The sequence below is a fragment of the Schistocerca serialis genome, chromosome 4, assembly GCF_023864345.2.
Source record: "Schistocerca serialis cubense isolate TAMUIC-IGC-003099 chromosome 4, iqSchSeri2.2, whole genome shotgun sequence".
Classification (NCBI taxonomy): domain Eukaryota; kingdom Metazoa; phylum Arthropoda; class Insecta; order Orthoptera; family Acrididae; genus Schistocerca; species Schistocerca serialis.
This window is the reverse complement of record NC_064641.1, coordinates 236,223,396-236,367,574: the sequence shown is the minus strand read 5'-3', so window position 1 is coordinate 236,367,574 and position 144,179 is coordinate 236,223,396. Positions and strand designations below refer to the sequence as shown.

At 40.0% G+C, this 144,179-nt stretch overlaps 1 protein-coding gene across 2 annotated transcripts; it reads right to left on the bottom strand.

Annotated features, from left to right (window-relative positions):
• Positions 1-44,052: 44,052 nt before the first annotated feature.
• Positions 44,053-141,433, bottom strand: LOC126474910 (protein spartin). 2 transcript variants are annotated; one of them, XM_050102406.1, is made up of 8 exons: positions 141,152-141,433; positions 131,503-131,633; positions 99,463-99,779; positions 97,802-97,936; positions 96,746-96,934; positions 91,383-91,580; positions 61,243-61,495; positions 44,053-47,432 (listed from the first exon to the last, which is right to left on the bottom strand). In XM_050102406.1, the coding sequence occupies exons 1-8, from the start codon at positions 141,281-141,283 to the stop codon at positions 47,246-47,248; spliced, it is 1,542 nt and encodes a 513-aa protein (XP_049958363.1). In that variant the 5' UTR covers positions 141,284-141,433; the 3' UTR covers positions 44,053-47,245. The 2 variants fall into 2 exon arrangements, with proteins under 2 accessions (XP_049958363.1, XP_049958364.1); XM_050102407.1 differs by lacking the exon at positions 141,152-141,433 and adding an exon at positions 141,018-141,113 and having other exon boundaries at positions 131,503-131,629.
• Positions 141,434-144,179: the final 2,746 nt, after the last annotated feature.

Below are 144,179 nucleotides of genomic sequence, written 5' to 3'. Positions count from 1 at the left end.
GATCTCTGGGGTTTTTAAATATTTTAGTGTTCTTGGAGTCACCAAGAGCATATCAGCGTGGCCATTCTTGGACAGTACTGCAGCTGCAGTATCCAGGAGTGGCAAGAAAGGCTTCATGGGGTATTGAACCATTATGTCAGAATGCTGCTATCCTAGCTAGACAACATACTCTACAGATGGAAAGAAGACAACTAAGGACAGAAACCACAGAATGAAGTGGTTTCTTAAAGATTAACATTGTGGTGGAGCAAGTATTTGCAGATGTTTGAATTCTAAGATGTAACAGTGGGTAGTGGAATAGCTTGTTATTGCAGAATATTGTTGATGTGCTGTGTGACACCCAAGGAATACGGCAGATAATGGCTGCTGACAGGGTGTATGAGGGCGAATCCAGTAGTGGAAACAATCATCTACAGATAAATGCACCAAAATAAATGGAAACAGAAAAAACATATTCTGTAGTGCTAACAGTAGTATTAGTAGTGGAGTAACTGATTACAGATTTTATAGTAGTTTTGTAGCAGTAGAAGTTGTTGTAGAAATAACAAAAATATCATAAATAAACATTAATATATAAATTATCATCGAAAAAAATGGAATTTGTATAGCCTATTTTAGCTTCTCAGATAATAGGTTATAATTGTGAGCAAGAAATAAAAAACCATCAGATTATACTGTGTTGCAGTTTTCTCAGCTGCTGGACTGAGTTTCAGAGGCAACAAATTTTTCTTACAAAGCTGCTCTCATTAAAGGCAAGGACTTAAAAAATAACGACCACAAGTAGCGGTTTGCAACCAAAAGCATCTCAACTTACTCTTTGGGATTTAGGTTTGAAAATTATGCTCGGCATTACATTTACTGAAACACCTGTTGTTGGTGATATTTGTCAACTGTGTGGTCAAACATTGCTTTTCCTTAGGATTTATTCAACAAATTTTCTGTCTTTTTTAAAACTAGCTTTTTATGGTTGTTCCACTTCAGATTCTGATGCATGCTGATGGATATTTATCAATTGTACCTGTTTCATGATTGATGAATCATTTAAATAACCAAGAATTGATTAGTCTTTGTACCTATTTGTTGAGTGAGCACTAATTGTGTAATCAAATAGTAACTGGTCTTACAATCTGTTTGTACACAATATGTTACATTTTCTTTTCACAATGTCAACAAGCAGTCCCCCACTAAGTGTTAATTCTCAGTATGTCTTCCTGCATGTTGCTACAATTTTCTGGGATCACAATGAAAGATGGACTGCACCTCAATAGCTTAGGCTCTGTGAACATCAGTAAAATGTTCACAGAAGTATCTAACATCCTAAAAATCAAGGAAACTGATACATTCTGATGTGGGTGACAAAATAAAGGCAGAAACTGAAAATAATAGGTATAGGTACCAGAGAGAGGATGCACATGAAATTACAGTCAAAACAAAAATTTCTACTGATGCACTGGAATATCAATGGCTTAACAGCAGGACTACCAAATCTTAAATACTCTGAAGTTGATGGACTTAAAATTCTGCATTCTGAATGTGTAAATATCAAAATAATCTACCTAAAAGAAAACTGATTAACAGAAGGCTGTATACAAGTTTTAAACAGTTTTAATAATTTTAAGCTGGCTAGCATCTTTTGTGGGAGAAACAAATCTTGTGGAGGCTCCTGCAATCTTGTTGACTCTTCAGTAAGTCATAACTTAAGTATTTCAGAGTTTTATTACATGCCCTAGTACAACAATCCCGTGTTGTTTGGGCTCCTATCAGAGTTCATTCAACACTAATAGCCTTGAATGAACTGTGACAGGGACCCGAACAACAGGGAATTGATGTACTAGGGCATGTGTTAAAACTCTGAAATGCTACATTGATAGTGGCTAATTACTAGCCAAAATGTAGATTTGCTTTAATAAAGCCTGAAAGGAAAGGACAACTGATTGCTGTTCTCCATCACTTTGAAAAATATATTTCTTTAGTCATTTACCTGTTGTTCATGGAGGACTTGAATGCGGATCAAATAGTGGCAGCTGTAGCTTATGGTCATCCACAAGTGAAAGTTGTTCCCCCATAAAAAATACATCATTTTTTTTACAGCATACATGATACCCAGGGACTCTCTTTTCAATTTGTGAATAGTTTAACTGTGCAGAAGCCTAACATGCCAGTGCTGTGAGCCATCAGCATTTTTGTGCCTTCGTGCGACTCCAACACTACACTGCAATGTACATGTTACTGACACCATTTGTTTTCCTGGAGTGATAGTTGCCAGATATAGCAATTACAATTGACAACACCAAAAATAATAAGTTGAGGCACTGGATTCTCATACAGTGATTGTGCTTGATGAGCAAGCTGTTGCTACCTCGAATTGTGATCTGCTGCTTCAGATTAAAATAGTTAGGCTCTAGACGTTATTTCATCTACTGTAGGGTCCTTAATTTGTATGGTATGCTAATGGATTTCCCTGGGAAGACTCGAATAGACAATGGTTCATACTAAAACATCCTTGAGGAAATATAAAGAACCATGATTTGTATGTTTAAAACTGCACTTAAGACTTAACTCACACAGATTGGCAAACCAAGCTAGTATGTCAGTCCAAGAATCTTCAAGTAGTTTGTGGAATCTTAAGATGGCAACAACAGTGCATCTCTTCATGAGATAATATGAGTAGAGTTTAATAGAAATTTGATTCAAAGAAAAGCGTGATGTGTTCTTTAGTGTACCCTCTTTAACAACTCATTTGAGTGTAATCACAAACATGAGAAGAAGTAAGCTTTCTTTGCTTTAGGATCATATACAGGGTGGCACACGATAAGCCATCTGATTTGCTTCATGAATAATACATTTGTTGTTGATAAGACCTGCAATTTATTGGTGAAGAAGTAAAGAATACAGCTTTGAAATACAACCTAATGAATCACATGTTCAATATGACTGCCGTTTTGGTTTACAACTTCTTCAAGTTGCACACGTGCATTTGTGACGACTCTCCGACACAAATCTTCTGGATGGTGCTGCATTAGTCCACAATGACGACCCTAAGTTTCACTACATTTTCAGTTTTTCTGTGGTACACCTTCTCTTATAGGAACCCACAAAGGAAGAAGTCACTTGGGTTAATGTCCAGGCTGTGGGGCTGCCACATTTCTCCTCGTGCATAACATTCTCAAAATCTGTTTGACAATACCCTAAGGCCAAGTCTTTCATGTAGGAAATCAAGCACAGCGTTGGCAGTATGAGGGTGTGATCCATCCTGCATGAACCATTGTCTCTGCAATAGAAGACATGAGGCTATGAGGAAAGAACTGGTTTCACAGCATTTGTAAATAGCATTCCCATTTACTGTGGCATCAAAGAAGAATGGACCAATGACTCCATGGCTCGACACCACATGCACACTTCTCCCCATAGGTGTCTTTCATATGGATTATTCGCAGATGTTCATGTGCCCAGAATCGAACATTCTGTTTGTTCACAACAATGTTTATGTAAAAATAAGTTTAATCAGAAAACCATGTGTTGTGTAGCACTGCCTCTTGGTCTTGCTCGACTGCCCAACTCGCAAACTGCAGTCTCCACTCCTTACCTCTTGCAGTAAGCTTATGCACACCACAGTCATCTTGTATGGGTAGAAGCGAACGTCAGATTGAATAATTCTTTGTAATGTTGGCATGAAATTTACAACTCGGCCCTAGCTCTTCTTGTTGTTTTACTCAGACTATGAGTCAAAGCCACTCGAACTGCTTCAAGGTTTTGCAGTGAACATATGGTATATGCATGTGGCTGCTGACACTCCAAAATAGATCCGGTACCCTCAAATTTTTTATGTAATCTGCATATTGTCTGTGGGCTGGGAGCCCAGAGTGTGCCAAAATAAGCACAAAACCTTCTCTGTGTCATAGTAATGCTGTTTGTCGCCACAAACAGTAACACAGTCTTCGTCTTTTATGCAACAGTCAACCATCCTTTGTCCGCCATTGCAGCAAACTGAAATGGCAGACTCACAATGCAAGCGACATCCGACATAATTTCCATGAACTGCACGAAGTTGAATGCAGAATTTGAAAGTTATTGCCTCAATAGTATACTTGCCTCAATAGTATACCTTGCCGTTGGTGGGGAGGCTTGCGTGCCTCAGCGATACAGATAGCCGTACCGTAGGTGCAACCACAACGGAGGGGTATCTGTTGAGAGGCCAGACAAACGTGTGGTTCCTGAAGAGGGGCAGCAGCCTTTTCAGTAGTTGCAAGGGCAACAGTCTGAATGATTGACTGATCTGGCCTTGTAACAATAACCAAAACGGCCTTGCTGTGCTGGTACTGCGAACGGCTGAAAGCAAGGGGAAACTACAGCCGTAATTTTTCCCGAGGGCATGCAGCTTTACTGTATGATTACATGATGATGGCGTCCTCTTGGGTAAAATATTCCGGAGGTAAAATAGTCCCCCATTCGGATCTCCGAACGGGGACTACTCAAGAGGATGTCGTTATCAGGAGAAAGAAAACTGGCGTTCTACGGATCGGAGCGTGGAATGTCAGATCCCTTAATCGGGCAGGTAGGTTAGAAAATTTAAAAAGGGAAATGGATAGGTTAAAGTTAGATATAGTGGGAATTAGTGAAGTTCGGTGGCAGGAGGAACAAGACTTCTGGTCAGGTGACTACAGGGTTATAAACACAAAATCAAATAGGGGTAATGCAGGAGTAGGTTTAATAATGAATAGGAAAATAGGAATGCGGGTAAGCTACTACAAACAGCATAGTGAACGCGTTATTGTGGCCAAGATAGATACGAAGCCCACGCCTACTACAGTAGTACAAGTTTATATGCCAACTAGCTCTGCAGATGACGAAGAAATTGAAGAAATGTATGATGAAATAAAAGAAATTATTCAGATTGTGAAGGGAGACGAAAATTTAATAGTCATGGGTGACTGGAATTCGAGTGTAGGAAAAGGGAGAGAAGGAAACATAGTAGGTGAATATGGATTGGGGGACAGAAATGAAAGAGGAAGCCGCCTGGCCGAATTTTGCACAGAGCACAACATAATCATAACTAACACTTGGTTTAAGAATCATGAAAGAAGGTTGTATACATGGAAGAACCCTGGAGATACTAAAAGGTATCAGATAGGTTATATAATGGTAAGACAGAGATTTAGGAACCAGGTTTTAAATTGTAAGACATTTCCAGGGGCAGATGTGGACTCTGACCACAATCTATTGGTTATGACCTGTAGATTAAAACTGAAGAAACTGCAAAAAGGTGGGAATTTAAGGAGATGGGACCTGGATAAACTAAAAGAACCAGAGGTTGTACAGAGATTCAGGGAGAGCATAAGGGAGCAATTGACAGGAATGGGGGAAATAAATACAGTAGAAGAAGAATGGGTAGCTTTGAGGGATGAAGTAGTGAAGGCAGCAGAGGATCAAGTAGGTAAAAAGACGAGGGCTAGTAGAAATCCTTGGGTAACAGAAGAAATATTGAATTTAATTGATGAAAGGAGAAAATATAAAAATGCAGTAAGTGAAACAGGCAAAAAGGAATACAAACGTCTCAAAAATGAGATTGACAGGAAGTGCAAAATGGCTAAGCAGGGATGGCTAGAGGACAAATGTAAGGATGTAGAGGCCTATCTCACTAGGGGTAAGATAGATACCGCCTACAGGAAAATTAAAGAGACCTTTGGAGATAAGAGAACGACTTGTATGAATATCAAGAGCTCAGATGGAAACCCAGTTCTAAGCAAAGAAGGGAAAGCAGAAAGGTGGAAGGAGTATATAGAGGGTCTATACAAGGGCGATGTACTTGAGGACAATATTATGGAAATGGAAGAGGATGTAGATGAAGATGAAATGGGAGATATGATACTGCGTGAAGAGTTTGACAGAGCACTGAAAGACCTGAGTCGAAACAAGGCCCCCGGAGTAGACAATATTCCATTGGAACTACTGACGGCCGTGGGAGAGCCAGTCCTGACAAAACTCTACGATCTGGTGAGCAACATGTATGAAACAGGCGAAATACCCTCAGACTTCAAGAAGAATATAATAATTCCAATCCCAAAGAAAGCAGGTGTTGACAGATGTGAAAATTACCGAACTATCAGCTTAATAAGTCACAGCTGCAAAATACTAACACGAATTCTTTACAGATGAATGGAAAAACTAGTAGAAGCCAACCTCGGGGAAGATCAGTTTGGATTCCGTAGAAACACTGGAACACGTAAGGCAATACTGACCTTACGACTTATCTTAGAAGAAAGATTAAGGAAAGGCAAATCTACGTTTCTAGCATTTGTAGACTTAGAGAAAGCTTTTGACAATGTTGACTGGAATACTCTCTTTCAAATTCTAAAGGTGGCAGGGGTAAAATACAGGGAGCGAAAGGCTATTTACAATTTGTACAGAAACCAAATGGCAGTTATAAGAGTCGAGGGACATGAAAGGGAAGCAGTGGTTGGGAAGGGAGTAAGACAGGGTTGTAGCCTCTCCCCGATGTTGTTCAATCTGTATATTGAGCAAGCAGTAAAGGAAACAAAAGAAAAATTCGGAGTAGGTATTAAAATTCATGGAGAAGAAATAAAAACTTTGAGGTTCGCCGATGACATTGTAATTCTGTCAGAGACAGCAAAGGACTTGGAAGAGCAGTTGAATGGAATGGACAGTGTCTTGAAAGGAGGATATAAGATGAACATCAACAAAAGCAAAACAAGGATAATGGAATGTAGTCTAATTAAGTCGGGTGATGCTGAGGGAATTAGATTAGGAAATGAGGCACTTAAAGTAGTAAAGGAGTTTTGCTATTTGGGGAGCAAAATAACTGATGATGGTCGAAGTAGAGAGGATATAAAATGTAGGCTGGCAATGGCAAGGAAAGCGTTTCTGAAGAAGAGAAATTTGTTAACATCCAGTATTGATTTAAGTGTCAGGAAGTCATTTCTGAAAGTATTCGTATGGAGTGTAGCCATGTATGGAAGTGAAACATGGACGATAAATAGTTTGGACAAGAAGAGAATAGAAGCTTTTGAAATGTGGTGCTACAGAAGAATGCTGAAGATTAGATGGGTAGATCACATAACTAATGAGGAAGTATTGAATAGGATTGGGGAGAAGAGAAGTTTGTGGCACAACTTGACCAGAAGAAGGGATCGGTTGGTAGGACATGTTCTGAGGCATCAAGGGATCACCAATTTAGTATTGGAGGGCAGCGTGGAGGGTCAAAATCGTAGAGGGAGACCAAGAGATGAATACACTAAGCAGATTCAGAAGGATGTAGGTTGCAGTAGGTACTGGGAGATGAAAAAGCTTGCACAGGATAGAGTAGCATGGAGAGCCGCATCAAACCAGTCTCAGGACTGAAGACCACAACAACAACAACAGTATACTTTTAGGATCAAAATTCAGTTGGGTGACTTATCGGGTGCCATCCTGTATATGATAAGTATTATTGTAGGTAGGAGTCCCACTTTTCACAAACCTCTCAACAAAGGCCTTGTTGGGCGAAAGGTCTTTTTGTGACAGCCTTTTTGTTGTGTCTATCTGCGACTCAGCACCTCCTTTTCATAATATTTTACATTCTATCCTGGGTTTTCTGTTGTATGAAATGAAAATTAAATAGACCAAAGTCAGCTTACAATGAGCTGTTGTGGATGAAATGGTGCACTAACTGCATTGCTATTTAACTCAACACTTCTGTTTGTTGTTGCTGAGCCTCGCATTTGCAACTGTTGCTGTTGCTAAATAAGTTGCATAACCTGTTAATCTGAAAGCTCTGTTTTAAGATTGAGTTTATTTCACAAGATATATTACAAGAAAAGAAAACAAGTAAATGAACATGCTGCCTGGCAGTCACAGCACAAGTGCTGATATGTCTCGAGTTCAAAGAAATAAGTAGACATGCTAGCATGAAACTGAGTCACAGCTAATGTAACAAAATTAAATTTCTACATGAACAGTTGTTGCTACAGAGTGTCCTTGAATTATCACTGTTTCAAACAAACAAATACTGGATTGTGATACTTGAGAGTGCCTTCAAATGATTCTAAGCTTTCATTTTTTCCATCTAAGGGCCACAAACCCCATTGGGAAAATACAGAGTTTACATAATTATGTACCCTACTAGTAGCATACAGTTAACATATGGTTTGTTAACTCAGGTAACTATTACGGACGTAATTGCCATACGTATACACATGTTTATACCACTATGTGACAAGATAGTCGATGCTCTTATGGAAAAATGTTTGCAGTTGCCTACAGAAAAACGATTGTATCTAGGTGTGCACATCTACACCCTAAGCAAATTGATGGCCTCCTCACATGAGGAGAAATCGGGACTGCATGGAGGATGTGTAAGGGCCTCCCAACAAAATTTCTAAAGCGGAGCGAAACAACCTTAACACACATGTTGCCATGGTTGTTTCAACTACACTGCAAAAGTTTCACTGAGAAGTCCTTACACATCCTGCATAAAACCCCGATATCTCCCCATTATTTCCATATTTTTGGAGTCCTGAAGAAAGACATTTGTGACCTCTGATTTGCTTCTGATGATGATGATGATGATGATGTTACGTAGCATCTTTGGTTGATAAGTGGTGTATATTCAGAGCTCTCATAGAGATAAGTCTTTAATTGCATAATAACAATTAATTAAGGCAACATTACATCATAAATAGGTAAATTAATATATATTGTAAGCTATCAATTATAGGTTTCACATTTTTTGTGTATTTTCTGGAAAAAGAAAACATTTCATAGGGGCGAATTTTGGACCAGGATTTATTTAGGTTATTGTATATTGTAAGTTACGTGATTATTTCAATAAAGTAAAGTTTGTGTTGTTAGTGTATTCTTACACGCTATCCATTTGATTCTCTAGTAAGCAGTCAAAATAACAAGTTCCAAAATAAGTGAAAAGTTTACATAGTGTTGGCTCAGTTCTTTGTTTACTTTGTGTTTCATCATGTAAACAATACAGGTTAAATTGTTTTTGTTTCTCTGGAAGTTTTGAATTAGTATCCAAACTTTAGGCCTAAACTTTCCAAGAAATGTAATACATTAATTAAGTAGTTTATGAAGTTATTCTTGTTTAACTTAGACTAAAGCTAAAATTTGTTTGCCATTAGTGAGAAGTGTATGACTTGCCATAGGATTGTTAGTTCTGGGGTGTGGTGTGAGGATTATTGCAGTTTCTTTCATGTGGGTGACTGTAGTGGTGTGGGAATTTGGGAAATAAACAAGGCCCATTGGTTATGTAGTATTTGCTGTAGAGACAGATAGGAAGATAATGGAACAGGAGGAGAAGATTGCTGCCCTTCAGGCAGAAATAGGTAAAGCAAAACAAGATCTGGAAAGGTTGAGGAAGGAGAAGGGAAAAGAGATGTGGAAAGTGACAACAGATTATAGAACATATAGGAATAGGACTTCCTCGGACGGTGTTGTTGTGAATGTGGGAAACAGGTTTGATCTGTTGTCACAGTTGGAAACTGATGAGCCACAAGTAAATGCAGGAGCAGACAGGACACAACAAACTTTCAAAAAGTGTTTGAAAAGTAAGAGGTCAGAAAAAGTTGTGAAGAAGAAGTAAGTTTTGTTGTTAGGTAGTTCACATGGTAGACATGTTGGCCAACTGTTGCAGGATGAACTAGGGTCAGGTTACCAGGTCACAATTTTTTTTAAACCCAGTGCAAGTCTGCAAAGACTTCACAAAGGAAGACACCATGGTAATAGTGGGTGGATCAGGCAACAGCACAGACAGGAACTCTAATTGTTCAATTGAGAATGACCTGGTAAAGATAGCTTCAGCAACGAGACATACTGGTGTTGGGCTTGTGTCTGTTCTGGGGCATCATGACCAGCCTCATTTAAACTCTTCTGTTACGAGAGTTAATTTAGAGGTGGAACGACTGCTTGGATCAGGTATGGGGTCTCACATCAGTGTAATTCCTGTTGACTCTATCAGTGGGTGGGACTATACTAGGCATGGCCTCTGCAGGAAAGGGAAGGGAAAATTGTCTGGGCTATTAGCAAATAACTTAGGGGGGGAGCGGGGGGGAGGCACTATCACAAGTGGTAAGGTACCAGTGGTTACAAGTGACAGATCAGTGATTTTTTTATGGAGGGCAGAAACAAAAGTCTTTCAGAGACAGGTTGAAAATGACTTTCACATTGATAAAACATGCATCAAGAAAGCCAATTTTGAGGTACACAGTTCATGCAGATAACCTCTGATTGAGATACTCAAAAGCTGACAGGAAAATTAGGTTCATCTAGTCATAATTCAGCCAGTGCAAAAAATCTGTTCATTTTGCCTCAGAATATCCGAGGATTAAGCAGTAAGCTTAATGAATTGCTTATTTGTGTTGAAGAATTAGGGTTGAGTAAATCGGTTGATATAATCTGCCTCTCTGAACATCATGTGACCACTGGTATAGATATGTTAAATGTTACAGGATTCAAGTTAGCTTCTTACTTCTGTAGAGAAAATATGGAGAAAGGAGGAGTTGCCACATTTGGCGGAAACTGTTTTGATTTCAAGAATATTGATAATAATAAATTTTGCTCAGAGCAGCACTTAGAAGCTTGTGCAACAGAAGTAAAATTTCATAATAAGTCCTTTATAATAGTAAGTATACACAGGTTCACCTTCATGAAATTTTAACCTCTTCATAAAAAATCTGGAATCTCTGTTGTCCCATCTCACAGTAAAACACAAGGAAATAGTGGTTGCTGCTGATTTTAATGTGGATTTATTGAAAAGCTCTGACAGTGAACAATTACTGCAATCAGTAACACTATCATTCGATTTAGTTCCTACTGTGAACTTCGCAACTAGGATATGCAAATGCTCTGAGACTGCTATCAATAATATCTTTGTAGACAAATCTAGGGAAAAAAGTCATATCACAAAACCAATCGTAAATGGGCTATCTGATCAGGACATGCAGCATCTTGTGTTAAATGCTGAAACTTGTCAGGATAAAAAGTCTATTAAATCTGAGTACAGGAAGGTAATAAATCAGTCAAAAATTGAGAAATACAGGAAATTGCTCAAAGACATGAACTAGATATATGTTTACAATATTTCTGACTCAAATGGAAAATACAAAGTACCTATTAATTAAGTTACTTCCACTTTTGAAAATTATTTTCTCCTAAAGGTAAGGGGACTGATGACCATAGATGTTAAGTCCCATAGTGCTCAGAGCCATTTTCCTAAAGGTAACTCAAATCACACAGAAAAAAAACCATAGATTACACAAGAAATAAAGGCATAATGTAGGACAAAAAGGAGACTCACTCTACTACTGAGGAACAGCTCCGATGTTAGCATTGTAATGCATCACGAAGTATATTGCAAAATATTGAATCAAGTAAACCAGAAATGAAAGAAGCTTTATTATGAGGAAAAAATCATTACATCAGGCAACAAAATAAAAACTACATGGGATATAGTGAAGACAGACACAGTTGGGAGCAAAAAAGAAGAGGGGCAGTCAGCTCTAAAAATATATGAGACTTTGGTAACAAATGAATTTAGTGTTGCAAACCTCTTAAACAAGTGCGTCATTTCTATTACTAACAGCTTGGGGTTATCAGGTTGGGTGAACATAGCAATGGAGTATCTGATACCAGTCTTTAAAAATAATTTCAGTAAAATGAGAGTGACACCCATGTCTCCCGAAGAAGTAGCATCACCATAAAATCCTTAAAATCTAAGTATTCCAGTGAGTATGATAACATATCAACATCGTTAATCAAAGAGTGCTCATGTGAGTTGAGTTCTATCTTAAGTTATTTGTGTAATCAATCTCTTATCAGCAGAACATTTCTAGACTGGCTAAAACATGCTGAAGTTACGCCTCTTTACAAGAAGGGGGATAGAGAGATACCATCAAACCATTGACCAATTTCACTTTTGCCAGCTTTCTCAAATATATTTGAAAAGGTTGTGTTCAAACACCTTCTTAAGCATCTGGCTGTAAATAATATATTTATTAGTCACAGTTTGGGTTTCTTAAGGGTTTTGATATAGAGAAAGCTATTTACACTTACAGTGAGAATATACTTAATTCATTAGATAATAAATTAGAGGCTCCTGGCATTTTCTGTGACCTGTCCAAAACCTTTGATTGCGTGAACCACAGCATTCTCTAAAGTAAATTAGAATATTATGGTGTCACTGGCATTGCTGTGAAATGGTACGAGTCTTATTTAACAAACAGGAAACAAAGGGTGGTTTTGTGTAATACCTGTCCAATAAGCAGTCAGTCTTCATCTGACTGGGAATTAATTACATGTAGTGTTCCTCAAGGATCCATCTTGGGTCCCTTGTTTTTCCTTGAGTGCATTGAGTTACATCTCATCTGTTACATTGCCGGATGCTAAGTTTGTTTTGTTTGCAGATGATACAAATATTGCAATAAGTAGTATGTCAAGTACAGACTTAGAACTAGCTGCTAATCAAATTTTCACTGGCATTAATAAATGGTGTAAAGCTAATTCACTGACATTAAACTTTGAAAAGACCCACTACATGCAGTTCAGAACCTCTAAGAGATTTCCTTCCAGCATGTGTATATCATGTGAAGACATGAAGATCGAAGAGGTTGACAGTGTTAAATTTCTAGGATTACAACTCGATAATAAGTTCAGTTGGGAAGGGCATACCACAGAATTGCTTAAGTGCCTAAACAAGTCTGTATTTGCAGAGAGAATGGTGTCATCATATGTAGGGGACATTATATATACACACACACACACACACACATATATTAAAAAACCTTGCATACTTCACTTACTTTCATTCTATTACATCATATGTATCATATTCTGAGATAACTCATCAAACCGAGAAAAAGTTTTTAGTGAGCAAAAGTGTGTTATAAGAATCATTTGTTGTGTAATTTCAAGAACATCATATAGAAACCTTTTCAAGGAACTTTGTATTCTAACCACTGCTTCTCAGTATACAGGGTGATTCAAAAAGAACACCACAACTTTAGGAATTTAAAACTCTGTAACGACAAAAGGCAGAGCTAAGCACTATCTGTCAGCGAATTAAGGGAGCTATAAAGTTTCATTTAGTTGTACATTTGTTTGCTTGAGGCGCTGTTGACTAGGCATCAGCGTCAGTTGATGCTAAGATGGCGACTGCTCAACAGAAAGCTTTTTGTGTTATTGAGTACGGCAGAAGTGAATCGACGACAGTTGTTCAGCGTGCATTTCGAACGAAGTATGGTGTTAAACCTCCTGATAGGTGGTGTATTAAACGTTGGTATAAACAGTTTACAGAGAATGGGTGTTTGTGCAAAGGGAAAAGTTCTGGACAGCCGAGAACGAGTGATGAAAATGTAGCACGCATCCAGCAAGCATTTGTTCGCAGCCCAGGAAAATCAACTCACAGAGCTAGCAGAGAGCTGCAAATTCCACAATCAACTGTATGGAGAGTCCTACGAAAAAGGTTAGTTATGAAACCTTATCGTCTGAATTGAACGTCAACTACCCGAGGTGATGGATCGGCCGCCAGGCAGCCCGTGACAGAGCACTTCATCACTGGCCTCCAAGAAGCCCTGATCTTACCCCTGCGATTTTTTCTTATGGGGGTATGTTAAGGATATGGTGTTTCGGCCACCTCTCCCAGCCACCAATGATGATTTGAAACGAGAAATAACAGCAGCTATCCAAACTGTTACGCCTGATATGCTACAGAGAGTGTGGAACGAGTTGGAGTATCGGGTTGATATTGCTTGTGTGTCTGGAGGGGGCCATATTGAACATCTCTGAACTTGTTTTTGAGTGAAAAAAAACCTTTTTAAATACTCTTTATAATGATGTATAACAGAAGGTTATATTATGTTTCTTTCATTAAATACACATTTTTAAAGTTGTGGTATTCTTTTTGAATCACCCTGTATTTATTCCCTAATGAAATTTGTTGCAAGTAATATATCTCTGTTTCCAACCAATAGCTCCATACATAGTATCAATACTAGGAATAAGAACAATCCACATAAAGACCTAAAATCACTTAACTTGGTCCAAAAAGGGGTCCAATAATCAGGAACATACATTTTCAAAAAATTGCCAGTAACCATTAAAAACTTGCATTCAGATAAAGCATGGTTTAAACCGCAGGTTAGTTAAACATAATGTTATTGGCATGTACCGCCCATCAAATACAGATTTGTTGTGCTATCTTGATAGACTTAACAGGGCAATTAGACAAACAGGCCCCACTGACCTTAGCATAGTTGGAGACTTAAATATTGATGCAAACTCCTGTCATATAACCTATTTGAAAATAATAGATATATAGATATAATAATACATATATATCCTCTCCCTTAAAACCGACATCCTTTCGTCCTTTCGTCTTTCCCTCTCCTTCCCTCTTTCCTGACGAAGCAACCGTTGGTTGTGAAAGCTTGAATTTTGTGTGTATGTTTGTGTTTGTTTGTGTGTCTATCGACCTGCCAGCACTTTTGTTTGGTAAGTCTCATCATCTTTGTTTTTAGATATAATACACTCCTGGAAATTGAAATAAGAACACCGTGAATTCATTGTCTCAGGAAGGGGAAACTTAATTGACACATTCCTGGGGTCAGATACATCACATGATCACACTGACAGAACCACAGGCACATAGACACAGGCAACAGAGCATGCACAATGTCGGCACTAGTACAGTGTATATCCACCTTTCGCAGCAATGCAGGCTGCTATTCTCCCATGGAGACGATCGTAGAGATGCTGGATGTAGTCCTGTGGAACGGCTTGCCATGCCATTTCCACCTGGCGCCTCAGTTGGACCAGCGTTCGTGCTGGACATGCAGACCGTGTGAGACGACGCTTCATCCAGTCCCAAACATGCTCAATGGGGGACAGATCCGGAGATCTTGCTGGCCAGGGTAGTTGACTTACACCTTCTAGAGCACGTTGGGTGGCACGGGATACATGCGGACGTGCATTGCCCTGTTGGAACAGCAAGTTCCCTTGCCGGTCTAGGAATGGTAGAACGATGGGTTCGATGACGGTTTGGATGTACCGTGCACTATTCAGTGTCCCCTCGACGATCACCAGTGGTGTACGGCCAGTGTAGGAGATCGCTCCCCACACCATGATGCCGGGTGTTGGCCCTGTGTGCCTCGGTCGTATGCAGTCCTGATTGTGGCGCTCACCTGCACGGCGCCAAACACGCATACGACCATCATTGGCACCAAGGCAGAAGCGACTCTCATCACTGAAGACGACACGTCTCCATTCGTCCCTCCATTCACGCCTGTCGCGACACCACTGGAGGCGGGCTGCACGATGTTGGGGCGTGAGCGAAAGACGGCCTAACGGTGTGCGGGACCGTAGCCCAGCTTCATGGAGACGGTTGCGAATGGTCCTCGCCGATACCCCAGGAGCAAAAGTGTCCCTAATTTGCTGGGAAGTGGCGGTGCGGTCCCCTACGGCACTGCGTAGGATCCTACGGTCTTGGCGTGCATCCGTGCGTCGCTGCGGTCCGGTCCCAGGTCGACGGGCACGTGCACCTTCCGCCGACCACTGGCGACAACATCGATGTACTGTGGAGACCTCACGCGCCACGTGTTGTGCAATTCGGCGGTACGTCCACCCGGCCTCCCGCATGCCCACTATACGCCCTCGCTCAAAGTCCGTCAACTGCACATACGGTTCACGTCCACGCTGTCGCGGCATGCTACCAGTGTTAAAGACTGCGATGGAGCTCCGTATGCCACGGCAAACTGGCTGACACTGACGGCGGCGGTGCACAAATGCTGCGCAGCTAGCGCCATTCGACGGCCAATACCGCGGTTCCTGGTGTGTCCGCTGTGCCGTGCGTGTGATCATTGCTTGTACAGCCCTCTCGCAGTGTCTGGAGCAAGTATGGTGGGTCTGACACACCGGTGTCAATGTGTTCTTTTTTCCATTTCCAGGAGTGTAGATATATTAAACGCATATAATCTCACAAATATCTGACACTAGAGTGACAGAGTCAAGCTCCAGTAAGATAGATTATGTAATAGTCAACAAAAATGTAAAAGACAGTGTTAACTTTCAAAGTGTTGATTATCTTTACTCAGATCACTATTGTCAGGTGTTAGAATATTTAAGGTTTGCTGTACCAACAGCAACTAAGATAATTGTGAAGAAGTGGATCCTGCACCAACTTCAGCACCTTCAAAACTAAGTTAGGAGAGGAGAAATTTGACACTATTTACCAAACTAACGGGTCAGAAAACAAATGGGAAAAATTTTATAGGACAGTGCTGAAGCATTTCGTCTGCTGCTGCCCTCTCAAAAAAATGACCAGGGTATGAACCAACTACCGTCTTGAAAGTAATACTAGGTTGAAACTTACTCCTAGGCAGATTAAGTTAAGGCAGAATATATATTGATCTTGACTGTTTATACAAGGAAACAAAGCTACATATATTTCAGGAAAAGTGCACAAGGATTAAAGGTCAATGTAAATAAAACTCAGATGCTAATATTTACAACTGGCAGCTCACACCACTCATGCATAAATGAGGTAAGCAGGGTAGTGGCAGAGGAAGCAAACAAGTGTAAATTTCTAGGGGTCCATCTGGACTCAAATCTCCGGTGGATTAGCCACATTACAGCTCTATGTAAAAAAGTCAGCAATGGGCTGTATCTTCTTAGCCAACTGTCCGAAATGGTGCCCATCCACATGCTTAAAACTGTCTATTATCGGACAATCTATCCCCATCTTAGCTACTACATAGAAAAATGGGGGTTGTGCTGCAGACATTCACCTAAACAGAGTACTATTGCTACAAAGAAGAGGGTTAAGGATTATACATGGACTAGGCTATAAAGTCTCTTGCTGTGATGTTTTCAGACAACACAAGTAGTTCACCATATACTTTTTGTTGTTGTTGTTGTTGTTGTAGTTGTGGTCTTCAGTCCTGAGACTGGTTTGATGCAGCTCTCCATTCTACTCTATCCTGTGTAAGCTTCTTCATCTCCCAGTACCTACTGCAGCCTACATCCTTCTGAATCTGCTTAGTGTATTCATCTCTTGGTCTCCCTCTACGATTTTTACCCTCCACGCAGCCCTCCAGTACCAAATTGGTGATCCCTTGATGCCTCAGAACATGTCCTACCAACCGATCCCTTCTTCTAGTCAAATTGTGCCACAAACTCCTCTTCTCCCCAATTCTATTCAATACCTCCTCATTAGTTATGTGATCTACCCATCTAATCTTCAGCATTCTTCTTTAGCACCACATTTCGAAAGCTTCTAATCTCTTCTTGTCCAAACTACTTACCGTCCATGTTTCACTTCCATACATGGCTACACTCCATACAAATACTTTCAGAAATAACTTCCTGACACTTAAATCTATACTCGATGTTAACAAATTTCTCTTCTTCAGAAACGCTTTCCTTGCCATTGCTAGTCTACATTTTATATCCTCTCTACTTCATCCATCATCAGTTATTTTGCTCCCCAAATAGCAAAACTCCTTTACTACTTTAAGTGTCTCATTTCCTAATCTAATACCCTCAGCATCACCCGACTTAACTCGACTACATTCCATTATCCTCGTTTTGCTTTTGTTGATGTTCATCTTATATCCTCCCTTCAAGACACCATCCATTCCGTTCAACTGCTCTTCCAAGTCCTTTGCTGTCTCTGCCAGAATTACAATGTCATCGGCGAACCTCAAAGTTTTTATTTCTTCTCCATGGATTTTAATACCTACTCCGAACTTTTCTTTTGTTTCCTTTACTGCTTGCTCAATATACAGATTGAATAACATTGGGGAGAGGCTACAACCCTGTCTCACTCCCTTCCCAACCACTGCTTCCCTTTCATGTCCCTCGACTCTTATAACAGCAATTTGGTTTCTGTACAAATTGTAAATAGCCTTTCGCTCCCTGTATTTTACCCCTACCACCTTCAGAATTTGAAAGAGAGTATTCCAGTCAACATTGTCAAAAGCTTTCTCTAAGTCTACAAATGCTAGAAACGTAGGTTTGCCTTTCCTTATCTTTCTTAGAAGATAAGTCGGAGGGTCAGTATTGCCTCACGTGTTCCAACATTTCTACGGAATCCAAACTGATCTTCCCCGAGGTCGGCTTCTACCAGTTTTTCCATTCGTCTGTAAAGAATTCACGTTAGTATTTTGCAGCTGTGACTTATTAAACTGATAGTTCGGTAATTTTCACATCTGTCAGCACCTGCTTTCTTTGGGATTGGAATTACTATTTTCTTCTTGAAGTCTGAGGGTATTTCGCCTGTCTCATACATCTTGCTCACCAGATGGTAGAGTTTTGTTAGTCCTGGCTCTCCCAAGGCTGTCAGTAGTTCTAAAGGAATGTTGTCTACTCCCGGGGCCTTGTTTCGACTTAGGTCTTTCAGTGCTCTGTCAAACTCTTCACGCAGTATCATATCTCCCATTTCATCTTCATCTACCTCCTCTTCCATTTCCATAATATTGTCCTCAAGAACATCGCCCCTGTATAGACACTCTCTATACTGCTTCCACCTTTCTGCTTTCCCTTCTTTGCTTAGAACTGGGTTTCCATCTGAGCTCTTGATATTCGTACAAGTGGCTCTCTTTTCTCCAAGGTCTCTTTAATTTTCCTGTAGGCTGTATCTACCTTACCCCTAGTGACATAAACCTCTACATCCTTAATTTTGTCCTCTAGCCATCCCTGCTTAGCCATTTTGCACTTCCTGTCGATATCATTTTTGAGACGTTGTATTCCTTTTTGCCTGCTTCACTTACTGCATTTTTGTATTTTCTCCTTTCATCAATTAAATTCAGTATCTCTTCTGTTACCCAAGGATTTCCACTAGCCCTCGTCTTTTTACCTACTTGATCCTCTGCTGCCTTCACTAGTTCATTCCTCACAGCTACCCATACTTCTTCTACTGTATTTCTTTCCCCCATTCCTGTCAGTTGTTCCCTTATGCTCTCCCTGAAACTCTGTACAACCTCTGGTTCTTTCAGTTTATCCAGGTCCCATCTCCTTAAATTCCCACCTTTTTGTAGTTTCTTCAGTTTTAATCTACAATTCATAACCAATAGATTGTGGTCAGAGTCCACATCTGCCCCCTGGTAATGTCTTACAATTTAAAATCTGGTTCCTAAATCTCTGTCTTACCATTCTATAATCTATCCGAAACCTTTTAGTATCTCCATGGTTCTTCCATGTATACAACCTTCTTTCATGATTCTTGAACCAAGTGTTAGCTATGATTAAGTTATTCTCTGTGCAAAATTCTACCAGGCGGCTTCCTCTTTCATTTCTTAGCCCCAATCCATATTCACCTACTATGTTTCCTTCTCTTCCTTTTCCTACTGTCGAATTCCAGTCACCCATGACTATTAAATTTTCGTCTCCCTTCACTATCTGAATAATTTCTTTTATCTCATCATACATTTCTTCAATTTCTTCGTCATCTGCAGAGCTAGTTGGCATATGGACTTGTACTACTGTAGTAGGCGTTGGCTTCGTGTCTATCTTGGCCACAATAATGCGTTCACTATGCTGTTTGTAGTAGCTTACCGGCACTCCTATTTTTTTTATTCATTATTAAACCTACTCCTGCATTACCCCTATTTGATTTTGTATTTATAACCATGTATTCACCTGACCAAAAGTCTTGTTCCTCCTGCCACTGAACTTCACTAATTCCCACTATATCTAACTTTAACCTATCCATTTCCCTTTTTTAAATTTTCTAACCTACCTGCCCGATTAAGGGATCTGACATTCCACGCTCCGATCCGTTGAATGCCAGTTTTCTTTCTCGTGACGACGACGTCCTCTTGAGTAGTCCCCGCCCGGAGATCCGAATGGGGGATTATTTTACCTCCGGAATATTTTACCCAAGAGGACACCATCATCATTTAATCATACAGTAAAGCTGCATGCCCTCGGGAAAAATTCGGCTGTAGTTTCCCCTTGCTTTCAGCCATTCGCAGTACCACAACAGCAAGGCCGTTTTGGTTAGTGTTACAGGGCCAGATCAGTCAATCATCCACACTGTTGCCCCTGCAACTACTTAAAAGGCTGCTGCCCCTCTTGAGGAATCACATGTTTGTCTGGCCTCTCAACAGATACCCCTCCGTTGTGGTTGCACCTACGGTACGACTATCTGTATCGTTGAGGCACACAAGCTTCCCCACCAACAGCAAGGTCCATGGTTCATGGGGGGGGGGGATACTCTTTGTATATTTATAAATTAATTATTTTTTGTCGATGAATTATTCAGATACAATTCTACCCTTGAATGACGTTTACTAATTTTCTATCTTCATACTCGCAGAATCCATGCGAAAAGTAGTTCATACAATAGCTATGCCATGAGCGCATAAGTATTCTTTGTAGTACTCTCTCTGGTGGTTGTTAGAAAAAAAGAAAGGGGGCTTCCGAGATTGTCTTCGTGCCGATTAGCCTGAGCTTGGTTTGGAAGAACTGTAATCTGATTATTGAGATTTATCACAGAAGATAACTGATACGAACTGTACGATTAAGAGGAAAATGTATAGATTGCTCCTTCAAATAAAAGGTGTGTATTGGAAATATGAGAATTAATGATATTTATCGATATATTGCGTAGTTGTTAATCAGAAGGGAACTTCCGAAAGACTGGATACGAACCTGTATTTAATAATCCAAGAGCTCCATTACTTCTTCGGAAGGTTAAACTTCATCAAAGCCAAATATCCGCTTGATATGAGGTTTCCCGACTGATTATACAACGCTCTCAAAATTACGAGGCATTTTATTTGTACAGATTAGCAGACTGCCGAAAAGCACGAGCCTGCAGAGAAGAAGAATCATCGCCTGATTTCATTCTAACAAGTAAAATTTCAGAATCATTTTGAGTGACTGAGCTATGACTGTATTTCCTATCATGAATGATTGATTGCTCGAACGAATTGAGAGCTACAGAATTACGAAAAAAAGAAGGAAAAAAAATTACAGTGGCGCCAGTGTGACAGGACTCTCTTGGATTGTTATATAATATATGTATTTTTTTGTTTCATGAAAACCAACGAGAACGAGAGGTAACTAATCTGAAGAGAGATTCGGTGCCCATAGTAAAAGATTGCTGATACCAAGAAACGATTTCAACTATTGGACAACACCGAGACTACAGATCAAGGCCAGAGAAATCTAATTTTTTTATCCTGTAGTTAAAATAGTTTGAAATCAATTTAGAAAGAACTTTTTTCCAGATAGTAGTTAGATTGTAGAACTGTATATTGTGTGATTTTCGTATCTGGACATCGAACTTTATACCATCTGTGAAGTAATTTGAAAGTTAAGTATGTCTACGACAGTAAATTTGAAACTGTATTTACTGATTTGAACCTGATGTTGACAGTTATTTAATGGTATTGACTAGAGCGGCATTTAAAATGTCATTGAATCAGCAACGAGACGTGCAACAGCCTTCAGCTGTTTGCGCAGGAGCAGAGGCCACGGACAGCAATTCTGAGACTGTTGTGGCTAGCGGTAGCAATATAAATAATCCCGCTGGTTCAGAAAACATTCATACAACAGCTGATCGGAGGGTTGTTGACACATTAGTTGTTATTATGCAACAGTTGTCTCTATTAGCCGAAGGCCAAGCGGAGGTAAAACGAGACTTATCCGTTATACAAAATGAACTCCAAAATCAATTAGCCGAAAATCAAACATAATTACAAAATCAGTTAAGAGCAACCTTTACCGAATTAGATCAAAGATTAAATACCCAGACACAGGAAATAAAGGAACAGGCAGAAAGGACCGAACAGAATCTTATTGCTCGAATTGAGCAGGTCCGCCAACAATGCCAAGAAAACAATAGTAAATTAAAAGCGGAACTAACCGAATATCCATCCGTCAAAATTGACACGATACAAAAACAAGTAGAACTGTTTCCTCAAGTAATACAAGCTCAAGAGGACATACAGTGTTCCGTATCTATGATACCAGAAATTATAGAATCCCAAGATAATCTAGAGAAGCAATTTGACGACGTGAAGGAAGAACAGGAGACAGTGGAACATAGAATGAATGTACTTGCGGGAAAGTTTTCAGAAATGACATTAGAGCGGCAAAATTTTCCTTCGGAAACCATAGAAGAAACTGTGAAAGTAGCTTTACAGTCAGTTTCAGAGAGTTCCGAGGATAATTTTTTCAACAAAGGGTTAAAGGAAGTTCGAGAATAACTTGGCGAAGAATTCTCGCGTTGGAAAGAAAATATCGAAAGATCACTAAATCTCTCGCAGGAGGATTTAGAAACAGCGAGAAGTAGGAAACAACATCCTCAATCTGCGCGTGACATTCCGTCCACGTCAAGATCCGATGTAGACAGAACTGGAACGTCCCAAGTTAGATTCGATATAACGGATAGCCACAGGGAAAAGTACGAACAGGATGATTTTTGGAATCGTAGTAGCGTTGAGGAGAAGATGATTAAACAGAGACAATTTCAAATCTTTAACCCTGACAAAAAGAATGTTCATCCTGTAGTCTTTATTCGAAGTTTCAGTGGTCTATTTCCACGATCTTGGACAGAATGGCAAAAGATTAGTTTTGTATCTGGATATATACAAGGAACAGGAGCACTGTGGGCATCCGAACAAACATCTTCTTGTAAATGTTACAAAGAATTTGAGCAGGCTTTTCTAGCAAAATATTGGTCTGCTGGAGTACAAGAAAGACTTAGGCAGGAAATATTATATCCTGAGCCTTTCTCATTTTCTAGAGGATCTCTAAAGAGATATTTTGAGAAATACATTAATAAATCTTTGTATTGGGATGTACCGATTCCTTTGCCGGATATACTTAGAATACTCAAGTCCAGACTACCCACCAGTATAAGGAATCAGCTGTTATATATAAATGATAAGGATATAGACTCATTTATGACTACGCTTGATCATATTGATATAATTGAGGAGGACAATAAAAGGGCAAGAGAAATGTCATATCAAAGAGGAGTAGCAGAAGCGAATCCGAGCTGCAACTCGAATGGGAATGGCAGTAATGGTAGCAGTAACAATAATCATAACCAACTACACTCTCCGAGGAGACTTAGAAATGGACAAAATGCAAACAATAATTATTACCATAATGGAAACTTTAGTAATGGTGCAGCGAGGGGCTATTTTAGAAACAGTAGGAATTTTAATCGATATGATCCAATGTATGGCAACACAGGACAGTTCTACCAACACCAGCAGAACAACAACAATAATTACACAAATCAAGCAAGACAATATAGACCGAATTCACCACAACAACCGATAATCACTGAAGTAGCTGAAGAGATAAATACCAGTCGGACCAATAATCAGTCAAACTAAACATGACCGCATCGTGCCCCGGAGGAGCGGTCAGGGGATCTGTTAGGGGCGAAACAGTAAAATTACAAATGTTAAGATATAATGATGGTGAGCTGTTGACTGAAGAGTTAACAAAGGATTTAATAACGTGTCATAATGACAGATCGAGTGTTCCGGTATCGGAAGTATGTGTTGAAATAGAGGAAGTTCCAACGAATGTGATATTGGACACCGCCGCTTCCGCCAATGTCATCTCAGGCGCTCTTTTTCGGAGAATTATTAGGAAGAAGAAGGTACCAATTTTGCCAGTACAGAACTGCAAAATCATCGGAGCTGTTGGAGCACGCTCTCCCAATGTCAAAATACAAACACAATTAGAGATGAAAATGGGAAATGTAGCAATAAAATGCATGTTCCTTGTAGTGGAGAAGTTATTAGTGGACTGTATTCTTGGTATTGGGAGTATGCAGGAGTACGATTGTCAGATAGATTTTTTGGAAGGAATAGTTAAATTTAGATTAAATGGAGAAGAGATAGCACTGGATTTAAATAGAAAGGAAACGGTGCATGAGAAATATTGTCGCGGTGCCATAATTCAATTAATTGACACTACAAACGGTCGTTGGAAGGAGCTTTCAAAGGATTTGATACAACAGGAGGACTTTAACCAAACAACAATGATAAAAGCTAGTGAATCAAATCAGCTTACCGGAGAACAAAGGCAGCAGCTTCATTATTTGTTAGAGGCATATGAAGAGATTTTTGATGAGAAACCAGGAATTATGAAATGGTATATTTGTCACCTACAAGTGAAGCCACATCAGACTTACTGTTACACGCACTACCCGATCCCCTGGCGTTTAAAACAATCTGTTCAAAGGGAGATAAATAGAATGTTAGAATGGAACTTGATTGAGCCATCAACTAGTCCATATTGTTCTCCGCTCTTAGTCGTCCCAAAACCTGGAGGTTAGATTAGTTCTGGATGCGAGAGAGATTAATAAAACAATGGTACCTGTAAGAACTCATCCGGAAAATATAGATGAATTAATTCAAAATTTCCAGGATGTTTCGTACTTAACTAGTGTTGATTTGAGAAGTTCGTACTGGCAGGTCCAAATGGATGAAGAATCTAGGAAATATACCGCATTTATCTATGCTGGGAGAAGTTACCAATTTAGAGTTGTCCCGTTTGGACTTAATATTAGTGCCGGAATATTTATTTCAGCGTTGGATTATGTTCTTGGACCAGAATTGCGTAGTCGTATAACTGTGTTTGTTGACGACTTATTAATAGCCACGAAAACATGGGAAGAGCATTTGCATATTTTGGAAAGGATTTTTGCTGTTTTCAAGAAAACCGGAATTACAATAAACTTACAAAAGTCTCAATTTGCTTTACCACAAATCAAGTTCTTAGGACATATGATAGATGCGAAAGGTATCCTGCCTACTGAGAAGAAGATAAGTGCAATTCGCAATTTTCCATCACCACGGAATAAAAGACAGCTGAAGGGATTTATAGGTATGGCATCGTTCTTCCGTCGTTTCATAAAGAGTCAAGCCATGAATTCTGAGGCATTAAACCGGCTTCTACGGAAGGATGTGCCATGGCAATGGACTGAAGAATGTGAACTAGCTTTTCGAGACATTAAAGACCAACTCGTTAACGCATCCTTATTATATCACCCTGATATGAATTGTGAGTTCTGTCTGTCCACGGATTCATCGGATGTTGGATTAGGTGCTTGTCTCTTCCAAGTAAGGAAAATAAAAGGGGTACCAACATTCTGTCCGATAGCATTTGCTAGTCGAGTGTTATCGCCCTGTGAAAGAGCTTATACGACCACAGAACTTGAAGCACTTGCGGTTATCTGGGCATTCAAGAAGTTTAACTATTATTTATATGGTTCGAAAACGATTGTGTATTGTGACCATCAATCACTAACCTTTTTGCAAACATGTAAATTATTACATCCTAGACTGTCACGTTGGACAATGACACTACAACAGTACCAATTTAAAATTATTCATGTGTCTGGCAAAGAAAATATTATTGCGGATGCGCTGTCAAGATCCCCAGAAGGTTTAACCCCGGAAATAGAATCAGTAAATACTTAGGATTTTCCAGTATTACTGTTGCAGGACAATATCTACAAGACTTATTATGTACATCTTTGTAGAGATATGGGAAATTTACAACGAAATGACCCTCGATGGAAGAAGATAATTCAGCTAAAGGAACAACAAAATTTAAGGGTTAGTTTAGATCATTATAAATTAGTAAATGGTGTATTATTCTTCAGACGTGGGAAGGACAACAATCCACGGTGGTGTGTATGCATCCCGAAGGAATATGAGGAAAAATTAATTTGGTTTACCCACTTATCATGGGGACATTTTGGTGTAATTAAATGTGCCAATAAACTAGGAGCATACTGTTATTTTCCGAATATTCGGAGAAAAGTGCACCAAACAATACAAAACTGTTTACTCTGCCAAAAGGCAAAACCGGATAATAGAGGTAGTAAGCATGTTCTGCATTCAATAATTCCACGAGAGCCAAGGGCGTTAATTTCGTGTGATAGCTGCGGCCCTCTCCCACGATCAAGAGAAGGAGTCAAATTCCTTGTTGGATTCTTTGACGTGTTTACAAAATATGTAAAACTATATCCATTAAAGTGTGCTACTGCCAGAGCTGTTGTAGTGAGATTGGTGCGTGACTATCTTCCGCATGTAGGTTTACCGAAATCCATAATTACAGATAATGCCAGAACTTTTACCGGATTTAAATGGAAGCAAACACTAACACAACTTGGTATTCGACAAATTTTGACATCATGTTACCATCCACAAGGTAGTCCAATAGAACGAGTTTTCCGAGAATTAAACCGATTTATGCGTACATACTGTCACAGTAAACAAACATCATGGGCTGAATATTTGTCAAAATTTGACAAATATTTAATAATCTGACACATACCTCAACTAACTTTACTCCAACAGAGCTTATGTTTAGTCAGATTGAAAAGAACTTCTGGATAAACCATCTGCCAAAGTATGAAGACCAGAATTTAAAATGGGAGGAAAAGATTCGACTCGCACTTGTCAATTTAACTAAAAAGGCAATACAACGGAAATTGACATATGATAAACGGATTCACCGGATTCAGACGTTTCATCTTGGAGAAAAGGTTTTATTGAGGCGACACATCCATTCCTCGAAACTGATGAAGAACATAAAGAAATGGAATCTTATTTATACCGGACCATATGTTATTGTAAATATACCAAATCCTGGATCATACTTGTAGGCATATCCCGAATCGAAAAGAATAAAGGGATTATTCCCGCATAATGATATTAAGAAATTTTTTGAAGGATCGTAGATCTGTGATACCAAATATGGAGAAGAATTTAGAGTGGAATTTGACTATGAGTCGAATGTGTATATAAATATCAAGAAGTTTATGTTGTCTAGAGGTTAAGAGACAGTGAGATTGCTCCTGTGATAGGTTAAGAGACAGTGAGATTGCTCCTGTGATAGGTTAAGAGACAGTGAGATTACTCCTGTGATAGGTTAAGAGACAGTGAGATTGCTCCTGTGACAGGTTAAGAGACAGTGAGATTGCTCCTGTGATAGGTTAAGAGACAGTGAGATTACTCCTGTGGTAGGTTAAGAGACAGTGAGATTACTCCTGTGGTAGGTTAAGATACAGTGAGATTGCTCCTGTGATAGGTTTAGAGACAGTGAGATTACTCCTGTGATAGGTTTAGAGACAGTGAGATTACTCCTGTGATAGGTTAAGAGACAGTGAGATTACTCCTGTGATAGTTTAGCACAAAAATTTTAAGATAGGTAGAAGAATTTGTTAATTACTAGTATTTGTAAGTGTGGACTATGAGCAGAAGCCACAGTGATATACAATGAAAGTGCATCTACAATTTCTCAAGACACGGCACTTATGTGAGAATTGCGTGTGAAACTTGAACAGTGTGGGATGTGTAGGTAAATACGCTGTGTGTATGATGTGCGCTGTTCGCGCAAGAAAACAAATGAACTGTGAAATGAAGCAACAGTCGATAATGTCACTGTTGCAAACAATTGAAGAAACTCTCTGGTTGCGCGAGAGAAAATTATTATAATTTTTCGATTTTCATTATGCTTTATTTACTATGAGAATTAATTTAAGAATTTTAATTAACAATTTAAAAATAGCGGTTTGTGTGTTTCATATTATGGACATAATTGTTGAAATATATTTCCGTAAATGTTCATGAGAGGATGAAGAAGATTCTGCGAGTGGGTGATTTGTTAAATGAACGTACGTCATCATTAATGATATTTATTTGCAAGTGGATCTATAAATCAATTAATTATAAGAATAATGAAAATTTTTCAAATTATTCCTTTTGTGGAGTCAGTGTCATATGCCTATGTTTAAAATTTTTCATCAGGTGTAAACTTAAATTTTATCCATAATTTCGTAATTGAAAGCAAACCTCGGACAGATTCAATGCTCTACTTCCACCTGCACTATAACAAAACGAAGATTAGATTAAAATTTTTTTTTGAGAGGAATACATTCGATATGAGCTACAACAAAATTTAATTGCCCACAGTCTATTTGGCAATGTTTTGGACAATCAGCAGTTGTAATGCAAAACAACTTTGGTATTGAGGACTACAAAAAAATTCGTGATTGTCAGGACTGATGGATATTCCAGTCTAGTACAGATGGAAGAATATAAGAATCCACTCCGATTTTGAGTTCAACGATGAAACATGGACTTCGTTGCCTTAATCCACTCTCTTCCAGGGATTTATTCAGTCAGAACCTTTTCTTATTCCACTTTAAACCTGTTTCATGTTCACGTCCCTGACCATCTGTTCCTGAGATCATCTTCCTGTTTCTACGGCACGTTACCAGCTTCTATCCTGTACCATAAGCCATCGCCTGTCCTCCGTGCCGCCTCCACCAAACGCTGTACGTCGCCTACCCGGTGTCGGTATCCAGTGTTCCTGTTCCATCGACTTCACAACGAGATCGCCGGCTACATCGTCGAAAGAAGAATTTTGAAAATTTTTTTTTGGAGCAATATTGTAAAATTTTTTTTTTTGGCTATGAGGCACTTTTCCTTCGATCTAATCTATGGAGCTTCTATATATTTCAAAATTACTGGATTTAGGCTTTCCTATCTTCTTTAATACCTGAGCTGGGGTCTATTCTTCCGGGTTTTCCAGGGTTTCCCTGTGAAGGCCAGTTCCCAAATGGGTAGACCTTTTTCGTAATTACACCAATCTACATCTTCCCTGGTTATGTACTCGGGATGCGGGTATACCCCGGTACATGTAAAAGCTACAGCTTAGGTATTCTCGTAACTTATTGTCATAACATGTTACCCATACTCTCTATAGTAAATTTCTACTAATTGAAAATATTCCTCTTTTGAATAAACAACCCAACAAATTTTTTCTGTTAGCTCGGAAAGTGTATTATCATTAACTTTGCTCGCTGCGAGGGGCAATTGTAATATCTCTTTATATTCGATGAATTATTCAGATACAATTCTACCCTTGAATGACGTTTACTAATTTTCTATCTTCATACTCGCAGAATCCATGCGAAAAGTAGTTCATACAATAGCTATGCCATGAGCGCATAAGTATTCTTTGTAGTACTCTCTCTGGTGGTTGTTAGAAAAAAAGAAAGGGGGCTTCCGAGATTGTCTTCGTGCCGATTAGCCTGAGCTTGGTTTGGAAGAACTGTAATCTGATTATTGAGATTTATCACAGAAGATAACTGATACGAACTGTATGATTAAGAGGAAAAATGTATAGATTGCTCCTTCAAATAAAAGGTGTGTATTGGAAATATGAGAATTAATGATATTTATCGATATATTGCGTAGTTGTTAATCAGAAGGGAACTTCCGAAAGACTGGATACGAACCTGCATTTAATAATCCAAGAGCTCCATTACTTCTTCGGAAGGTTAAACTTCATCAAAGCCAAATATCCGCTTGATATGAGGTTTTCCGACTGATTATACAACGCTCTCAAAATTACGAGGCATTTTATTTGTACAGATTAGCAGACTGCCGAAAAGCACGAGCCTGCAGAGAAGAAGAATCATCGCCTGATTTCATTCTAACAAGTAAAATTTCAGAATCATTTTGAGTGACTGAGCTATGACTGTATTTCCTATCATGAATGATTGATTGCTCGAACGAATTGAGAGCTACAGAATTACGTAGAAAAGATAGGAGGAAAAATTACACCACCAACAGCAAGGTCCATGGTTCATGGGGGGGGGATACTCTTTGTATATTTATAAATTAATTATTTTTTGTCTCAAAGAAAACTGAAGTAACTTAATGTAGTGATATACATGACCACAACACCAGGTCCAAAGAGAATTACTGTCGACAGAGAACAAGATCAAAAATGATAGACCAGAGCCCATATACTAATGGACTGATGTGATATAATAAACTGCCAGAGTCCATGAAAAACAGTAATAAAAAGCAATTCAAATCAACACTAAAAGCATTCTTAATAGGAAAGTGTGTGGATTCACTCAATGAATTTTAAATGGTTAAGTATAAGAGCTGTAAAATGATGTATAAAGAAATAATTGGTTATATTAATATGTGTAAGATGTAATGTATTTTGACAAGCATCAATTTACTGTTTAATTACTAATTGCAGGGCTAAGATCTAAATGTATTTTATGTTTATAACTGTACATGACGTTTGCAAAAGCCACCATATTGATAACGCCATGTGAAAAAATCTAAATAAATAAATACGTTTGAAAGACTTTTTGATAGGCAACTCCTTCTACTCTATAGATGAATATCTTAACAGGGACTGTTAGACCAGCTTAAGTAAAAATATCTGTTATATTTCAGTTTTGACAGCAAGTGGTCACAACAGTCAAGATTAATTATTTTATGTATGATAAATTTATTAAAGCTGCATAACAATGCTTCATTCTGACAGCATATTAATTCTGTAAACATTAGCAGTTCCAATTTACTGTAATGTAGTCACCTATTTTGACAACTCCTGATAATTGACCAGAATAGTAAGTATTATATTCAAATGTTTCATGTTTTTTATGTTATACTTTTTGGTATGTTCCACGCCCACAAGAATCATCCCAATTTTTGGTCTATGGAACTAAAACTGAACTGAATCTAATCCAATCCTAAGTACAATCCTGGTTCCATACACAATCGCAAACATTTTTCCATGAAGGAACTGACCGTCTCGTCTCACAATGAGATAAATGTCTTAAGAGTTATGGTGATTAATTTTGAAATAATAAAGAGTTTATTCACTTTTTTCTCACCTGTCTCATTTTCATTTGATTACCCCTTATAGATTCGCCCAAAAAATTAACGTCTTGAGCTATTGTCAGTGCTGTGCTAAAAATGTTTCACATAACATAAAACTGCCACAGTATTTAAACAAGCCAACATTCAGCAGTTCCAGGTTTTTAAAGTGGTCTTTCATTGCATACAAGATGAACGTTAACACATAAACCCTGTTCATCATCATTTGCCTCCATAATCTGTTGAACATTTAACTGTATAAAATTTAGTGGCTAAAATTTATAAGTTTATTTTAACTTCATAACATATTTCCTTCTCATCTAATGATAATGACATAGAAGCAACTATGCTTAAATGTGGAAATTGGTTTGTATTTTAATTCATTTCAATTATGATAATGTCATAACTGATCATTTATTGTATATAAAAACAAAGATGAGGTGACTTACCGAACGAAAGCGCTGGCAGGTCGATAGACACACAAACAAACACAAACATACACACAAAATTCAAGCTTTCGCAACAAACTGTTGCCTCATCAGGAAAGAGGGAAGGAGAGGGGAAGACGAAAGGAAGTGGGTTTTAAGGGAGATGGTAAGGAGTCATTCCAATCCCGGGAGCGGAAAGACTTACCTTAGGGGGAAAAAAGGACAGGTATACACTCGCACACACGCACATATCCATCCACACATACAGACACAAGCAAATATGTCTGCTTGTGTGGATGGATATGTGCGTGTGTGCGAGTGTATACCTGTCCTTTTTTCCCCCTAAGGTAAGTCTTTCCGCTCCCGGGATTGGAATGACTCCTTACCCTCTCCCTTAAAACCCACTTCCTTTCGTCTTCCCCTCTCCTTCCCTCTTTCCTGATGAGGCAACAGTTTGTTGCGAAAGCTTGAATTTTGTGTGTATGTTTGTGTTCGTTTGTGTTTGTGTGTCTATCGACCTGCCAGCGCTTTCGTTCGGTAAGTCACCTCATCTTTGTTTTTATATATAATTTTTCCCACGTGGAATGTTTCCCTCTATTATACTGATCATTTGTTGAATATTTGAAAAGTGTTCTAGCAAAACCTGGCAAGTAATTGCTGGTTAACACATCAAGTAAGGTACGTTAAAAATCTACAAGTATCAGTTGCTTCCTGTGGCACAATCTGTAATTTCTCAATCTTCACATTGGTTTATGCATTTATTTTACCTGAAAAAACAAAAAATAATTAGAGGCTTCAGGTCCTCTCACATCTGGCTGGACATGTTTGTTGAATTAATATTATCATGTGCATAATACATGAGCACTAAATAATAATAACAATGTCGGGCTACAGTACATCTGGAGAAGCTGACTTGTCTGGAGAAGAGTGAGAAATAACTGAGTAAGGTTAGCAACATGGGATGGAAGAAAGAAAGCTTGAGGAAAGCACAAATAATTTACTACGTTAAAAGTAATATTAGTTTGTTGTTGGACAGAGGGAAGACAGCATATCCCAACTGAGATGTCCACTATGCTGATAACTATGGGTAAAGCTGTAAACATCTCTTGAACGCAGCGTGGGTTTGGACAAGACAGATTACTGCGTAATTTATTCCAGTATCATAGCAAAATGGAGGAAGATTTAGTGTTATGCATAGGAAAAGTGAAACTGCTGGCTGTATCAGATCTTGTATTAGGGTTATGCAATGTTGTTATGAGAGGACCTTAGTGACTAAGAAAATAAGGAAGGAAACAGAGCATATAAAAATCACGTCAACCATCCAGTCACATTGGCACTACTGAAGCATAGCAAAGGCTGATGTGATCGGACAAGCGAATGTGTGTACACACACACACACACACACACACACACACACACACACACACACACACACCTAATTTTTCTTGTTGGAAATCTTTTTTCTAAATTTTTGGACTGCATGTAAACATAAAAGAGATTTTACAAGTATGTCAAAAGCCATATTATTTTCTCTCTTTTGCTCCCCACATCACCATTTGTCCTTCACTTTGTTTTTTATTATTTGTTTGTTATCTAGATAAAAATGTTAACAATTTTCCACATCACTTTTATTTATTGGTAATGAAGTTCTTTCATCTATTGTGAAAAATGGCACAATGATTTAGGAGCAAATCTTTATAATTCAAACCTTTGGCCAAATAACCTCACTTCTGTTTTTCATATAACATTGTAAATGGAAAGTAAAATAGTTCCTTACAACAAACAATAGCCGTTTTCTTCCCTCAGCTAATCTTAATGACTTGACAGCAACAAGAAAACTCTCTCTCTCTCTCTCTCTCTCTCTCTCTCTCTCTCTCTCTCTCTCCCCCCCCCCCCCCCCCCTTCCCCTTCCCCTTCTTATTTTCTCAAGCCTCTTCATTCAATATCCCCTCTGTCTACCAGTTATTTCATACTTGAGTGATAACCTAAGTATTTTGACAGTTCTTGAAACCAGACTATTCACACTGTGCCACGAGTTCTCTCTCTTTTTTCCAACCATCTACAGCTGTATCTCACTGAAGGCACTGTCAGCACATTACTTACCTATTGTTTTAAGACATACAATAAGTAAATAATCTGAAAGATCCTGTCGTTTTCTTTGAAATAATAATTCATTTATTTATTTGAAATAATAATTCATTTATTTTTTGACACTGACAGAATAACATGTACCACACACTTTTATACAACAATGTGACAAAATAGCCAATGCATCTGATAAATATTTTGAGTATTTTGTAACTAACACAGGTTTTTTTTTCAGTACTAGTGTTTTGACAAAAACACTTGACAGTCTTTACTGAATGAATAGTATTTTTGCTTACAGACAATGCTTTATTAAAATGTAAAAACGTGTATAATGTAACAATATCACATTCAAAAAATAGTGCAAGCTCTATAATATGTAAACTTAAATCTCATTTCTCAGATCTAATGAAATGGTTATCTTACTGTGTAACCAAAATGTAAACTCCTGGATGGAGCAATATGTAAGACAAGGGAAAGGTAAAGGTATCTGTGCTGCTGTGTGTGTGTGAATGTATGTATTTCTTGAGAAGAAGGAGAAAAACAGTGTCTTCTGTTATCTGTTTCTATGGTATACACATCTGCCCACTATAGGTGAATGGTTGCTTTTCCCTTATTTTACATACTGAAACAGTTATCTTCATAGCTGTGCATATATTCACTGCCAAAACTATGTGAAAATGTAACAGAGGACTGGACATCAAAATTGAACTCTTTTCTTTTCCAAACATCCTCTGCTTCATAATCATTTTAGAATTATTCTAAACTTTGAAGGTTTATAAAAAATCATGGTCATAAAATTAAAACAATATCTTGAGTATTAACAAATTAAAATGTGTTTTATGAGGCACAAGGAACATATGATCATTTGTATCAGTTATCATTAAGAAATCAAACAGACATCAGAATATTTTAATAATTTACAGAGAGCATCACAACCAACAATTTTTTCCTGCTTAATTTATCAAATAATGGAATGACCTCAGTCTGACCTAGAATGCCTTTTGCAGAGGTGATAAACTCTACATCAACATACAAATAGCATATCAAGAAGTGATATAATTAATATTAGGTCAAGCCAGTGTGTACAAGCACTGCATATTCTGCATAACACAATTAAATAATATAGATCAAACAACAATTTAGACTGAGTAATTGCATTTTACAATGGATAAGAAGTCAGATCACAACTCTCACAAGCAAACAAATAATAATAATTAATTGAACTCAGTCACATATGTGCAGGAACAAATGCTTATATCTTTGAGAAGCACGAAGTCAATTGTTGACTCCATTTTTGGCATGCAGCTGTACAGAATCTTAGAAAATCAGGTACTGCACAGTGTGAAAAAATACCTCACTGGTAATCTTTAACATCACAGCATGCACTGGAATAGTATTCCTTAAAAAGTAATGTCCAGTGTTACATAAAAATGTTAGATCATGCCATGCTTCACAAAATCACCAATACAATTCTGAATGTATGGATTAACAATTCTGGAACAATGAAAGAAAATCTTCAGAAGAATATCTTCCCAATTTGACATTAGTGTAATAAGCTGAAAGTATTAACTGTGATAGGATAAAACTGCCTTCCTGAATAGAAATTAGTGAACAAGAGAATCAAAAGAAATTTATCATAGACACTGTAGAAATTATAGTAAATCCCCTTATTTCAGAGAAAAAAATCACAACAGCAGATTTTATTCCAAAAAACCATTCACTCTCAAGCAATAAACATCTTGGTATACCACCAGTACGTATGTACCAGAACACATATTTCACTCCAAAACAGCAACAATATACTATAAAACTAACAGTCCCTTAATAAAAAGGACGTGCAAACATTGCTACTGTTAGTTATATTTCAGCTGCAAAAGCCTTTTATAAACAAAATGACTGAAGTGTTAAAAATAACAGTATATATTGCTGATGATGGCACAGAACTGAATCTTGCTACTTGCTTTCATCATTTACCGATTAAATACATTTAGGATACATTCATAAGAATTTGAAAATTAAATTATCCGCACGTTTTTAAATGTTGCACTGGACAATAACAAAATTTTGTTCCATTCTTTTTCAATTTCACTTTTGCATGAACAATAAAAAATAAGTGCTAATCACTAAACAAAAGTTTGTTTAAGAAACAAATTTATGCTACTTTCAGCACACTGATCTATCACATTTGCATATTCTAACGGTGTTATGTTGTGAATCACAGATTGCACTACAACTCGTGTAAATAATCATGCGTGTGGGGTACATTAAGCAATAAGACTGTATAACATAATAATGGAATTTTTCTTAGCTGCTATTATATTTAAATTAACATGTTACTTCACTACGCTGTAATCAGATAAAACACTTTATCACTGAACATGAGCTAAAGTTGTAACCTATTCCACTAATACACACTCCACAAATACAAAATACCACACTGAGACAAACACAAAAGAATAACTTTCAACACACCGCAAGTATGTTAACTGGGAGGCAATGGGTGACATATAACAACTTCTTTCTGAGAATATGAGTCAAATAACAGTAATACCACTGATAAGAGAGAAACTCTGGAGTAATGCCCAAGTGAAATTTGAGGCACAGATGAAATATTTTACACTTACCTACTGAACAGCAAGACATAATTATATGAACATCAAAAATGTCACAAAAACATAAAAGAGAAGAAAAGTTTATTTTTTACTTTGAAGAACATTATTATAATATTATTATAAGGCCAGACAAAGGAAATGTTTCATGATTCATGAACAGGGAAGACTAAAAGAAAAAAAATGAAGTGACAGTTGGCAGAGTGGGCATAGTGTTAATCCAAATCATATTCCACTATTTAAGATTAGGCCATTCGAGAGTGGAATGGTAGAGAAATGGTATGAAAATGGTTCAATGAACCCTCTGCCAGGCACTTAATTGTGAATTGCAGAGTAACTATGTACATGTAGATGTAGGTGGGAAAGTCACAGGTACTCTGAATGATTCAAAACTGAAATATTTTAATTATCCTCCTACTCCTATCTGTGACAGGCTTTGTTTGCCAAATTATATTTACAAAATTCTGCTTTCAAAGGTTGTGAAAATCTCGAAACAAGTAACTACAACACATATCTGTAATTTGGTCAAGTGTTGTGTTGTAACACCCACAATTTCTAGATATCAATACACGGTACACTGAGATCCAATGAATACCTATCTCAGGTGAGCACACACCAACAAAGAGGACAGAATAAAGTGATTATTGGCACATTACCATATCAAATGTGACAAAAAACTGATGCTGCTGATACTGAAAGGAGATTGCTGTTTAACAATGATATAAACTCCTTAGGCAAAATGTTTAACTGCAGAAGCAATTATAATTAATGAAGAAGAGTACTAGTTTATTTAGGATCTGTGCAAACAAGCATTATCATGTATCTTCTTTTGTTAATATGTATTTTTGTTTTTACAAGATGTTTTACATTTATAGGGATCTCACTATGGATCTATGGAATAAAAAGTGTATTATGTATCTACCTATTTTAAAGGGGTGGAAATTATGACCTACTTGGAGGAAAAAAAACAGATATTTACAATCAGATATGTGCAATTAAGTATAATTAAAACCTGTTATGTTCATAGTCCTACAGTGTCTGGTGTGCTACATTTCTAGTACACAGCAGTTAGGGTAAAGTGAGGATAACTGAACCACATTTGGAAAAATTAACAAGTAGAGAAATTTTAATCATTAGAAAATTTTGCTGAATTGGATGCCCTTAAAATCTTCAATTCAGCTCAACTCAGCTCAGTACTTAAAACCACATGTGCTGAATTATTATTATTATTGATTTAACAAGGTTAAAAGTAATTTCTTGCCATTTTTATTTTTATTATATTTGTAGTTATTGACTACCCATTACATGTGTGACAATGTCATTGCAAAACATGCTTTTAAAGGTTTCATTTCACATATCATTTCCAAATGTTCTTTTGGCCATGGTTACTCTGATGCAAAATTTATTTCATCAGTGTTGGTGAGGTTAACTGAACCACACACCTTAGGGTTAACTTGTCAATAGTTCATTTAAATTCACAAAAACTGTGTGGCCTAAGTAGAATAAGTGACACTACTTAGTGTGAAATTCAACTTTGTGTTCTGAGTATACATGCACTATAACTCTCAGATGTTGGCTAGACAAAAAATGAGGGTATTGTGGAAACTTTTAAAATAAAGTTGTCCACTACAGGAGAGATATCTTTGACAATGCATATTTGGTCTGATACTGTAAATAAAAAGCTTTTTAGGCATGACTAACCATTTCAGTTACTTTGCCATGTATGAATAGTTCAAAGAAGCACATCATAGCATATCACTGAAACCCTCAAAAAGACTGCAGCCACATGGTTAATGCAGTAGAATTAATGTTTGATCAAAATAAACACTTTTCATGTTCCATGCATGCATTAAATGTGTTAAGTAAGGGGGTCATAGCATGCATCAGGTGGCAAAACCTTATTTCTAAAATAATAATAATTACATCATTAACAGTAACTAGGTTTTAACAGCATTACACTATTAGTAACAAACTGTGCAAAGCTGCTGTTTCGGAGACATAACTGTATCCACTAACTGGAACAGTACTTGCTACATGGTACAAAGCTTTTTAAAGCTGTGAAGTGTTGCATCTACAAAACAAATTTCTGGTGACAAATGTTGGACAATTAGCAAAATTAGACCCTTAGACTACTGTATGCTTTATAAAATACTATTCTTTTCCCCTGAGTCTTCGTTTGTGTAAGCATTCGACACATATATTGCACACATCTGATCCTCCCCCTCTGTGTGTCCACCTCTTCCTCCCATCACTACCTTTCCATCTCCTCCCCCCCCCCCCCCCCCCGTTTGTGCATCCCTGCCCTCCCCCCCCTTCACCCTATCCTCCTCCCTCTGACCAGCTCCTCCTTCCCCCTCTTCTTTTCCACCAGCCCACTCCCCCTCTACAGCTTCCACCTATAACCCGCATCTCCCTCTCCCCTTCTCTGACCACCTCTTGCTCCCCCTTCTCTGTCTGTCCTCTCACCACCCCTCTCTCTGTCCACTTCTTCTGCCCCCCCCCCCCCCCGCCCCAAATCTCTACCCACCTCCTCCTCTCCTATTCATCTCCTCAAGCCCCCTCTCCCTGCGCACCTCGTCCTGCCCCTTCTTCCTATCCATCTCCCTCTGCCCCATCACATTACACATCTGCTCCTTCCCCTCTCCCTATTCATCACCTCCTGCCACCTTCCTCTGACCCCCTTGTCCTCATTTCTCCCTACCCACCTCCTCCTGCCCCCTCTCTCTACCCAGACCCTCCTCTAACCATCTCAACCCCCCCCCCCCCCTCCCTCCCAACCATTCCCACCAGTACATGTAGACCCTACAAAACAGTTCAATAAAGCAGGCCTATACTATAATCAAACAACATGCATGTTGTCCAGGACAATCTATATGGCAGGGGCTGAAAAAATACATTTTTGTCCGTATTTCCACTCCTATTGGAGCTAGGAGGTTATAAACCCCACAGTGCTGATACTCATGAAGTTTACCATTGGTGTGCCAAAGGCGATCCCAGACATACATACATAGAGTCTGCCTTATATTACTTCACCCATTGTTGCAGATCCAATGGTCAGAAGAGATGCAGAAACTTGCTCTAAATGAAATAACCACAAGAATGGGCCCCATACTGAAACTGCCAACCACTGAAAACATTTTACACTACACTTTAAAATACTGCACTTTATTGGTGGAATAGCTTGTGCAAATGCTGTAACTAAAATTAAAAAATTTTGTCCACACTGATCTGCATAAAAAAGAAGAGACCTTTTTACCACAGAGTGATGATCATAAAGTAATACATGAAATTGGAAGAGGAATAAATGTGATACAGTTTTACTGATGAACTTTCACTTTATCTAAAAACTCCTAAAGCAAAGACTAAATGAAATTTGGAAAGATCATAAAATACAATTTCCAAAATTATATAAAATCATGTTTAGATATTTTACAATGGTCAGCATATTTGTTCCATCTGACACACTATTTATCACAGTGGAGCAATTTTTGAATCTGCAACAAAATCAACAGGAGGACAAAAGAAAGAGTAAAATTTTGTTTTTCCAAAGGACAGATAAGAAATATTGGGATTTTTCAAAAATGAGTCAATTTAAGGCATATCCAAACCACACTTGCATTCAATTCCACAAGACAACTGATACATTGGAAACTTTGATGTATTTTTTTGATATAGCATCATAGCACTGATGTCACAATGTGATGTATTGCGCATGCGCACCCGTGCGCCCACACACACACACACACACACACACACACACACACACACACACACACACACAGAGAGAGAGAGAGAGAGAGAGAGAGAGAGAGAGAGAGAGAGAGAGAGAGAGAGAAATTGATGTATTTTTTTGTTTTTTATTTTAAATGCTGATCCCTACTTTACAAGGGCAAATTAGAAAGTTTACTCTAACAATCTGGTTTTAGGCCTGAACTGCAAGACGTAAAATCTGGATGATACAATGGCAATCAATGTTCGGTAGCCACCAAATGTAAACAGTCAGCCTTGCTGCAGCAATTGTATAGGCTACATGGGCTGAAAAAGGTATACTAGTGACAATGGTTACAATAATTACTGCTTCAGGAAGAGATGTACCATATTCATTGTTTCCTAGGGTTCATTTTAAAGATACTGCATGCTGCACAGTGCCTCACTTCATATTGGGGGTGAACCTACAGTCTTAGGTTGGATGAACAGTGAATTACTTTCACAATTTTACAGCATTCCATTAAATACGAAAGGCTCACAAAAGAACATCCTAAACTCATGATACTGGACAGTCATGAAAGCCACAAAAGTATAGCTGAAGTATCATGTGCAAAAGACAATGCTATTATTTTGTTTACTCTATTACCTATTGACTGAAAATTTTTGCTTTTTTTCAAAAAATTATGTAATACAGTGTGTTGTGCTCTTATTGCAAGCACTGCAATCACTTTCTCCAATCAAAATATATGGAATGGTTGTAGAGCATGCAGTACTGAATCACAAACAGACACACTTTTGAGCCTGAGGACTATCTGCCAGGTTGTTTTACTGATCAGCCTTGGCCAACTTAATCAGAACAATGAAATGATTTGCCATCTAATCTCACTGTTGATGTTTTTGAGAAGATCATAACTGCAAATTCTGAGCACTCCTCAGTCTAGTGAATAATTGATTATCAGTTGGGGAGGGGCTGGGGAGGGAGGGGACCTCCCAAGACATTCACACTCATCAGAAAGACTATATCCAAACAAGAAAACAAGCAAATAACTAAAGCAAAGATTCTGACAGATGCTCCCACCAACAACAACTTTAAGAGGAACCTGTATTAACAGAAGGAAATAAATGAATTAACCATGTATAAGAAAACAATCCCTAAATTAATGGAATAAAAATTTAAAGAGAAAGCTATTTGACTTGGAAGAACATGAAGAATATAACAGAGCTGTTTACCTATGATAATTCATGTTCAGCAGTTAATCTTTCCCTGTCAAAGGCAGCGTGTTCTATTCTGTGGAGTACTATGTGATTGTGAAAGTCTATACCATACATTTGAGGACTTTCAGGCATGGTTGCCAAGTTTTTGCAGATCCTAAAAGTTGCAGCTCAAGTGCCTTTTTCTGGTGTCTGATTGGAGCAAAGACATTTATGCTGACATATGAAAGAACGTTTGCACTAGAGTCTGATGTTATATTGAAATTACATAACTGAAATCAGCTATGAGCACCTCGATACACTAACCTGTTGTCTTTACATTGAATCTGGGTGCCTTCACACTGTATTAGCTATTTACTGGCCTCTTTTTAAGTTGATATTATTCTGTAAGATGTAGTATATTGTATTCTATACACTACAGTCACTAGCTTCTTTAACATCCATTATACTTTTGAACTTAAGCCAGTTAATTGCAGTGGTCCATTTAATGCTATTGCATGGCTCAGTTGCCCTCCAACATGATGTCAAGTGTACCATTTCTAACTATATTACATTCTGTTCTCCCTTGTGACATGTTGAACATTTGCCCATTATTATGAGGCCACAGTTGGTATTAGTGCACTGTTTCCGTTGGCAATACGAGTTGAATAATAAATGAAGTAAGTCATTCTTTATGGCCTGTACTTTATTATATTCTTTTTAAAAAGATAAATCCCATATGGTGTCTCAAAGAATGAAAGACAATCCCAGATTTTAGAAGTTATCTTGATACTTTCTGAGCCATTAATGCTGTAAATCTGGGGAAGAAAAAAATTGAAATTTGCAAGTGGAAAAAAAAATACTGTGCTTCTCCTGTTCAGGTCATTAGGTGAGTGAGTGTAAAAAGAAAAGATAACAAGAACAAAACAGAATGCTCTAAGAGTGGTAAATATCATCTGGGAGAGTGTTGGGCAATCGAAGGAATTGTTTCCATGTAAGTTGTGCAAAAACACAAATCACCCAGCTGGAAAATGTTACTATGAAAAGGAACATGAGGAGATAAAGAAAACAGCGAAGACAGTTTATCTCCAGAAGTGTTGGTGACAGAAAATCGAGAAGAGAAGCCTGATAAAATAGATAATAAATTTAATGTGGGCACTGGTAGTAACAAGCACATGTCACGTGAAAGGAAAATTGTGACAGGCTATGAAGATACAAAAATTAAGACTGCAAATGGAAATTTCGTGTATTCTTATTTTGTTGGTGAAGTTGAAGCAAGTAGACTCGGCCTCTGCAGACAAGTGGAAAACAGTGATGGGAAAAAAATGCATTCAGGAAGTAAAATCTCCAAAAATTGTGAAACTTCAGTGCTGCAACCAAATGCAGCAAATTATGGAAGAAAGTGATCACACGAACAACTACAGTGAGGTAGTGGAAAATAATGACCAAAAGCATACAAACAAATCAAACTTGCCTCTCAGTAATCTCCAAACTCCATAGTGAAAAATTCTCAAAGAAACTTTTTGAATGAACCTAATATTATGTGCACAAACAGATCTAGTGTGTTATCAGAAACAATGAAAAGCCTAAGTGATGCAAACATGCAACCGAAAGTTTCCAAATTGAATACAAAAAACAATAACAGTCAATGTGTAGAAGATTCTGGCATTATTTACTTGCTTTCTGATAGTCATTATGAATGAAAAACTAATAAATCGAAGTGTTGTTGGATTTGTGAAACCATGTGCTCCACTACGAGAAGTTACTCAATACACTGACACGTACATTAACCAAGTTGTAACTCTTGCATTATTTTAGCTGGAGCAAACGATGTTTACAAAAATGAGACACAGTTTGCTTTGCTATCTTCTTTAGGGGAAGTCACCCAGAACAGCGGGTCGGGGGGAGACTTACCACACGGGATAAGAAGGAAAGTCACCCAGAACCGCGGGTCGAGGGAGACTTACCACACGGGATGAGAAGGAAAGTCTCTCCCTCTCATCTTGTGCAGTAAGTCTCCCCTGACCAACATTTCCGGTTGACTTTCCTGAAATCTGCCCTTTTTCTTAGACCTCTCCAGTCCTTTTCCTTCATCCCTCTTCCTTCCCCTTCAACCCTTCTGCCTGAAAGAGGAGCCACTGGCTCCAAAAGCTTGCCAATTACAACCGTCTTATGTGTGTGTTCTCCCACCACTTGGTGAGTAGACTTTTTATCTATCCAATTAAATTATTTTGTCAATAATTGAATACAGAAAAAAACAGAAGTGACAGAGGATGGGAGAATAGAAGTACTGCCTTTAATGAATGGTGTAGAAAGAGAGCTATAGTGATTAACTACACAGTTAGTGTGTGTCCTCAAATGAATGATAAGACAAAGAATAAATTTTACTATCATGAACAAATAAGGACCATGTTTGATTCAAAAGTCAGAAACAACATGTGGGGCTATGCAGATCTGACCGGAGCTTACCTCATGAACAGATGTCACACTACAGCTACTTGTGTGACACTATCTAATATGTGGTATGGAAGAAAATCAAATTTGTAAAGATTGGGTTATGTGAATATGTGACATTCATAAAACTTCTTGAATATTTACAAAAATAAGTGTAAGAGGTGAAAAGTGTTCTAGTAGGATATACAGACAATGGCTATGTATTGTGGAATCCTAGAACTGGAGAATTTTCTGAAGCAAGTGATGTTTACTTATCAATATGAAGAAGAGACAGACAAAATCAAAGAAGAATGAATAAATCTACCTATATAAAACCAAGTTTTTGAAGAAGAAGAAGAAGATAAAAAATCAAACAAATTTTCCAAAGATATATGATTAAGTAATGCTCATATACAAGGAGTGCATTAAAAGTGAAGGCAAGGAAAACTTGATGAAGGCTATCACGGAATAGAAATTATTACAGGAAAATGTATTTTCAAGAAAAATGATAACAGAAAGTACAGAGCTAAACTAGCTGCAACAAGATCAAAGAAAACTGGATTTTAAAGACATTTTTAGTTCTGTTGAATCCTTGATTTCAGTATGCTCCCCCACAAAGAGCAACCCACGAATCATTTATTTTTGAAATCACAGATTTATAGAATTAGGTGCCCAGAATGTTCATCAAATATACTAGACAAATGGAAGGGTCATTTACTGTTAGATTCAGTGAAGGTCAAATTAAAAAATATCCTCCCTTCACTGAACATCTAAAAGTTTTAGACCATCAGTCCCCTACTTTGGAAAAAAATATTTTTGGAAAATCTTATGATCAAGCATGTAGAAAATAAAAGGGTGAAAATTAAATTTGCTTGAGGAATTCAAAATTTTGAAACATACTTGCTTCAAACCACTGAAGCTTTTAAAAGAACAGCTATTGTTGAAAAACCAAACAGTTTTCTGTGCTATGATGTGCATCTTCAAATTAGTTTATGAATTTCTATTACTTCAGACACTGGGCATTATCCATTATTATTTACACATAGCCTTCCATTGTTTGAAACTGTAGTATCACCGTCTGGCAAGCTTCCCAACACTATGATATAATAGTCATTAGTTTTCATCTAGTTAGACCAGTGCTAGCATATAAGGTGTGTATATATGACAGATGTAAACAGGTCTTATTTTGTGTTTTAGGGGTGTCACCTCCGTATGGTAAGTCAAATAATGTCTGTGTCTTGCTCTTTCAGCATGCAGACAGTTCGCTTCTTTCTGTTGTATAAAGTCATGGTTTATATATTTTAACAGTGTGCTTTCCTTCTCCAGATGATTTTTTATGTTGTGGAGAGAACCTGTATTTTCAAAGGTCACATTTGATATTTCCTTATGAGAGTTCTCATTTATTAGCATTATTGGCTTGTGGTGTTACCACATTACTGTAAACTTTCACAAGGTAGGCTTTTGCCTGTTTCTCTTTTATGGCTATTTGAAAGCTTACTTGTTTAGCAGTCTTTTTGTCGTGCCTGTCTGCGACTCAACTTCTACACTATATGGTGAGTAGCAATCTGTCCTTTTCATAATAGTCGGAAGACTAAATAAACATTAAATAAAATGAGTTGCTGGTCCTTTATACCAACACAATATTGGGATCACTCAAATACATTTATTTACTTGATGAATTAGTACATAATGTTATCCCGTAACACACAATCTCAACAACTGGCACACTTATAGAGGTCAAATGAAAACTAGAAGGAAGTAAATACAGCATAACATCAGATTGACTAAGTGGTCATTAGAGACGAAGCACGATCTTGGATTAGGATAAGACAGAGAAGGCAATTGGCTGTGCCTTTTCAAAGGGGCCTTCTGGAACATCTTGGAACTTGCCTTATGTGACTGAGTATTTGGATATATGGAACATCTATATGTGAATGGCTGGAAAGAAGTCTGAACTGCCATCTTCCTGAAGATATGTCTAGTTCTTACCACTGTGACACCTCATTCAGATTGAAATATGCAAAAATTAGTTATGATTATTGGATAGAGTTATCAATTTTTGAATCCAAATGTCTGAAAAACTTCTCATATTTGCTGTATCCCTTGAATGGTTTGGAGAAAACAGCATGTACTTCTGCAGTCATGAAAGGTACATGTAATAATGAGTATTATTGCTGAAACTATGGCTATTTCCTCTCATTTATTTGAGAATACGCCAAATTTAAGAAGTTCTTCACACTTTTGAGTACAGAATTTGGTAACTTAACATGACAGACACTGACAGTACAGTAGCATGTGGAGCAAAAACTTGTCGAGTATTCAAAGTCAGCACCAGCAACAGTGCAATAAGTACAATGCAGAAGGAGTGCAGATTTGAATAAGATGTACATTTTATAAAAACAACAACACATTAATTAAACAAAAGTAAGCATGTAATGTTTGGTTTAAAAATGACAAGAGTTTTGAGTTGTCAGCAGCTTGGATCCAGACGAAACTCAGGAAATAAAGTAGAAGTGCTGATGAGGGTCAGCATGGTATGTATGAATAAAATCTGTGAAGAAAAAAATGTCCTTTTTTACAGAAGCTGCATGCACTGCATCTGGTCAGTGTGAGCTGTGCCAATAACATGCAGTGAGGAGATATCTATTCTAAGTAAAAAGCATTTTGACTGATTACAAAATAGTATAAGTACTCTTAAGTTTGTCTTCACACAAGCAAGTACATGTACTCCAGTACAATGTGTATTTCGCATAGTGAGTGAAATATTCGAATGAACACCCAGTGAAAAATTAGCTGCACTAAAACTCTGGCTTAAGTTTCACATGTACACTTTTCATAAAGCACAAAACTGTCCAATTCTAATTTTACCACTCCTCTTTCATTATACTAAAACCTCTTAAAAATTATTTTTATAGCGCTAACAACAAGTACCCTTCAACATAAAAATAGAAATTTTTATATTTTACTATATTCTAAAATGACAAATGAATATGTAGATCAACATTAACATAATTGAAAACCACAAAAGGAACATCCAGTTAACCAACACAACAACTCATTGTACTTACTACATTATGAGATTTACAGAGAAAATATCACAGAACAGAAACTATTTTCTGCATAATAAAGAGAATTGAAATAGCTACAGGGTGTAAAAATATTACAGATTAGCTACTATCACACTGTAATAATTGCAGTACATATTGAGAAATAAAAAGAAGGTGGATTACCGTGCACTGCCTTTCCTTTCACATACAGCTGGAAAAAGTTTTCATAATTAACACAACTTAATGCTTTCAGTTTCTTCTCAATACAGTGAACATTCAAACAACGATGAGGAGGAACAGCATAGAAATTTGCCACTTGAAAAAATATAGTAACAGCACCTCTTCTTTCCTTGGTGCTTATTAAACAAGGAATACTAAAAATTTATGTAATTTCCCTGACCATATCCTAGAAATTTATTATCTGTGTATATTTAGAAGTAATTTATCATAGCTTAGGTGCCTTATATTTCTTAGTACAACACCAGTTTAAAGACCACCCACAACATAACGTAACTCCAGTGTGAGAAAACAGTTCAAATAATTATGAAATATCAGTGAATGAAATTTATAACATCCCCCCCCCCCTTGCCATCAGTTCAGCTTCAATAAAGTGACTTAAGTGATTGACAGATATCAATGGTCAGCTATTCCTGCTATTCCTCCCTCTTCCACATCATATAATCGGGATCACTTATCAGGATTCTGTAGTTACCTACTAAACAGTGAGCATGTGGAACCATAGAAAGAACTGTAGTTTACTGACACCTCAGCCCTTGGCGACTGTCTTGCTTAATGTCAATCACAAAGTTATTATAATCAAAGTATAACAATACAAATGTACATACAAGGCAGATTTATCAAACTGTGCGCTGTAAAGTCTGATAACAACAACTATACAATGTCAACAGTAAGTCCACCATTACAAAATTATTAATGCCTTGCAGTCACTTCAAGTGAACCAAGAAAAAAGTAATTTTAAATCATTCAACATGAAGGAAAGCCAAAGTGTAAGCAGCATGTCTTTGATTCTCTGATAATAACTGACTTATTTGAAGACTACCGAAGAGTAATCATTCCTCTTTACTTGATGGTCCTGGCAAATGCCCAGTGGCTTCCACAACACCTTTACTGGCACCAATAGCTGTTGCCTTTGCAAGCCTTTTAGGTGAAAGATGTCTGATATCACGACCAGCTACCCAGACGTTTCCAACAGCATCCAGAGCTTCACCTGTGACCTGACCAGCAGAGTTGCCATATCTGGAAAAAAATTGTTTATATATATATATGGTCTTACAATTACAATAAAAAAATCAGTTGCATCTGGACAGATTATACTTCAACTAAGGTGTATGACTGCATTGTGTAAGAAAGGAATAGCCAACATTTACTTTTGCAGGAAAAACAACTGTCTTTATGAACACATCTGGTAAACAGTTACTATGTGACTTGGGTTAAATATGACACAGTCACTGACAAAGGGAATTTCCTGCCCTGCTTGAAGAGAATATATGTGAGAACTGATGCACTGTTAACTCTAATTTTTTAAATGGTCAAAAACTGATACATCACAACATTAATTACCTTCCCATTAAAGTATGGGAAATAGAAGTGACATAGGAAAACATTCTAACAATGAAGAGCTTAATTTATGGACAAAGAAAAAATTACAAGGAAAAACAAAGTATTTTTTTATCTCTTCTGTATGACACTTGTCACATAAAGAACAAAATGAAGGTAAGGTATTGCAATGTGGCTGACTGGGAAATAACATTATGCAGTTACCAATACCAGGACTGATTATCAATGCAATCCAGTCATCACATATTTTTCATATATATTATAAATATATGCTAATTTGCTCATTCCTCTTTCCACTTACATATACATTTTATTTCTACTTTTGTGTCATGCGGATACAATTTCAACCTTTGAATCATTAATTTTTATGCAGATTTATTTCCTTCAGAACATTATAGAAAGACTGCCTTATCATCACTGCCTAGAATTGGGTATTTTATTTATTTTACTCATAAAAGTTAATTGCACAATAATCCACAATACACACAGACATTGAGTAAATGTAGGTAAGAAAAATAGCAATACTTAAAATGTAAATAAAGACTATTGTAAAGTGGTTGTTCAACGATGCTATTTCATTAATTTTCATGTTAAAAATGTAATTTAAGCAGCACTGTTATTGTACCAAAATTTTTTGTTTAGTTCTGCAAAACATTACACCTTGTATGTAATAGCGCTTTAGAAAATTTTGATTGTTAGTACATTATAAATGGCTCTACAGCAGAGACCATACAGATTGGTATGGAGTCAATATTCATGGAGTGTTTGCAGGGCAGTCTTGAACAGAATTTCAAAGTTTTTGTGCAATATGAAAAATTGTTTCAAACTTGAAATGTGTAATTTGGTGAGGATTAAAGGCACATGTAAATGTGATTGCTATAAAGAACTGGAATTTATTTGAAGCAGATTTCTAAAACTGAATCCCTTGCTCTCCAACACCTGGAAGGGCATTCCAGATGCCACCTCCATAAATTATACATCCTGCTGACATCCTACTGCTTTGGGGCACCACTATCCAACTACCTACACTACCCACAGTGTTCGTCCTCTTCAACAACTCATAGCACCAAGACACCACCTAGCAGACCTTTTCAGCTTGCCACATCCCCAAAACTTCCTACCCACACTCCAAATCAAGACCATAAACAACTCTGACAAACTGTTGTTAACCTTTCCACCAATCCTCATCCCTACAGAAGTTTCAGTCCTATCCAAAGGCCTCACCTTTAGCCCTACACCAAAATTTAACCATGTTGGACTTGTTAAAGACCTTCTCTCCTCCTCCTTATCACTGCAATGGAAACATTTCCATGCCACCAATTCCTCCAACCAAAGCCAACCAAATTCCAACAATGAACATTGCCTCTCCCAGTTTATACCACCATCCAACTGGATTCTCCCCTCCTCCCACCTAACCACCCTCTGGTCACCTTCCATGAATTCCTTACCACCAACTTGGCCTCACCATCCTTTCCCAGATCCCTTCCTAAGAATACCAACCTTTCAGCAGATGAAAGGACAGTATTACACAGTTTCAAAACAGATCCTGACCTAATCATTCTCCCGGCACACAAAGGCTCCACCAATCTCATGACGACTCACAGCGACTACCTGGTGGAAGGCCCCTGCCAATTGTCTCACTCATCCATCTACAAACTCTGCCAGTGTGATCCCATCCCAGAAGCCCAAGATAACCTTCAATCTCTGCTTAAAGCCTTAGGCCCTCCCAGAACCTCTCCTCTGAATCCATTTCCCTCCTCACTCCTATGACACCCCTCCTCTCCCCTCTACTGACTGCCCAAAATTCAAAAACTCAACAATACTGGACACACAATTTTAGCTGGTTATTGTGTCCTCACTGAATGGATTTCAGCCCTCATTGACCACCACCTCCAACCAACTGCCCATAATCTAGCCTTCCAACTCAAAGATACTAACCACTTCCTTCACTGAGTCTCCACTATATCCATCCCTTTACCTACTGGTCACTGGTGATGTCACTTCCCTATACACCAACATCCCTCATTCCCATGGTCTTGCCACGTTTTAACACCACCTTTCTCAACATCCTTCAGACTCAAAACCCACTACCTTATTCCTCATACCCCTAAATAATTTTATCCTAATACATAACAACTTCTCCTCTAAAGGGTAGGTATACAAACAAACCTGTGGCACAGCCACTGGCACCTGCATGGCACCCTCTTATTCCAGTCTGTTTATGGGCCATCAAAAAACATTCCTGGCCTTCTCAAACCCCAAACCCTTGGTCTAGTTCACGTTCACTGGTGATAGCATCATGATTTGGACTCAGGGCCAAGACACCGTACCCTCATTCCTTAACATCAACACCTCCTCTCCCATTCACTTCACTTGATCCTTTTCAACCCAGCATGCTATCTTCCCGGATGTTGACCTCCTCCTCCTCTTCCCCCCCCCCCCCCCCCCCCCAATGGCTCCATCCACATCTCTCTCCACATTAAACCAACCAAACACCAACAGTACCTGCATTTTGACAGCTGCCATCTCTTCCAGACCAAAAAATCGCTCCCTTTTCCAGTATGTTGAAAGTGTCACCAAGGCCTTCACAGACAGCCACTAACCCCCAGACCTAGTCCATAAACATACTTCCCACGCAATTTCCCCACACACCTCTAATCCTCCCACCACCCCTAAGAGCCAGCTACAAAAAAGTGCCCCCCTTCGTCATCCATTACCACACTGGACTGTAACAACAGAACCACATCCTCCATCAGGGCTTTGATTATCTACAATCATGCCCTGAAATGAGTGGTGTTCTGTCACTCACTCAACCTCCACAACGTCCTAGTACATCCCTATAACACTCCCACAGGGGTCAGACCCCTATGGAAGACCGTGGTGCAAGATCTGCCCCATCCATGCACCCAGAACTTCCTATTCCTGTCCTGTCACAGCCCCATCTTACCCCATCAAAGTCTGAGGCAGCTGTGAATGCAGCCATGTCTTATACCAGTCCTGCTCCAACCACTACACAGTTCTTTTCATATGAGTACAGCTACTCACCAGCTGTCCACCAGGATGAATGGCCACTGACAAAGTATGGCAAAGAGCAAAGTATGGCAAAGAGCAAAGTATGGCAAAGAGCAAAGTATGGCAAAGAGCAAAGTATGGCAAAGAGCAAAGTATGGCAAAGAGCAAAGTATGGCAAAGAGCAAAGTATGGCAAAGAGCAAAGTATGGCAAAGAGCAAAGTATGGCAAAGAGCAAAGTATGGCAAAGAGCAAAGTATGGCACCCAGTGACACAACATGCAGCTGAACATAATATGCTTGATTTCAATAGCTGCTTTACAATCTGAGCCATCTGGCTCCTCCCCTCCACCACCAGCTTTTCTGAACTGCACAGATGAGAGTTAGCCTTACAGGGGATTCTCCACTCCTGAAATTATCCCGACCTAAACCTATGGTAACCTACTGCCCCTACACCCTTCACTGAACAGTTTCTGCCCCCTCTATCCTGTCACCTCTTCCCTTTTCACATCCCCCACCCTCATTGTGTCCTGCTCTCTGCCAATGCACCCACCCATCCTTTCCCCTTCTCCGCTACTCTCCTTTTCCACTCCCCATGTTTTTCACCCCACACCCCACCTCCTGAAGCTATGCCTGGGAATCTAATCAGGCTGCCCTGCATGCCCTTCCTGACAGCACCCTTCTTTCCCCCCACCCATACCCTGCTATCCCTCTCCTTTGTCTGCCCCACTCCAGATTGCTATTCACCTGACAGTTACATTCTGGTCAGAACTGCCGGTGGTAGTGGTCGTGTGCATGAGGTTGCTGTAGGAGGCCTAGGTCGAAAGCTATAATGTGCAACAATCTAGTCATCGTGCCTGTTTGCAACTCAACAGGTCATCTTTACGGTGTGTAGCAATCTATCCTTTTCCTAATATTGTTGGAACCTTGAGTTGGGTTACTAACAATGAAAAATGTAGCCAGGCAACAGTCACTTCAACCCCCAAAGATAACTACATTTCACTGAAAAACACTGACTTATCATCAGATGCTATTAACTTATAGTGACGTAGATCAGCTTGTTGTGATCAGATCACCTAAAAATAATTTTTAGCTCCATCCAAAATTTGGAAGTTTTACTCATAATCACTTGGTAGCATTAGTGTGTACCCAAACAGGTACTTTTTAGGTTCATAATGTTATAACAAGAAAATGAAAAATGATCTCTGGCTTTTACATCAACTAAAAATCTTCTCTCCTTTTTTTGTTTGTATCACAGGTACCTGGATGTTATAGCATAAGCACTATAGAAAAGGAGGAAGATTAGTTTTTTAATGCTCTGCTGAGAGCAGAAGCTCTGAGAAGACCAGAGTGGGCCATGTGTCAGGCAGTGACTTTCACAGGAACTGTTCCAGTACTGCCATAAGTGATTTAGAGATACCATAAAATACATGAATTGGATGGTTAGACAAGGATTTGAACTGCTGCCCTCCCGAATGCAAGTCTAGTGTGTTACCAGAGTGCTGACCTACTTGGAAACAGCAACTACATGGGCATGGGTAGTATGGCTGTAAAGTACTATTTTGTCACCCTAGAAAACACAATTAAGATACCAAACTCTAATGACCAGCTTTTTCCTCTTCAACTCATGATAACTGAAGGACACCAGAAGAACAAATGTGCCCTCCCTTGGTAGAATACAGGTTCTCCAGTGTTATCTTTGAACGTACTAGTCATTGTATAAATCTGAATGTGGTTTATTGGATTTACAATTCAAGACTGGAAGTGGGATAAGCTGAATGTGCCAAAAATATATATTTAGGAAATTGAGAAGAAACCTTATGGAAGTTATATTACAAATACTTTGTAGTTAATGAAATATAAATTCTGATATTTGACATCACTGTTAACATTTCACACAAACACATTTTAAAAAGGAACAGACTCCCATAAAACTTAAGATTTTGGTAAGGCTGAATGTGCCATGCTACTTTGCCAAGAAAATGCTAAATGTCCATGTAAATTCTTACAATCTGATATCACTTACACAAAAATTCATAAAATGCTCTATATTTCATGTCAAGAAACGTGATCATAACAAATAGACCCTTCTTTTTCTCTTCACTTAATGTACTTGGCAGTGGAAGCTGGTGCACATTTCCTAAGGATGGCAGATCATTGAAGTTCTGCCTTTTTTAACACAGAGAACTCAGTCCAGTCTGCTTCATCACAATGAGTTTTCATTAGAAGCTTTCCTTTCTTGTCTAAAGTGAAGTGTCTTACTGAAGCTTTGATGATCTTTAGTTAGTTGGTGCTAAGATATGTATTAACTAAGGAAGCCAGATCCAAGAAATCACCTTCACCCATGCTGATCACCTACAACAGGGGCAGGCAAATGTTGCACGCGGCTCATGAACACACAGTGCTGCACGTGTGCTGCTCGCGTGCAATCGTCGACTGGGACAGTGGCGACAGCCGGCAGGTTGCAACAGTGTAGTACCAGGCTAAGCTGCGGACGTTGAAGCGAATCGACCACTACGTAGTGAACGTTGTATTTCAAGAACCGGAAAATGCAAAGTGAATCAAGGAAATGGAGAATTGGAGATTTGATATCTTTTGAAAAGGAATGGGAGAATCATTTTTTCTTTGTACAAAAATGTGAAAATTGGAAATGTATAATATGTGACAGTACTCTCGCTGGGCAGCGGAAGTTTAATATTGAAGACCATTATAATAAATTTCAGTATGTTCCCGTTCTTAGTGCAATAAAAGAGGAATTTCTCAAGCGATTTGAAGATATATCATACTTACCCCAAGGTTTTGAATAGTTCTCGAGACAATCTGCTGTTTCTGTAGATGATATTCATCCCAGTTTGCAAAGGGATTAATAGATCTACAGCGTAATTCTCACCTGAGAGACAAGTTCCTTTTGGCAAGACGTGTAATAGATTTTTATCATGACTTTCCACAGCAAGAGTTTCCTCGTCTCCATCATGAATCCATGAAGATAATGTCAATGTTTGGCTCGACATACGTTTGTGAGAGATTTTTTTCTGTTATGAAAATTAATAAGTCTCGGTTAAGAGCAAACATCAGTAACGAAAATTTACGTAACTGTTTGTGTTTGTCTGTATGTAGAAATTTTGTTCCAGACATTAAACGTATTGTAAACGCCACCTGTGATAATTAAATAAAACGTATCATAGGTAATAGGTACTTTTTCAAACCATGATTACTTTCAAGCACTCCTACTAACCTTATTCCTTCATTCAATAAAGCAGGTCAGGAAACAAAACGCATTACAGAGGAAGAAGCGGAGAGATGGTATCGGAGGGGGGGGCGGGGGGGGGGGGGGGGAGAAGCGGGTGGCCAGCGTGCCCCCGTATGCACGCAGAACACCTGTTAACTGCATACGTGCAAGTGCATCGCACACGTGCAGAATTCCTGCCCACCCCTGACCTGCAAGGATCTTTTACTCTAGCTGTGGCCACCATAACCTTCTTTTTCCTTTTCTCTATAATACCTAAGTCTTGATCAGAAGGCATGTAACTATGACCAAATACTAAACACTTGATTTCAACACTTTCAAAGATACCTTCTGAAACAAGCAAAATTAAAGCCATCAACATTATGCAATTTTTGTTCTGTCTGATGCAGTTGTCACACCACAAAATGAGTACCTTTTTGTGCTTCATCCCATAGCTATATCCTCTAATACACAGGACGACATTTCATTACCTCCTTGGCCAACTAGGTCCTCATACCACATGCACATGAATAATTTGCCCGAAACAGCTTGTATTCCCAAGTTATAATTTGAGAGTTATCTTGAGTAAAACATGTTGCTGAGTGTCCACGTAGGTGTAAACAAAACTTTTTGCCAATCTCTGGACACAGTGCATGTTTTACTTAAAGGCATCTGTTGTTGTTGTGGTCTTCAGTCCTGAGACTGGTTTGATGCAGCTCTCCATGCTACTCTATCCTGTGCAAGCTTCTTCATCTCCCAATACCTACTGCAACCTACATCCTTCTGAATCTGCTTAGTGTATTCATCTCTTGGTCTCCCTCTACGATTTTTACCCTCCATGCTGCCCTCCAATACTAAACTGGTGATCCCTTAATGCCTCAGAACATGTCCTATCAACCGATCCCTTCTTCTAGTCAAGTTGTGCCACAAACTTCTCTTCTCCCCAATCCTATTCAACACCTGCTCATTAGTTATGTGATCTACCCATCTAATCTTCAGCATTCTTCTGTAGCACCACATTTCAAAAGCTTCTATTCTCTTCTTGTCTAAACTATTAATCGTCCATGTTTCACTTCCATACATGGCTACACTCCATACAAATACTTTCAGAAACGACTTCCTGACACTTAAATCTATACTCGATGTTAACAAATTTCTCTTCTTCAGAAATGCTTTCCTTGCCATTGCCAGTCTACATTTTATATCCTCTCTACTTCGACCATCATCAGTTATTTTGCTCCCCAAATAGCAAAACTCCTTTACTACTTTAAGTGTCTCATTTCCTAATCTAATACCCTCAGCATCACCCGACCTAATTCGACTACATTCCATTATCCTCATTTTGCTTTTGTTGATGTTCATCTTATATCCCCCTTTCAAGATACTATCAATTCCGTTCAACTGCTCTTCCAAGTTCTTTGCTGTCTCTGACAGAATTACAATGTCATCGGCGAACCTCAAAGTTTTTATTTCTTCTCCATGGATTTTAATACCTACTCCGAATTTTTCTTTTGTTTCCTTTACTGCTTGCTCAATATACAGATTGAATAACATCGGGGAGAGGCTACAACCCTGTCTCACTCCCTTCCCAACCACTGCTTCCCTTTCATGCCCCTCAACTCTTATAACTGCCATTTGGTTTCTATACAAATTGTAAATAGCCTTTCGCTCCCTGTATTTTACCCCTGACATTTTCAGAATTTGAAAGAGAGTATTCCAGTCAACATTGTCTAAAGCTTTCTCTAAGTCTACAAATGCTAGAAACGTAGGTTTGCCTTTCCTTAATCTAGCTTCTAAGAGAAGTCGTAGGGTCAGTATTGCCTCACGTGTTCCAATATTTCTACGGAATCCAAACTGATCTTCCCCAAGGTTGGCTTCTACTAGTTTTTCCATTCGTCTGTAAAGAATTCGCGTTAGTATTTTGCAGCCGTGACTTATTAAACTGATAGTTCGGTAATTTTCACATCTGTCAACACCTGCTTTCTTTGGGATTGGAATTATTATATTCTTCTTGAAGTCTGAGGGTATTTCGCCTGTCTCATACATCTTGCTCACCAGATGGTAGGCATCTATGAATTTGTAAAGTCGATTTTCATCAAGTCCTGAGCTTTCTTGGCATTTTCATGATGAATTAACAGTGCAGAATTGACAGATTCATCAGAGATAATTTTAGTTTGCAAACTCAGCTTATCAAATAGTTCACACGTGCTCTTTCTTGGTTTGCTGAAAGAAACATAGCTGAAGAATTTCTTGAAGATGGTAGAATAATATTTGTAAGTCAGTGAGGAAGGCACATGTTTTTCTTTAAAAGACGCATACATCTGGTTTTTATTTAAGTTCAGGCTGAAATATTTCTTTACCTAACTTTCTTCTGCCACAGTGACATTCTTCTCTGGGAAAACTATTAATGTCTGCTTTGATTAGATTCATGTCTTCATCATTGAACTTTTTTTTATAAGCATGAGAAACCTGCAATGTTTCCTCTACAGTCGTCATACATTGTTTCTCCCTTTTCAATTTTCTCTTCATGAGTTTGTAGTTGTGGGAAAAAATTAAAAAAAATATTTTAGAAATTTTCACTACATCCTTGCACACATCTTCCTGAAGCATTAGGTACTGTGCAATACATGCTGGCTTGGTTCCTGCTCTCTTAGGGCTTATCGTATCTACCGTGATGTCTTCTGTCAACACAAGTTACTTAAAAGCACCCTGTTAAGTATATACCCTGTTGCTCTTCAGCGACTTGGTAGAACTGCACAGCCACAAGCTCTCTGTGTTCATACAATAATGACTTGCAGGGATATTTGCATTTGCACAGCACCTGAAAACAAACCTATATAATATCAAAGAGAATAGTAATAATGAAACTAAAATGGCAATATTCCTCATAGATATTTTATTATGTAACGCAAAATACAGCACAATACCTATGGTTTGAACTGCTTAGGAACAGATGCTGTCCCTTTCTACGTTGAATATGGGCTTCCATGAATTATCAGCTCCAAGTTTCAGTTCAAAAATGGTTTAAATGGCTCTGAGCACTATGGGACTTAACATCTGAGGTCATCAGTCCCCTACAACTTAGAACTACTTAAACCTAACTAACCTATGGACATCACACACATCCATGCCCGAGGCAGGATTCGAACCTGCGACCATAGCAATCACGCGGTTCCGGACTGAAGCACCTAGAACCACTCTGCCACCGTGGCCGGCCTCATTTTTAGTTAAAAACCATTTTTTTTCTTTCCTTTCCTTTATAGTATAGCAATTAACAGTATCAATGCAAGTACACAACACTCAAAGTACTACAATGGCATAGCTCACACCAGACACAGGTTACGACAATCACTGCCTTCAGGCACAACAAATTCAGCATTCACCGTGCTGCTGCCATCGAACATCCTTTCTCTTACATCTATTGACATTCTTGTGAACATTATGAAACCTTTGTGGTACTTCAACCTTTTCCATGTTATTTACCTTGGCTTATACAACAGTTTCCATGAACAATTTGACACTGCATAATATTGACCCTTTCAACATTTATGACTTCCAGGCTTCAATTGTTGCTAGAACATGTACATTAGACAGACGTCTACTAAACATCACTTTCAGTGAAGAGATTGCAGACCATAAGCTTGCACACACAATTTGTCCATTTGTGCTGGAATTTTCTTCAGTAACATACAAGGTAGACTCTCCTGGAATTATTGTATATTCATGGCTGTTGGTCTTTCTGCAGGTTTGGAATAGTCTTGGTGTGTCTGTTGCTGTATCCAGATGACAGATGCACTTTTAATGCTCTAGGCAGGTCTGTGTAAACCAGCCTGTACTGTCCCTAACATACATTTTGCTTTCAGAGACTATTCAATAAATTAATTGAGACTTGTTTACACAAGTGAGGTGGTACATGTTTATGTACATATATAACCTATGTACTTTGCAAGTCTCTGTACAGGAAATGGTGGATATTACATTGTTCCAATGTCAGTGATTTTTTGTCCTGTCTCGGATAGTAGCCAACAATATAGTACAGTATCGAATATCTTTTGGAAATCCAGGAACACAGAAATTACACATTCATTTATATCTATTGTTTGTATGACACAATGTGTAAACAAAGCAAGATGTGTTTCACTGGGTGGTTTTTCCTGAATCTGAGCTGATTCTTTCAATGAACAGAACTTCATAAACTCTGAACTGAGAGTAGGCTCTAGGATCCTGCAACAGATTAATGCATGTGATACCTGTTTTAATTCTGTGCAGCTGATCTCTTACACTTTCTGTAAATAGGAATGAGTTGTGCTCTTTTACAGTCATGTGGGATTATTTGGAGCTCAAGAGACTACTGATAAATATGATCTTATAAAGGAGCTAATTCTGCAACAGTCTTAACTGTTTTTCAATACTGGGGATGGTACTATCAATATCTCTCATTTGTGAGTCTGCACAGTGGTCAAACATTGGTACAATAGTATCCTCATGTGTGAATACCTCTTTAAATATGGAATTTAATATATGGAATTTAATATTTCTGCTGTTTTCTGTTTCAACAACAGTCAGATTCACAGGAGAATGCATGGAAGATTTGAAACCATTCATTGACTTTACCTATGATCAGAACTTCCTGGTATTAAGAAAGATATTCACCTGGGTCTGATTGCGAACATTACTGTAGGCTTCAAACACAGATACATTGCTTTTAATTTTCTTCATCAGTTTCCCTGCAGTCTTTTTTATGAGATTGTAGTGCTCTCCAAACAACACAATTATTTAGAATACATCTACGCAGACTGTGGATGTCTTTCAGCTTTAACGACAAAATATTCTCTTAGGTTTCTTGATGGCCTTCCAAGCTTTGGTGACCGCTACTCCTGTAACAGTATCATGATTGCTAATCCCAATCTCACTGGTGACACTCTCTAGAAGATTGTCTCTCTTTTCAACTGGGAATCAGAAATATGTCTTTTGCGTGTGGATTATTAGACTAGTTGTTCAAGGCAATTGTCAGAGTTTTTCAATATTACTTCACAAGACTGATTGTTCTTACTGTTGATAACACGTGAGTGGTTTTCCCCTGTTGATGATAAACAGGTTAAAGTCACCAACCACTAATACTACTACTACTACTACTACTACTACTACTACAACTACTGTATGCTCAAGGTATTTCCTTGCTATCTTTAAATGGCTGTATCATGATATGTGTGAATCAGGTGGTCAGTAAAAACATCCTGTTATTAATATAAGCCCACAGAACCTCGTTACTGTTGTTCATAGTAGTGCACAGAGGATAAATTCCTCATTAGACTTAATGCTTCTGCTTACTACTGTAAACATTCATCTTCCTGGGAAGCCTAACCAATATTTCCAATATATGTTCCATGTATTGTCAAAAATTTCCCTATCTCTACTTTGGGTTTCATGCACCTCTCAGTTAGCATGATGTGGGATGACTGCTTTCTATGAGAGTTGTGAGCTCTGGGATATTGTTGCGAGTACTCTGGTAGATTAACAGTGAATATTTTGAGATTCTCCTTCCCTACATTTGCTATCTGGCTTATTGAAATAGTGGTTTATGTGATGCTAGTTTTTCTAATGAGGGTCTCAGTAATGTAAAAATGACAAACATATGCATTCCACATTTCCCTGCCACCTGAGTAGCCATGTATAGTAAATATTGCACACCTGACCAATCCACAGTGACTCTATAGTTCTCCACTGAGCAACATAGGTCAAGCAATCTACTGCTAATCTTGTTGCAGACCCAGCAAAGCCTTGGGTTTAGACCCCCATGCAGCTCACAACTGGCACCCAATTAGTCTTAGGATTAATGCTGGAAATTGATCACTGTGCAGAAGCCTCACAAATGAGGCTAACCTTCACCACCTTGCCTACCAGCCTCTGTAAAGAACTGGAAATTGTCTCAGAATCCAGGTGCCAACATGAGTGAGGATCTGCATGCGATACAACTGGTGCTTTCAACTGTTTCTAAGACAAACACTTCCAACTAGCAGACAATTCCTTCCAGAGTAACAATGAGTGCACACTTGGTTCATTTCATTGTTGTGATGCTCTTTCCCCAAGAGAGCTCATCACACATCTAACACTGAAACTGACCACCACTAACAGCCTTTCCTTTCCCTATGCAGTTGCCCTAATCACGTCAGAAGTGAAACCACTGCATAAGCAGGAGAGGCAAGACTCAGTAGCTGTCTCATTTTTAAGCTGGAGGCAATGCCTCAAACCATTTGTTAGAGGTATGGAGCTAGCCTCACAAGTGCCGGCTGTATCATGCTATGTGCCTACTGTGAGGGAATGCCTCATGCAGCAGTTTTAAATGTGTTGTGACTCCACAGAATAAAGGTGCTTTACCCACGTTGCATATCATGTAATCCCATACCAACTTCAATTACTGAAATCTATTAAATGAATGAGATTGGAATGCATGCTGTTTGTTGAGATTTTCCACATTTGGAGGATGTGGAACATTTGCCAAAATACATGCCCCATTGTAGCCGAGTACATCATCAATGGGCTGCATCATTTTATTCTAGCTCTTTTAGGACTGTGTTCAGTACTATGACACAGGGATTTCAATGTATACCAGGACAGCGGCCATGTATCTGTAAACAAACTAACTAACTCACTAACTAACTAACCAACCACATTTGGGTTGAAGCTCTTCTGTCCATGTTTGCTTACAAACAGATTTGTTCTTGGAGAGGGTACACCTTGAGCAAAACATAATTTCTTTTTATTCCCCAGACATATTTTGCTGAAGTTACAGCATCAAAGTGGGTTTTATATTATCTTCTTGTTACAATATGCTGTGGATTTCCTGGAATTTATGTGATTCAATGTAGGTGTTTTGTTTCAACAAACAACTACAATTAATTACAGAAAATCCAGAATTTGAGAAAAGCAATTTCCTACAAAGCTATGAGTAATTAAGTGTTATTTGACAGACATGCATTCAATATTAAGATATTTAAGATTTCCAAGTCGCAAGAGGAAAAATCATCATAATAATTACTCTAATGAGAGACATTTTGCTACGACTGTCAGTGACTGAACTGTCTACGTTAGGGATATTTTTACTAGTAATATGCCATCATTTATAGGCATCTCTAAAATCCAGTTGTCATAAATGACCATCACAACTACAATTCTTAGGTTAACCAAAATTTTACTGTACTTTTTGTAAATACATACTGTAAAAAGAAAATAGGAAGCAAATCATTTACGTACCTGTGTTTCACAATTGTCACTGTGGAGTTAGCAAGGCTGCTGCCTAATATGGATGCAGAACGTTCTAGTCCTTCATACACAGTGCCAATCCCTTGCACTGCGCCAGCTGCCACTTCCAGCACTCCCTCCATACGTGCCTTGGCTTCTTCCTCTCCTGACCCAGACACTTTTGTCAGTAACTTCGTTCCTTGTTCACGAACATGTGGTGCAAGATACCTTCCAAGAGCCACAGTTGCAGTTCCGACTTTGCTAGCTGAGGAGAATGTAAAGGTTTAATCATTACTTTGGTGATAAATTTTAACTTTTGAATATACAGGGCTACTATACATGATTCACTTGTTTTCAAAGTTCTGTATTTTCCAAAGTACTACATGTACACATGTACAAATATGAGTAAGATAGATGCATGAATAATCAATAGAGCCATAAACTTATCAAGTTTGCATTGTGACCACCAGTTGACTTTTTGAGACCAGTGCCTTGATAAAATGGTGAAAAGCAGGGAAAAAAGTTTCTCGCCCCCAAGCTGATATTCAGTGATGAAGCAACCTTCCATTTATAAGGAAAGGCAAATTACCACAATGTGAGAGTGTGGGGCACTGAAAATCCTTATAAAATTGTGATGTATTTTGCTGAAGTTAAAGTTTTCTGCACAGAGTCACCGATGAATCTGTATGGGTGACTTTTCTAATGTGAAAAGACTGTGAGGGGTACCTCTTAACTCAACACATTGCAGCTAATAGTTGCTTCCACAACTGACTGCTCAGTCCAAGAATTTCATCCTCCAACAAGGCAGGGCACCCCCCTCCCCCTCCCTCACCTTCCAACAATGCAGGGAACCCCCCCCCCCCCCCTCCCCAATTGGAGTATTGATGTTCATAACCTCCTAAACAACAAATTTCTGCCCCACTGGTTTGCACTCAGTAGTGAAAATGATGTGGCTCTGTTCCCTTCCCCCCCCTACCCTCCAGGTCCCCTGACGTAGAGCCTTGTGACTTTTCCCTTTGGGGGTACATTAAGAGCTGTGTTCACGTACCCCCACTGTCAAGATCACTGGAACACCTCAGAGAACGCCTCAAGACTGTTGTGATGATTACTCACAGGACAATGCTATACAAGATAAGGAATGAACTCGATTACCTCTTGGACATGAATCAATTGACCACAGGCAATTACAGAACATTTGTAAAGTGCAAAATGCAACCCTGGTGAGTTTACAGTTCTGCTTACACATCGATCATATTTGTACGTGTAATACTTTGGACAATATAGAGCTTTGAAAATGAATGAACATAAAGTGTGTCCCTCCTATGAGTCGTCAAGTGCATTTTCTCTAGTGTTACAGCAGATATTTGGAATTTCCCTTTTGCAATGTGTTACTGAAGTCATTCCAAACAAATACTGCTCATCATGTCTTTCATGTCGATGGAAGGCATTGGATTGTTTCCTGTTACAAATAAAATTATTTTTAAAAAGAATTTTAAGTGCATATTTGACATAGTGCTCCCAAATTAGTCAAGTGTGATACTTGGTTAATCAATATACAAGGATTTCATTTCTATTTCTATCTGCGGCGGCCCTATGATCGCAATTCCAAGCATGCATGGCTGTTACTCTGACTCAAGTAGAAGACATGTACACCATTTTCAGATCACTGCTGCCCGACGCATGCTTTGTAGCGCTTCTTTATAATGTCAGCTGTAATTGAAAATGCTGTCGCATGTGAAATCAGATCTGCGATTCGTTTTCTAAATTCAAAGAAAGTTAAACCAAAGGAAATTCATTTGCAAATCTGCAAGGTTTACAGACAAAATGCTATGAGTGATTCAATTGTTAGAAGGTGGGACGGTGATCATGTGCACAATGAAGAACGAAGTGGACATCCATCTGTGGTTACTGATGAATTGGTTCACACAACTGGAGAGAAGATAAGATATAACCGTAAGTTTACCCCTTGCTATGGAAGTTCCGCAATTCTCACAATCACTAATTCATGAAATTGCTACTGAAAAACTGAAATTTTGAAAACTTTGCTCACATTGGGTACCCAAAATTCTTACTGAACAACACAAAAAACAATGGATGCACAGTGCACTTCAGTTTTTAACACACTACAATGAAGAAGGCGATGGTTTTCTTTCTCAGATAGTCATGGAGGATGAAACTTCGGTATCGTACGACACCCCTGAAACAAATGGCAATCAATGGAATGGAGGCAAACTTCATCCCTAACAAACCTAAGCAAATCTTGTCACCTTGGAAAGTCAAGTGCACCGTTTTTTGGGACATAAAAGGCATTTTGCTGATTGATTTCTTACCATGAGGCCAAACAATGAATGCATATGGTTACTGAAAGACCATTAAGAAATTGTGCTGCGCAATACAGAACAAGCGCCGAGGATTACTGTCAAAAGGTGTTGTTTTTTTCCATGATAATGTCCGACCTCACACAGCAAATGTGACCAAACAACTATTATGGGAATTCCACTGGGACACATTTGATCATCCTCTGTACAGCCCGGACCTCGTTCATAGCGACTTTCATCTCTTCTCTAAAATCTGACCCTGGTGGTCAACACTTCAACGATGATAACGAGCTGAAAGAACATGTTACCACATGGTTGAAAACACAGGTGGCAACCTTCTATGAAGAAGGCATACAAAAACTTGTGCCACACTATGACAAGTGCCTACAAAATTTCGGAATCTATGTAGAAAAGTAGTTTAATGGTTGTAGATTTTTGTACAATAAATATTTTTTCTGTATCTGTGCACATTTGTTTTATATAACCAAACGGAACTTACTTTGTGGACGTACCTCGTATATTAACAGGGACAGTAAAACATGAAGATAACCAGTACTGCAGCAGCAGCAGCAGCAGCATCGCCCTGGCCGTGATGATTGCATCATGGCTTAGTTGCTCCTGGAGTGTTTTAATGTCACTGTTAGTGCTTGCTGATGACACAAATATCACTCTAGAGTGATTTGGGACTACTCCATCAAATGGAGGAGGAGGAGATTAGTGTTTAACGTCCCGTCGACAACGAGGTCATTAGAGACAGAGCACAAGCTCGGATTAGGGAAGGATGGGGAAGGAAATCGGCCGTGCCCTTTCGAAAGAACCATCCTGGCATTTGCCTGAAGTGATCTAGGGAAATCACGGAAAACCTAAATCAGGATGGCCGGATGCAGGATTGAACCGTCGTCCTCCCGAATGCGAGTCCAGTGTCATCAAATGGCATTTGAAGTTACACTTACAAATAATTTTGTTTGTAATGGGGAAACAAACCAACACTTTCCATGGACACTGGGAATTGCAGTCAAAACACAAGAGAAAATGCACCTGACAACTCTTAGGAGGGACATCCTCTAACAGAGAATATGAACAAATTCAAAAGAATGAAAAAAGGAGTCAACATATTTGCAAAAATACAAAAAGAAAACTCTAATGAAGTGTACTCAAAATTAATACAAGGCCTCAGGAAGGCATCGATGACACTTCATTAGGTTGGGTACAAAACAAAGAAATAATTTACTATCAATATACAAACCACTACAAGTGTCGAAAAATTGCTTCAGTGTTTCAGTGAATGAAGGGTAGGTAAGTTCGAAATAAACAAAGTAAAGGAAGCTGTGACATTCTTTTATACATTATGTGTTGAGTCGATAACCTTACAACACTTCTAAACAGATAACACAAAAATTCAAAAACAAGAAAGGAGTACCAAAATTACCTTCAGAATAAGTAAAGGGTACAAAACATCTTTGGATTATAATTTGTACCACACACTTTCTGCAAAGCATTTATTGCAATATGTATAATCAACAACTTCAAATTGAAGTATGATCATCATTAAACTAAAAAATGTTCAATATTTACATATGTTTATTACAGTCTTATTAAAAAGTATAATGTATACAAAATAAAATACTCCAAGAACAAAGCAAAAATAATTTGGACTATTTCTAAAAACAGTAAGAAACATCAGCTTCCAAAGTACAATACATAAAGAGATCATAAAATTCATCATGTGACTAAAAAGTATTAACAGGGAAATTAAAATGTTATGGAATTTATGATTTCCTCTTGTGTGTCTTACCTTTACAACAGAAAATAGAGAGTTTCATTAATACACTGTCACAGTGATGAAACAGACTGGAGAACACAATGTGTGGTGTGCCACAAGTTTCAATTCTGCGTCCACTTTTGTTCTTAATCTACAAAAATAATTTCCAGTGACTCTAAAAGAAGGCTCAAAGAGCAAAACTCAAGCTTAGCAGACATAGCCCAAATGATAGCTGAATAAGCCTACAAATGACTCAGAGAAAATAGTTTATAATCTTACAGAGGCAATTTCAGATAGGGAAAAAGGATCTGCTCACATCAGAAACAGACATTATTGGCCATTCACTAAATGAAACATTGGATGTAAAATTCCTTGGTGTCCAGCTAGAAAATTAAAATAATGTCAACAAAATGATAAAATAGCTTGTTTTGCTTCCACTGAGTCAACCTAAAGGAAAGGGTGCTTGTTTATTTTGCACATTTTCACTCCCTGTTGTCTTATGGAACTATAATTTGGAGTAACGCACCCAACATAAATAAATCTGTTGTAGAGCAAGAGAGAGAACTATTAATACTGTGTAAAGTAAATAACCACACCTCTCACAGAGACCTCTTTAAGGATCTTTGAATTATTACTTTTCCTTCCCAGTAGGCCCTATATTTACTCCTTGATGATTTTGTTGCTGAAAACAGAAATCAATCTGATCTTAAATGTGACGTCTACAGTACGAGAGACAAAAAATATTTTCATATGAATTATGTCTCCTCCTTTAGGGTTTGGATTGGTGTTACGCACTCCTCTGCACATGTCTTGATCAAATTCCCACACAAAGCAAGAACAGAGGACATCTATCAATTCCAAAGCAGTTTAAAAACATTTCATTACCAGTCCTACAAATTATGTGATAATCTAGATTTAAGGACTGGAAATACTTATTAACTGGACAGATTTTTCAAAGTTGGTGTTTTCCTGGTAATTAAGTTGGAGATATTTAATTGACATAAGCACAAATTGTGTCTCGTAGAATCTACATCAATTACCAGTTATGATAGAAGATACATCAACAAAAATTAACATTTCACACTGAAAGCACAATTATTAAGCATATTTTAAATTACAGGCAGAGCTGAACTGATTACCTCAGCAGAAAGTGCTCCTATCTGTACATGCATCTGGAAAGTAAGAGTAGTAGATCTTTGTGCCACTAGGTGGCAAGAGCTGTATATCTGATGAGTCAGTGTGTGGAGTGGCATTCAGCTGGGAGGACGTGCTACGTGTCCACAGTGTCCACTGTGTGTTTGGTGTGTGGCGATTTTACGATGGATCCGCGAACAGAGCAGCGCGTGTGTATCAAATTCTGTGTGAATCTTGGGAAAAGTGCTACGGAGACCCTTGCAATGATTCAACAAGAGTTTGAGGGACAGAGCATGACAGTACGCATGTGTCTGAGTGGCATGCACGGTTCAGGGCCGGCCGTACAGACGTCGAAGATGATGCTCACACTGGAAGGCCCGTTGCCAAACTTCAACAACTGGTTCATGAGGATCGATGTCGAACCATTCAAGACCTTGCGTATGAAATGGGTATTGGTTATGGGACATGTCAGCAAATGTTGACTGATGAATTGGGCATGCATCGTGTCACCGCAAAATTTGTGCCGAGGATCTTGACTGCCGATCAGAAGGCACAGAATATTGAGGCGTGCACGGACCTTCATCAGATCTCATCTGATGATCCAACCTTCTTGTCACAGGTTATAACTGGTGACGAGAGCTGGATTTACGGTTATGACCCATAGACAAAGCAACAATTGTCCCAGTGGAAGAGCCCGGGCTCTCCAAGAGCCAAAAAAGCGAGACAGGTAAAAAGCAAGAAGAACATGACCATCGTTTTCTTTGATACCAAGGGAATTGTGTACAAAGAATTTGTCCCACCCAACCAAACAGAGAATTTCGTGTGCTACTGTGACGTTTTGCAATGGCTCTATGAAAACGTGCGGTGATGACAGCTCTGACTTTGGCGTCAAGGGTACTGGATGCTGGGAACTGGCTGCTGCATCATGACAACGTACCCTGTTACACGCCCTTGTTCACCAGGATCTTATTGGCAAAAAACAACATGGTGATTGTACCCCACCCACCGTACTCGGCAGATTTGACACCTTGCGACTTCGCACTATTTCCAAAACTAAAACTCAAGTTGAAAGGCCATAGGTTTGACACTCTAGAGAGGATGGAAGAAGCATTGCTGGCGGTGATAAACACCCTCAAAGAGCAGGACTTCCAGAAAACGTTTGACCAGTGGCAGAAGCACTGGGACCGGTGTGTACGTGCGGATGGGAACTACTTCGAGGGTGATGGTGACCATTAGTCCAAAGGTACGGTTTTCAACAGATGGCAGCACCAGTCCTGAAAATTTTGCATAGCACCTTGTAAACCGACCTTTCACACAGGTGTAAACGTTCACACCACAGTCTGATTACAATTACTTGATAGTTGACATGCACTCAACATCAGGTCCTGACCATTCACCATTGCCAAACTGGCACAAGTGGCCAGTTCACTTCCAGTTCCTTGTCCGGCATTCTTTCTTGATGAGTTTGGATCCTAAATCATTGGCATGCCAACACATTTCATACACAGCAGCAACCAAACACTACTGGGTACTTCCGCATAAGACACATTTCAGTGTCTCATATACAGTTACCGTAATGACATTTGGCTTACATTAGATAAGCTTCACACGACATTATAAGAAGCCAAATTTTTGAAGTCTGCAATTCATTGTTGTGATTGGACCACCACAGTCATAAATATAAATACTACACCTAGTGTTGTGTCTTAGTGCAATTGTTAGCCTATTATAAACTTGATGTGCAGAAGGTTGTAGGTCTGAATCTCATCAAATGTAGTAATTTTTTTTAATTTCTGAATTTAATCAAAAGAGCTTGATTATTTTTTTATTCAATTAACTGGTTGTTGGCTTGCAGTCAGTCTTTCCTTCTCATCCCGTCTGGTAAGTTTCCCCTTACCTGGGGTTCTATGGCGACATTTCTGAACTCTACCCCTTTTCCCAAACCTCACCAGTCCTTTTCCTTCACCCCTCTTCCTTTCCCTTCAACACTTCTGCCAGATGGAGGAGCCATTGGCTTCAACAGTTTGCAGACTTTAATACCTTTACGCATGTGTTCTCCAACTGCTTTGGTGAGCATATTTTTTATCTATTCAGTTACTTTATGTTTTCAAAAATGGATTATTTTCATGGATGTATTAGCCTGCATGGTCATAATTGCTTCTTATGTAACCCTCTTATCAGTCTCTCTTGTCATCAATCTTGTTCAAATTGTCATCTGTTTTCTACCTTATGTGCTATTCTGTCCTCTACCTTATGTGCTATCTTGTCCCTACATCTTTTCTAGTACCAATTTCCATACATATAGTGCGAGCTAACACCCCAAAGATGTTCGGACTCACATGCGGTTCCTCTTCGTTGAAATGTCTTGACTCAAACTCGTCTGGGGGCTGAACTACACGTGTCGCATTACACCCCCTCAATTAGACACTTGTGACCTTTGGTTAAATTGTCTGGCTGATGGCAAGTTTGCGAAATACAAAGTTAACACAACATATAATAACAGTAATAATAATAATAATAATAATAATAATAATAATAATAATAATAATATTGGGAACTAAATTAATGACCCATAAATGATGTAGGCCACACAGTTGCGAATTTGTTAGAATAATGTTTATTCATAAAGCAAACTAATAGCAAAAGCGGTAGTATTTAGAGTTACTGTTACACTCGAGCGCATATCCATTGACACAGTTCGATCATTCACAATCTCATCGCGAATTACAAGTTTGGTACTCCACCTCATTAATATGCAAAAAGTTAGAGTTCATACCAGGCATGTGGCTGCTTACTGCTCAGAGACTAAGTCTCACGATACCACACAATGCGAAATATTCTAAGTCGTTTCTCTTCCTAGCTATCTAAAGACCGACTGTACATTTTCGCGTCTCCATCCAAATTGTACCCTTTGGTGTCTCCAGCAAAACTGTCCGCTTTCGCATCTGCGCCAGCACTGTCCTCGGTCCATCCACGGCTGCATTTCCCACGCGCCGAATATCCTCGCTCACCTGACTAGAGCAGTTCCTTGAATCTGTCTATCTGATTGGCTACAGTTTATTCTACATTATTTTACATTTTAACATATTTAAATAATCAAAGCTTGACCACTTTCACATTCTAAATAACGTAACAATAATATCCATTGCATAATAAATGCTAAATTTTTTTACATAAAACCAATACAATTTCCTTCTTAGCTTTAAGTGCCACGGCCAGTAGCCTTGCACCAATGTGCTTTCTATAAATAAATAACAAAAGTAACTATTATGCACTAAACTTTACAACAAATATTCTGTAACCTAATGATTCAATAAGGTGTCATGCTGTCATTGTTCAATGTGTTTTGTGTGGAGGAAATGATGATCTGAAGCTTAACTGAAAATACTGATAATTCAAATTTACTATATCTTTTAAACAAATGAAGTTACTGAGTTGATATTTACAACATTCATCAATTTAATGATGTGCTTCTATAACAAATGTCGATCTTCAAGATCTTAGATTTCAGCATTCAGGTCTTTGTTATAAAACTTGTGAATTTCACTTTAACAGTAAATCCTAAACTATTATAGATATGATCAATATTCAAGTTTTATTGGGATCATCATGAAAATTTGTGGAGGATGGCACACTACGGCACTTACGTCTCAATAGACAATAGACGCCTGTGAGTTTCCCCATCTCGTGGTGAATCTGCGCCCTTGGTGGCACGCGGTCCTGGATGACAGGGTTCATTTCACAATTCATGTAGGCTGACTCTTTCGGCCATATATTTAAATGAGAGCCCAATGCTCGTTAACTCACAATAGGCAGATCCACTTATTTATGAATTTGCATGGAAAAACTTATTCGCAGTTCACTACACTGCAAGGCCTTCTCCCAATTGTCTTTTGCTGGTTTACTTGTAAATTTGAGAGCTATTTTCTTTCCTATTGTCCAATTACCTTGCTTATACATAATTCTTTCATGTTTCTGTGCATTTATCACCAAACCACTCTGATTGACTTTTACTGCCATCTACTACATTATGTTATCTGCCAAACACAGTTGATTACATTTCCTCCAATGACTTCATCTTTCTGCTTTCCTAGTTTTTAAAATTTTGTCTGTTTTCATGACATTCCCAATCAATCTTTTTTTCCATTCATATTTTTGTATCATAAGGCCACTTTTCTGGTGAGAAATTATCACCCACTAGTCACTTCTTGTTAGTCCTAGTCTGTTCTCATGATTGTTGTATGAATTTTTACAATTTTCCCATCTTTTCCTTTCTTTTCTTCCAATTTTCTATCTTTTTCCACTCTCCACTTCTGTGGTTTGACACTCCCACCATCTGTAACACTCCTAAACCTCTTCTCTTGCCATGATGAATCCCATCAAATATTACATCTGTTCCTTTGGAAAACATGCTTTTGCACTATCAAAACTAAGGTCCCACATTCTGTTTCTTGAAACCTGCTTGTCCCTAGAGTTACTCCCAAAGGTCTAACATTGAAAGTCCCTGTTTCTGGATGCAATCCTGCTCTACACCAGCCTATTTACAGTTTAAAATACAGCAAACTCTAGCTAAATCTGGCTAATCTGTGACCTACATGCCTCTTCTCTGAAGTCCTAACAATCAGTTTTTCTTTCTCATACCCAATACAGTGACTTTTCCAAACGCTAACCCTTTTCTTATACTTCACCAGTCCTTTTCCTTCATCCCTCTTCCTTCCCCTTCAACCCTTCTGCCACAAGAAGGAGACACTGGGTCCAAAAGCTCGTAAACATCAATACTTTTACATTTGTATTCTCTTGATGCCACTTGGTGAGTAGATTTTTTAGCTATCAAATTACATTATTTTTTCAAAAACTGATTATTTTTGTTGTTATAATAGGGAGTGTTGTTCATGCCTTGTGTGTGAAGATGTACCCCCTTTGGCCATCAACAAAAGTTCCATCATTGTAAAGACAATCCAACTCTAGAATTACTTCATGATCAAACAAAAAATTCATCTTAGACAGATGCGTCACTTACATGTTTCGGCCAGAATGACAGATCTAGACAAAGTTGTTGGCATGGGACACTACAAGGGAGAGACAGTGAGAATGATTGGAGAGAGAGGCGTCAGACATGTCGTATAGTTCAGAGAGGATGGATTGAAGATGGGCTACAGCAGGACACAGATCAAGGGTGTTTTGTAGATGCTGTGCATGTCCTTTTATTTGTGAAGAGAATATAATGGTTTGAATATACATGGACAGCACAGTTAAGTACTAGTTGGAGCCATCAAACCTGTGAGGGTGATATGCTCACCTCTCAAGTGGTGTTAAGGCACCTGTGAACGGCACCACCTCCACGCTCGCTTCCTAAGCCAGCCTGGTGAGTAAAGGCTTTAGGTTTTGTTGTATTATCCACTCTCTCCTTTTTAAAACAAAATGTGAAAATGTGGTTGGCACCCATTGTGTTGTCAGATAGCTTTTGATATAGGGATATGTCCAATTTCAATTTATCAAACAATGGAAACTCAAGGTTGGAATATCAACAATCTAGAGGAAAGAGAGATTGCTACTTATCCTAAAGGTGACACATTCAATTGCAGAGAGGCACAACTAAAAGACAATTACATGTAAGCTTTTGGGCAAAGCCATCATCAGGAAAGATAAAAGAAAAACACACACACATATTCATTTACATAAGCAAGCACATTTCATGCACACATGACCATCATTTCTGGTACCTAGGACCAGAATGCAACTGTCATATAGAACAAAAGCAGTGATCTGGACGGGTCATGGTATCAGAAGGGATAGCAGTGTACAGTTGGGAGGGGAGAGAAGAGAACTGTCTGGCGGAGTGTGCAACTGTGGTGTCGGCAGGCTGCAGGGTAGGGAGGTTGCAACAGAGTTGGGAGGGGGGGGGGGGGAGGGTTAAAAGGGAGAGGAGTGAGGAAAGGGAATGTCAGGCAGGTGTGTTGGCCGGAGGTGGAACACACAAGGTATGAGAAGAGAATAGGAAGACAGAGAGGGTGAAACCATTTGGTGGAGTGCGTGAGGATGGTAGATTGTCATAGTTTGAGACTGGGATAATTTCAGAAGCGAAGAATTTGTTGTACAGGAAACTCCCATCTGTGCACTCAGAAAAGCTTGTGGTGGTAAAGGAGAGGATCCAGATGGCTCGAGTAGTGAAGCAACCATTGAAATCAAGCGTGTTACATTCGGCAGCATGTTGTACCGTACCAGTGTCTACTTTGCTCATTGCAACAGTCTGGCAATGGATGTTCATCTTGTTGGACAGCTGGTTAGTGGTCATACCAATATGAAACACTGTGCAATGATTGCAGCAGAGCTGGTATATATCCCTGCTAACTACATCACATTTCCAAAATTGAATCCCTGCTCTCCAGCACCTAAAGGAGCATTCCAGACACCACCTCCGTATATTATCCAACCTGCTGACATCCTACTGCCACCTCGTAGTGCCACTATGCAACCTCTATTCTATCCAGGATGTTCCTCTTTGTCACCCCTCATAGCTTAGCTGACATTTTCAACTTACCAGATCCTAAAAACTCCCTATCAACACTTGACCAAATCCACAGCCAAAATATTCCCGGACCAATGTAGTTAACCTTCACTCCACAGAAGTTTCAGTCCTACCCCAGGGCCCCAACTTTAGCCCTACACATAAATTTAACCATGCTGAACTTGTCAAAGACATACTTTCCTTCACCCAATCCCTGCAATGGAAACACTTCTTTGTGAGCAGTGCCTCCAACCAATGCCAACCCAACCCCAACATTGAACTCTGCCTTTCCTGGTTCATACCACCATCCAACCATAATACACCCCCCCCCCCCCTCCACCCCGCCGCAACTAACCATCCACTGGTCACCTTCCAGGAATTCCTTACATCCAATTTGGCCTCACCATCCTTCCCCTCCATGTCCAAGACAGTCATACGTAACCTCAAAACAAATACTGATCTAATCATCCTACGTGCAGACAAAGGTTCCACCACTGGTGTTATGAATCACAATAACTATCTGGCGAAAAGCCTCTGCCAGTTATCTGACTCCTCCACCTATAAACTCCTCCACAGTGATCCCATCCAGAAGTGCAAAATAGTCTCCATCTGTACTTAGCCTTAGGCCCTTCCCAGAACCTCTCTCCTGAATCCACTTAATTCCTCACCCATATGATGCCCCATACATCCACCTTCTACATGCTTCCACAAACCCAACAATCATGGACACCTTTTTGTAGCTCATTATGTACCCCTAATGAAAGCACCTCAGCCTTCATTAACCAACACATCCGACCAAATGCCCGAAAACTAGCCTTCTGTGTCAAAGATACCAACCATTACATTCACAAACTCTCCATCAAGAATACCCTTTCAGCTAGTGAATCCCTACTCACCACTACTGATGCCAATTCCTTATACACCAAAATCCCTTATCCCAATGGCCCTGTCACTGTTGAACACTATACTTTTCCCAACATCCTTCAGACTCCAAACCCATTACCTCATTTCTCATATACATTACTGACATTATCCTAACACACAACAAATTCTACTTTGAAGGGAAGTAAAGAAATCCATGGCACAGCCATGGCCATCCACATGGCACTTTCCTATGCCAACCTGTTTATGGGCTATCTAGAGGAAACCTTCCTAGCCTTCTAAAATCCCAAACCCCTGGTCTGGTTCAGCTTCATCGATGATATCTTCACGATCTGAACTCATGGCCAACACAATCCACCTTAATTCCTTCACAACCTCATATCTTCTCTCCCATTCAGTTCACCTGGTCCTCCAATTGCGGGGTCGGGGGGTCGAACCCAGGGCTCCAGATGGAAGAGCTGAAGCACCCACCACGCTGTATTTCGTCAGGAGGCTGAGCAAGTTCAAGATTGCTTTATTCAGCTAATTTACAGTACTCGATGGTGAAGCATAGTGTCAACATGCTGGCCGCTGATGTCCTGCGAGTACAGCCGGCTCAACAGACTCCTGGTATGCCGATGCCGCTGCTGTCATCATCAAGGTCGCCCACCGATGGAAGTTGGCTGCCGGTCTCCCGGTGGCCGTCCGCCGATGCGTTGTGACTTGCGTCGCGCTGCTGCCCACAATTCCGGAGACTGCTGCAGCCGCTGGTCCTCACCGCCGTCCGCCCCATTTGGCCTGCTCTGTATGACAATGGGACGAAGGTGGATGCACTGGTCACCCATAGCCTTCGGGCCGCCACTGCTACCAGGACAGGACCAAACTCAAACCCACACCCTCCTCGATGCTGTGCCGCAACTTGCCGCTAGTGGTGCTTGCCCGGACCCCGGTATGCCAGGTGGGAAGCGAACGTGGCCCATAGACTGGAGTGGAACCAAGCCCCTCCTGGACCCACTGCAGACCACTGTCACTGCCCTCTTTCAGGCAGACTGTGCGATCTCCAAGTTCCAGGCTGCCGTTCTGTCCCACCCCAGTGTTGTGTCCCCGGAAGCAGAATATAGCCAGAACAAGAACGTAGAAACAAAGCACAAGTTTATGCCAAATACTTATAACATTGCTGCCAGACTGGCCCCCATAAGCGTGGACCAGCACAGGTCCATCCCGTAGCTCGACTGACCTGGCACACCATGTCAAGCTAAAATTGCCCGTCTATTTATATTGGTTTCTCCCTTGCTTCTGATGTAGTCTCAGAGAGAGACAGAAACTATGGCAGGGATAAATTCCCACATGTCAGTCATTTACAAATCGCCACTCCTGGCTCTGGCCTAGTGCCCAGCCTCATACATCACAATAACTTAAAGCAATGCTGCAGTTTCCTGCTTCGTTGCTCCACTCAAAACAAATTGTGTGTGCAATACCACCGTCGCAGATCCGCGCCCGCGAGTGCCATGTTTATCTTGTCTGGCCTGCTGGCTGTCATCTGTTACCACACACTGCCAGCGGCCCTAGATTTCATTGCCCAACCCCGCCTTCATTGAATTTTGATAAAATTTTCCTTTCCCTCAACTAGGACTGACAATAGCGCAGCACACCTCCCTCCTTTCTATGAGATTCGTCCCGAATCGAGATAAAACAGACGTGGCCTGTGGCCGCATAAACATACCTTGTTCACAAAACTTACATTCTACAGACTAAAAGTAATGAGAACATCAAAACATTAACTCTACACCTATACACTGTTTACACTGGTTACCCATGCCATAGGCAACTGATGTATTGGCACCTCCTCCACTGTTGTATGTTTCCACATTCTCCACAAAGCTATACTCAAGAAAAAATAGAAAAACGGCACACCCTGTGGCTGAAATGCTCACTGTCATTATCCTATTGCTCCGATGCTGTTGTACTGTTTGAACGTGTTCCAATACTTCATTAACTGTCATAGATCCCTCCTGTGAATTAATAAAGGAATACATTTCCAAAAACTCTGGGTTAATGTGGAGGTCAAATATGTCAGATTCTGCACTGGTAATATCTCTAGAACCCATTCCAGATAAAACAAAGTTCCCTGTGACAAAGTTAAAGGTGTTTCACCCGTACGTGATGTTGGAAGACGGAAATCCTCCCCCACAATCTCACAAACCGTACCTTTTATAATTATTCCACTCTCCCGGAGTTGCAACCTCCTTATTTTATCCGCTCTCTGATTGGTGTAAATACCGAATATTACCAATGCCTCCCTACCTTCTGGTAGTAGGAATGTGTTGATAACACCTCCTTCTCACAATCTGAGCCATTCGTAATCCCCAGGAACAATCCAACTTTGCAGGTACTACTATCTGAAAAAACTGGTCAATTAGGGCAAATCATCACTCGTCCTTGCATACAATGCTCCAACTCTGACAATGGTAGTACCCCATGAGCTTCCCTGTTTGCCAAAATAAAATGTACGTGTAGCGTCCTAATCTGCACCCGTTTACTGATCTCCTTCCATTTCACTGGGTATGGGTGAATCATGTAACACTCATAACGTGAGTCAACTCCGACTCACACAAACAAAAAAATGGCTGACATCAAAATAAGGGTCCAAGGAATAGAAAAGCAACTGGAATCACTCAACAGAGGAATGTCCACTGGACCTGACGGGATACCAATTCGATTCTACACAGAGTACGCGAAAGAACTTGCCCACATTCTAACAGCCGTGTACCGCAAGTCTCTAGAGGAACGGAAGGTTCCAAGTGATTGGAAAAGAGCACAGGTAGGCCCAGTTTTCAAGAAGGGTCATCGAGCAGATGAGCAAAACTATAGGCCTATATCTCTGACATCAATCTGTTGTAGAATTTTGGAACATGTTTTTTTGCTCGCATATCATGTCATTTCTGGAAACCCAGAATCTACTCTGCAGGAATCAACATGGATTCCAGAAACAGCAATCTTAAGAGACCCAATTCGCTTTATTTGTTCATGAGACCCAAAAAATATTAGATACAGGCTCCCAGGTAGATGCCATTTTCCTTGACTTCCGGAAGGCATTCAATACAGTTTTGCACAGTCGCCCGATAAACAAACAAAGTAAGAGCCGATGGAATATCAGACCAACTGTGTGGCTGGATTGAAGAGTTTTTAGCAAACAGAACACAGCATGTTATTCTCAATGGAGAGACGTCTACAGACGTTAAAGTAACCTCTGGCGTGCCACAGGGGAGTGTTATGGGACCATTGCTTTTCACAATATATACAAATGACTTAATAGATAGTGTCGGAAGTTCCATGCGGCTTTTCGCGGATGATGCTGTAGTATACAGAGAAGTTGCAGCATTAGAGAATTGCAGCAAAATGCAGGAAGATCTGCAGCGGATAGGCACTTGGTGCAGGGAGTGGCAACTGACCCTTAACATAGACAAATGTAATGTATTGCGAATACATAGAAAGAAGGATCCTTTATTGTATGATTATATGATAGTGGAACAAACACTGGGAGTATGCGTACGAAACGATTTGAAGTGGAATGATCATATAAAATTAATTGTTGGCAAGACAGGTGCCAGGTTGAGATTCATTGGGAGAGTCCTTACAAAATGTAGTCCATCAACAAAGGAGGTGGCTTACAAAACACTCGTTCGACCTATACTTGAGTATTGCTCATCAGTATGGAATCCGTACCAGGTCGGGTTGACAGAGGAGATAGAGGAGATCCAAAGAAGAGTGGCGCATTTTGTCACAGGGTTATCTGGTAAGCGTGATAGGGTTATGGAGATGTTTAGCAAACTCAAGTGGCAGACTCTGTAAGAGAGGCGTTCTGCATCGCGGTGTAGCTTGCTGTCCAGGTTTCGAGAGGGTGCGTTTCTGGATGAGGTATCAAATATATTGCTCCCCCCTACTTATACCTTCCGAGGAGATCACAAATGTAAAATTAGAGAGATTCGAGCACACACGGAGGCTTTCCAACAGTCATTCTTCCCGCAAACCATATGCGACTGGAACAGGAAAGGGAGGTAATGACAGTGGCACATAAAGTGCCCTTCGCCACACACCGTTGGGCGACTTGCAGATTATAAATGTAGATGTAGATGTACTGGAAAACTGACATCGATGTAAACTCACGCCCCATCCGTCCTCACCTGTACCAATGACACATGAAAGAATATTTGTATAGTGGCCCGTGTTACCTCCACTACATGTTCTATATCTGGTGGGTATTGCCTCTTCGCTAATTGTAATCCTCTAAAAAGATCATCTGGCGAGATTAACACTTGACTAACACTTGAATAAGATGCCCGTTTACCGCATGATATACTGCTTCCTGTAACATCGTAACTTCTGAACATGCATCAATTAATCAGTCTGCTAATGCCCTGAGCAAACTGGCAATAGCCAACTTACCATCCAATATCTTCAATCATTTCTGCAGAATCTCTAAATCGCTATTTATAATTTCCCATGTCTCTCCCATGTATCGAGTCAACTCCTCCGCTAAGGTCCGTCCAAGCTTGGTGTTATTCAAGACCCTCATTTCTAAGCTTGACAAGCGTGTTGCGTGCCACTCTATGGTTCCTCTAAGCTCACTGACCACTTGCTCCACCCGCATTACCAATTGATTCAGTGCTCAGACATCATCATCATCATCATCATCTGCTGTATCGAACACCATTTTCAGTATCTTTCCCCCTGCATTTATCCATCCCCTCTTGCGCCTAGTTACCGCCTGTTACTCTCTCCACTAAACGAGACAATTGTTCCCTAACTTTACTATAAGTCAACTGTAATTCTTGATACTCCCCTTGTACTTCTTTTAATATGCGATTCCTTTCGCCTTCGGTATACAATTCCAAAAATGATTCCTGTAATTTTCGTACTTCATTCCTGATCTTCCATACCTCTATTGTTGTTCATAGCGACCACTTATGACTTGTTACTAATATATCTGGCTGCCGTGAATACAGTAACCCTGATTGCAAGGTCTACATCATTATCTGTTGATGTCTGGCTCCACTGCTGTGACCACAGATCAGCATCCTCATGGCTATCATCCAGCACATCCACATCTGACCCTGCGAAGAAAAGGAACGAAACATGCGTGTACCACCTCTTTTCCGCCACAGGTTACTACAACATCATACGACATCCTCAAAAATTCCCGACAGTTCACTTTGCCCCTATCGACTTCTCTGGGGAAAAAAAAAAAAAAAAAAAAAAAAAAGGTCTCCCCCATACAATGAGAAAACTAAAACAACAAACAAGAAAAATGCAACTCTTATTGGACCCACCAAAATGCGAGAAAAAGAGAGATAGAAAGGAAAACACACACACACACACACACACACACACACACACACACACACACACACACAAACGCGCGCGCGCGCAAAACAAAACAAAACAAAACAAAAACACAAATTATCCCTTGATACAAAAACACCAAATGTAAACATGCCATACAATATTACACATACAATAATTTACTCCTTCCATGACCATAACGCATATGGAACGCTATGCATCCACTGTTGTCCTTCTCACAGAGACCACCTCCTTCTGCTTGCTTTGCCTAGCCTCTGCAATCGGGTCACTTCCCTGTAATTGAGGTAATCCGTCTACCATTCCTTTAAAAGGCTTTACTCTACTCATGTGGATAATGGATGCTTTTGTTGGCAGCTGCACTTTAACATTTACAGGCGAAGTCATCTCCATGACCTGGTATGGTCTGTGGTACTTCGTCAAGAATTTTTTCGTCTTTCCCTTAGGTGTATATGGATTCATGATTAATACCCATTGATCTAGCCTGTACTGTCATAAAGGTCCCAACCGCTTATTCGGTTCTTCCTGCCTCTCTAATGCTTTTGTACTGGCCTTCTGTACCCTCTTCCAGACTTCCCATATTGTTCATGCAAATTCCCTCACTGCGTTCCCTTTAGCTCCCAATTTTGGACATAGAATGTCAAATGGCGATGTTATTTTTCTTCCATAGGCCACCTCGAATGGTGACATTCCAACCTCCAAATGTATTTTAGTGTTATAACTCGATACCAAATATGGAAGATAACCGTCCCAGTTATCATGGTTTCCATTCACATAATAACTTCGCATTTTTGAAATTGTCCTATGTACTCGTTCGATTCTACCATTCGCCTGTGTATGAAATGGACTGGTACATAATTTTTAATTCTCCATAAACGACACAACTGTGACATTAATTCGGACATGAAGTACTTTACCTGATCTGTAATTATGGTATCAGGCACCCCAAACTTCAATAACCAATTATTGACTAAAGCTTGTGCTACCATACTTGCCTGTTGGTCTGGTATTGCGACCATGGCTGGAAACCGCGAAAAGTGATCAATTATAGTTAAAACGTAATGATTCTTTGCTGGTGTTTTGTTGTATGGCCAGCAAACATCTAGCCCAATAAACTCGAATGTTTTCGAAGCCTCTGGTAACCGCTGCAATGGAATTCTTGTGCATGTCACATCTGCTCACTGCGCACATGGCACACAATTTGCTACATATTGTTCCGCTTCCCTTCTCCGAGTGCAGCATCAAAATCATTCTGCTACTCGTCTTCCCGTTGCTCAACAACCACCACCACCACCACCACCATGCCCCGAGAGCATATGATCATGGGCCTGCTTTAAAACTTCCTCTCTAAACTCTTTGGTACCACTAGCCGTGGTCCACACCTGGTAACTCTACCACAACAAATTTCCCTCCACAATGAAATATGGTTGAATTCTAAAACTCTGGCATTCCTCATCCTCTGCTTGTGCCCTTTGCCATTCCGCAACACTCTTACCCATTACTTCTAATGTGTTTAATTTGCGACTTAATGCATCTGCATTCCCGTGTTTCTTCCACAGCTTATAAATTACATCAAAGTCAAACTCACTCAATTTTATAGCCCACCATGTTAATTGACTAGAAGGATCCTTGAGTCCCAGTAACCATCTCAACGCTGCATGATCTGTCATGACCTTAAACTTCCTTCCATAAAGGTAACAGCGAAAATACATTACTCCATATATTACAGCCAATATCTCCTTTTCCGTTGTGGAATAATTCCGCTCTGCCCTATTTAACTGTCTACAAGCATACACCACCCGATGCTCCTGTCCATTCAGCATTTGCCCCAAAACACATCCTACTGTGCCATTTGAAGCGTCACATGATAAGATGAAGTCTTCTTCAAAATTTGGATACACCAACACTGGATCAGAGACTAATCTCATCTTTAATTCATCGAAAGCTTCCTGACATTCCTCCGTCCATTGAAATTTAACCCATTTCTTTAAAAGCTTTGTTAACGGCTCGGCTATTTTAGCAAAATCCTTTACAAATTTACAATAATATGAACATAATCCAATATACAATTGTAATTGCTTCATTGTATGTGGTGTCGGGAAATTTTGGACTGCCTCTGTTCACCAAGAATCGGTTTGAACCCCTTGTTCACTAATTACATGACCTAAATATTTGACCTGTGTCTGCGCAATATTACATTTTTCTAAACTTAATGTTAACCGTGCCGATTGCAATCTTCTAAAGACTTCTCTTAAACACGATACACATTCCGGTACATCCTTCAAAAATTCTAGAATGTCATCTAGGTAAACCATACAAGTCTTTGGTTTCAATCTCCTTAAAATCCCATCTAATAATCGCTAAAAAGTTGCCGGTGCATTCTTCAACCCGAACAGCATACGTATATACTAATAGTGCCCCCCAGGAACAGTAAAAGCTGTCTCTGTCCTATTCTCTGGCGCTACTTCCAACTGATTGTATCCACTCCGTAAATCTATTGTCATAAAATACTTACATTGTCCCAGATTGTCCAATGTGTCCGTGATATTCGCAATCGGATATGCATCCGAAATGGTTTTCGCACTCAGAAACCTACAATCACAACAAAACCTATATTTCCTTGTACCATCCACCGACTTCTTAGGTACGAGAACTACACTGCTTGAATATGGACTATCGATATGCTCTATGATTCTATCCCGTAGTAGTTGTTCTATAAACTCCTCTAGTAGTGGTTGCATATGATGTGCTATCCTATATGGTTTCCTAAACATTGGTGTATTTTCCTCCATTGGTATGTGATGCTTCGTAATCACTGTTGCCGGTAACCTACACTCCATTCCAAATAAATCGCTAAATGTCAATAACAATTCCTCCAACGCAACCCTGTCGTCTACCTGCTAATGCTGTAATTTTCCCCTTAATTGCACTGCATCGACGTTTTGCTTACTGCTCACCTCTAAATTCTCCCTATTGAGGTCATCTTCATCAAAAACCCCCAAAGTGGCCAATAACAACCCTTTTGACAAGCAAAATTCCACTCTGCCGAAGTTATCTATACTTACAGGAACTCTATAGTCTCATTCCACATAACTTGTGTGAGCTAAACTCCTCCGCACAAAACAGTGCGCGTTATCCAACTCCTCATTACGCAAGAGTGGCTCCACCATGTACAACGTCTCCTTTGGTAAGTCCATATTTATCGAAACCCAAACTACCTTCCCTGTAGCTGCCGGTATGTTATCCTACTGATCGACTTTTAATGAATCTGTTCGCAGTTTAGCTGATGTCACCTTCATGTTAAGTACGCATTGCGACATTTGTCCATTTGCAACCATTTCCCCCATGCGAAACATTCTTCCATTGAGTTCCACTGTTTGTTGCCACACATCTATATTCGCACGATGTTTGTCAAGGAAATCCAGTGCAAGAATCACTGAATACTCCTCACCTACACGTCGTAACACCTCTACCTGCTCACTAAACTTAGTTCCTGTGATAACGAATTGAAGTATCGTCGTACCCAATGACTCCACTTTATTATCGTCCACCCCATGTAACCTATAACATGGTGGCTCAAGCCTTCTCCTGTTAAACAGGTCCAGACTACTAACAGACATGTGTGCCCCCGTGTCAAGCAGAAAGCTCCTCTAAGTATGTGGCAATCCTTAGAGCCACTGCAAGATCACTAGGATTCTCCATTCTCACCCGACGTGACATCTCCGGTGGTACTCCCTGCAAAAACACATCTAACACCCTGTTCTCAGCCTCTTGTAACAGCACTGTATTAGTCTCCCCATTCTGTGACAGTTCGAACATTTGTGCATTCAATTTTCGAATCCTGTCTGAGGAAATCTCCACAGTCTCATTTCTCCTCATAACTAATGCACTTAAATTTTCACGAAAAAACCTGGTACTATTCTGTTTTTGGTACCTCTGGTGTAAACCAGCCTCAAGCTCTGAGAACATCCCCACATTGTTCAACATTTCATGGTACAAAATGTACGACTTGGCATCCCCTGTAAAGCATAATTTCGCCACTGTCAACATTACAACATCTGACCACCCATTGGCCTCAGCCATTGTGATAATGTCATTAAGGAATACTGGCACATCCTCCATTGTTTTACCCGAAAAGGAGTTAATCAATGCTGTGATTGCCGGGTCAAACAGTCTATGACACTCCATGACCTGTAATTTACTTTCACCTGATGTCCCTTCCCCTACTCGCAATGCCTCAAATCTCCCTGCTAATTCTTCATAATTTTCTTTGTCACTTAGCCTCACCTCTGACAATACCCGAATTTGCTCTGTTAGAGCTGCTACAGCTTCCGCTGCTTGCCATGTTTCCACCATTCTTGCTTATAGCTCCTCTGTTGCCATTAATTTCACTCTGCTACTCCTTAAACTTAGTTCTTGAAGCGAATCATCGCCCATCTACATTCTGAACAATTATGCGCCAAATGACCAAATCTCTTACAAATAAAACAATTTTTTGGCATTCACTTTGTACACGGTAATCCATGGCCTGACAGGTTACAAAAATTACATTGCTTAGGCGCTATGTTATCATGTGCCCCCCATTTCCCCTGAATCCAGATAAATCTACAGGCTCCTCCGGCCTTACAAAAGGCACCTTTAAAAAGTCCATCCTAATTAACAAAAGAATGACACATAAACCACAAATCAAACGTCACTCACCCCTCCACATTGTGCTCTCCTGCAGGTGAACAGTCCTGCTTTCCTCCCTATGCTGGTGTGGACGAACACCTCCCGATTGACAAGGCGTAACAAGAAGTGCACAACCACTCGTCACAAACACAACCAAACACCTCAACTACCCCTCTACACGGGCACACCACAAAGATGAGGGAATGGAAATCTGGTACCAGCATTTTAAGCAGCACCACTTCTGACACCACTGTTGCGGGGTTGGGGGGTCGAACCCGGGGCTCCAGATGGCAGAGCTGATGTCAGGAGGCTGAGAAAGTTCAAGAGCCTTGAGGGGCAGTGCAGAGTGCGGTATTAGGTAACATTGCTTCATTCAGCTAATTTACAGTACTCGACGGTGAAGCGTAGTGTCAGCATGTCGCCCGCCGATGTCCCGTAAGTCCAGCTGGCTCAGCAGACTCCTGGTAGGCCGACACCGCTGCTGTCGTCATCAAAGCTGCCCGCCGATGGAAGTTGGCCACCACTCTCCCGGTCGCCGCGTGCCAATGCATTGAGACTTGCGCCGCGCTGCTGCCCACGATTCCGGGGGCTACTACAGCCCTTGGTCCTCACCGCTCTCTGCCCCGTTTGGCCTGCTCTGTCTGACCATGGGACGAAGATGGATGTACTGGTCACCCATGGCAGTTGGGCCGCCGCTGCTCCCAGGACAGTACAGGACTTGAATCCACAGCCTCCTCGATGCTGTGCCGCAACTTGCCACTAGTGGTGCTTGCCGGATGGCAACACCCCCGCCATCTCTGGCGCTAGCCCCCTCCCACCTAACCACCCTCTGGTCGCTTTCCAGGAATTCCTTACCTTCAACTTAGTCTCACCATCCTTCCCCAGGTCCCTTCCCCAGAACACAACCTCCACCTATAAGCTCTGCCAGAGTCATCTCATCTTAGGTTCAGCATAACCTCCTATCTGCTTAAAGTCTTAGGCTTCTACTCTCTTGTCCATATTAAAACTGCCAACCACCAACAGTACCTGCATTTCAATGGCTGTCATTGGCTCCACACCAAAAAATCCCTCCCATACAGCCTGGTCACCTGGCCACCGGGGGATACCCAACATGCTAAGAGTCTCACCAAAGCCTTCATAGACAGGCACTTGTCCCAAAACCTAGTCCACAAAATGATATCCCATACCATTTCCCCCCCACACCCCCAATCCTTCCACCACACCCAAGATTCAGCCACAAAGGAGTACTCCCTTCATCACTCAGTACCACCATGGACAGCAAAAACTCAACCACATTCTTAGCCAGGGTTTTGGTTATCTATGATCATACCCTGAGATGAGGTGCATCCTACCAAGATCCTTCCCACCCCTCCTAAAGTGGTGTTCCTTCGCCCACCCAACCTCTGCAATGCCCTCGTCTATCCCTATGTTACTCCCAATCGCAACCACTTGCCAGAAGAATCATATCCCTTTGGAAGCGCAGGTGCAAGGCCTGCCCAATTGAAGCACCTAGCACTTTCTATTCCAGTCCTGACACAGGCTTATCCTTCCCCATAAGAGGCCAGGCCACCTGTGAAAGCAGCCACGCAATATACCAGCTATGCTGCAATCATTATGTAATTTTTTATATCAGTATGACTACCCCCAGCTGTCAACCAGGATGAACAACCACTGCCAAATTGTGACCAAAAGCAAAGTTGACTCCCTTGTGGCACAACATGTAGGTAAACATACCATGCTTCATTTCAATGGCTGCTTCACAACTCAGATCATCTGAGTCATCCCCACCACCACCAGCTTTTATGAACTGTGCAGGTGGGAATTACCCTTGAAACACATTCTCTGCTCTTGAAATTACGCTGGCCTCAAATTATGGTAACATACTATCCCCACACCCCCCCATCCAACACTTTCTAACCCCCCTGTCCTATGACCTCCTCCCTATTCTTGGCTCACACTGTCTGGGTGCCAACCTTGGTCAACGCATCCACCCACCTTTCCCCTTCCCCGTTCCTCTCATTTTTCATTCCCTGCCCCCTTCCTACCCCCACCTCCCTGTCCCACAGCCTCCCAACACTGTGGCTTCTGGCAGTCTACTCCGTGTGCACTCTGCCAGACAGCACTCTTCTCTCCCCCCACCCATACATGCTATCCCTTCCCCTTCCCCTTTCCTGCCCCCTCCAGACTGCTGCTTCCATTATATGTGACAGTTGTATTCTGCTCCAAGCTGTCAGAGATGCTTGCCATATGTGCGTGTGGTGCACCTGCTTGTGTGAATGAATGAATGAATGTGTGTGTATGTGTTTTGTAATCTACCCCTACCTCACATCATTTGCTGATCATCACTGACATCATAATGAACTCTTTTAACAAGCTTTGAGAGAAATAAGATTTTCAGTAAACTTTTTACTTATCTTCTTTTTTCATAGTTGGCCCCAGTTCTTCACGTCTAGGGGCTGATTCTTGAAGCTGAAATTTTTGATATTACAGGTTCTCATGGTTCCAACTGACATAATAACTTCTGAAAGAATTGCCTGAGCAATTAATTTTTATTCTCTCTTACATTTTTCTGTATCACACGGTCTTTTCAATTTCCGCTTCAAAATCGAAAATTGCATTATCGCCAAAAAATAAAAACACATCCGATCACATCAGGGGCATGCCCACTACTAATCCATTCTGCAGTGCTAACAATATTCCAAAGAATTTACAAATTTTCTTGACAAGTAAATGTCAACCAATTTATATCATTATTTTATAAATGAATCTAGAAGTAAACATAATAATATCGTCAGATTGTGCTGTTAAATAATAGGAACGTTAAGTGTGCCAGATATTTCGTAATTTCAAATATTTCTTAAAAAAAAAATGTAATTTTAACTGTACATATAGAGCTAGTACATATCACTTGTAACGACGAAAGTAAAGTAATTTCTTTTTATGGATTATAGCCTGGAATATACCACAGCATGTACAAAATCATGTGAAATTCTTTTAGAAAAACAGCTGAGATAGTATTAACCTGTTTAAAAAGTTTTAATTATATTTGGCATCGACTACTACTGTTGAGGAAAACTAATGTTAGAGAGTGTGCCTTAACAATACCCCCGCACAAAATTTGGAAACAATGTGTTTACAATATTTTGTGACAGACTATAAGGTTTGCCAAACAGTGTACAAAATGATGCCAAAAGATAGAACACAGATGTATAGAAGTATCTGAGACATAACATATTACAGAAAACACAAGAAAGAAATCTACTATACAAGTCATAATCTATACATATATCAGGACATGGCATTCAGATCTTCAGATCTATGGAACATTCTGTCCCAGGACAAATAATACAAAGTCAAAACTACAACATTACAATACTAAACTATAGAAATAGGTGCAGCAACAATGTAACTTACTAGAATTACAAATCGCAAGTTTACATCCATAAAATCACACCTTCAAAATCTTACCGGAAGAATATACTCAACCATGAGTAGAAATATAACACAAAATCAATCAGCCACATAAACCAGAGTATTTAAGGATATGTTGACTTACGAAAGGACAAAATAATGAAAAAATATTAGGGCCTATGCTTACAATGTGGGGACTGATCCATGAATCCAAATAACACTGGGCACGAACCAGCATAAAATATTTCGACACAACAAAATGAATAAAGTTCATAATCATATCAATAGGTTAAATCATATGTAAAGAGTAATTATAAGAAGCATCTAGCCTCAGTCAATAGTTGCACACTCTCCTTGAGTACACATACACAGTCGTGATGACCAGGGGTGCCCAAAACAGAGTTAAGCATGAGTTTGCCCACAACTCAAGTTCCAGTCAGATCATCTGTGAATTTGCTGTGACCAATATGTAAGTGATATATTATGACTGGTGCTTTGAGAGAAACCTGGAGTGAAATTTGCCACTCATAAGTAGTCTCTCTGATCACTCAGAGTTTGTTGGTAAGGTCGGTATTTTGCCATACGGTGTCCCATGTCTTCAAGATATGGTGTCTGAGATATGACCAAATGTCAGTACATGGAGCTAATAGTTGTAACATTTCTATTGCAGTTGGGTCCATGGCAAGTCCGTATACATGTTCATGATCTGGAATGCTCACATAACTCGAGTACACAGAAAAGTTAAGGACATTTCTGCTCTATGGTGGTCATATAGCAGGTCCTGAACATTAGAGATTAGCATTTTTCATGTTTAACATTGATCTGTTGCTTGCATTCCACTTAAGGAATCATTACATACAAATAAGTTCAGGTTTGGGAGGTTTACAATATCAGAGAGCTCAAAATACAGATGTCAGTTTGCTGTAAATGTACTGCACTTTTTCGCTGGAGAGTGTTGCTCAAAACCTGCACAAACACAGGCATAAATGATTTGTTCACTGACATCAGAGTCATCTGCTCAAACGATTTTTTGATGTGTATAATCATGATATACAGTTAAATATTTGTCTGTAAGTGGTGGAATCGGTAGTCCCTTTAGTGTTACAGTGCTTCCCATCCATGTTACTGGCCTAGGGACATACCACAGAGGAGTCCGAAATGTGGTTCTTTGCACACAAGCAAGTGGTGGATGCTGTAGTTTGCTACATATCTCAGCTGACCTATCAGTACAAAGGAGGTTCACAGGCAGAGAAATGCTTCCATTTTGGAACAGAATGAGCCAACAATGGTGTTCCAGTTGCTGGCTGATAATGACTATGTATTTCATCAGGAACAGCTGGCTTTGTACTGTCAAGAGAGAGATGCCCACGTCTACAAGGCGGCTATAATAAAGCTAGTGCTACTGAACCAGAAGCAACACACCTATACTCCTAAGTAACATAAAATTAATGTTTCATAAAATCTACATAAAACCAAGAGTGGTGTACAGACTTAACTCTGTAAAAATGCTTCTCATGAGATTTCATTGCTAAAACATAGTACCTGTGGTTCTGGTCTCAACCTCATGTCCTTGATATAGAATCCTGAAGTTTCCATCCTGCCATATGGAATGGTGGAGAGGTGCAATATACACAGAACACTTCTACAAATAATGCCAACAAGACCATGAACCACACAGTGGTTGTGATATTGTTGATTGTAATTGCAAAGAGTGTAGCACTCAGCACAGGTCCCTGTGGGACTCTGTTCTCCTGGATGCATTGGGTGCTGTGTGTCCTGCCAACTCATATCCAAAACAGTCTGAGTAATAAAAATTTCCATATTAAAATGAGCAGGCAACTCCAAAAACTCAACTTATCCAATGTAGACAAATTGTGATAATACCATGTTGTATCGTACACTTTTCATAAATCAAAGAACACAGCAATCTGGTGTCAGCATGTGCAATGGCATTTTTGGCTGCAGACTCCAGCCTCAGAAAGCAGTTAGTGGTAGACCCAGATACACAGTAGCCATATAGGAATTAAGAAAGTAGTCTACATATACATCTATACTCCACACATTGGCTTGGGGTACTCTTGGTACTGCTACCTGATCCTACTTCCTCATTCCATTCCTGAATGCCACATGTGAAAATGACGGTTGGTTAATCTCCATTTGAGCTCCAATTGCTTAGATTTCCTCATTGTGATCATTACATGAGACGTGTGTGGGAGGAAGTAACATGTCACCCGACTCTTCCCGGAACACACACTCTCAGAATTTAAGTAGTAAACCTCTCCATGATCTGCAATTCCTCACTTGTAGACTCTGCCACTGGAATTTGTTGAGTATCTCTGTAACTATCTTGTGGCAGCTAAATGACTGTGATAAAACGGGCCACTCCTCATTGGATCTTATCTATCTCATCTATTAATCCAACCTGGTAAGGGTCCTAGGCTGACGAGCAATACTCAAGAATTAATATGAATCTCAGCTTGGCATCTGTCTTTTTATCTGTTTCATGTGGTCATTCCACTTTAAGTAGCTTTTGATTGTTACTCTCAGGTATTTTGCAGTAGTTACTGTTTGCAGTCAATTGTCACTAATATTTATTGTACAGTAGTGGACTTGTTATAATATGTACACACAATGTTTGACACTGATGTGCATTCAGGGTCAGCTGCCAGTTTCTGCACCATTCATTAATCATCTGCAGTCTTGCTGCAATTCACTAAAGTCTTCCGTTGCTGCTGCTTTCTTATAGACAACACATCATACGCAAACAGCCTGAAGGAGCTTTTAATATTATCCACTGGATCACATATAATCCTATCACACTTCCTTGGGGCATTCCTGACACAGTCTTTACATTGTCAATTTTGTTCCATGAAGAGAGATGTGTCGAGTTCTATGAGGCACATACATAAAGTGAGTTTCCCATTTGTTCCACAGCTAAGCAAACCATTTCAACCATTCATTCATTACACAATTTTGGTAAACATTTTTGGAATACAGTGATCAATTAATTGTTATATTTAGATTAAAGTTCAGTCTTGATCATGTTATGTCTGTTTTAATGAGTAACCGGTTTCGGTTTTTTCTATAAAACCATCATCAGACCCATTGGCTCCCTTGGGTTGGTAGGTGGAGCTCTCCTTGCTGCTGTGCAGTCAACTGACTGATGATGGTTTTATAGAAAAAACCAAAACCGGTTACTCATTAAAACAGACAAAATGTGATCAAGACTGAACTTTAATCTAAATATTCATTCATTAACTTGAAGTATGAAAAGAAATTTGCAAGATTTTCTGATAGATCTGTCTCCAGGATCTGAATGTGCAACTTAATTGTAGGCTTCACACATGCTCTTTGTTATGGATTTTTGAGTTGCTGTTAAATTTTATCTATCAGTCTCCATGCAATGTTTTTTGTACTAAGGACATGCCGGTCTGTTTATGCAGAATTTTCCAAATTTGTAATGTCTTTCAGCTTTGATCATGATTGTTTCATGTTTGACAGATTTCGACAAAAAGTTCTCAATTCCCCCAGTAAGTAAACATATATCCCTTGCCCATTTTGCATCATTCACATAACATTTTAAAACAGTTGTTCAGGCACATGCAAGATACTGTTGTCAATGAATTACCAGAAAACCTCAGTTGGCTGCTATCTGAGTCCACTAGAAGACTGATAATGTATCATTATAGTTGCAGATCATGTCCCAAATAATTGTATATAGTCATACCATCTTTGTGTTTCCATAAATCTTCTGGATGGTGGTGATGTACGTTCAGTTGCTACCAGAATTAACTGTCAACTGCAGCAATATTGGAATCTCCACTGCAAATTCTGTGTTTTACTCCACTGATTCATAACTTGTACAATAAGCATCACTATGAAAGTGTCACTGTGTAACAGTTTCAGTTTTAGTTTCAATTAAATAAATCATTTCACATTACTGTCATTCATTAGTTTCTTACCTACTCAAACAAGGATAATATCGAAAAGCATTGCTATTTTTACATATCTGCAAACTAGAACAACTTTACATTATGATAGTCAATCCAGAAATTGATAATTTCTATCTCATCCAGCTTCCCTTAAAAATAAATATCACATTTACTTTATTCTTCCAGGCACCTACCTACAAATCCCGTAAACTGCACAGCTTTTCCAGAAACATCTTTGGCAAATTGGACACCCCTTGTCATGCTAGGACTAACTGGTCGTGGCTGTGCTACAGGCTGAATATGTGATACCAGAGCAGGTGTCCCACGCTGTGTTATCAAGTTTGCTGCCTTACTTGCTCCCCACACTAATCCATTTGACACATACTTGGCACCTAAAAATGTGATAACAAAAAATTTTAAAAATGCATTATGTTCTAAATAAAAACTGTTCTACACTGAGGATAAGGTATATTGTGAGCAGGTGCAAATATTTTAATCCTTCCTATAAAAATTTCATCAAAGTATACACAAAAAATTAGATACTTGTGTTGATGTGATATTTATATAAAATAGCTATGATCATGATAAGTTATAAAACATTATGTCAACAGTTTGAAAATGAAAGTTAAGAAAATTATTCTGCATTGTAGTTCTACTCTTCTTGAAATATCTCGACATACAAAATTTTTCGTCCATCACATATGCATAAAAAATAGTTCCAATTTGTATATAAAATAAGATTTTATATCCACATGGCTTATAATGTTATTTACATTTATTTACTTACATATTTATTTATACCCTCAAATTATATGGAGCAGCCAAGCTGAAGCTACACAATTGTAAAACATGTCATTACATATGCAAGAAGTAAAATATTTACCAAAGAAATTAAATATGAAAGCATGAGATCAACCATCAAATTATCAACAGAAGATTTGCACCATTATATCTACGTCTTCATCTAATTTATACTCTGCAAACCACTGTGCAGTGCATGGCAGCAGGTACATCCCACTGTACCAGTTGTTACGCCTTTTTGCTATTCCATTGCTTAAACACCCTTCTGCATGCTACAGTTAGTCTATTCTTGACTTTGTGATCACTATGGGAGTGATGCACAGGGAGTTGTACAATGTTCCTAAGTTCATCATTTAAAGTTGATTCTAGAAACTTTCTAAGTAAACTGCACTTGAAACACCTGTATACCTACAAACGTGTAGGCTTAGATTCAAGAGGAACAAAGAATCAAAGAATTAGCTCACAATAGAGGTTGTCTGTTCAGAAGTGTACACCTTTGCACATCGGAATATGTTGTTGGGTAACATTCAACAACCTTTAACTCCACATTGTTCACTGTAACAGGTTTGGAACCTTCTTGGCATGTTGGCTACTATTTGGTTGAGATACGGCTGCTCAAGCCTGTCCCACTCTTTGGTTGTAACCCTTATTAGGTCATCCTATGTGTGAAAGACTTCCTGCAAATTTCATTGGTCCCAAGCATGCTCAGTCAGAATAACGTCAGCTGTACCACAGGTTGATTGCGGCCTACTGTAGGACGATGTCACAAAATCGGTGTTATTTGCTTCCTTTATGAAATTTACAGTGGATATGGATCTGTACCAACAAAGACTATAGACAGGAGCAGGAATGGTGGAAAAGACTGAAATAGCTTGCCACAAGGAAAGTTTTCTGGATAGATTTGAAAATCTGACTTTCAACCTCATTTTTCAGTTCTTTTGGAAGCTCATGGAAACTGTCATCAGCAGAGTATAATCCGTCCATCATAAGAATAAACCTGATGTAAACAAACACAAATGCAATGATTGGTCAGAAGCCATTGCACGCCACACTGGTTTCGTTATGCTCTTGGAAGTAGGTCCTACTTATGTATTAGATATCTTATTACCGAGTTATGTTCAATGAAACTTTAAGATATTCAAATGAATTAATAGCCATCACACTTTTTCTTAATCACGCTTTAGCTACGTAGTTTTTATTTTAAAAATCATGTACAGTCACAGCCTCTGCAGCATTGTGCTCCAATTGTCGCACTGCTAATGTGCAGTAAGAAAATGGCTGAGGTTGCGCTCTGTTCCGTAGTGAAACACACACATGGAACACAGTTAAAAAGTGCTAAGAAATAAGGTGTTATTAAAGTTTTTCATAAATTTACAGAGATAATCGGCTTTGAAGCTTTCTCGAGTGTTGTAAATAACACAGTTGGTAACTGAATGAGCATTGAACGTGTAGTGCAATCAGTAGTGGAATGGAACGTAATCACAAAATGATTATTCGTGCGGTGATTCAAATCTTCCCGATACCGTTTTTTTCATTCAATTTGAAATACCTACAACTCATGATTATAAAACTCATCATCATGTTTTATGAATAATGCATGTCTTCTTGTTTCTAATTACATATTGGATACGAATTTCCTGTTTCCATTTCAAATACAAATTCTTAATTAAAGATTTTTAATGAAAGACTGTTCATAAAAGTTGTTAAAATTAAGAAAACATAACAACTTAATTTTTTAATGCGAAAATGAAAAACCAAATCCTCTTTATTTGGACTATGTCCACTGTTTTATACCACAGAGGTAGATAAGCATCATAGAAACATGAAACACAATCATTTTCACAGCATCAAGCACAACATACAAATGCTGCATTTTTACATTTTCTACTGTACTATTACAATATAAACCCAACAGAACTGAACTGGAGCCAAGCTGCGGGATTTGACCCGAGAAGTAACAAGACTGTTAAGTTGCCAGACGTACTGGAACTAACGCATGTATTTTTTCACACGTCACTGCCAAACACTGGTAGGATATAGAACGGTTCTCGTCATAAAAGAAGAAGAGAAAATGCTGCACCTGGTTGGCTTCGTGGATTCTGTTGTTGATAGGCTCATTATCATTTCATTTCACACGTCACTGCTGAAAGCTGGCGGGATACAGAATGGCTCGTCATAAAAGAAGAAGAGAAAATACTGCGCCTGGTTGGCTTTGTAGATTCTGTTGTTGACAGGCTCATTATCAACATGGCAGGTGACACTTCCAGAGTAATGTATTTCTCGGATTCTAATTAGGAAGGAGCTAAGAGAGTACCAGACAACTAACTGTAATTAATACCTTCAGTAGCTTCAATATTTAACTATATGGTGAAATCCTTCAATACTCTCTTACGTTACACATGGCTTATACAGAAGAAATTAACCTGTGGTTAAGTCAGGAATTTTCATCATTCTTGTTTTTAATTACAATAGTGCATTAGCTAAAACGAATAATGTGTTGTGGTTTTCGTCTAGTCATCTAAGAAACATATTGTGGGAGATTTGCAGTGTGTTATTTCATTCTGCTTAAAAATTAAATGACAATCAAAACTGTATTGCTCATCTCTTTTTACTTGTGAACTGTGGCTGGCCACGTCACTGCAGGCTAAGGCTAGCTGTACCAGCTGACCAACCAGTGTTGTCCAAGGACTGACTAAGAATGTGAAAAGCATAGCACAGATTACTCCATTTCTTTAGTAGCTTTTCTCTGTGAATATTCCTCTGTAAGTTATTGTCTTACCACACACCAAGAAATTTGATCTCATTGACTAGCTCTGTTGTTTCATTGTCAGTTAGTATGGGTTCCATTTACATATAGTGATTTTTAGAGGCACTGAAAAGCGTATGGGCAGTTTTGCTTTTATTTTTTTTTAATTGTAGTCTGTTTTTGTGTACCCAGAAAATTAGTCCATTGATACAATCTATACAATCTATTGTTACATCCTTAACAATCTGTAGAGACAGATTATGAAAAAGTAGATTTGTGTCATCTGGAAACAACACAGGCAGATTTTGAGGCAACCACCTGCCTCCTGTTACTGAGGTATGACTGAAACCACATAGTGCAATTGCCTCTGATGCCAAGAAATTGTAGTTTTTCAAGCAGCAGAGAGTGACTGACTAAGTCAAAGGCTTTAGCCAGAACTATGAAAGGACCAGAGACAGAACATTTAACGTTTAAAGCACTTAGAACTGGATCAGTAAAAGAAAATAAAGCTTCACTTATGGACCTGTTCTTGAGAACCTCAATGTGAGCAGTAACTGGGCTGCAGACTGATTGGTGGACTCAGACTTAGTGGATATCTGTTGGACTCCCTTGCTGGCCCGCAATAGTGATGCCCATCCATTTCAGATTCAAGTTGTGTAACCAAAGCAATCACACCCTGGAGCTGAGAGCAAAATGTCACCAATTCAGCTTGCATCTGCTCACAGCAATCACAGTCATACTAAAGACTATGGAAAACTACACCACACAGACAAACAAGGGTTATCAGCACACACTACAGAACTCTACAGTAGCCACAGAGGGAAATGCAAGAACTGCGCCCAATAAATTAGATTAATATGCAGAGATTCAAAAACTGAACTATCAAAGTACTCAGGTGAGACTAAATAATTCGCTCCTTATTAAGAATAAACTACCACCATAAATTAGGGAAAACAGAAACACATTTAGGAATAAAGAAAAAAAAATCTTAATAATGCATTCTTTTTATTCTGTTGATGAATATCTACAATTGAATTTGTCATAAAAGTTCTTGTACTTTTAGTGGCTCTGAGCACTATGGGACTTAACTTCTGAGGTCATCAGCCTCTTGTACTCCTAGTCTACAATGTGGCTGCACTATAGTAGGTACAAGTTTATAGTATATAATTTATCTGAATTGTGCTGTTATGCTTTTGTGTTTTATTTTTAATTTTTAGTATTGTTCATGTGCAGCTGACTAAGTTTCTTAATTGTGATCTAGTCTGATGATCTGTGCTGTGCTAACTTAGCTGTGTATGATCACACATAAGTAAATTTGTGCAGCAATGTTGCATCATTTATGGCTAAAAATTTGTATCACATATGGTAAAGTGAAGTTTTGTTCTAAAAATTTTAAGTTTGTCCAACATCCAGGTGTATCTTGTACAAGTGAGATCTGATGGTCTAATTAAATAACCAAGTATATTATTATTATTACGTTTGTCACTTTTGGGTGTCAGTTTGTTCCTAATAATTTCACAATGTTCTATGATATTTGTTACACTGTTATATTTTGATGTAAATTATTTTTTTATCCTAGTAGACTTGCTCAGGCAGACCAGTGAAGCTTTTCGATCACCTCTGGAGTACAGTGTCAGATTTTCTGGTCCCTCTTGGTTATTCAATTTAAGCGTCATCTTCCCTATAGTTAGTTTTAAAGGCTGTATTGTTTCACAAAATATGGTGTAAAACTGGAGATGATAATACACCTAAATAATTACAAAAATTACGTAAGTTCTTACAGGGGAAAATGACTACCATATTCTTCAAATGATTTCACTTGTTTTACACAATCTTTTCATACTTTCATTTTTGTACATATATACCTCTAGTATCTATTATTAACATGAACCGAAAATAATAACTGTGCTAAGTCACCACAAGTTGACATTAACATAGTGCATACAATTTAACAATGATGATGATAAACTATTAATGCAGTCTATAAGTACTGAATACATGCGTGCTCACCTGAGATGAGAGCGCCTGAGATTCTCTGACTATAGCTATATGGTGCAGGTGGTAGAGCTGGCGCTGCTCTCGCCATGCGAGGCAGTGCCTGGGGTGCCTCCTGGCGCATGACACCTTGTAGGATGTCATCCAAGAGCTCAAGCAATGAATCATCTGCATTCTCAGGTAGGATCAGTCCAACAGCTGCACCTGTTTGGTGAACAATGTTGTTGCGTATAATTTGCCAAAACTGCTACTGTATGGCAGCAGTTATTTTACACTGATTTAAACACAGCATGTAAACACAATAAAACTGCAAGTGAACAAAGGAAAATAGAAGAGCTATAAATTTAAAAAATGTACGTTGAAGTTGAAATCATTTTGGTCCAACACTGTAACAACTCATCAATTTCTTCTAATAATAGTGATAACTGAAAAGACTATCAATTTCCCTATTTGTTTTTTCTATACCAGTCAAAATTTTCTGACATTTCATTCGTCCTACTGAGTATCGTATGATGCAGTCCATGATATGACTGCAGCCAACCTCTCACCAAAAGGAGCAATTTTTGAGCTGAAGTGATGCACATAACTAATATAGTGAGTACTACAGAGCACTGTTTGTACCTCTGTCACCTTTTTTAAATCTGGCTTTAAGTAATTGGAAAAATAATTGCCACTGAGGAGCACATGCAAGCAGATCTATGGTTCTCCATTATGAGTCCTTGAATTCATAAATTTCTGGGAATACGGTATACCCCCTGATCCATATTATCTTTGGCTGCTTGTGTGTTTCTATAGAAGCTTATGATTTGCTGCAAGCTGGCATCTACTTAACACTACACAATTAAGCAGAATACTTATGCTCAGTCCAAACTTGAGTAATTAAAACCCAATACTGTAGAATTTTATCTGTGGCCAATAGTAATCTTTCACATAAATTATATACTCTGAAATTAGTATTCTTTCCTTCCAATGTGCATCCTTTAAATCATCCTAACTTTCATCTGCACACTATAAAGAGCATTCACTGTTCTATTGATTTTATTTTACACAAATACACATTATAACACTTACCAGGAACATCAGAATGCAAGTCAGGTAGTATCAAAGCCCCGTATTGTGTACGAAAGCATGGCGAAACACCAGGTATTAATGGATAAATCCATGTGCCGAGCTGCAAGTAATAACTTGGCACCTCTCCTTCTGCATCTGCAACATAATTTTCCTTTGACTTCAGTTTTAAATCCAGTACATATAGGAATATTATTGAAAAGCAAATACATTACTCAATATAAAGTTGAAACAGTCATTATACCATTAGCCCGTTTCTGCAGAAATATATAATCTGCCAGATTCCATTAGTGGCTAAGCTTGCATTTGGGTACGATAAGTTACTCAGTCTTATCACTGCTGGAGAAATGTTTCCAATGTAATGGTAGTTAAAGTTCACAAAACAGAAAGAAATTATTGGATGTCCTATCTGGAAAATAGGGCAAATGATGTACAATTTCACAACCTGCAACCTGCGTAAAAGACAGTTTCACAGGCAATAGGGAAAAGGGGGGAGGGGGAGGGGGGTGAGAGGAGCAATTCCTTATAATGGAGAATTCAGAGCTCACAAGCGAATTTTCTTTTGACAGAATTCAAATCCCTTTTGATAAACTTTTTCATCTACTCCATTTCATCTGACAGCACTGCTCTGACAGCAAACCTTCATAAAGGCCTATTATGTTTTATAAAGTTTTGCTGTTTAGACACCACCCTTAGACAAAGCAGCAAAATCTCAGAAAATATTAACCATCAGCTCTCTGGACAGGGAACTCTCATTCCCTTTTACTTCTGTATTACTACAGTGAACACAATAGTCATCTACTGCCACAAAATCATTGAAAATGTTGTTTTTAAGATTCCGCATAATTTCCAGACTGTCAGAAATAATGTGTCCATGGGACCACTATTTCTGTTGTCTATGATACTGATCACCAATTCTGAACTAATGCCAACCAAAGACAATTTTCTGAATAATGATGTGTACAATGGACAATACCAAAGTACTCTTTCTGGTTAACTGTTCTCACAGGGGCAATCATTATAGCACATCTTCCACTGTAGATTGGTGCACCGAAAATGTTTTTACTTATTCATACCTGTATATTGGTATATTGTTGTCTTACACCATCACCACTGTTTCAGAATATCACTTGCAAATTTAAATACAAAATTTTATAAACCAAAATAACACAGCAAAAAGTCTTACTGTAAGTATCCAACATTCATTCATGTACTCCCTTTCCTCAACACTTCTTTTCAGTTTATGAACCACTTGCTTAACTGGGAAGTTTTTGCTGATGATATAGCACAAATTTATTCATTAGCACTCAACAACCAGATGTGAGTTCGCAATGCAATAACAGAGGAAGCATTTTCTAGTATATCTTCAAGTCTTAATTGAAGGAAAACAAGTACAACACCACAAGCTTACTGGATGATAGCAGTTTCTTATTATTTTTGTTGTTGTAAAGGATTTTGGTTGAACATGGAATGAAAGTAAGAAAGTAGAGTTTGTTGGGGTTCTCTTACACTGAGGGAATCAAACAATTCACTCCAACGTCCGACATTTTGCTTCCAATTCAAAAGTATCTAACAACGTCAAGATACATGAAAGCAGAAGCTCTGCTGCCTAGGAATAAATGAATAACACAAATTCTGCAAAAGTAACTCCATCATAAGCATACCTTTCACATGTACAATCTGTAGTGATGCAGGGTCTGATGGAGATGTGACAGAACCATCAGGTGAGATAAAGTAAATTCTAACTCCATCCACTATGAACAGTAGCTCCCCATGCATCTCATCACACAGCTTACTGCTATCAGGCTTTAACCTCTGCAGGGCTTTTCCCAAATCCTCATATGTCTGAATCTGAGATGGCTCTGGAACGGGTGAACTGGGTGCCGACATTGCCTCTTCATAAGAAGGTGGTGCCTGCTGAGATGATGCACTCCCTGCTGCACTGACCTGTGCATCACTAATCCGGTGCAAGACTTCTTTCCTTGATTAACAGAACAAAATTTGTCAAATCAAGAGTCTGCTTAAGTTGTGAAGATTCTATTTTACAAGCAACATGTGGAAAAAGCACTGTAAAATTGCTATTTGGTGCAAAAGTTAAATAAGAAAGCATATGTCCTCTGACCATACATACATTGCTTCAAAGAAGCAATAAAACCTGAAAAAGGGAAAGTCAAGGTCATAAATATTCTCCTTATTGAGGCAAGCACGGAACCTGACAGTAAAAATACAGAAATGTGAACCATCAGGAAGAGAGAAGTTGGTGTTAAACTATCTGTAGTATTCCTGACATGACTGGTCAGAAGAGCTGTTGCAAGCTTCATCAGTGTCGAATCAGTGTAAGTGACAGCAAGTACTGTGCAGTATTTCACAGGATTTTCTATTTCGTATCTGGTATCCACTGTACGGTATTATTTAGTTTTATTCCTGGTCCACCTTGATTGCTGTATTTGATTTCCAATGCATATGGCAGTTATAAGTAGTATACATGTATGCAAATGGGTCATCTCTTAACAATGGCACTTTATGTACAATTTGTGACAAAGGATGATTGCTTGAAAAACGCATACATAAAAACACATTAACTAATAAATACAGTGAAGGTGAAAATATGTCTTAAGGAATATACAATGGAACCAAACATGGAAAAAAATGTAGAAAAGGTAAGGTCTCTAGTGGTCCCATCTCCCATCATTTTTCCTCTCTCAACACTGATGTTATTAGAATCCATACAACTCTCTTGTTGGGAAAGTGAGCTTAAATCTCATAAACCTTTACTTTCTATACATTAACAGTAGTAGTGATGAGGCGCAATACTTCACAATTGAACATTCACCACTAAAATGAAAGTATTTGAAACAACATTTCAGAAATGTGGTTGACTGACCACTGGTATAAGGAACAGTGAAGAGTCAGCATGTACAAAGGGCATTCAGAAAGTTTTCGCAAAGTCCTCTCTGATTTTTTTTTTTTTTTTTTTTTTGCAGGAGGAGAATGAAATTTTTTGTGAACATACTTGGAACATTTAGCTATATGTTGGTATTACAAAAGTATTTTATTTTATTTACAAGTGAGCCATAATGAACCATGAAGTAGATGTCTGGTTGCAACAACGGTCGGTGATGGAGTTCCTCTTGAAGACCAGCGATGACTCTGTCACATTGATACACAGGAAGTTGCTCCCCGTTTATGGGGAGGACTCAGCGAATCACAGCAGTATCCAGTGGTGGTTGCAGAGCTTTAAAGAAGGTGATTTCTCTCTACTGGACAATCCACGATGCAGTAGACCATCATTGGCAGTGAGTAATGTGAATAAGGAGACCACTGATCAAATCATCCAAAATGACAGATGTGTGACGACACGACAGCTTGCTGAAATGACTTGTTTGTCATTGGGTAGTGTGGTATCACTGGTACAGTCACTAAGGTACAGAAAAATCTATGCACGTTGGGTGCCTAGATTACTGACAAGAGAAATGAAAAGATGAGGAAGAATGTGTGCGAGTGTCTAATGAAGACCTTTACTGAAGATTGGAATCAGTGTTTTGATGGCATCATTACCCAGGATGAAACATGGTTGTTTTTGTCCGAACCTGACAGCAAGACCCAATCCATGGAGGGGTGTCATCCAGATTCCCCTCTGAAGAAGAAACAAAGACTTTCATGAACAGCAGGCCGAAAGGTGATGGCCTCCTCCTTCTGGGATCAGTGTGTGATGAAGCAAGCTGGGATAATTTTAATTTCCCTCTTATTTTGCCATCTGCCTCCTTAAATTCATTTCTTCACTTTGAACTATTTACCATTAGCATACATGAATATAATCTGTATTTTCATAAAAGAAAAAGGTTGGCCCTCAGTTTCAAAGAATATAACACCAGATCAAATTTTGTGCTTAGTTTTATGTACGTAATTGATTTTTCTAATTTATTTTGACTATTTCTAGTTAGTATCTTTCAGTATAGGGTGAAATCAGTGATTGTTTCATAACTTAAATTCTATTGTTGACATATAAACAAATATAAATTCTGTAATAATTGTAAACATTTGGAAGACAAAATGCTAGCAATCTTTAAGTATCTATTTGGCTCTATTCGAAAACATGTTAGCAAAATCAGCTCTTCATTAATTCCAAAGTAATTAGCAGTTTTGTCAAAAGTATTGTTTGCGTAACTATATTTGTTAATTTCATGATTTAAACAAATAATTTGGCTTAACCCTAGTAGTAGAAGACACTGTTAAAAAGATGCAATTTGTCAATGTATTCACTTAATTTAATAAGTTAAGTTTCAATCGTAATTTCTGTAATTTACACTTCGAACAATGTGTAGTTTCAGTACCTATTATTGTGATGATATACAAGGGCCCAATTTTTGGTCACAAGACAGTCAGTCCACGGCCAAGTTTCTGACAAGTAACCTGTGCTGGTTAGAGCAATAACAATGATTCAAATTAACTGTAGAATGAGTGTTAAACAATTAGGCCATGTGTCTGCTCCATATGTACCTGATTATTCTTCAAGAACTGTGAACTTTGTGGTTATGTTTTTACTCCTCGTAGGTGTTTAACAAGAAACTATTGTAGCAGTATGTGGAGTTTCACCTGCTAGCTATTAATGAGGCTTATCAAAGGTTAAATAATAGTGCACTGACCACATAATTGTGTATTATTGGGGGCTTGTGAACAGTGAAATTAAAGTACTATGAAACACAACTGTGCACCTGCTGGCTACATAATTTGCGGTAGTCAGTGTCGGAATCCACAACCCATTTTTTCTGCCAGTGTAGCAATGTAGTACGGCAACACCAAGGACAACAAACGAAGACATAAATAAAGCAGGAGGAACTGCCACAGGTGTGGTGTCATTTTCATTGATGTTTTGGAACCTGGCTCCACAATTAACCGGGACCGTTACTTTTTGTCATTGGACAAGCTGCGACATGCCATCAAGACCCACAGACCACGGCTTCAGGGTCAGATCATCAGACTACACCATGACAATGCCAAACCCCATACAGCCCTTGTGACACAGGAGAAAATCAGGAAAATGGATTGGAAAATTGTTCCTCATCCTCCCTACAATCTGGACTTGGCTCAGTCTGATTTTTACCTTTTTAGTCGTCTGAAGGCCCACCTGCATGATAAAACATTTGATGGCAAGAAAGACCTTATTTCCTGTGTCAGGCAATGGTGTAAAAGACAATCCCCCAGAATTTTACCAAAGTGCATGGAAAGAGCGTTGGGCCAGATGCGTCACAGCTGATAGGGGCTACATTGAGTAGGTTCAGTGTATAGCTAAATGTTCCAAGTATATTCACAAAAAATTTCATTCTCCTCCAGCAAAATATAAAATTAGAGAGGATTGTGCAAAACTTTTTCAATGCCCTTTGTACCACAAGTCATGATAAAGCTGCAACTGCTGTCTCACAATGAAGATGCATGATGTTCATCCATACCCACATACATACAAAGACAGATGACAAAATCTTCCAAACAGTTTGTGATCCTAAATTGCTTGACGAATAAAAATACTTTCAAGTGTCACAACCATCATTTGTAATTTAGGTAGACACTGAGTGACACATCACTTTACCAAAGCATACTGTGGGTATGTAAATAATTAAGAGTTGCAATTCTCTGTGGCAGGCAGAAAGGTAACCAGAGAGCACGACTGTTGTTCATGTTTAATTTATTAACTGGCCCGGTAGTGGACATAATCATCATGGAAAATGTCAAATGTTGAGTGATCACTGATAAACATGGAGATGCCATTTACTCATGAGACAGCATTATCAGAACCTGACAGAATTTGGAAGGGCCTCATTGTGGATCTCCATTTGGTCATCTGATCAAATAGTGCAATATCCAGATGACAGTAGCCCAATATTTGACTGCATGGGAATGTGAGGGCATATATATTCATGATAAAGGTTCCAGTTGACCACATCTGACCACCACAAAGTAGGATCACCAAACTGTGAAACCTGAGAAAAGTAATGGACTCACTGCAACATTTTGTATCACTCCACATCATTTGTCAGAGAAAAGCAGACAGCTCCATATGGAGTGATAGTGAGGCTAAAGCATGGACTGCTGGGGGTTTGCAGGTTTTGTTTTAGGGAGCAAAAACAACTAAGGTCATAAGCACCCACGTCATAACCTTACAACAGTAATAAGTGAAAGAAGTTAAAAGCGAGTATACATTAAGCCCAATCAATGGAAGGAAAGAGTGATAAAAATAAGGATTTCCTCTTGGAGAAAGGTCCACAAAATACGCCACAGAGACAGCAGAGGTCCCAAGCCAAAAATTAAATGTCCTTTGCCCACATTGCTACGACGTATAAAAGTAAAATGCAGTTGAGAGCCTCTGCATACTTTACTAAAATGGCCCATAACTCAGACAGCAAACATGTAATAGAACATAAGTGGTTAAAAAATGGAATTCAGTCAGGAAATGGTGAATTGTCAGAGGTTGACAATAATTAGCACAAAGTGGTGGGGGATCACCGCTTAACGAATGGTGATGGCTAAAATGACAGCGCCCAGTACACAACCTGGATAAAATTATTTCCTCGCAGTGAAAGGGCCGAGAGGAGGTTGGCCAAACAGCTAGGAGGGGTTTAATTTCCAGAGCTGGTTTCTGTGACACCACCTGCTGACAGATGGCAACACACAGAGATCATCCCAAGGCTGACATAGGAGGACTGCAGCCTTGACAGCAGCATCAACAGCCTCATTTCCCGACAGACTGATGTGATCAATAACCCACATGAACATCACAGTGCACTAAGGGTTAAACTGTGTACAGCACACAGAGGCTCTGTATGGCACTAGGAAAATTGGAGCAAATGACATAATTAAAAAGCCTGGGTTGCTGGATATAATGGGTGGTCTGATAGAGGGTGAAGGGCTCTGCTATAAATACAGAGCAGCTGATACCAAAAATGGTCCGTGCCAATGACAAAGGCACACCCGACACCACAGTTAGTCTTAAAGCCATCAGTGTACATGAAGGTGTTATCGCCAAGTTGCACTGAAGGTCTAGAAACCTACAGTGATAGATCAAATCCAGATTAGTTTCCACGGGAAGTGAATGAGGTCCAAAATGAACATGGGTAGCCGCACAAAGCCAAGGCAGTGAAGGGTTCATACTCACTGGGAACATGGCAGGTAGTGTGGATTTAAGCTAGAGACTCTCTGTGGTGTCACCGCCAGACACCACACTTGCTAGGTGGTAGCTTAAATCGGCCGCGGTCCATTTAGTACATGTCGGACCCGCGTGTCGCCACTGTGTGATCGCAGACCGAGCGCCATCACAAGGCAGGTCTCGAGATACGGAACAGCACTCGCCCCAGTTGTACGACGACTTTGCTAGCGACTACACTGACGAAGCCTTCTCTCATTTGCCGAGAGACAGTTAGAATAGCCTTCAGCTAAGTCCATGGCTACGACCTAGCAAGGCGCCATTAGCCTTACATAGTTTGATAGTTATCGTATGAAATGTCTCATCAAGAATGCTGTATTCACATGAAGGAATAAAAGTTAAGTATTCGAGGAGCTGCATACTTTTCTTATTAGCATTCACTACTTATCCTGTTCCAGAATTCACGCCCGTCTGCGTTAGATAGCGTGCATTTCGGCCTCCTCTATCTACAAGGTGTTGGCACATTTGCCAACACATCATTGGCGACGAGGATGGGATACGTGTTCTTTCTAATTGCTTACATTTACTTGTGTCATGGCTTCGCCAGATGTACTGTCCGAATTTTATCGCTTGCAGAATCAGCAGACGCAGGCGTTATTGGATGCCCTTGGACAGCTCGTCCAGGGTCAACGTGCCATTCAAACCGATGCGGCAGCCGCCGCTTCACCGCTACCGCAGCCACAACTCGCAGTTGCACCGCCTTTTAGGCCCTACGACCCTGACGTGGAATCCTGGACGGAATGGTCACGCCAGTTTGGATTTCATCTCGCCGCCTACAGAATTCAAGGTAACGAGCGGCAGCCTCATTTATTGGCGTGTGTAGGGGTGCAAACGTACCGTGTGATAGTGAAATTGTTTCCCCGACGCGACGTAGCAACTCTGTCCTACGAAGAAATTTTGTCGGCATTGGACGCCTATTTCAAAGAAACAGTCAATGTAGTTGCAAAAAGGTATACTTTCTTTCGTACGAAACGTTTGTCCGGTCAAACTAACAGGGAGTGGGTTGCAACATTGCAAGGCCTTACAAGGGATTGTGCATTTGAGTGCGAATGTGGACTCCCTTATTCAGATACAATGGTACGTGATGCAATTGCACAGAACGTTTCTGATGTTCGTATACGGGAGCAAATTTTGAAACTAGTTAATCCCTCCCTTCAGCAAGTGATAGACATATTAGATAGGCAAGACACACTTGACTGTGCTCAGGAATCATTTGAAACTTCGCCAGCCGTGTGTAACATTAACCGGCCCGCGGGGCGCGCTGCGCGGCCCGGTCAACTGCCCTCGCGCACGTCCGCACAGCTGCTGCCACGCTCTAAACCAGGTGTGCCGCGACAGCATACACCTGCAGTGAAATCATGCCCGCGGTGTGCTACTAGACATTCGCGTGAAAATTGCCCGTCACGCCAAGCTATTTGCTTTTTCTGTCGTAAGAAAGGACATGTTCAAAGTGTTTGCCAGAAAAAGCTCAGATCAGACAATCACAACCATTCCAGGCCCTTCACTTCGCGCCGGAATCGAACCAAGGACACTCAGGCTCGTGGACCTTCGCCCATGGACATTCATGTAGTTAATTCCACTTCGTCAAGTGCCACTTTCTCTAACAGTGACTGTGTTCGTCCCACAAATACTGTGCGTCGACGTCACCGGAAATCACGTCAATTAGCAAGTGATGCTGTACCTGTATCAGTTCAAATTGCACAAGACAATCGCTCTTGTCGTCGGCAGGACAATAAACTTTTTGTAGATTTGGACTTCAATGGCACGGTCATACCATTCCAGCTCGATACCGGAGCTGCAGTTTCATTGCTCAATCACGACACGTACAAACAACTGGGCACACCTCTGTTGCGTTCCGCAAATGTTAAGCTAACTACATATTCAGGACAGAAAATTCCTGTGTTAGGACAGTGCACTCTTCTTGCAACATACAAGGGACAAACAAAACTTGTGTCATTTTACGTTCTTCGTTCTTCTACTGCAGTGAACTTGTTTGGTTTAGATTTATTTCAGTTGTTTAACATGTCTATCGTAAATCAGGTCCTATCAGTGAATCAGACTGTGCCTTCAGACAGTGTTTCTCGTCTGTGTGAAGAATTTGCAGACATTTTTGCACCGGGCTTAGGTTGCGCTAAGAATTATGAAGCACATTTGGAACTGAAAGTAAACGCGCAACCGAAATTTTTCCGAGCGCGCAATGTTCCCCACGCATTGCGTGATGAGGTCGCAAGAACATTAAACGATTTAGAATCACAAGGTGTAATTGAACATGTGCAAGCTTCTCTCTGGGCCTCACCCTTAGTGATTTTGCCAAAACCTTCCGGAAAACTGAGACTTTGTGTGGACTTCAAGGCCACAGTGAATCCACAACTCGTGATTGCAACTTTTCCCTTACCCTGCCAGGAAGATCTTTTTGATAAACTGTGCCCGGGTAAATACTTTTCGAAGTTGGACCTAGCTGATGCGTACTTGCAAATCCCAGTGGACGCCGAATCCCAGCGCGTCTTGGTGGTTAACACGCATCTTGGTTTGTACCGATTCAAAAGACTGCCATTCGGGTGTGCATCCGCCCCTGCATTGTTTCAGCAATATTTACAAACTGTTTGTGCGTCGGTCCCTACTGCTGCGAACTATCTGGACGATATTGTGATCTCCGGAAAGACAGCCGACGAGCATTTAGCACACCTACGAACATTATTTCAGGTATTGCGCCAACATGGTCTTCGCTTGCGGAAGGACAAATGTGTGTTTTTTGCTCGGGACTTGCCGTATTTGGGACATGTCATCAATGCCCAAGGCATACATCTGAGTCCAGAGCACCTCCGTGCCATACAAGATTTGCCTTCACCACGGAATGTGAAACAGCTACAGAGTGTGTTGGGTAAAATTAACTATTATCATCGCTTTCTGCGCAATGCCTCTTCCCTTTCAGCTCCGCTTCATCGCTTACGCCGTACAGGTGTTCCGTTCGTCTGGATGACGGAATGCGAACGCGCCTTTCACCAGTTGAAATCAGCGTTGCTTTCTAATACTTACCTTACGCCATTTGATCCCCAGAAACCCCTTTTGTTGATGGTCGATGCATCGGATTTCGGGATCGGTGCTGTGCTTGCGCACAATTCCCTAAGCAGTACTGTCACGATGGTCTAGGGACACCATGTTTGGCTAATAATCAAAATGTCCTGGTTCCCAGGTTTGATTCTAGCCATTGCTTAAATCATGAATAAAAGTCAACAGCAATGGCAACTGAAGACTCCCAGTATAAGTAGTCAACCTTGTATTGACAATGGACAGAGGACAGAAGGAGGTTCAGAGTACCCTCTTGCCCTCAGGGTGGGAAACCTTGCCTAAAAGGCAGAAGAATCAGAAATGATCAATAGTATGAGGATGCAAGATGCAATGAAAACCGCTATATTAAAGATACATAATGCATGTAGCCTGTAATTGAAAAAGTGTCATGGAGATCTCTCTGTAGGCAAAAGATTCTGGATTAGTCCCCATTTGGATATCTGGGAGGTTGCCATGAGAAAAAAATTGAGCAACCAGTGAAAGAATAACATTCTTCAAGTCAGAAGTCTGAATGTGTTAGGGAAGCTAGAAAATCTGAAGAGAGATATACAAAAGCTCAGTTTAGATATAGCAATTATATATTTAAAAAAAAAAGGTCAATAAAGAAATATTCAAGTGACTGACAAAAGAAGAGAGCACATAAATGCTTAGGAAAAGGCAGGACTATACCAATACAAGTCACCTATAAATGAAACAGATAGGAAGTACATGGACAACAGGGCAAAATGGTTGCAAGTAAAATGTGAAGAAATTGAAAAAGATATGGTCACCCGATGGACTGAATCATGACATAGAAAAATCATGACAACCTTTAGTGAAACTAAAAACAAGGGCATCAACATTAAGGGTGCACAGGGGAATTTTGCTGTTAAACATACAGAAATAAAAGGATAGTTGGAAAGAGTATACTGAAGGCCTCTACGAGGGGGAGAACTTGTCTGATGATATGATATGATATGGAGGACATAGAGTCAGAGTTTACACAGATTTGGAACACCTGTGGACAAATAAGGCAGAAGGCATAGATAATGTTTTCCCGAGGACATGCAGCTCTACTGTATGATTAAATGATGATGGCGTCCTCTTAGGTAAAATATTCCAGAGGTAAAATAGTCCCCCATTCGGATCTCCGGTCGGGGACTACTCAGGAGGACGTCGTTATCAGGAGAAAGGAAACTGGCGTTCTACGGATCAGAGCGTGGAATGTCAGATCCCTTAATCGGGCAGGTAGGTTAGAAAATTTAAAAAGGGAAATGGATAGGTTAAAGTTAGATATAGTGGGAATTAGTGAAGTTCGGTGGCAGGAGGAACAAGACTTTTGGTTAGGTGATTACAGGGTTATTAATACAAAATCAAATAGGGGTAATGCAGGAGTAGGTTTAATAATGAATAAAAAAAATAGGAGTGCGAGTTAGCTACTACAAACAGCATAGTGAACGCATTATTGTGGCCAAGATAGACACAAAGCCCATGCCTACTACAGTAGTACAAGTTTATATGCCAACTAGCTCTGCAGATGATGAAGAAATAGATGAAATGCATGACGAGATAAAAGAAATTATTCAGGTAGTGAAGGGAGACGAAAATTTAATAGTCATGGGTGACTGGAATTCGTCAGTAGGAAAAGGGAGAGAAATAATCATATTAGGTGAATATGGATTGGAGGGAAGGAATGAAAGAGGAAGCCGCCTTGTAGAATTTTGCACAGAGCATAACTTAATCATAGCTAACACTTGGTTCAAGAATCATAAAAGAAGGTTGTATACCTGGAAGAATCCTGGAGATACTAAAAGGTATCAGATAGATTATATGATGGTAAGACAGAGATTTAGGAACCAGTTTTTAAATTGTAAGACATTTCCTGGGGCAGATGTGGATTCTGCCCACAATCTATTGGTTATGAACTGCAGATTGAAACTGAAGAAACTGCAAAAAGGGGGGAATTTAAGGAGATGGGACCTGGATAAACTGAAAGAACCAGATGTTGTAGAGAGTTTCAGGGAGAGCATAAGGGAACAATTGACAGGAATGGGGGAAGGAAATACAGTAGAAGAAGAATGGGTAGCTCTGAGGGATGAAGTAGTGAAGGCAGCAGAGGATCAAGTAGGTAAAAAGACGAGGGCTAATAGAAATCCTTGGGTAACAGAAGAAATATTGAATTTAATTGATGAGAGGAGAAAATATAAAAATGCAGTAAATGAAGCAGGCAAAAAGGAATACAAACGTCTCAAAAATGATATCGACAGGAAGTGCAAAATGGCTAAGCAGGGATGGCTAGAGGACAAGTGTAAGGATGTAGAGGCTTATCTCACTAGGGGTAAGATAGATACTGCCTGCAGGAAAATTAAAGAGACCTTTGGAGAGAAGAGAACCACTTGTATGAATATCAAGAGCTCAGATGGCAACCCAATTCTAAGCAAAGAAGGGAAGGCAGAAAGGTGGAAGGAGTATATAGAGGGTTTATACAAGGGCGATGTACTTGAGGACAATATTATGGAAATGGAAGAGGATGTAGATGAAGACGAAATGGGAGATAAGATACTGCGTGAAAAGTTTGACAGAGCACTGGCAGACCTGAGTCGAAACAAGGCCCCAGGAGTAGACAACATTCCATTAGAACTACTGATGGCCTCGGGAGAGCCAGTCATGACAAAACTCTACCATCTGGTGAGCACGATGTATGAGACAGGCGAAATACCCTCAGACTTCAAGAAGAATATAATAATTCCAATCCCAAAGAAAGCAGGTGTTGACAGATGTGAAAATTACCGAACTATCAGTTTAATAAGTCACAGCTGCAAAATGCTAACGCGAATTCTTTACAGACGAATGGAAAAACTGGTAGAAGACTACCTTCGGGAAGATCAGTTTGGATTCCATACAAATGTTGGAACACGTGAGGCAATACTGACCTTACGACTTATCTTAGAAGAAAGATTAAGAAAAGGCAAACCTACATTTCTAGCATTTGTAGACTTAGAGAAAGCTTTTGACAATGTTAACTGGAATACTCTCTTTCAAATTCTGAAGGTGGCAGGGGTAAAATACAGGGAGCGAAAGGCTATTTACAATTTGTACAGAAACTAGATGGCAGTTATAAGAGTCGAGGGGCATGAAAGGGAAGCAGTGGTTGCGAAAGGAGTGAGACAGGGTTGTAGCCTCTCCCCGATGTTATTCAATCTGTATATTGAGCAAGCAGTAAAGGAAACAAAAGAAAAATTCGGAGTAGGTATTAAAATTCATGGAGAAGATGTAAAAACTTTGAGGATCGCCGATGACATTGTAATTCTGTCAGAGACAGCAAATGACTTGGAAGAGCAGTTGAACGGAATGGACAGTGTCTTGAAAGGAGGATATAAGATGAACATCAACAAAAGCAAAACGAGGATAATGGAATGTAGTCGAATTAAGTCGGGTGATGCTGAGGGAATTAGATTAGGAAATGAGACACTTAAAGTAGTAAAGGAGTTTTGCTATTTAGGGAGTAAAATAACCGATGATGGTCGAAGTAGAGAGGATATAAAATGTAGACTGGCAATGGCAAGGAAAGCGTTTCTCAAGAAGAGAAATTTGTTAACATCGAGTATAGATTTAAGTGTCAGGAAGTCGTTTCTGAAAGTATTTGTATGGAGTGTAGCCATGTATGGAAGTGAAACATGGACGATAACTAGTTTGGACAAGAAGAGAATAGAAGCTTTTGAAATGTGGTGCTACAGAAGAATGCTGAAGATAAGGTGGGTAGATCACGTAACTAATGAACTATTGAATAGGATTGGGGAGAACAGAAGTTTGTGGCACAACTTGACTAGAAGAAGGGATCGGTTGGTAGGACATGTTTTGAGGCATCAAGGGGTCACAAATTTAGCATTGGAGGGCAGCGTGGAGGGTAAAAATCGTAGAGGGAGACCAAGAGATGAATACACTAAGCAGATTCAGAAGGATGTAGGTTGCAGTAGGTACTGGGAGATGAGGAAGCTTGCACAGGATAGAGTAGCATGGAGAGCTGCATCAAACCAGTCTCAGGACTGAAGACCACAACAACAACAACATTCAGGGTTGCCCCCTACATTTTTCGGCCACTGCAGTAACATGTATGCTTCATGGGCAAGGTATGGCCCCTGCCTCAACTTGGAGGTTGTTTGTAAGTAAGTGTCATGGTACAGTGTACAGTCACACTGGCAACAGCCGCCACAGCAGCCTCCAGGAACGCCAACCTCACTGACAGGCAGCAGCCTGTCACGGCAGAGAGAACTGTAGGCAGAGCACTACTTCTATATGAAGCTATGTCACCTGCACTCACAGCACCACATGGGTATCCTTCTGTAGCAAATTATTTAGGCCGCCGCTGGACCAAACTGGAGCAGTTATGCCCCAGGGCTTCACACCACCTACACTAGCAGCTCACCATACCAAGTCATCGCCCTTGCTGTGAGCACCTGTCACCAACACTATGCAGGACTGCTGTTTGCTGCTTCCAGGTGGCATGCCACACCACGTCATCGTACCGGTAGCTTATGTCATCCAAGACTTTGCCTCCAACATTTGCCAATGCCCGACATACCAAAAATATCATCATCTAATGGACATACATAAGAGTGCCAGGTTGGATCCTCATGATCCGAAGCTTACCACGACCTGCGGACTTCTTCATGTAGGTGCATCTCACACAATACCCAGGAGAAACAGTTCTGTTTGTACTTCAGCTGTGTGGACATTCATCCAGGGACATTGTATTGTGTATTGTTAATAAAAAGTTATTACAAAGATTCTCTCACTCCTTAGTATGAGGTTACTTCAACAGAGACAAGGTTAAGTGTTCTGTGAGGTCTTTCATTCCTCTTCTCCAGTCTGCCATGATTCATTTGCAATGAGTCTCTTTCACGCTTGTGTTACTAGTGCATTTTGACTCTGTCTTCTCTCCTCCCCCCCCCCCCCCCCCTTCATCTGCCTTATGCTTCAATGATGATGAGGTAAAACGTTTCGTATTTCAGCACTCAAAGTCTGTTTTAGTGCTTCTGCTGTGTATTGGTTCATTTTGCTGAACAAGTTTCACTTCAAGTTTGTTAATATGGTTTTTCAACTGCTAGGTTTTGGGCTAGGTTGTTTTGGTGGGACAGTGTTTTCACACTTCTTGCATTGTCACGCAGTCAGAGGGCAGTTGGTGCCCATTGCACTCCACAATTCTAATTACAGGGCAAGTTTCTCAGTCTATGCAAGTCAGAGGAACAATTTTCTTGGTCACTGTCTTAATTTCCTATGTAGTTCAGGCTTTCCATTCACACGTTCTACAAGTGTGAATTCTCTTAGTTGACAATATTGGTCTGTATTATTTCCAGTGGTTCTTTCATGAATTTTTCGTACTCCTGTGACAGTTCACATTCCAGGACTGGCAGTGTATTTTCATGTAAGGTTTGTGTGTCGTTTTTTCTTATCATGTCTGTCCCTCCGTCCAAGTGGTCTGTCTCGATTCATTCAGTTACAGGAGCAGTAAATTCAGAAACTGCTGCAGGGTGTAACTCAGCTCACTTAGGTTTCGGCTACTACAGCCGCATCTACATCTGCACCGACTTTTCGTATGTTTAATGATCTGAAAGATTGGTCGTTGTACCATCAGCAGTTGGAGTGGCATTTTATGGCCTACAGCATTAAGGTATGTAACACAGTGTTCATTTTATTGCTAGTATGGGAGCAGTAATTGTTCATTTGTGTTGTTAGGTTTTTCCAGGGCTATGACTTGTTAGTGAAACAGATGTACACATATGTTATGATTGTCACCTCCGGCCAAGCAGTGTGTGTGTCACATTGTTGGTCAATGTCAGACAGTCTTCCCCACAGTGTTCAAGTGAGCTTGTTCGTGAACAGTGTCCAGACTGGGTGTTCAGAAATTGTGTGTGGGGCAAGCTGGGCCTACTTCAGTCAAGTTGTTCGCAAAGTCGTTGTACGTGTGGCCCTCAGTTTTGCGTTCACAGAGGTCTACGGTGGTAGTCCCATCCTCTCGCCCTTACCTGTGATACCATCATACATCAACTCCCTTGTTGTTGGCATCAGTCCTGTTAGTGCGAGCCCTGTCATGACCGGCCCTCCCATCGGTGCTGCCCTTATGTGACTGACTCTCCTCTCGGTGTCACTCCTTTTGGTGACAGTCCTGACATGGCTGGCCCTCTTGTCGTCGCCAGGCCTGTCAGCAATCACCTCAGCCCTGTCATCAGCCCAAACATCACCAGCTCTGTGACAGATGGCCCTCTAGTCATCACCAAGCCTGTCAGTATTGACTTCGGTACATTTGTCAGGCCTGTCAAAGCCAGCCATGTCTCGACTGGCCCTCCAGTAATCACTCAGCCTGTCAGCAATGCCAATCCAGGTGTCAGTCCACGTGTTGCCATCCCTGTGCTGGCCAGCCCTCTTGTCATCACCCGCCCTGTTGATGATGCAAAAAGCCTTCTAAATCGGTTTGGTCATCACCAGCTGTTCTGGTCAGTCCACCTGTTATCACCCATGTCGACAACAACGCCATTCCTGTTTTCGTCAGCCCTGTTACGGCCAACCCTCCTGCTGTTGTCAGCCTTGTTGACATCAATCCTAGCTGTCGGGTCAGTGTATCTGTTGCTGGCCCTGACACAGCTGACCCCCTTGCCGCAGCCACCACCATCCCTGCATTCAGCCCATTGTTCCCGCTGCCACTGACCTCCCCAGGGATCGCTCTTGTTGTTGCTACCAGCCCAGCACTGTTCCCACTGGCACCCCCAATCCAGTCGTGTGTTCTTCCAAGCTTTGGGCTACCTTCACAGAAATTTTGCTTAAGCTCTGCCTATGCCAAGTCGGCCCCACCGTTGCATGCGGAGGCTGGTTGCCTTAAGAGGGCATGGAATATTTGTTTTACTGTGGTCAATTTCCTGTGTTGTTTAGTAGTTTGTTTCAGTATCTTCATGTGCCTGAGCTTTTGGAAGCTGTTATGCAATGCTTATGTGATTTTTCTGTTCTCATATATAAGGCGTGATAGTCTTACACCCTCAGCTCAGCATCCATGTTCATTGTATATTTAATTCTTATTCAAGTGTTCATGCCATGTCTGGGTTCTTTTTATGCATTTTGTTATGGTTCTGTTCATTGCTAGTAGACTGCAAGGTTGTGTCACTGTGCTTAGCAATGCACTGGTCAGTTCCCAGGCAGATGCTTACACACTGACTGACTCTGCTGTTGTTTTATTCCAGCTGTTTGGACAGTCTGCACTGGTGGCTGTGTTCGACCTACTGCCTTGGATGTAGCACTTCTTTAAGAGGGTTGTACCATCTCTTTTTAAGGGGGGAGGGGCATGGTGTACGCAGGATCGCCCCTGCATATTTTGGCTGCCACAGTCATGTGTAGTATGCTACGCTTGCCAGCTATTGTTCCTGCCTTACCACAAAGATGGTTTATAAATAGTGTCATGGTTCTGCATAAAGTCAAGCTACCAGTAGCTGTCACAGCATCAGAGGTGCCAATCTTGCTGACAGGCAGTGTGCCTGTCACAGCACAGAGGACTGTAGGCAGAGCACTACTTTTCTACACTGCGTCACTTGCCCTCATAGCGCCATGTGGTCGTCGTTCTGTGGAAGATTATTTAGGCTGCCGCCAGACCATGCTGGAGCAGTTACATCCCAGGGCTTCACATTAGCCAAGCAGCAGCTCATCATACAGTGTCATTGCCTTCAGTGTGAGCACCTGTCGCTAACATGTCGCTAACACAGGAAGGACCACTGTCTGCCACTTCCAGTGGCCATGACATGCTGCACATCATCCCACCAGCAGCTGTAGTCATCCAAGCCATCATCTCCCACAACTGTCGACATCCATATTCTGGAAGTATCATCATCTCAAAGACTTACTCCAAGTGCCAGGTTGGATCCTAATGTCAATCAACCTCTGCTCCTTCTGTTCCACCACCCACAATGACTCATGGACTTCATTGTGTATGCACATGTCATGCAACATCTGAGAGAGGTAGTTCTGTTTGTACTTCAACTGTGTAGATTTTCATCTAGAGACATTGTATTTTAGTTCTGTTTCCTATAAAATTACAAACAGTTATTATGAAGTGTCTTTCATCCCTACACAGTACAAGGATACTTCAGAAACATTTCTTCAAAAATTCTAAAGTGAGTGGGGAAGTGATAATTGAACAACTATTCAGCTTGGTATGTAGAATCTATGAGATTAGAGACTTACGATGAGACTTTCGGAAAAATATCATCCACACAATCCTGAAAATAGCAAGGGCAGATCAGATGAGTGTGAGAATTGTAGCACAATCCGTTTAACAGTTTCCGCATTCGAGTTACTGACAATAATAATATGTAGAAGAATGGCAAAGAAAACTGAAGATCTGTTAGATGATGAGCAGTTTGGCTTTCAGAAAGGTAAATGCAGCAGAGAGTCAGTTCTGGTGGCACTTGATAAGGAAAATACGACTTAAAAAGAATGAAAACACTTTCATGAGATTTTTTGAAAATTCTGGGAAAAGTTGGAATAAGCTATAGAGAAGGATGAGTAACACAAAAAAATGCACAAGAACCACAACAGAACAATAAGAATGGAAGACCAAGAATGAAGGGCTCAGATTAAAAAGGATATCAGAAAGGATGCAGTCTTTTGTCCCTACTGTCCAATCAGTACATCAAAGAACCAACGACAGAAATAGAAGAGTGGATTAAAATACAAGGTGGAAAGATATCAATGACAAGATTTCCAGATGATATTGCTATCTTCAGTGAAAGTGAAAAAGAGTTATAGGACCTGCTGCAGTCTAACTAGCATGGCATATGGTAGGTGGGTAAACCACAGAAAGACAAAAATAATTAGGAGCAGCAGAAATGAGATTAATGATGCATGTAACATTAAAACTGGTGACCATGAAGTCGATTAGGTTAAGGAATTCTACTAGCCTGGAAGCAAATTAACACATGACAGACGAAGCAAGGTGGGGATAGAAAACACACTAGCACAAGTGAAGAGGGAATTCCTGGTAAAAGGAAGTCTACTAGTATCAAACACAGGCCTTAATTTGAGAAAGAAATTTCTGAGAATGTATACTTTGTGTACAGCATTGTGTGGCAGAGAATCATGGACTGTGGGAAAATTGGAAGAAAGGAAAATCACAGTATTCGAGATGTGGTGCTATTGGAGGATGTCGAAAATTAGGTGGACTGGTAAGGTAAGGAATGAGGAGGGTCTCTGCAGAAATGTCAAGGAAAGAAATATGTGGAAAACACTGACAAAAAGAAAGGACAGGATCATAAGGCATGCATTAATCCCAAACAGTTTGGTTGTGTGGGGGCAATACCTGAATAGTCGCACAAGTTGGTGTGGACAACCACATTAAATTCCATGAGGCAACAATGAAGTTTTAAGCGCTTATGAAGCCAAAAGGAGATGCTACCAAATTGGCAGTGGTAGGTCACCAGCCTTTGCACATCGACTTTTAACTGGGCTGGTCCGAAAGGCTCCACTCAATGTCCCAGTGCCCTTATGGTGGACAGTGTACATCTTGGGGTAGGAAATATGTGCTGATCCATAAATGATGCTGTTGCAATGTAATGGTGATCTGACAAGTGGTGCCCTATAAAACTGCAGGAGGTGGGACAGGTCAGTTCCCCACGCCTTTCTGCCGAGGCATTTCAAAATATTTAGTGATTTGAAGCCCTCTGTTTGCAATTATTTCAGGTGCACGAACCAGGTTAATTTAGAGTCAAATAGCAGGCCCAAAAAGTGCACATTGACATTAAAATTTAAAACAGTGTCCCCTATTGTAGCTCCACTGGGTGACAACTAAGATGAGCATGGGTAAAGTTGATGCAAGCAGTCTTCTCAAATGAGAACCAAAACCAGTTTTATTGAAGAACTTTTAACTGAGATTCTGACTGCAAAGGAGATGCCACTGATAGTGACTGCGAACAGTGTGCACTGAATACACTGCCTTGGAGGACCAAATTCTCCTGAACAAAGCAATCAGACAAGGAATCATCAACACAATGGTGAAAGCACGTGTCCTTGAGGAAGGAGTGAATAAGAAACACAAGATGTCCATGCAGTCCCCATTCATGAAATTGATGAAAGATGTGCTACCTCCAAGTGGCATCTTATGCTTATTGAAGATCAAAATACACACCAAGTAAATGGCTGAAGCTATGAAAGACTCCTATATCGCCATCTCCAGTACAATTAAGTTGTCAAGTGTGGAACAGCAGCACTTGAAACTACACTGGAATTGGTAGGGGTGACCCCGTGATTTGAGGAGCCAGAGGAGGTGGCATTTGACCACATGCTTGAAAGTCTTAACCAAATAGCTGATAAGAGTTACACCCCAAGACACTATTAGGGCTGGCATGATGTTGCCTGATTTCCATAAGGGAATTAATATTGCTTCTTCCAAAAAATAGGGTACTGTCCATCAAATCAGATCTGATTGAAACAAGACAGGAGCTTGTCTTGGACACCAGGACACAGATGACAGAGCATAGCATAATGAATTTGATCCAATTCTGGAGCAGCATCTCTGACTGCAGACAGAACTGATTCCAATTTCCACAGCGAGAATGGAAGATCGTATTTATTTAGCTTATGGCATTACATATGAACAGCAACTAACAATTGTGGATTACATAATTTTACAAAAATATATTAATTTCATAATTTACAATTTAAAAAATAAGTCTATAAATTAATATTTAATTTGTTGAGCCATTCAAGGGCTGCCTTTGTCGCTTCAAAGAAATCTTCCAAGTTCCCATGGTAGGCTCTTCTGCTATAGCTTGTTACATTGTGATGGATCATCTGGTGTTCATTTCCACAGCCACATTGAGAAGACAAAGCCTTTCACCATCAGTAGTGGTTTTCAGCACAGATGCCGTGGCCTGTGTGCATCTGATTAATTTTTTTCTGAGCATGCCACGTTAATTCCATACCGGCTGGTCTTGTGTCAGGTATTTGGAGGGTCTGATGTTCCTCATGGGCAACAGTGTTCCACATTTCTGTCCACTTGATACTGAAAGTAGCTGCCTGTAGCAATTCTGCAAATAGGACAGGTGATTGCCTAGTTTTTTTTCAGTTCATTCGGAGTGCAGGAACATCAGAGTGCGTTGGAAGATGGGGATTTTAAGTAATTTTTGGTATTCCCTGAGGAGGAAGTTCTGTCTCTGAGATCTGGTGGTGCAATGTTGCTTAGAGGTGGTAACCAATATAGAGTAGTAGATTTGATGCAGCCTGTTCTTGTCCTCATTGCTGCATCTAACTCTATGTCAATTTCTCTCAAATTTGTGCTATTAAACCACACTGGGGCACAGTATTTGGCAGCAGAATAGACCAGCCCTAAGACAGCCCATCGCAGTGTCGTCATAGCTCTTGCGCCCCATGATGTACCATTCAGCTTCTGTATGATGTTATTGCATGATCTCAGCTTTGCTGTGGTGTTTCCTATGTGCTTCCTGTAGGAGAGGGTTCTATAAAGAGTCACTCCTAGATATTTTGGAAAGTCTCGGTGGTGAAGGACCTAACCGTTAAAGGTGACATTCAACTTCGCGCATTGGCCAGTCTGTTGTTAAGGTGAAAGCAGCTGACTTCAGTCTTCGTTGGATTTGGTGTCAGTCTCCACTTTTTGAAGTATTCATCTATTGTGCATAGATTTGCAGATAGGATCTCACCAGCTTCAAAAGTTCTCTGTTGGGTGGCCAAGGCCAGATCATCTGCATAGATGAACTTCCTTGACTCTGTTTCAGGGTGGTCAGATGTATACAAGTTGAACAGGATTGGTGCCAAAACTAAGCCCTGAGGGACACCATTATCAAGTTTCTTCTGTCTGCTTAATTGGCTACCAAGGACTACTTGGTAGTATCTCTCAGATAACATGTTTATGAGCCTGATTGTGGTTTGCCAGTGTATAACACTGGCGAGTTTGTACAAGAGTCCTTGTCTCCATACTGTATCATAGGCAGCTGTAGGACCACTAAAAGCCACTGATGTTTTAAGATGAAGTTGTAATCCAGCTTCTGCGTGTGTAGTTAAGCTGAGCACTTAGTCTGCACAGCTTCTGTTATGTCTGAATCCTGTCTGTTTGATGGGAATAACTTCATGGATCCTTGGACCGATTTGACTGAGGATGACTCTTTCCAAAAGCTTGTAGGAGCAGCTCAGGAGGGTGATTGGGTGACAGTTAGCAGCTTTGTTCTCTGGTTTACCTAGCTTCAGTACAGCTATGATTTTTGTTCTTTTGAAGGCTTTTGGAATGCTCCTTGATAGCATAATATTGGTGAAGAAACTTGCAAACCAGCTAAGAGTCCGGTTTCCACAGTTGATGATGAACTTTGGGTGTATCCCATCAAATCCTGGAGCTTTGCCGTTTTTCATTTATTTTATTGCTGCAGTGATCTCTTATTGCTGCAGTGATCTCATCTACAATGAAGTCTCTGGAGTACGCTGATTTGTTGGGTGCCTTCTGCTTCAGGTTTCTGAGTTTTTTCTTAACCATTCTTGTGTGTGGATTATGTGGGGGTGCTTTGGAGAGAGAACTTATTCTATTCGCAATCTGGTCTGGTGTTACTTCAGGATCTTTTCAGGTGAATGGTCGACTTCCTCCCAGTTTTCTAAAGACGCTCCATGCCTCTCTGCTTGACCTCTTAAAATCCAGACTTTTGGTTTTTGGTCCCAGCATTCTTTATGAGCTTTATCGAGGTGTTTTGGGAAGATCATAGACTTCTCATTACACAAGAAGAAGCTGAGCCTCCTCATCCATATAGTCCTATGCAAAATTTGTAACTCAGAAGTTTGTCTGGATGATGCAATTACAGTAAAGCAAATATTCAGCTAAAGACTGTGCCATTTACTTAGGCGCATCCACTAAGACTCCATTTCTCAAGAGAGCCAACAAGACTTCATTTCTCAAGAGCCATAAGAGAGGCACACTGTCCTTGCCTGAAATCCGCCTTGTTGAGCCCCAAACTCATGCAGTGGAAGTGGACTGATTAATGGAAGTCACAAATTCCTTCCAGGAGTTCCTCTTCTGTTCTTTTATTACTTGCCTCAAATGTGCTCATGTAGACCTGAAGAAATGAAGATTTTCTGCAGTTGGGTGGTGTTTGAATTGCCACAAACCTATGTGACTGGCTCTGATTGCCAAATGACATTCTTCATTCCACCAAGGAACAAGCCATCATCTGAGGTGGTTGCTAGACTGAGGAATGGAATCGGCGGCATCTAGTTAGATCACGAAGGTGACATGGTCCACCATCTCCTAAGCACAAACCTACTGTTTGAAGGCAGCCTGCTGACTGTATTACAACCAACTTGCCCTTTGAAGTATCCATCATTGTGGTCTCTAACTGACCACCATCTGAATCAGCAGATGGATCCACACCAGAAAGTGGTCACTGGAATGCAAATCTGTGACCACTTTCCATTGAACTGAGTCTAGAATGGCTGGTGAGAAAAATGGTAAAGGGATGAAGATGAAAAATTATCATTTGACTAGAGTTAAACATGGAGTTCTCTCTAAATGGATACTCAATAATTCGACCCCTGGAGCAGGTGGTAGCCAAGCTCCACAATACATTGTGTGCACTGAAGTCATACCTGAGGAGTAATGAGGGGAGAAGTGCCCGGAAGTGCTCTGTCAGTGAATTTGCATCCAATGGATTGTGAGGTGGAAGATAAAAGAACACACATTTTTCTTAAATTGTATGAGACCTTAACCCTCAAACAGCTTGTATGGCCATGGTATGAGGGACAGGAGAAAAGTAGCATCCATCTTTGAAAGAAACAGCCACCCCACTTTTAGTCTTGTCACTCGTAAGATTATTTTTCGTGTAGGAATAGTAGCCCTGTAACACAGGTGCGTTGGTGACTCTAAAATGAGTTTCTTGTGAGCTGAAGTAGAACAGGCTCTCCAGGGCCAAGAGCTGAAATTCTTCCAAATGCAATTAGTATCCACTGAAGTTCCACTGAAACACCAAAGCCCCTGTGGGAGCCACTGATTGACATGGACTGTTCTTGGTTCTGCCTCCTCAGCAATGGCGATTTACCCAAGAGGTCAGGTGGAGCAGTAGCTGTGCCCAGCTCTCCGATTCCTCCAAGAAGATATCAGTATCCTCAATCTTAAAATCACCTTTGGAAAGGGAGAGTGCTTGCCGATCCAACGGTCTTGCTGCCACTTTTGAATGTCTTTTTGTGTGAGAGTTTTTTCTTCCTTATGAGAGGAGTTAGTCGCATGGGTAGAGAGGACAGCTTAGTGGGTCCCTGATGGTGTGCAGAGATATGTGGCCAATGTTCCAAGTCCATTGCTGATGACTTATGAATGGTTTCAGGGTCAAGTTAAGCTTTTCCTCCCACATGGAGATTGACGTGTGCACGTACTTATGCTTGAATCTGTGGTGTTGCTTTGTGTGGAGGCATCATACTTAGCGACTGGTTTTTTAAGGGCCAATGCAAAACAAGAAACAAAAAGGTTTCAAAACTTTGATAATCATTTAGCTTCACCATAGGGTATGCAACTCTTCACTTTCAACACCTGAATTTTCCTTTCTTTGTTTTAAAACCTGTTCTTCCTCTTCCATACAGCATGATCCCTGTAGCAGTTTAAACATTTCAGACAAAGTGTACAAGGATCAGCTGATTCATGAGCTGGGCCTCGACAATTTCCACTCATAGCTCTCCCCTTACATACCACACTGGTATGACCAAATTTTTGACATTTGAAGCATTGCACTGGGTTGGGAGCAAATGGTTGAACCATAAGATGGGTATAGCTCGTACAAATATGTTCAAGTAATTCTGGAGTGCTGAAGGTTAGAATAAATGTTGTCATTTTTTACAGTATGCCAATGACTCTCCTCATATAATTCTGCACTTCCGTCACACTCACTGTTTCTTCACACAACTCCTTAGGGTCCATCTCCAGTACATCCGAGCAATGTCAATGTGCCCTTACAGAAGTTAAGAGTGTTAGGCAACTCAGCCACAATGGGTAGCCACCTACGGCCTTGCATCCCAGAAGCTTAGATACTTCATGTGACATAGCAGTTTCAACTAGAAGTGTTCCATTACGAAGTTGTTTAATGCCTTTTAAGGACCCAGAAATACCATCAGTGCCTTGTGAATATAGAAAAGGGATACATTCTCAAAGTTTCCCTTAGCTCTCTCAATTACAATTGTTGTGTTCTCCTTTTGTACACAAAGAGAACAGTCCAATGAATTAACAGATACCGTCAAGTAACACAACTCTTTATTTAACACTGAAACACACTTATCACTCACTGCTGTGAGTGATGGGAATTTGGATGGAATTATTTATAGATATTTAATTCTTGATTTCCAAACTAAACAAAAAGCAACCAAAGACACTGAGCTGTGTGATACGGCAAGTCCGTAAATCTCGCAGTCTGAATGTTCTAAGTGCAGTTACTACAAACAGTGTCTGTTAGGCAGAATTAAACTCTATATATACAAGTCTAACATGAGCTCACCAGAGTGATGATGTGATGACTCTGTGGAATTCTAAATCTACTCCAACATTAACTCAGGATCGAACTTCCATTTTCATCCCTGGTGGCCATATTTCATAATTGCTTTGCAATGTATTTATGCATATTGTTACGTGGTTTCAAATATTTTTGTGTTTTTTTAATGTACTTGTGCACATTTTTACATATATGTGTGTATTTTTGCATATCTGTGTGTGTTTCTGCCTGTCTTCATATATTTGTTACATATCTTTACATCTCTTTTCACTTATCCAGCTCCTCTCACAACCATCAACACCTATTTTGCCTGTTTCTATGTCATTCCCATTTCCTTTACACCATTCCTGCCACAATGGCCCCTATCTCCATCTTCCTGCATCAGTTCAGAGAAGTATCGCTTTCCTTGGCTAAAGCCCACTCCCACATCCTGTTTCTCAAATGCTGCCTAAACCATGGACTCCCCTCAAACAGCCTAACTGTAAAGATTCATTTCTCTGGACCCCACCCTTCCTTTCACAATGACCGACATCTTTCCTAGCCCTCACCAACCAGGTACTGCACAAAACACATCTCCATATCATCCCAGAACCACCTCTGCTCTCTCTGCAAGATATTATTACTCTGCAAACCCTACTCCATATAACAGATGTCTCAAATTGATTCCCTCACTCTCCAGCACCTGGAGGAGCATTCCAGACACCACCCCCGTAAGTTATCCAACCTACAGACACCTTACTGCCACCTTGGGGCACCATTATCCAACCCCTATCATACCCATAATGTTAAAGTGTTCTTCCTCATCCACCCCTCATAGCAGCTAAACCCTGCCTAGCTGACCTTTTTTACTTACCACATCCCCCAAAACCTCCTACCATCCCTTCACCAAATCCAGAGCCAAAACATTCCCATAACACTGTTGTTCACCTTTACCAAAACCCTCAGCTCCACAGAAGTTTCAGTCCTATCCAAAGGCCACACCTTTAGCCCTACAACCACATTTAACCATGCTAGACTTGTCAAAGACCTACTCTCCTTCTCCCAATCTCTCCAATGGAAGCACTTCTTTGCCACCAATCACTCCAACCAGAACCACCCTAATTCCAACATTGAACACTGCCTCTTCCAGTTCATACCACTATCGAACCATGATCCTGCGCCCTCCCACCCACTGGTTACCTTCCAGAAATTCCTCACCTCCAATTGAGCCTCACCATCCTTCCCCATGTCCCTTTCTCAGTACACCAACCTTTCAGCAGAAGACAGAACAGCCATACACAGCCTCAAAACAAATCCTGACCTGATCATCCTATCTGCAGATAAAGGTTCCAACATTGTTGTTGTGAATCACAGTGACTACCTGGCAGAAGGCCTCTGCCACTTATCTGACTCCTCCACCTATAAATTCTGCCAGAGTGATCCCTGGGATCCAACACAAACTCCAATTCCTGCTTAAAGCCTTGGGCCTTTCCCAGAACATCTCCCCTGAATCCATTTCCCTCCTCACCTCTATGACACCCTGCACACCCACCTATGCACTCCCCAAAATCCACAAATCAAACAATCCCGGATGCCCCAAGTGGCTGTTTATTGTGCCCCCCCCCCCCCCCCCAACTGAAAGAATTTCAGGCCTCATTGACCAACACCCTCCAACCAACTACCTTTCCCAATGTTCTTCAGACACCTAACACACTACCTCATTCCTCATACACCTTTCAACTTTAACCTAACCTACAACTACTTCTGATTTGAAGGAAGGTAAATAAAAAAAAAACCATGGCACAGCCAAGGTCACCCGCATGACACCCTCCTATGCCAACCTTTCCATGAGTCATCTAGAGAACACCTTCCTAACCTCCCAAAACACTAAACTCCTAGTCTGGTTCAAGTTTACTGATAATATCTATGTGATCTGGACTCAGGGCCAAGACACCCTATCTTCGTTGCTTCACAACCTCAATACCTTCTCTCCCATCAGCTTCACCTGGTTCTCCTCAACCCAGCGTGCCACCTTCCTAGATGTTGACCGCCACCTTTCTGATGGCTCCATCTGCACCTCTGTCCACATTAAACCCACCACTCACCAACAGTACCTGTATTTTGATAGCTGTCATATTTTTCACACCAATAAATCCTTCCCATACAGCCTGGGCACCTGAGGATGATGTATCTGCAATGACAAAAACTCCTGTGCTCAGTATGCTGAGGGTCTCACCAAGGCCTTCACATATATATACTACCCCAGACCTTGTCAGCAAACAACATTTCCCGTCACACCCACAATGCTCCCAGCACCCTCAAGAACCAGCCACAAAGGAATGCCCCTTCATCATTCAGTACAACCCCTGACAAGAACAACTGAACCACATCCTTCAGTAGGTCTTTGACTGCCTATCATCATGCCCCGAAATGGAACATCCTACCCAAGATACTTCCCACCACTCCTAAAGTTGTGTTACATCACCCATCCAACTTTCACAGCAACATCCTAGTCCATCCCTGTACCATTCCCTATCCCAATCCCTTGCCACAAGGATCATATCCTTGTGGAAGACCCAGGTGATAAACCTGCTCAATCCACCCACCCAGCACTTTCTATTTCAGTCCTGTCACATGTTTATCCTACCCCAACAGGGGCTGGGCCACCTGTGAAAGAAGCCCTGTCATTTACCAACTCTGCTGCAATCACTGCACAGCTTTTTATATTGGTATGACTACCAACAATCTGTCCATCAGGAGAGCAAAGTAGACCACCCTGTGGCACAACATGCAGCTGAACATCACACACTTCATTTCAATGGCTGCTTCACTACCCGAGCCATCTGGATCCCTTCCCTGCACCACCAGCTTTTTTAAACTGCACAGATGGATGTTAATCCTTTCAGCACATTCTCTGCTCCCCTAATTATCCCGGCCTCAACCTATGGTAACATACTGTCCTCACACCCTCCACCCAACAGTTTCCACCCCCTCTGGCCTATCCATCATCTCCCCATTATCATCTCCCACCCTGTTTATTTGCAGCCCTCTGCCAATGCATCCACCTGTCTTTTCCTGCTGACCTTCTTTTTTGCTCATTTTTTCCCCACCTCCTTGGCCCACAACCTCCTGACACTGCACCTGTTGGCAGCCTAGTCCCTGCGCACCCCACCAGACAGCATTTGTCTCCCTCCCCACCTGTACACTACCATCCCTTCCCCATTCCCTCCAGATTGCTGCTTTCATCCCACGTGATAGATGCAGAGTGTGTGTGTGTGTGTGTGTGTGTGTGTGTGTGTGTGTGTGTGCGCGCGCGTCTGTGTTTTACTGATGAAGGTTGTGGCTGAAATCTTTATGCAAGTGTCTTTTAAATGTGCCTGTCTGCATCTTGACATGTCTTCTTTATGGTAAGTAGCACTATGTCTTTTCCTACATTGTTAATAATTAAAAATGGTCATTTTCATATGTGAACATGAAAAAATATTTTAGTGTTGTGGCTTTTATCTAAATGTGTTTTTATTGGTGTACTCCATGAATTCACCACCACTCATACTCACATGGTGTACAGTTAGCAGCTGTATTTATGCCTGTCTACATATTTGGATTTGGAATTTCTGCCTGGATATGAAATTGCAACAAATAAAAAAATACAGTTTTCGACAACCATAAGCAGTAGTGCCCATGTTTAATTGATAACTATTGTTTTGTTACAATATATGTGCATATTATCAATTCAGGCAGTCAGTGAACAGTATTGCTTATTAAACAAGCCAATAGCAGAGGTGTGTTGTCATACATTCTCAGACTAAGGAGAGACAGGTGTTGTCATTATTTTCTCAGACATAGCAGTAGATGCAGGCAACACAATCAGAGGGATGTGCACAGCATACAAGAGTGAAAAACTAAACAGTCAAGACCAAGAACATAGTCGGATTGGAACAGCAAAATTGACAACTCCAAAAGTATCTCAGAGAGAGAGAGAGAGAGAGAGAGAGAGAGAGAGAGAGAGATGGGAGTTTTGCACCCATTACCTGCAGAAGAAATGTGATAACACCACCAACTCAGGCCACGGTTTTAGAGGTTTCCTCTGACTATAAGGTGAGTACTACCCTCTCCCCCTCAATAAACCTCTAATAAGTACCTAATTAGGAAAACTAACCTACCCAAATTAGTCCACCAACAAAGCGGGACAAAAATTAAAAAAAAAAATGCCACACAGAACTTTTCATATCGCACTAATTTCTGTTGCTGTTGATAGTTTCCTATTTTCATCTGCCCAGAAATTCTTATCTTTTCTTTTCATTTTGCTGCCTCCTCCTAGATCTAGAGCATGTCTTAATACTTTCATTTTCAGAGTTACTAGATTCTCTACCACATTCTTAGTGCTGACATTCAGCACACTGATTCTCAGAATGTTAACATTTAATTGGTTTTTCAAACTTTTTTCTCATGATCACCTCTCCTTTTTTGGCAAACCTATCCAGGATATTTGAATAAGACACATCCATTGTGACACTTTTTCAGTTACAGGTCACATTTGGTGAGGATTGTAACGTAACAAGTTGAAACTCAAATACTGGAGTGTATGATACTCATTACTTATGATCATGATGCAAAACTATTGATGTATTATGTGATACACAGTCTATGATGTATTACTCAATACAATGCACCTTTTATTATGTTGTCTTATATTTATGGTTGTGTATACTCCTTTTGCAGTTATTCTTTATGTAACACTGTTTCAAATAACTAAATTGCCTGTAAATGACAAATTACTGTGCTATTTCATTTGCAAGAGCGCAATACTTTGAAATTTCATGTAGCCCTATCCTATTTTGGGTAAAATGATAATGTCTAATCCAGAATGCTTATGGTTGACTCACGTATTACAGCTTCGTAAAATTAACAAATAGAAAGTTCTAAGAAAAATCTTAGTAATTTCTATTCTGATTATTGAAATTTCATAAAATATTTAGATGCAGCACATAATGTGTGTATAGCATTGTGCTTATGTAAATGGTAATAAGTCGCATAAGAGTGTGCTAGAAAGGATGCAAATCATGTTTACTTTATACATGTGCTGTAATGGTCATGAGTGTTAGTTGCCTTTGAGACTGGACTTGGTGAGTTGATGTCAATTAAGAGTGTGCTCAAGGCAACAAAGATACCATTATCAATACCTCACTGAGTTTGAATGAGGTTGCGTAATAAGGCTACAAGAAGCTGGACGTTCTCTCTGTGACTGAATGTTCTTACCGCAATACTGCAGAGACTTAATGGGAATGTAGCCACCATACATGACTGCTGGCAGTGGTGGTCAAGAGATTGTGAGGTCACGTGGCACTACCAAGAGGGAAGACTATGGTATTCAATGTATGCCTCTGGTGCATTGTACTGCATCTATAGCAGCAATGTGAGTAGCATTTGGCAACGCAGTATCATAATGAACTGTTACAAATCGATTACTTCAAGGACAGCTCTGAGCCCAACATCTTGTAACATGCAATCCACTGACCCCAAACCAACTGCCAATTTGTGACTTCAGTGCTGTCATGCAAAAGCTCATTCAAGGGTAGGGTGGAAGTCTGTTGTGTTTTCTGATGAAAGCTGGGTCCACCTCAGTGCCAGAGATGGTTGTGTGTTGATTACGAGGAGGCCAGTTGAGGGCCTGCAACCAACCAGTCAGTGTGCTAGACACACTGGACCTGCACCTGGAGTTATGGTCTGGGCTGCTATTTCATACGGCAGCATGAGCACTCTCGTGGTTATCCCACGCACAGTGACTGCAAATTTGTATGTCAATCTGGTGATTCAACCTGCTGAGCTGCCATTTATGAACAGCATTCCAGGGGGCGTTTTCTAACGGGATAATGCTCACTCACATACTACTGTTGTAACATGCTGTACAGAGTGTTGACACATTGCCTTGGCCTGCTCCTCACCAGATCCGACTCCATTCGAGCACATATGGAATATCATCAAACAACAATTCCAGCGTCACCCACAAACAGCGTTAACCCTCCCAGTATTGACCGACCAACTGCAACAGGCATGGAAATCCATCCCATAAACTGACATCTGGCACCTGTACAAAACAGCACATACATGCTTGCATTCAACATTCTGGCAGTTACACAGGTTATTAATACAGGGTGTGAAAGTCAAACCTGAATTTTTAAATGAGTGTAAAATAAACACAGATGCAGATACCATACAATCTTATTCTACATTAAAAAGTACTTAAGAAACATCAACACTTTTTTTTCATTGTTTGAAAATAACATCAGCAAAATAGTGTCCTTCTCAATTACGGCATTCTCGCAGGCGATTTACGAAGCTGTCCATCACATGACAGAGCATACCTCTTGATTTCCAGCCGGATTCTTGCTTTGAGATCACCAACATTATGAAGTCTTTCTTCATACTTTTCTCTTAAGGTAACCCCATAATAAAAATTCACAAGCTGTAAGGTCAGGTGAACGGGAGGGGTGGGGGCAAGCAGTCGCTCCACGAAGTCGTCATTATTCGAAGCATTAACCACTTGGATTTTGTGTGGGTGGTGATGTAAGTCCGACCTCGAAATCCTTCTGACAGTCCTGTCAGAAATTCCACGCTTAACACTCTGTCTATGTGCTAATCTCCAGGGGCTTCTACCCACAGCAATTCTTATACATTCCACATTCTCAGGAGTACGCATTGTCTTCACTCTGCAATCTCTTTTCCTCGTTATTTCACCAACGTTTTGAAAGTTTTCGACCCAAGTTTTTATTGAGTTAACCGAAGGCACCAAACTATTACAATTAATTTGAAAACACGCCTGGAAATGATGCTGAGTGACTAGAAAACTACCACTTTTGTAGAACACTTTGCAAACGACTGTTGTTGCTTAGTCCACTACTCCATGGCTACTGAAATGCTTTGTGTTGTGGAACGCAGTGGTGACCTTCGTTACTCTTCCCCAACTACTTCCAATGCTTACGCGCACTAATAATAAATGCAGGTCTGACTGCCGCACCCTGTATATCAGCATTTCATATTTGCAATGACATATGTCATGCTTACATTAACCTGTAATCTTGCAATGTTAATCACTTACATATGTTACCTAGACATATGTATTCCTGAAATTTCATTACTCTACATTAATTATTTTTTAGTGCTGTGATTTTTTTCTGCCAGTGTATTTAATAAATCATATGAAGCACTGGAAATGTTCAAGAGCTGATCTATGACTTTCATTTGCATCACATAAAAGTCCACGGAAATATCCTTTCAGCCCAGACAGAGCCCATTTATCAAGAGAAACTAGTACGTAGCAAGTGCTCACTAACAACTGACTCTCTGCAACAGTCATAAAAATCAGTGGCACAGACCACCCCATGAACCTGAGCTTCTTTTATTGTCATCATCTGGTCAGTTAAGATAAAATGTTCATTTGCTATGATACATAAAATTTCACCATTCTACTGCATGGCAGTCCCTGGCGCCTGTAGTTTAGGATGGGGCTAGTCATCTTAAACAGTCCCCAACATAGAAAAAACACACCTAATGTAAACTGATCGAAAAGAAAGAACTCATGATATTAAATTAAACACAGTGTGTTTTGCATTCTCCCTTGAATATCTCAAGGTATCCCATAAACTACAAGAACACCCACAATATCTACAAGTGGAATTCAGTAGCTTGGACCTCAATTTCCAGTTTTGGAGCTCACTACCCTATTTTGTCATTGACTTGTTATCAAAACCTCGACTTTGACAGTGAAATTCAGCATTGCAACAAAAACTGTAGAAAAGTTTGAAAAATCCATCAATTTTTTTCTTCATGTTCAGTAAGGAAATTCTACTTTTACATCAGAGAACACAAAGTCATCATTCTTATCTAGCAAATATTAAATAAAAAACTAATCCATATGTATGAACAATTACAAAAATAATTAGCAATTTATGTGAAACACGAGTTTTCACACTAACCTGGTCTTCCTCATTTTTTGCATCATCATGCATGCTTTTTCCCAAGAAAAGTCTGGATTCTGCGGACAGTCGAGCTGAATACTTAGTGCTCTATCTATTAAGATTAGACCTTGTTCATACCTTTCAACTGCCTGCAACAATTAGAGAGGAAAAATTCATATAACCTCTTCCACAACAAATTCTGCTGACTATTGGATAGAAAAATTTAGAAAATGATGATGGTGTGTGTGTGTGTGTGTGTGTGTGTGTGTGTGTGTGTGTGTGTGTGTGTGTGTGTGTGTGTGAGGGGGGGGGGGGGGGGGGGGAGAGGGGGTGGTCGCGTGCGCGCACACCAGCAAACAAATAAACAAGCACCCTCCCTCTCTTCCCCCATCCCCTGCTCTCTCTCTCTCTCTCTCTCTCCCCCCCCCCCCCCCTTCTCGCCTCCTCCTCCCACTACAGCACACATTCTTCACTATGAGACCAGAGACACAGTTTCTGCATAATACTCGTATCATACTCCACACAGGCTCTACCATATTGTTATGTGAAAGTAGCATCTCTAATGGAAAAGGCTCAGCTTTTCGTCAGACTGTAATTTATCTTTGTTAAAGTGTATCTTTTATTAAGTGAGATTAGTTTTTCTCCCACATTATTTTTTGCAGCATGACATTTGTTGGCTGCATCAAACACAGGTAGTTGATTATCATAAGCAATGTATGGTGTGATAGACCAAGGGGGAAAAAATGTGTAAATAAACAACAATTGTTCTGATACAGTGAATGTGTGCCAAACACATTGTTATATAAAACAAATGACAATACCTTCTCTGACTGAACTTACACAAATGATTACACTGAAGGTAAGTGACAGTACTTAGCTAGGTATGCAGGACACTAAAATTAGTTTGATTCTATGCACAGTTTGAGACAGTAGAGATGATAATGTTTGTTATAATTCAACAATAATATTGATAATGTTCATCAATCTTCAGTCCTTTTTTTAAAATGCTTTTGTGGTTGATTCAATGAGTTGCAAGCCAGAGAGGGAGCAGCCAGAGCTAAACCTGTGGGACATTATTTCAGTTAGCAAACATTCACAGCAACATCAGTCCAGCAAAGTACTGTTTGTTGCAACAGTACAAATAATGACACAAAGGACACATTTCAATTGGCATCCCTTGGCTGGCAAATGTGCTGCTTAGAATTTATAGTCTCTGGAATAGAAGCAACAAGAAATTGAACAAGCATCGAAAGACTGTAGCAGTGAATGTGAATGGTCAGCTTTGGTTTATTAGCACAATTTTAGAAAAGTGTGGTTTAATTGTAAATGAGGTCGCATACAGAAAACTAGTGCAACCGATTCTTGAGTACTGCTCAAGTGTTTGGGATACCCACCACATCAGATTACAAAAAGATACTGAAGCAATTCAGAAGCAGGCTGCTAGATTTGTTACCAGTAGGTTTAACCAACATGCAAGTATTACAGAGATTCTTCAAGAACTCAAGTGGGAATCCCTGGGGGGAGGATGAAGATCTTTTTCAGAAACAAAATTTAGAGAACCGGCAGTTGAAGCTGATGCAGAACAATTCTACTGCTGCCAATTTACATTTCCTGTAAGGGCCACGAGGATAAGACAAAAGAAATTACGGCTTGTATGGAAGCATATAGATAGTCATTTTTCCCTCACTTTATTTGCGAGTGAAACAGAAAAAGAAACAACCAGTGGTATACAACATTCCCTCCACCACACAGCATACAGTGCCATGAGTAGTAGGTATGAGGTCTGTTCAAAAAATTCCGGAACATTCATAATTTCGTGCCAATGGTATGTTGGAGCGAAATGCGATTGGCATCCCTACACACATCTGTGTTTAATGTGTAGCTGCCGGAAGTTTCATAGTTGCATGTCTGTTAGTTACTGTTCAGTGCTGTATTGAGTAGAATATTGTGTCACACAGTTTGTGTTTTCAAGATGACACAGCTACAGAAACAATGCTTATGCATTAAATTTTGTGTGTATCTCAAGAAAACCTTTACAGAGACAAACCAAATGAAGTAGGAAGCCTACAGTGATGAGTGCTTAAGTTGTATTCAGTGTTACAAATGATTCACATGGTTTAAAAATAGCCCAAGAGAATTTAAGGATGACCCTCATTCAGGATGCCCTTCGACATCTATCGAAGCAGCTCATGTCAGAAACGTCAAAGAAATGGTGCGTGCCAATCGAAGACAGCCTGCCCAAGAGATTGTAACATTTCAGTCAGATCATGCCACGAAATCCTGATGCATCTTGGAATGCACCGTGTTGCTGCCACGTTCACCCACGGCTCATAAGTCAAGACCAGGAAAACCTTCACCTAACAGCCTCTGAAGAGCTTTCAGATTGTGCACATGAGAACGAAATGCTCCTTAAGATAATCGTAACTGGTGATGAGATGTGGGTCTATGGTTATGATGTTGAGCCCAAGGTTCAATCTTCACAAAGTGTCGGGAACGGTTCTCCTGACCAAAGAAAGCTTATCAGGTCAGGTCAGATCAAATGTCAAAGTCATGACGATAGTTTTCCTTGACTTTGAAGGATTAGTTCATCATGAATTCATGCCACAGGGACAAACTGTTAATTGATAGTACTATCATGACTTGCAACACCTGCGAGAAAATGTCCGAAGGAAATGACCTGAAACTGATGAGACAATTCATGGCCCCTGCATCATGATAACACAACCACACATTCATCCCTTTTGGTGTATGACTATTGCACAAAAAACGAAATCACTGTGCTGCCTCCTCCTTCGTACTCTTCAGACCTGGCCTCTGCGGATTTTTTCTGATTTCCAAGACTGAAAACCCCACTGAAATGATGAATATTTGTAATGACAGACAAGATAAACGAAAATTCACTGATGGAGCTTCACACAATCCAGCAAGAGGCGTCTGAAGACTGCTTCCGAAAAGGGAAATGGCATTGGAAATGGTATAGCAATTGAGGAGGAGAGTATTTCAAAGGAGACCATGCACAATAAGTAAGAGGTAACTGTAGAAAAATTTTGTGAACAAAGTTCCAGAATTTTTTGAACAGACATTGCATGCATATGACTTTGAGGTAGAAATGTTATGCAACGTCAGAATTGTAATATTGTGGACTGATTACTGTATTATGAGTTACAAGAAATCCACAGCAATACACCTCTGAAATTTGATTAGAAGGCAACTGTGTAGGAAAAATGCTGATGATTCCATTGACATATAGGGCAGAAAATATTTCTCACTGAAACTGTTAACCTCGAAAATAAAGAGTGCAAATACTTGTAAATAATCACTGAAGTACAAGAAGTAGTGCACATGACCAATTTCATATTTATCCATAATGGCATTGAAGAAAGAAAAGTGGAAGCAGTCTCCTAGCAAAAGTAAAGTGACTGAAGACAAAACACAGTAGAGCAGTCACAGTAAGGACTTTTACAAAAGACAGGGGGCAACAAGTTGTGCATTAAAAGTGAGGTCACATGACCATATAAAGCAGCAGCTGTAGTATAGAGAGTACAACAGATGCAAGTATCAGGGTGTAGAAAGCTTATTGAAAACAGATAGTGGAGGTACATAAAATGTTAGTGATTGCATGGTTCAAATAAAAATGTTATCATTACAATCTATAAATAATGCTAGTGAATAAAGTTTTATTTCATGTATAAAGGTAAATTAGATAATATGTTTTCTTTGCAATAAGCTAAGTAGGGAGAAGAAAATTTAATAGTCATGGGTGACTGGAATTCGAGAGTAGGAAAATGGAGAGAAGGAAATATACTAGGTGAATATGGATTGGGGGAAAGAAATGAAAGAGGAAGCCGTCTAATAGAATTTTGCACAGAGCATAACTTAATCATAGCTAACACTTGGTTCAAGAATCATAAAAGAAGGTTGTATACATGGAAGAATCCTGGAAAAACTAGAAGGTATCAGATAGATTATATAATGGTAAGACAGAGATTTAGGAACCAGGTATTAAATTGTAAGACATTTCCAGGGGCAGATGTGGACTCTGACCACAATCTATTGGTTATGAGCTGTAGATTAAAACTGAAGAAACTGCAAAAAGGTGGGAATTTAAGGAGATGGGATCTGGACAAACTGATTAAACCAGAGGTTGTACAGAGTTTCAGGAAGAGCATAAGGGAACAATTGTCACAAATAGGGGAAAGAAATACAGTAGAAGAAGAATAGGTAGCTCTGAGGGATGAAGTAGTGAAGGCAGCAGAGGATCAAGTAGGTAAAAAGACGAGGGCTAGGAGAAATCCTTGGGTAACAGAAGAAATAATGAATTTAATTGATGAAAGGAGAAAATATAAAAATGCAGTGAATGAAGCAGGCAAAAAGGAATACAAACGTCTCAAAAATGATATCGACAGGAAGTGCAAAATGGCTAAGCAGGGATGGCTGGAGGACAAATGTAAAGATGTAGAGGCTTATCTCACTAGGGGTCAGATAGATACTGCCTACAGGAAAATTAAAGAGACCTTTGGAGAAAAGGGAACCACTTGTATGAATATCAAGAGCTCAGATGGAAACCCAGTTCTAAGCAAAGAAGGGAAAGCAGAAAGGTGGAAGGAGTATATAGAGGGTTTATACAAGGGTGATGTACTTGAGGACAATATTCTGGAAATGGAAGAGAATGTATATGAAGATGAAATGGGAGATACAATACTGCATGAAGAGTTTGACAGAGCACTGAAAGACCTGAGTCGAAACAAGGCCCCGGGAGTAGACAACATTCCATTAGAACTACTGACGGCCTCTGGAGAGCCAGTCCTGACAAAACTCTACCATCTGGTGAGCAAGATGTATGAGACAGGCGAAATACCCTCAGACTTCAAGAAGAATATAATAATTCCAATCCCAAAGAAAGCAGGTGTTGACAGATGTGAAAATTACCAAACAATCAGTTTAATAAGCCACAGCTGCACTAACGCGAATTCTTTACAGATAAATGGAAAAACTAGTAGAAGCCAACCTTGGGGAAGATCAGTCTGGATTCCGTAGAAATATTGGAACACGTGAGGCAATACTGACTTTATGACTTATCTTAGAAGAACGATTAAGGAAAGGAAAACCTACATTTCTAGCATTTGTAGACTTAGAGAAAGCTTTTGACAATGTTGACTGGAATACTCTCTTTCAAATTCTGAAGGTGGCAGGGGTAAAATACAGGGAGCGAAAGGCTATTTACAATTTGTACAGAAACCAGATGGCAGTTATAAGAGTCGAGGGGCATGAAAGGGAAGCAGTGGCTGGGAAGGGAGTGAGATGGGGTTGTAGCCTCTCCCCGATGTTATTCAATCTGTATATTGAGCAAGCAGCAAAGGAAACAAAAGAAAAATTCGGAGTAGGTACTAAAATCCATGGAGAAGAAATAAAAATGTTGAAGTTCGCTGATGACATTGTAATTCTGTCAAAGACAGCAAAGGACTTGGAAGAGTAGTTGAATGGAATGGACAGTGTCTTGAAAGGAGGATATAAGATGAACATCAACAAAAGCAAAACGAGGATAATGGAATGTAGTCGAATTAAGTCGGGTGATGCTGAGGGAATTAGATTAGGAAATGAGACACTTAAAGTAGTAAAGGAGTTTTGCTATTTGGGGAGCAAAAAAACTTATGATGGTCGAAGTAGAGAGGATATAAAATGTAGACTGGCAATGACAAGGAAAGCGTTTCTCAAGAAGAGAAATTTGTTAACATCGAGTATAGATTTAAGTGTCAGGAAGTTGTTTCTGGAAGTATTTGTATGGAGTGTAGCCATGTATGGAAGTGAAACATGGACGATAACTAGTTTGGACAAGAAGAGCATAGAAGCTTTCGAAATGTGGTGCTACAGAAGAATGGTGAAAATTAGATGGGTAGATCACGTAACTAATGAGGAGGTATTGAATAGAATTGGGGAGGAGTTTGTGGCACAACTTGACAAGAAGGGACCGGTTAGTAGGACATGTTCTGAGGCATCAAGGGATCACAAATTTAGCATTGGAGGGCACCGTGGAGGGTAAAAATCATAGAGGGAGACCAAGAGATGAATACACTAAGCAGATTCAGAAGGACGTAGGTTGCCATAAGTACTGGGAGATGAAGAAGCTTGCACAGGGTAGAGTAGCATCAAACCAGTCTCAGGACTGAAGACCACAACAACAACAACAACAACAACAAACTAAGTAAGTACAAATGATTTGCAGAGACGGTTCAGATATATCACTACTGAAGGAAAGACCCAAAACTGCTATATACATAGAGATCAGAAGATAAAGCAGTTCCACTGAAGATCTGGCATTCAGTAAAAAAGAAAGGGTAAATACAGGGAAGGATAATTTAGTATACGTTCTCCGAAAATTACTGAAAAGGAAGAGTTCAAAATTTTATTATATGAATCTCGTGGAGGAAAGTTATTTTCAAAAGATAAAAAATGTTATCACAATCAAAGAAGATACATTACTGGTGAACAACACTCAAAAAGATATTACACAATGACACACAGGTGCATAAATAGAGTAAATGTCACCTCTGACGGTGCAGTAGCATAACTGACTGGGTGTTGTGTATTCTTCATCATCATTTCATCATCACTGACATGCTCAAGTCGCCAAAGTGGCGTCAACTAAAAAGAACTTGTAATACAGCGGCCGAACTTCCCGGATGGGGCTTCCTGGCCAACAATGCCTTACGATCATTTCATTTCAATTTCAGCACATAACCGAAAATGTTAAAGCTAAACTGTGCATAAAGGTGTTTGGAACATTAACAGAAGACTTTAGCCCTCGCAATACCAATGCAATATCCATAATGCAGATTACCAATTTGGGGGGGGGGGGGGGGGGGGGGAGGGGGAGGGGGTGTACTTCACACTCACCCTAAAAAAATTTAATGATGTAATTGTTGTCGGATTTTACTAACAACATAAATTTTAAAGAAATATTGATGGGTAAGGAAGCTCCTGCACCTGAAAATAGTGAATATGACATTACTGCAGAATGTGACACTACTATCGCAACTTAAATTTTTGGGTTGTTTTAAGTCAAAAATTTACAACAACAATTCATTAAAAACAACATTTTTCAGTTTTAATATAAGAAAAAACAGACTAGATTACAATATTTTCAAACAGTGGGCATAAAGTACCCCTCCCCTTGGGATTGCAAGGGTTAAGACTAAACATTGAAGGGTGGGGAATACAGAAGGATGAGGTGCGCAGCAACAGGACAATGTGAGCAAAGATTTGCACCCAGCAGAAGGAAAGATGGTACATATGGCTAATTATTGTGTGTGTGAGTCTTTTGTCTTTCATTTTTCAATATGACGCAGATTTAAACATTCATTGGCTTCACCAAGTCACTCCTTGCCACCTAACCTAGACCTCGGGCTGCGTAACAGATCACTCTGTCACAATCAAGACTTCAGGGTGTTCCAATACGAAAATTTAGCAACAAATGACAGTAAAATTATATTACAGGTTGTCTTTTTCTGAGAGGTTGCAGTGTTTCACTTGTTCAGTGGCGTACATTGATATACCAAGTTCAACTGTAGTAAATCTTCAGTAAGGTTGATCCAAGTCCAATATCTGCAGTAGTTAAGAAGTTTAGGCCTTCAGTTAGACTAGTTACGCTAAAATCTCTAGGATGTTAAAAAATGTACAAAATAATGAAAGCAATAAATCATTTCACATGTGCGCACGCACGCACATACACACGGGATTCTCAGCAGTACAGTGCGTTTTGGTTGAGAGTGCGTGGAAGCAGTCCCATATGTGAGCAGCCATTACAATATCTGTTAAAACTACACAACTGTGGGTTAGCTATATTTGAGGAAGAAACAAGCATTTCATAGCAGTGAAAAAAAAAAGGAACAGAAACAAGAATGAATAGGTCAGGCAATTTAGAGTCAATTATGGCTGCAGGTACATAGGGAGTTGTTTATCCATGTGAGGGTATTAAGGATGAAAGAATTATGCAAGTACTCTTCCATTTATCTGAATCCAAACACGTTTCCTTATTTTATTATCCATAAAAACTGTCCACTTGATCAAGTGGAATACCATCAAATCAGCACACAATCACACATTATACACTTTTATAGATGCACGAGTTCAACATGTTTCCATCTGAGTGCCACTGCACAAACTTTTTTTAAATTTTTTATTTTGCATAGTTACATGAATTTATGGCACATGGAATAATGTTCCGAGTAATTCTACGCACCCATATGTAAAGCATTCATTGCAAAAAGATATTAATAACTCTACTCTTCAATTTCTATGGAAAATGCATTTAGAAGCATCACACTGGATTTAGGCATGGCGACACTGGAAAACATTGGAGGTCATTGCCAGTTCATAAGTAATGTTCCTGTGGTACACGTTACAGGCATTTCACAAAACATTCAATGTCTATGTTTAACAGACTCCCACCTCTAAATTACAATTGGAAATAAGCATGGTAACAGAACATCTGAAGCTTCATTGAAATTACCGCCATGATTTTGTCACTGCTACTGTGAGCTCTCATACCGTAATTTCCTTGTTGCTCTAATGCACAACATGGGAGAAGCATTGTCTAATTAAAATTGCTTGTTATTTGACACTTCATGCCTTAGAACTTAGGCCCACAAATCAAAGCTCTCAATGTGACATGTAAACAGTCTGCTGTTGTAAACAAACTGAAACTTCATGCCTTAGAACTTAGGCCGACAAATCACAGCTCTCAATCTGACATGTAAACATGTCTGCTGTTGTAAACAAACACCAGTTCAGTTGCAGTGTTGAAGTACACACACTACCGGTTGCCCATTTAATGCTGGCCACAGCAGACAAGTACATGTATTGTCCACACTGGCAGCTCATTCACTGTTGCCAGTGTCTGACCTGAAGTGCACCTGGAAGCCAATGGTGCACTGCTTTAGCACCACTTGGCAAACTGCACATAGGCCTAACATGTAACATAATTATTTATAACAGATAACACCAGCACACACACAGAACCACTTAGTTATTTCAGAGAAGACTACGCTGTATCATAAAGCAAGAACTTTTCTCTGACAAACTGCAAGACATAAAAATTGACATTTTGCCTGACCAGTATCACATCTAATCAACTGTACTGACATTCAATGAGAGCACTCCGAATATGGCTCATGCGGGTACCCAATGGTGTCAATGAATTATGGTCTCTGACCAAAATAATGAAGCAATGAGTATCTCATAAACATTCCATTGGCTTCTTCGCTGTAGTGTGCTGGACTGAACCTGGCAACACACAACGTCGGTTGTCAAGGACAACAAATTTGATATTAGGAGAATAACTTTAATTCATGTTATGACACGTACTTTACCCATACTGAATTAGGATGGTCCTTCTTTCATAATGTCATGGGTCAAAGCAGAATGGTGGTATCGGCATGTTCCTGATCTGCAGCAGCAAAGCCATTGCCCTAGTTTAGCGCATTATAAATTTATAATTTTTATCCAACAACGATCGGTTCTGTTTAAAAACTTACGTGTCTGTTAACATTATCATTTGAAGTGTTAACAAACTGCGAGTTTCACAATAAAGAACTTCGCTTTTCGGCATCATACTGTCAAACTCATCGTACTCTCTATACGTTGCATTATCTTCCTGTCCTATAATTACCTCTCTGTTTTTTCTTTCCTCTTCCAGTTTTATAGCAGTGTCAATCACACGATACGCTTCGTCATGGTACTGTTTTAATTCAGCAAACAGCATAGGCCAATCGGTTCTCGTATCACCATGATACACAGCCATTATGTTATCAAACTTAATAAACGAAGAATGTAAACAACACTTTCGCTAAGCCTTGACAGCAATTGTGGATGAGCCGACTGCGCCGACACACAGCGAAGTCACTGCGCTCTTGCTAATCAAAATACACAAATGTGCATGTCACATGAGCAAATATAAGTGATCTCTGACAGAATTATCGCTGATCCACTATACAACATATCGTACGTCAACAAACGTCATCTCGTGCATACCGCGCAGAATACCGAAACTGAAGTTCAAGAGAACGGCAACAGTGCTCATAGTGGCCTGGCAGGGCACTTTGAATACGGGAGAAAGTGGCACGAAAATCCATATTTTTAATTCGTAATAAGTCATTTAGATCACAACATTTTTCATTTAAATTTTTATGAGTAGGCCTCGTTGTCTAGCAGTAAAGTGCGTGTCTGCTAACTGAAGTCTTCTTGTAATCTTGCAAAGTAATAGATTCCAGAAATCGCAATCAAAAACTAAGATATATACGATGTATCATGTAATAAGATTGCTATGCATTAATGTGACAGAACGAGAGAGAGAGAGAGAGAGAGACAAAGATATTCTTTTTTACTCTGTGGCGTAGTGCGCTTAGACATTTATTCTTAGATAGTAAGCTTTTGTTCTTGTTAAACTTTAATTTCATGAGAGAGGAGACTGTTCTTTATTGTGTAGTAGAAATCGACGCCATTGCGAGATTTTGAAGGAAATTTGTATATACATCTGAATATATGCTAGAGAATCGCTCATTCATGTGCGAGAAGAATGCAGATTAAAATCGCATTCTGGAAACATCCCCCAGGCTGTGGCTAAGCTATGTCTCCACAATATCCTTTCTTTCAGGAGTGCTAGCTCTGCAAGGTTTGCAGGAGAGCTTCTGTAAAGTCGGGAAAGTAGGAGGCGAGGTACTGGCAGAAGTAAAGCTGTGAGGGCGGGGCGTGAGTCGTGCTTGGGCAGCTCAGTTGGTAGAGCACTTGCCCGCGAAAGGCAAAGGTCCCGAGTTCGAGTCTCGGTCCGGCACACAGTTTTAATCTGCCAGGAAGTTTCATATCAGTGCACACTCCGCTGCAGAGTGAAAATCTCATTCTGGAAACATGCCCCAGGCTGTGGCTAAGCCATGTCTCCGCAATATCCTTTCTTTCAGGAGTGCTAGTTCTGCAAGGTTCGCAGGAGAGCTTCTGTAAAATTGGGAAGGTAGGAGGCGAGGTACTGGCAGAAGTAAAGCTGTGAGGATGGGGCGTGAGTCGTGCTTGGGTAGCTCAGTTGGTAGAGCACTTGCCCGCGAAAGGCAAAGGTCCCATGTTCGAGTCTCGGTCCGGCACACAGCTTTAATCTGCCAGGAAGTTTCATACCAGCGCACTCTCCGCTGCAGAGTGAAAATCTCATTCTGGAAACAGTCAAACATATTTGTGATTACTGATAACTAGAGGTCTGCGCGGATATGGATACCTGCGGTATTTGTTACTTGGCGGATAAAATCGCGACTGGCGCGGATATCCGCGGGTCATCTGCGGATAATGAGCAAGGCATCTGCCCAGTACGGGGTCAACAGAAACCTCCGATCTTACTCGTCTGCTTTGACCCGTGACGTAAGCGTGTTGTGGTGTGTGACGTCATTACGGCGCGGAGTTTAGTCTTGTTTTTGTTTGTGGTGCTCTCTGGTGGTGTGTTCATGGTTTTCGTTTGTTTTAATTTAATGCTCATTGCTGTATGTCGGGTGAGTTTGTTATTGAGTGTATTTGGTTGTGGTTTTTTGTTTAGGAATGGATATGAAAGACCGCCTTAATAGTGTTCGGTTGAGGGCGATGATGGGCGAGACAGCGTTAGAACTTATCAAGTTCTTACAACTATTCGGTTTAATCGCCGAAGTTGTTAAGTGTTCTCTTTGCCTTGAGGCGATGAAATTGGTTAAAGTTCTGACCTCTCGGACCAGCGACGGATACATGTGGTGTTGCCGGAAAGATGGCGTATGGCGTTCTATAAGGCGTGGTACCTGGTTCGAGAAGTCTAGATTGGGCATGCGTGAGATTGTGCTTATTACATATTATTTTTGTTATAGATGCCCACAGAGTTTTTGCGCGTTTGAGACTGGTGTGAGTGAGAGGACTGTTTTAGACTGGTATTCCTTTTGTCGTGAAGTGTGTTCGGAATTTATTAAGTACAGGGGTAAGTTGGGTGGGCATGGGGTGCTTGTGGAGGTGGACGAGTCGCAGTTTGGTAAAAGGAAGTATGGGAGGGGGAAGTCTGTGGCTGGTCTTTGGGTGTGGGGGGCTGTTGTTCACGGGGGTGGGGGTAATGAATGTGTTTTTAGGGTTGTGGAAGGGAGGTCGAAGGCTGAATTAGTGGGGTTAATTGAGGAGTATGTAGAGCCCGGGTCCACAATAGTTTCTGATGCTTTTTCTTCTTATAGGGGGTTGGGTGACAGGGGATTTAATCATTTAGTAGTGAACCACAGTCTAGAATTTAAGAATTATGATACTGGGGCTTGCACTAACACAATTGAGGGGATGTGGGGGGCGGTTAAGTCAGTTCTTGGGAGGGGGAAGAGGCGCTCTTCCAACCTTCAGTCTCATTTAGATGAGTACTGTTGGCGGAAGAGTGTCCCAGAGGCCTATTGCATTTTTCGGGTTTTTTTAAGGGCTGTGGGTAAAATGTATAGGCCGAAAGTGATTAGTTAGGGTGCATTTGTGTGTGATTGTGGTGGCCAATCTAGTTTGTGGGGCTGGAACTTTTTTGAGGTAAGTTCCGTTTTTTTTTTTGTTTTTGATGTGTGTTTTGTGTCAACAGAAACATCCGATCTCACGCGTCGGCTTTGACCCGTGACGTTAGGGACCTACACATTGATCTGTAGCGTAGCCCTGAATACGAGGTTAGGTTGGGAGGTTTT

Coding starts and splice junctions, on each gene's coding strand:
- LOC126474910 (XM_050102406.1), bottom strand. CDS start 141,283: ATGGCTGTGTATCATGGTGATACGAGAACCGATTGGCCTATGCTGTTT. Junction 131,634..141,151: donor AGGAAAGAAAAAACAGAGAG/GTAATTATAGGA, acceptor TAATTGTTGCAG/GCAGTTGAAAGGTATGAACA. Junction 61,496..91,382: donor GCAGTTTACGGGATTTGTAG/GTAGGTGCCTGG, acceptor CATTCTCCTCAG/CTAGCAAAGTCGGAACTGCA.